The following is a 144,179-nucleotide window of genomic DNA, read 5'->3' on the forward strand; positions in this document are numbered from 1 at the left end:
GCTGAAGGTTGTTATTTAAACCCAAGTTCCCAACTGAGCAACTTAGTGTCACCAATGTTTACAACGCTTAAAAATATTTCTTACAAGCAGAACAATGCGGCTGCAAGCCAGACAAAGAAACAGGCCATCGTCCACCATCAAATCACTGCACTTCTGAGAGATCCGAGTTGAAAACTTCCTGTATCAGCTCATTTTATTTCAAAAGTCCTTCTTTTCAAAGTTACCCTTCATCTCTACTGAGCTGCTCCTCTTGTTACCTATCAAGTTAGCAGAGTAAGCAAAGGCTTTGATATTTTTTTTCACTCCAAAATTTAAAAAGAGGAGATATTCCTGATCACTGACATCAAAGCAATGACTGACTCTTCTGAAAATCAAAAATAAAACTGGAATTCTATTGATCAGAGGGGATTTTTTTCTCTCTGGGGATACTGATCTTGCCACCTCTCAGGCAAATGGCTGCTAATTAGTAAAAATTTCAGAACATGGGCTTATAGTGGCCCATTTCCTTTCCTCTACTGCTCCCATTTCTCCACAATGGCTCTGGAAGGGAGGTTCTGTGAGGGCAGGGCCTTCCTCTCCCTTGAGCACCTAGGGAGGCCCAGCCCAGAGAACACAGCCTGGCTCTAAGGAGGTCCTCCATAAACATCTGTATATAAATAAATATTTGTGGTCCCAGCCTGCAGCTGCAAGTTACCTCTTCTATTATAATTTGGATTAATCCTCCTTTATCTCTCAAATAATAGAGAAAGGGAAGAAAACCTTTCTGTAACCTAATTTTAAACTCATAACCTATTTCCTTCATTATATCCTTCACCATTTAGAGCAAGCAAAACAAGTTCTCAGGTCATCATTTTCCCATTAGCTGAGGACAGCAAGGATTCACTTTATGTGAGTATTCTTTCCCTTTCCCACAAAGTAATTACCTAAGATTTCTAGCTAGGAAAAAAAAAATGGTGTCATTTCCAACCTGGAAATGGCATTGCTCATTAAGGTTGAAAAAGTGACTGGGGCTTGCTGAATCCTATGCAAATCAGTCCTGATGAGCCCTTAACTAATCTGTTTACAAACCAGACCTGCTAGACAGGCCTCAGTGATTTTCTATCAAAGCAAAGCACTGCTCTTTATGGGCATCTGGCTGTCCCTGAATGGGTAGTTTAAACATAGACTCTTTCCTTCAAAGTAAGATCAAAGGCTTTATTACTCCTAAATGAGTGCATTATTTCCACTTACTACCTTCTTGTTTGCAATTTGTGTTTATTAACAGCACTGTCTCAGGTTTACTTTGTGAATTACTAGTTTCTGAAAACAGTATGGCAGTTTTATGGAGCACAGTATCCATTTGTGGAGATTATGTAGCATATAATACATAGAATGGCCCATCAGATAGGACATCAGGCAAAGAAAATTCTCTACAAAGATGACAATACCTGACCAAGCAGAATTCATTTAGGATTTTTTATTTTTTTTTTTAGAAGAGGAAACCATCTGGCATAACAGGCTAACAAGATTCCCCAGCTCTAAAGAGCTGGAGATTAGATCGCTCTTTGACTGCCTTGAGGAGAATTTTCTTTGAAGTTTTGTTTCTTCTGAAGACAGCAAGTATGCAAAGCTGGACCGCGGACAAGGGATGCCATCAGTACCATTCCGGGAGAAGCACAGCGAGGTATTTTCAGAAAAGAATAAGCAGATTGTTTTAAAAAACTGACGTTGCAGCATGTGCTAGACCCTCGTCTTGGAGCCCTCAGCCAGCGGCCTCCCAGGGGCCTGGGTGAGGGAGGACAGAGGTGCCAGCCCTTCCTGGTCCTAACATGGAGAGGAGAGCCCCGGCCTTCACTCCCGCCCTCCTATTCATCTGAGGAGGATGGAGCTGCCCAGAAAATTGCATCTTTTAAGATTTGTGGTGACACAGGTATATAAACTTGAGGGTGTCGCCGACCTGCAGAAGGAGCCAGGCTGAACTGCTTTGAGTACAGTGCAGTGCAGGGAACACCCAACCTCGGAAGGGGCAGCTTTTAATGTTGGGCCAGCCAGAAATTAAATGGGACGGCCACGGCGGGCCATAATCAGGGATCGAGCCACCACTCAAAGTCATACCACGTTTTAATATTTTTTTTTCTTTTTGACATTGAAGCAAGCATAAATTCACAATGATAAAAACACATTTATCAGCACCCCATGGTCAGATACCTACCGATCCAAAATGAGTTGGGCTGAAAGTGGTAAGTTCGACAACAGGGAAACTAAACCCATCGTAAATCTCTTTTAAAAAGTCTCCTCCTGCTTATCACCTTGTACGTGTCCTTGATGGCCCAGTTCTGCCACTGCCACATTGGGGAAGAAAGAAATCAGAGAATATGTATGAAACACTAAGTGAAAAACCCATTCCTGCACACACAAACAGTATCAGAAATTGAAGAAATAGGACATTCAGTTTGCAAAGACACCAGCAGAGAAATGTGTGACTGGCACACATCAGGAGGCCTTGAGCTCCAAAGGGGAGTTCTGAGCAGGAGGGCGTGAGGCAGTAACTGCATAATAAAATACTGTTCTCAGTATTTTATGTATACTGGATCTGTAACGTGGTAGCTGAGGCACAGAATTTGATATTCCGTCTCTCTCATTCTCCAACAGTTTGCTTTATCTTTCTTTCCAGTGCAGTGTCTGTCTCCTGACTCGCGTGTTAACGTTCACTGTTCGAATCTCCTTTGTCTAAAACATGGACCTTGCATCTCTGAGACAAAGGGTCAATTCTAGGCAAAAGGAAAAGCCAAATAAATGAGTTAGGAGTTAACTAGTAGAGCATACTTACATTAGCACAAATAAGCTATCAGGTCTCCCTGGTCATCTTGGCTCATTAAAGGGACAAAACTAAATCAAGCAAGGAGAATGAATCATGTTTGGCACTTACAGAGAGCAGACCTGGGGTCAGGGTTAAGGTCATTAAGAGGAGGAGAGAGAGACAGGGATTAAAGCGACGTTTGCTCTTCGAGTCTCTGAGATTGGAGCTCTAAGGTGACATTTCTGGGAAAGGCCTCCAATCGTCTAAAATTATCATGTTTCAAATTCTATCCATAAATGGAATGAAAATTAAGTTCAACAGGCCCAAAACAAATGTAAAAGAATAGTGAACTTGATATCATCTGACCGCTCTGCTCAGGGGCTGAAAAGCTCCATCTGGAGGTGGATTAACTCTTTCAGGGGCACAAGGCTATCTCTTAATGGTGTCGGGAGGAGTAATTCACTTCCAAAAGTAAGTCACTTCCAGACCATTCATTTTTATAAGGAGTACTGGCAACAATTATGCCCAATTTCATATGATTTAAAGGGAAAATAATGAAGGGTTTTTTTTACTTTCTGGTTTGACAACATCAGTGAGAAGTTTTCAACTCTAAGATAACTGTTGGGTACTGAAGCAATATTTGTTCTAACCTACAATAAACCCAACTCTAAAGCATTTTAGGCATTTATCATTTTTAATGACTACAGCAAATGCCAAATTTTGTCCTTTTGAAGATAAAATGCTGTACTCAAAAAGTCATGGGATTTGCATATACAGCCAGGGCTGGGAAGCACACCCCAAACCTGCCCTTTGATTTTATGAATCTGGCTGTGAGGAAGGTTTCCATCGTCTTTCCCTCTGCCAATGTCATTATTTTACAGAGAGGCCTGCCAAAATGCAGCTCATAGCTAAGCTTGTGTGTCAGGTTTATTCAAGTGGCTCATTCTAGATGAGCTCTCTTGCCATCTCTTCACCAGGCATGACGGACCATCATTAATAAAAATGTATTGATCTCTGACTCTAATCCCGGCTATAAAAAAAACCCTAATAAATGAGATGGCTATATGAGCAATAAATAATACCTGACCAGAGAGAGTCCAAAAACTGTCAGAAGCATATGCCTCACATTTTCTCAAGCCCTTAACTAAAAGGAAGCAGAATTTTAGAGCTAAAACAAACTTTGGAGGTCAGTGCATTGCTCTCGTTTTCAAAAGAAGGAAACTATCCATACGATATTGCACAGGTTATTGTTGACCTGGGGCAAGGGTCTCCTGTCTCCCCATTGGGGACAGTTCTGGTAACCAAGACACTCGAAAGCACTCCTGCAGTGTGCTTCTGGTTCACTGTATTCTCCTATTCACGTTCTGAAAGAGGCAAATTCCAGTTTGAATGAAGAAGTCTTCATCCCTTTCAGGTATTCTTGAATTATGAAATGATGAATACAATAAATAGTAAAAGGTCATCTTCAATCTCTTTGCCACCGATGAGAGGCGATTCCATGTGCGCACTGGTGCGATGGACATGCTAGTTTATGGGTCTGACACCTTGCAGGGAACATTACAAATCCCTCTGATGTCCTAAAGCTTCCTCTTCAACTGAACTGAAAGATGGCTAACCAACCCCCACAACCCTCCTCCCCGGGGGAAGGTGCCTCCCCACTGGCTGGCCATTTGAGAATGCTCGAGGGTGCAGTTACTGCAGCTGAGGCCGGTAGTAACTTGTGCTGTTTTCCCCAAATAGCAGGCTCCTGACAGTAGCCTGGGTGGAATTCATGCACTTGGATAACGCTGTCCCATTCTCCGCTCAGATCTGCTGTTCTCCCCTTTGCTTCCCAGTCCCCACAAGAAGTGGACAGATCACACACATTTCTGACTGCCTGGAAGATAAGATCAAAATTCATGCCATGAGAAAAATGATCAAGCGGTAGGCCCAGTCCCTTTGGAGCTCACTTAGCGCTGGACTTAGCTGGGGCTGAGATATGCTTCCTTATCATGATGTCAGATCAACAGGAGAGCAAAAGATTCTCCCAAACAGCTAACTAGTCACAGAATCCCTTGAATAAGTCAAACCTGTGTTCTTATGAAATTCACCTTATGCCTCAAGGTCTGTGTAGCATGTTACAGAGATTATGTTTGGAACCACCATGCTTCAAAAAGGGGAATGTGTGCATGCAAGTTGACGTTTAAAGTACATAAACAGGGGTGCCTGGGTGGCTCAGTCAGTTGGGCACCTGGCTCTTGATTTCGGCTCAGGTCATGATCTCGGGGTTGTGGGATCAGCCCCACGTTGGGCTCTGTGCTCAGTGGGGACTCTGCTTGGGATTCTCTCTCTCTCCCCCTCCTTCTGCCCCACCCCCCACCCCACACTCGCTTGCTCTCTCAAATAAATAAATCTTTTTTAAAAAAACATAAAGTACATAAACAGACAAAATCTTGCTACCAAAAATGCGTATTTTTCCCCAGAAGTTTCTTTCGACTAACAAAAATATATCAAAGTTTCACATTCTGCAAGACTTCTTGGGCAACCGTGTGTAACAAACTGCATCATTGATAACAGAGTAAAATAAACCTGATCTGCTACGGAAGACTCTTTCAGAAAGTAGTTTGCATGGTTAGTTCACCAGACACAAATGCAATGTCATAGCTTCCACTGACTCAGTCATTCACATGTTCACACATTCACCGAGCTCTTACTCGAATGCAAGGTGCTGAACTCGACGCAGGACTCAGAGCTGAACATGACACTTTCTCTGCCCTCAAAGAGCTCAGCAACTGGTGTGGAAGACAGTCGGGCAAGCCAGCACATATGATGTAATAGGATAAGACCTATGATACAAGAGATATCATCAAAGAGCTCTCTATGGAAACAGAGGGGAAGTGGTGTGGCCTGCCGTGGCTGAGGAAGGCCTTTTAGGATATATGGCGCCTGAGCTGGCCAACTAGGAGTGGAGAAGAGCATTTCAGGTGAAGGAAGTGACACGTGCAAAGGGACTGAGGTGTGACAAATGTGGCATCCTTGAAAAATGGCAAGTGCTGTGGTTCACAATCTTTGGCACCCAGGGTTATACCACAGACAAAGCCAAGGGCAACAATGCTGGTGAAGTACAATAGGAGTCGGAACATGAAGGGCCATGAACACCACGCTGCGGAGCTCAGACCGCATCCCAGCCTAAAGGATTTTATGCAGGGGAATGATGGGCCTGGATGTCAGTCTTAGAAAGATCTCTCTTGCCGGGGTGTGAAGGACGAACTGAAGAACCAAAGTGGTGGCCAAGAAGGAGCTGTGAATCTCCTGAGACAGAAAGATTAGTGGGTGCCTCTGGCAAGAGGGTGGGGGGTGAGAACAGTCAATGAAAGTGAATGGGCACAAGAGATTTGGGGGGGGGGCGCGGTGATGGAAATGTTCTAAAATTGGATTGTGGTAATGATTGTACAACTCTGAAAACTTACTAAAAGTCATTGAATTTTACATTTAAAATGAACAAGTTTTATTGTATATTTATTATACCTCAGGAAAGCTGTTAGAAAAAAAGAAGAGCAATTGCAAAGATGCTGAAGCATCCCAGACAAGGAGCGATGAAGCCCTGAAGCAGGCTCTAGGGGTTTAGACCTCACAATGCAGAGTGGGTGGAGGGAGAGGGGAGTCAGGAATGGCTCCTGGGAACCTGGATGGGACTGGGACCAGTCAGAGAAGCAGGTCTGCTGGGTGGGACGATGGGGTATATCAGGTTTTGATATGCCAAGTTTGAGGTATCTGTGGAACCCACACCTGATCAGGGTTTCTCAAACTCTGCATTATGGACATTTGGGGCAGGATAATTCTTGTTGTGGGGTGTGTCCAGTGCACTGCAGGATGTTTAGCAGCATCCCTGACATATAACCACTGAATGCCAGGAGCACTCCCACCCCCCCCGTATGACAGCCGCAAATATGCCCAGACATTGCCATATGTCCCCTCAGGGCAAAACTGCCCCAGTTGAGAACCACTTATGAAGAGAGAAAGATTGTAACTCATGATATTTTTCCTTAGTTTTTCTTTTTCATAGGGATATAATTCACACATCCTAAAGTTCACCATTTAAAAGTATACGATTCAGTGGTTTTTAATACATTCATAGTCATGCAACCATCACTATCTAATTCCAGAACATTTTCATCACCCTAAAAAGCAACTCCATACCAAACAGCAGTCACTCCCTATTTCCCCCTCCCCATTAGTCCCTGGAAACTACTCATCTACTTTGTGTCTGTGGATTTGCCGATTTCTGACATTCCATACGGAATCATGTAATATGTGGCCTTTTGTGTCTGGCTTCTTCCACATCGCATCATGTTTTCAAGGTTCACCCATATTCTATCACGTGGTAGTACTTCATTCCTCTTTATGGCCATTCTTCCATTGCATGAATTTGCCAATTTGTTTATGCAGTCATCAGTGGGGGGACATTTGGATTGCCTCCACTTTTTGGCTCTTATGATTAATGCTGTTATGAACATTTCGTGTACAAGTTTCCATGCAGACGTATATTTTCATTTTTCTTGAGTATATGTCTAGGAGTGGCATTGCTGGGTCCTGTGGTAACTTTATGTTTAATCTTTCAAGGAACTGCCAAACTATTTCCCAAAGTGGCTGCACCGCTTTATATTCCTGGCAGGAACATACGAGGGTTTTGCTTCTCTCCACATGCTTGCCAACACTTGGGATTGTCCTTCACTCTTATTTTTTTGTTTGAAGTTTCCAAGCAAGCACTGAATAGTCAGCTCCATTGTTTATGACAACTTTATAGATGAGAAAAGTAACGGTCAGAGGAGGCTGAGAGGCTGGTCAAGTCCTTTCTAGCTCTACTACCCTTCACGTAAGATGCTTACAAGTCCGACACCTGATCTGTTTGTGCTGGTTGTTTTCAGAGATCCAGCCCTGCCTGTCCACTTCCCTCTCCGCTGCAAGATATTGCTTGGCAGGTGTCCTCTCTTTCGTGCACTACTTCTTTCCCTTTACTGGATTATCCCACTTTCATCAGCATAACCCTATAGTATCTCCAATCTTAAAAATACCAATAAAATTTCCCTTGACCCCATATCCCTGCCAGTATCTACCCCATTTGTCTGTTTCCTCTAACAGTAAAACTTCTTGAGAGTTGTCCCTACTCTTTGCTTCCAATTTCTCTTCCCTTTCCCTCATGCTCAATGTCATTTCCAACACACCCCAGCACACCTGTCAGAGCCACCAATGACTATGCCAAATCCAAATCATTAATTCTCAGCTCTTAACATTCATTACTCAACTTGTCAGTAGCTTTTGATACAAATAACCATTCCTCCTTAAGACACTGTCCTCATTTGGCTGCCAGGTCACGACTCCTATTGTTTTCCCACCCACTGTCACTCCTCCTTAGTCTCACTTGCTGGCTCAACCACTGAAACTGAGAGTAACACAGGGCATGGTCTTGGACCTTTGCTTTTCCCCACTTACGTGGCTCCTAGGCATCTCAAATACAGTTTCTTTTCTCCTAATACCCCCCACATCTTCCCCACAGTAAATGGTAACTCCTTGCCTTCACTTTGCCCACCAACCTTGGATTCTTCTTTGGACTTCTCCCCTTCTCTCTCATCCTATCCATCAGTTCGTGGATCTTTTATATTCAAATCTGACCATTGCTTGCCTCCTCCATCATTAACGTTGTGGCCCCAGCCCCAGCTGCTTCTCATCCGGATTATTACAATTCCCTCCTACCTGGTCTCCTTGCTTCCACCCTTGCCCGCCCCCCACCCCTCTCCACACAGCACCCAGAGCAATCCTTTAAAGAGTAGGTCAGACCACATCAATCCTCCAAATGAAATGCTCAGTGGGGTTGGCATTAAAGGATGTTTGCAAAATGGCCACCCTAATGCCTTTCTTTGTGTCCATACTCTTATGTCGTCCACTCCTATGTGGACGCTGGGCTTTGGCTATGTGACTTGCCTCGGCCAATGGGACAGTCTAGCCATGAAACAAGCAGAACCCTGCAAAATGTCGGTTCACTGGGGCTTGTCCTATGTTGCTGTTGACAGCCTTTCAGCCACCACGTGAAGAAATTCAGATTAACCTCCTGGACCATGTGGAGAGAAGCCCCAACCATTCTAGCTGTCCCAGCTGAGTGAGGCCAAACTAGACCCTCCAGCTCCAGAGGAGTGGGCCCGCTGTAGAAGAATATAGCCAACCTAGAGAATCTTGAAAAATAATAGACATCTGTTATTTGAAGCCACTAAGTTTTGGGGTGGCAATGTAGCAGTTAGCTTTTGCTTTGGCTAACTGATACAATGTTGATTTTGCTCAGAATAAAAGCCAAGGGGTGCCTGGGTGGCTTGGCTGGTTGAGTGTCCGACTCTTGGTTTCGGCTCAGGTCGTGATCTCAGGGTCTTGAGATAGAGCCCTGAATCAGGCTCTGTGCTGAGCACAAAGTCTGCTAAAATTTCTCCCTCTCCCTCTGCCCCTCCCCACATCACTCTCTGTGTGTGTCTCTCTCAAAAAAAATAAGTAAATAAAAATAAAAATAAAAAATAAATAAAAAAGAATAAAAGCCAATATCCTAACATAGCCTACAAGGCCCTACAAGTTCTGGCTCTCATCTCATGACTTCACTTAGAGCCTCCTTGTTATTCCTCATATCTAACATTATCCTACCTCTGTGCCTTTATACGTTCTGTTCCCTGTTCCTAGAATATTCTTTCCTCAGATACCTGCATGGCTTGTTCCCTCACTTCCATGTTATCTCTGTTCAAATGCCATCTTACCACCCTAACAAAACACACTGGGCACTTCCCATCCATCCCCCTTTTCCTGCCTTCTTTCCTTATTATTACCTGACATATTCATTAAACATTTATTTCTTGTCTGTCACATCCCCTCACACACACACATGAGACACCAGAACTTAGGGTCTACAAGGCAAGATTTTGTTCTGTTCATCAACATAGCCCCAGCACTTATAACAGTGCCTGGAATTTTTTGACCATGAAAATCGTAGTACTTCTGCCAAATTTGGTGTCTAGGTCTATCAACAAAAATTCCTAGGGGCTGTGGTAGGGAAAGTGGCAACTGCACTCAACACTGGGGGACATTCCATTTAATGCAGGCTGAATTCCCATGCACCCACAATCTAGAAAACATTCAAATGAATGCCCATTAAGGATTCAAACAGAGCCCAGCAGGATGCTGGCTTGGCACTGCCCAGTTGAAGCTCTGTTCCTTTTGACCTCCCCTCCCTTCCTTTTCTTCCTACCCTTTCCCCATCAGTCTGTAACACTAGTTTGTCAGATCATTTGGTTGCTCAACAAATGGCTGGGAAAACACAAAAACTCCAAGAAAGTATTATCAGCATAGAAATTTATTTGAATTCAAAATAATACAGTTATATTTAGAATAATGTAATAATTATCTAAAGCAAATATCATTGGCTCTGAAACAGCTCTAAAGATGTCATTCTTTTGAAGTCAAAAAATATGTAGTAAGAATGTACAAGGAAGCAAAAATATAAAAAACAAGTTTGCTGAGTATTGGGAACTGTAACAAGGACAGACTAAGGTAATGTAACAGAGTCCAAATTATAAAACATGCAGCAAGGAGTTCTCTAGCTTTATCAACTCCCTGGAAAATCAGTGACCTCAATACTGCAAGAATACCACCACTTGGTTAACAGGACAAACTTCCCGAGGGACACAGGTAGTCATTCACTATACTTCCCCTTTTTCTACCTCCTTTCCCCACATCAATTTCTTTTCTTTTCTTTCAGCTTGGTTCCATCCTGTTTGAAAAATATTTGGTTTTATCTGTGAAGTGGAGTAAATAATATCCTGACTGAAGTATGCAACAATGTAGCTGAAGATGCTCAGGGATCAAACTTTTGAAAAAGGTTAATCAGCTAGTTAGCAGAGACCATCAGTGGCTTTCAGGAAAATAAATTCAGATAACACGTTTGCTAAATAGATAAAAAGAATAAGCAGTTAAAAATGGGTCAACAATCCTAGGGTTCACTGGAACCTAGATAATCAAAAGCAGACAGCTGACCTTTGATTAAACCCATTTACTTGTGGAGTGAGCTATAAGGAGGCTCCAAGATAGAGTCTGGTGTCCAACAGTGTCCATGGCCAAGGGTAAACTCAGAAGCTCTCCTCCTCTCGAAGAAACTGGAAGACGGATGAGAAGTCTTTCTTTGAGTAACCCTTTGCACACATCATCCTGTAGATTTGATGGGCTTGACTGCCCAGAAGGATTGGGCTCTTTGTGCTGGTGGCAGAGTCTTGTGCTAAACCCAGATCCTAAATCAAACAAGGGCAGGAGGAAACACATTGAGACTGGTAGTTAAGGCTCTTTGGAACTGTGGCTCCTAAAGCTTTGGTTTCAAAGAAGAAGAAACGAGGTCTGAAAAAATAAGATACTTACGAATACTGTGGTAAGTTATATATATTTTTATAAGTACTTTCATATAGCTGCAAAACTGCTCCAGACCGAAACCTTAATTTCTGAGTATCCTCTCCACTACTCCACCAGACCCGTTTGTTTTGTTTTGATTTTGGACAGGGGTTACTACACAGATGAGATCACAGAGGGAAATGCTTTTTCAAATCTGCAGAAGCCTGGAAGCCTAAGACAAACCCCATTATGACTGAATATCCATTCAATATCTTATGCAACAAATATTTAGCAACTGCTGTGTGCTGGGCACTGTTCCAAGGGCTAGCGATACAGGCATGGTAAGACCCAGTCACTGTTCTCATCAAGCTTGGGGAAGATGGACAACAGAACAAATACTAAAACTTTAGACAAGGACAAGCACTATGAAGAAAAATAAAGCGGGGCAAGGGGTTGGGAAGTGGCGGAACAGCAAGGGTTGGGTGGAAGGAAGGGAGTCCTAGTAGATGAAATGTTTAGGGAAGATCTCTCTGAGGTGGAGACACCTGATCTACAAATTGAATGTTAGGGAGTAGTGAGTTCTTTGGAGAGTAGGGGGAAGAGAGTTTCAGGTAGATGGAACAGCAAGGTAAAGTCCATGTTGGGGGACATGGCTTGGGTATTCAAGAAATAGCAAGCAGGCCAATGAGGCTGAATGTGAGCCAGGGGGCTGGAGAGGGAAATGAGTCCAGGATGGACACAGGTAAAACACAGCATCTTTAATGCATTTGGTAAGGAGTTTGGATTTTAAGTGCAATGGGACATCTGCCTTCGTGACAGTTAACATCTCAGCAAGTTAATGCTTCATTCTGAGGGTTTCAGAAAACTTATGGCTGTTTAAAAGTAGACAAAAGTGGGGTGCCTGGGTGGCTCAGTCCAGTTGAGCGGCTGCCTTCGGCTCAGGTCATGATCCCAGGGTCCTGGGGTAGAGCCCCGCTTCGGGCTCCCTGCTCAGCAGGAAGCCTGCTTCTCCCTCTGCCTGCCACTTCCCCTGCTTGTGCTCTCTCTCTCTCTGTCAAATAAATAAATAAAATATTTTAAAAATTAAAAAAAAAAGTAGACAAAGTTAACATTATAAATCTTTTATAGTTAACCGGTAGCTAATGAATATCCACTACCAAAAAAATGGAATCTTGTCCAAACCTGAACTATCTGAGGTTGATGGAAGACAATGAAGTCTTGGATAATTGGAATAATATTTCATTTTTTTTGTGATTTTATAAGAGCTGCAAACTAGTGTCAAAACCAACTAGGTCTTCTTACCATTACCATCCTCACTTCTCCCACCAATGGAAAAGCCAGCAAACAATGAAAGGGTAAAAGAAGAAGCAAGATGAGAAATATTTTTACTTTCTGAGGAAGTCTTTGATAATGGAGCATTTATTGATATGCTCCACTCAAAGGAAAAAATTATTCAAAGAAAAAATAAGTCTCTTGAATATGTATGATGGTATAGGTGCAAACAGGACTTTGTGCTTATTTGTATGACTTTCACAGGTAGACAACAGATTTGAAAAAACTGCTTAATCTTAAAGTCTTCTATAGCTTCCGCAAACTAAAAAGGGAGTTTAATTGTTACCCACACAGTTAACAAACATACAGCTGCACTACTGCTTATACCCAGACAAACTTCTCTTGTTGACATCGTTTTGCAGCATATCTATAAGATGAGTTAATTTTCAAAGGACGTAGAGAAAATCTACATAGACTGCATTCAACTTTTAACCTAGTTAACTGGAACAGAAGAACTCGGAGTTAAACGTAACACACCAAAGAGAACACAATACTACCGAGAAGAAAAGTCTAGAGTTTTTCAACGGGCAAGTACATAACCCAGATAAAACCTAACAAAACCAAAAACATGGACAGTAAAATAGCTTTGGTGCCTGTTACCTGATAGGATGCACATTCTAAAAAGAGAAAAGTGATTAGTCTCTCAAAGTCTGAGAGGCTTGTTTATCTTGAAATGTTAGAAAAAGAAGGCATCCTTTGAAGCTTATGATATGTAATTTAAAATAAACAGATCTTCCACTTCACTAGTCAAATAAAATATTTATGAATTCATGAGCTAAGTAGGTAGTTCAGGAAAAAATATAAAACAATAATAAAGTTTCAACAAGTTAATGGAGGACCAAGTTGTTATGTTTTACAGGGAAAGAGGTATACTGGGGGAGGACCAAGAGTCGTGATTTTCCATATGTTGTTCTCTAGTGGCCATCACAGACCAACATCTAGGTTGGAGAGCGCAAAAGAATGATCTAGTTTTCATATTGACTATGTTCTGATTATATACACATAACACGATAGAATTTTATGATGCTGAGACCTAGAAATAAATGTAAAAGCCTCTACTTCAACGACACACTACCATCATATCCCCTCCCACAATACATTTAATGGCAGTTGAGCAAAACATCTCTTAGGAAGTAAAGCCTTGATCTGCCCAAGCAGGTATGACTGCTTTAATCAATGTAGCATTGATAGGGATTTCTTTAACCTCCATCGATTTCTCTATACGAATCTAATTAGCTATGGTGTGTTTTAGTTAACAGCAATCCAAAATGATGAAAGATTTTTTTTAAGTTCCTGTCTAAGTACTCTCATTCCAAGCAAAATTAATAAATCTTCCTCTTTATAAGGGAAATCACAACTGCATTTCATAGAGGAAATGAGATTAAAGGAGACCAGTAACTTCCATGTGTTACTCCCGCACTGTCTCATGCTGTTAGTTGAAAATGCAATCATTTATTATCAAGAAAATAGTTTTAAAGGGAAGACCTTAACCGTGGCAGATTCTTCCTGGGCAGAGCCACTGCAGCAGACAGCAAAAGCCAGGCGAACCACACCGGGGAGGACAGCGAGAGCGGAGCCCCCAGACAAAGCCAGCACGGCAGAGGACCAGGAGGCCAGACAAATTCATCTGACCCTTTTGACGAGAAGCCTCCTACCTCTTACTACACTCTACTTGTTAGCTGCTTCCTCTGCTCTGACCATCAGCAGTATTACAGGAACTGAGTAAGCTAGCGGCTCACAACTCACTTCATATGGAGACAGAACGGAAACTGAGCATAAATGTGATTCTTCCATCCTTCCATGTGCTCTAATAAATCACCTGCAGCTTCAATGAAAACAATACACTTAGGGAGCTACTTCCTGTTTCTAACAACAACCACACAGCACAATTACAAAAGCCTGTGTGGAGGACATGCAAATCTAAATACAGGATACAGACTGGCATAAAAATAAGTATTTTCTTAAATGAAACATGAGGAGAAATCAAACTGCAAAATAAGAAATAGTTCAAACACTGCTTTATCCAATAAATATTTAAAGCGTGATGATGATACGCCAGGAAGTGTGCCAGAAGCTGGGATGGAGGGGGCAAGGGCAAATGGGGTGCAGGCAAGGGAACAGCCAGCCTGGAGGTTTGCAAGTGAGAGACAACAAGGGGCAGAGTTCAGTATGACTGAAGCAAAGAGAGGGGCTGCGAGGGCAGAAACGAGCTGGTGGGACAAGCAAAGGCTAAAATCATCGAGGGCTTTGTAAGACAACTCGTAGAGACAGACTTTCATCTACAAATGATTGGAAACCATGAGACAGACTTAGTAGGAGAAAAGGCACACTCGGGTTTTTACATCTCAGGGAGCCCACTCGTTCCCCATGATGTAGAAAATGAATCGAAGAGGACTATGAAAGGCAAGGAGACCAGTAAAGGGCTGACATGGTATAATCTAAAGGAGGCTCAGCCAAGGTACTGGTTGGGGCAGAGGAGGGGACTGTATGAATTCAAGGCATATTAAGAAACAGAATGGGCAGAATGCCATGGAGAATAAAGGAAAATAAGCTGAATACAGTGTCCGGGTATAGGCTTTATTACTTTTGTATGGGGGGGAGCGGAGTCAATTATGGGGGCAGGGTGGGGTGGGAAATAGCTCTACACAGAAATCTGGAAGTCTATCCCCCTAAAAAGTATTTTCTAAAGTTGAGATCACAAAGAGAAGGAGGTCAACAATTTGCTTTTCAAATGACTTTACACATCAATACATGTTCTTAAAGCAGGAAGATGTATTTAGAAATCTAGTATCATGAGAAAGATCCTCTCTTCTTTTGTGATGGGTGTATCCAATGTCAACGTATTATCAGAAAATTCTTACTGCTTCCATTCTAAGGATTTGGTAAATTAACGAAAATTTCTGATGAAGAACAAATTTTGCCATCTCATATAACAAACAAACCCCAAAACCCACAAAATAAAACTCCCAGCCTATTCTTCTCATCTGAAATGAACAAGATAAGGGTTTTTATCAAAGCTAAGTTTTAACTGATTTCTAGTGAGTGAGTGAATTTTAGTAATCCTGCCTTCTAGGATAGGCATACGCTTTGTTAAAAGGGGGTGAGGGATTAGACCATTAAGCACTTTTTCCCTCTCTTGGGTCGTCTCTGCATTTACCGTACCTTAGCCATGAGTGTTGCTCCGAATCCACCCTGATAGTTATTAGCTGACGGAACGCCATCCATCACCCCAGGTACGGGATTGTAACTGTCACTTGACCAACACCGTCCTGAGCTCATATTTAGGATTTTAGCCAATAGTTTGGGGTCAAGCCCTAACCTGTCAAAGGTCAAAGAAAAGAAGTGTTAAATGTCAAAATGTACAAGTCATGCGTGACCTACTTACGTATGAGGATGCTCCATCTTCTTTCTCCATTTATTATATGTCTTCAAAAATCAAAGCAGATTGATGAAAGCAAAGAACCCAATCTTAAATTATAGGGTATTAAAAGCTAGTGATTAAACATTTCAGATCCAGAAAGTTCTGCACTGAGAGAAAACCTTTTGCACTATCCTACTTTTAACAAACACCACACAACTGCCGAAGTCTTGTGGGTTTATCACACACATGGGTTTTCTAGTCTTTTGGATATTATTGCATTTATGTGTCACATAAGAACCTTAAACCAATATGATAATCTAAATTCTACCTTCTTCACTCACAAAATGATATATTTCAGAAAGAAAGATAAACTATGCATCATGGGAGTCCGTGTGGATGCATTTATATGTATGTTTATTCTTTTAGCTTTCATGAGAATGAACGCAAGAGATGAGCCATGAGCAGTAAAACAAGCTTAAGAGAAGTTATCATTATAAAAGAAGACATTTCTTGCTGCAAACTTTTCTTTATTTATTAAATCTTCATTAGACGATCTTGCTTATGAAGCAAGTCTGCACAGAGCTGTGACATATGCTATCTATTCAGAGACATGCATTATAGTTCTGGGTCAACTGCTGATAAGGTTACTGATCCTGATAAAACAAAGCTTGCCCAAGCGGAAACATCATTTGTTCTATCACTGAGCTGATGGCATCAACGGCTGTTCAATGTGGACCCAGAAAAAAAAGAGAATCAAAATGCTATAATAATTTGATTCTGAGTATCTTAATGCAGTTTGGGAAGCAGAGTTTTGCTAAGTATCACTGAATCAAGTTTCAAATAAAACTTTCTACCCAGCAATTTATTGGTTTCTTTCATACAAAGAGCCATTATAAAACAATTGTCATAAAAGCCTTCTGCTTTTTCTTAGAACCAATCTCTTCCAGAATTAAAAGAAAAAAAAGAGACTGAAAAGAGACACAAGAAAATGTGAAACAGATTGTGCATTTTGGCATGCCTAAGTTGTTTACTTCCTGCGTTTGAAACCTATGTCTTTTTATTTCCCAATGTGAGTATCACGAGCAGTACAACAATCCTCCAATGCTACAGCAGGGGGTTGGGGCTAACAGTCAGGATAAGTATGCATTTACCACATAATACAACTGTTATATAATCAGGCTTTCAAGAAGTAGCCGTGGTTCAAGGAATATATATGGCATGCCACATATGTGAATTCATATGGTGGCCCATGTTATTACAGGGGTTTTCTTAAGGATTATAACAGAGAAGATTCACTCTAAATCAGCTGCCATACATTCCATTCAATGGTAGATTGCCAGAAAGAAAGTCAACAGTTCATTCATTCCTTTATGAAAATCCAAGTTTGTTATTGGTGTAGTTTGCTATTGCTGCCTTCTTTCCCCTTTTAAATAAAGTGAGGCTATCAGTATGCTGTTATAGCAGATGACTTGGGAAAAGATAAAGCCAATGTGCTTAGGGAATAATCTGAAAAGTAAAATCCCAAAGATATTAACAATCAATTAATCTGCTGTAACTGCAAATACATTCTCTAAGCACAACTGTTCAAGAATATCTATGTCTAATGTGTTCCATGAGTAGGGAACATTTTTAAGACCCCAAAACATGGTTCTTCCCTTCCACTTGAAATATAATTTAGGCGCTTCTGAATTTAGGTTTTCTTTTAAAATGGCTCATCACATTTAAAGCAGCAGAGATACTCCTCTCTTCATAATCTACCTGGTTATACTCAACAGAACCTCACAACAGTCTTTACTGTTCAAGCAATTCATGCTCTGTCTCTAGGACTCACCAAAATGGTGAACAAAGCTTATTATCCTTTGTAAAACCCTACATTTCATTTTTCTTGAGTGTTCAAGGAAAAATACTGGCACTGATTTATGGAACCCTGTTTGGTGAACATATTACTATTTAGAAGCATCCCGAGGGGCACGCAAAAAAACCAGGCGGCAGTTGCTACGTGCTCACTTGCAAATCTGATGCTTCCCCACTGTGCTGACTCCCCTTTAGAAGACGGCTACTCCCTCTCCGCTTTTCCTCCCCCGACTCCCCACCCTACAGCAAAGTGTATCATTAAAAAGAGCAAGTTAGAAGTGTTTTGCATTTCATCTTTCTGAGAATTCTTCCACTGGCACATATATAACTGACAGTTAAAATTAGACATAATATTAAAATCAGTTACTGAAGTCCTCTGTCTTCCACTGTGCCTAAGGCTTGTAATGGTCTGAAACCAGCTAGAATACACAGTAATTGTCATTCAGAGAGTCTATCCTAGAACGTCATGCTTCACTGGAGAAGACTGAGTTTCCATTTGAAATCAACAAATTAATCCAAGACAGGTATCTGAAAGGGCAAGTTTAATAGGAAGCAGCTACTGGGCTCTCAACCATGATAAAATGTTATTGCTGTTTCCCTGTAAATTGGCTGGGAACATATGATACTTTCTGCATAAGAGCCCCATTGCTGTTCAGGAGATATACAGCTCAAGCCATCAAAAGGATGACAGTCTGTCAGTCCCCATAATAACTTGCCACTGGATGTGGTTCGAGAGTGTGCGCGTGCATGCATGTGGCTTTACAATTGCTGGAATGTTCTCTGATATAAACAGAGAATGAATTCATTGCTCTGACCGCATATATAATGCAACTCAAATAAACATCACTGTGTCAAATCTACTCACCTTTAAATCATAAGAATTCTAAATGAACTTTTGAGAGAAGTAAAAATGATGCATACACTGTAAAAAAAAAAAATTAAAGAGAATCCAGATGTTTGCCTTCACTGTAACCAAGGCTTTTAAAAGGACCAAAAAAGTTTGTTCACCTTATATTCTCTAGAAGTATCTATACTGTCTGGTTTTATGTAAGAACAAAGCAAATTATGTCACTGAACTGATATGTTTGTATCACAGAAACAGATCTGGAAATGAAACACTTAAGACTATGTCAGTTTTAATCAATCATTCACTTACTCATCATTGTTTACACAGATCTGCCATGTGCAGGTGCTGTGCCTGGAGCCGAGGAGACACAGTAAAGAAGCCAAGAGGCTGTGCCCACCTTCTAGGGATGGGCCAGTTAAGACACATACACACAGGTAACTTTTACCTGAGGCAGGGGAAGTGCCTCCCTTCCCTCTCTCTCCCCCTTTCATTCATGGGACAAATCTTTCTTGAGTACCTACTATGTACTAGGTATGTTCTTAAGACACAACAATGAACAGATAAAGCCAACCCCTTCCATGGAGCATGCCTTCTAGTTGGGGAGACAGGCAATAAACAAGCACATGAATAGACATGCCAACTGGTGGGGAGTGCTCTGAAGAAACTGCTTTAAAGGTACAACTCAATTCAAACACTAACCACCACCACCACCATCAATCACATCGATAACTACCATGTTGAGCACTTACAATGTGCCAGGAACTGTTTTAAAAGATTTACATGGATTAATTCATTTAATCTTAGCAACAACCCTGTAGATAGATGCTATTATTTCTCTCATTTTATAGAAGAGAACAGCTTAAGTCTGTGGCAGAGCTGGGATGCAGGCATTGACAGACACCCAAAATCCCACCATCCTGAGTCTCACTGGGTCAGGTGGGTAGTGAACTTACAGTCAATAAGCCAATACGATGGTGTTTTATCAGTTTATTAAGAAATTTGGTCAGGGCGCCTGGGTGGCTCAGTCATTAAGCGTCTGCCTTCGGCTCATGTCATGATCTCAGGGTCCTGGCTCCCTGCTCAGCCGGAAGCCTGCTTCTCCCTCTCCCACTCCCCCTGCTTGTGTTCCTGCTCTCACTATCTTTCTCTGTCAAATAAATAAATAAAATCTTAAAAAAAAAAAAAAAGAAATTTGGTCAAACTTTTATTATAGACCTTTTGCCACTTGTTATCTATTATATATGTATTAGGGTATACAACTAAGAGGCTTCATCACCTAAATGAAAATGCAACACCGTCCTAAGGGCAGTAGCCAAGAAACTAAAATTATGCTTGTGGAAAAGTTCTCATCTTGAACAGTCTTCCAGAGGTTCAACTGTTTTAAGTTTCTTTTAAGGTGGAAGACAATATGGTTGTTGCTAGAGGGGCCTGTGCCCTGGTTGGTAATGTGAATGACCTGTTTGCCACCAATACTGAAAAAAAGAAAAACAAAAAAGTCAATTCCCAGTGGAGCAAAAATAAAAACATAATAGCCAAACTTCCATTATCAACATTGTTCCTTTGTGATGCACAGGAACAAAACTTCTCTAATGCAAGCAGGGTACCTTCAGTGCCATAAAACTATGTTCTAAGTCCCAACTAGAACCCAGTTGGAAGGTAGAAAGGTCCTGGGTGATAGACATTAGGGAGGGTATGTGCTATGGTGAGCGCTGTTTATTGTGTAAGACTGATGAATCACAGATCTGTACCTCTGAAGCAAATAATACATTATATGTTAAGAAAAAAAAAAAAAGATAGCAGGAGGGGAAGAATGAAGGGGGGTAAATCGGAGGAGGAGACGAACCATGAGAGATGATGGACTCTGAAAAACAAACTGAGGGTTCTAGAGGGGAGGGGGGTGGGAGGATGGGTAAGCGTGGTGATGGGTATTAAGGAGGGCACGTTCTGCATGGAGCACTGGGTGTTATGCACAAACAATGAATCATGGAACACTACATCAAAAACTAATGATGTAATGTATGGTGATTAACATAATAATAAAAAAAGAAAAAAGATTCTCAAAATATGTTGTATACCCATATTTTTTATGCTTTACTTTTTTTTATAGCATTTTAAAATTTCACTAACATCCATAAAGAGTCACTGTAAAAGATCATAGGGTCAATAAGAGTTTTAAACTATGATTTTATTCTATTTTTTAAAAAAAATGGGAAAGTGTTCTAGAAAAAATACTGACTTATGAGGATGAAATTAATCAGAAATGATCACTTCATAGGAATAGGGGACTCAATTTGTAAATGTTGACATTAATGCTCTAAAAAAATTTCACTTCAGAGTGAACAGAATATAAATGTGGCTGAGCCACTTTGATGCTGTACTACTTTGTGGGAATTTACTACTTGGGAATTTATGCTTGCTGATGCCAATTTTCTCTTTCACCTTGCAAAGCTCAATAAATCGTGGCCACTCTCTATACTCTATTAGAGAACAATCCTGTCATTTTAAACCATGTCTGTAAACCATGGAGAAAAGACAATACCAGAAGCAATCATTTTTAGGACTTTCAAACCACTGAGAATCTTTGTAAGATAAACTGATAAAATCCTAATGTTATGAAAATAAGCAATTCATTCATGTAATCTGAAGCACCAGGAACTTACAAATTATTATAACAGTTAAGTAAAACTAGGGAGTTCCTAATTTGTATACATTCTTTATATGTGATATATGAAATATATACCGATATAAGTATATATAAAATATATATTATATATAGAGAGAGATACATTATGTATGTACAGTTTTGGAAAACTTAAAGATTTAAAGGTTCATCTCTCTAAACGCTGTTTGTATCATAATTTAGGATTAAGGCCAATAATAAAGGAAAATCTATTTGTTGCTTTTGCTCTTAACATTTCTATTTGGACTTTTATCACTTTCCTCTTCTCTTTCATAACAAACTCACTCTAGTAGTCAATGTATATATTTCATTGTATACATTTTATTCAATTCATTTGATTCAAGTGACTTTCATACTATTCTTTATTAGCTGGTGTTTGCAGTTAGACTTCTATAAGCACTAACCATACAAAAATTTCATTTTAGAATAGCAAGTGATCATTTAATAAGAGTTTTACTAGGAAAATTATCTGAGGAAGACCACAGGATACATCATTATGCCTAAGGAATACCTTGATCCAGTAATGCTCAAAGTATGAAGCAGGATATAAAATAAACTGGCAAAGATAAAGAGGGAAATTCTAGTATAGTATACCCTAGGTTATCTACGTTTTTGCTTTTTTATTAGATATTCATTTATACCCAGAAGAATGAAGATAAAATTCTAAAGATTCATATGCATACTAATGCTCTAATCCTACTATCAACACCAATTAATTTTGTATGCAATTTTGATTCCAGAAATTTACATCTTTCTCTTCCATGAAATTAGTCTAGAGGATGGACATGAAAACAAGTTACTGGTAACAAGTTTTTCATTTTATGAGTAAGTGACCCATAGCCTGAAACTGGCTATAATACAGACATACCACTCTGAACAGCTTCCTGTATACTACCAGTTTTATTAAGGCTTTGTACAGATATGCCTTACCATCTTACAGACATTCAATTTTAAAATGTAAATGGTACAGGATATTGATAAACCAATTAGCACTGATGCAAAGCAAATTCCTCTTTTATCTCAATTACAACATGACAACTTAATAGGTCAAGATAGTTTAACATCTGAGACAAGGGCAATTCAATAAACAGCGGCATCTTGATATGGTAATTAAGAGGAAATGTGAATCCATTACTGTGTTTTAAAAAATACCTCAAGCACTTTGGCTCTTTTTATTTCTTTTATCAAAAGCAGTGATATGAAACACTACTCTGATTTGTGATATATCTGGTAAGCAGCTTGGGGAAGTGTGAAGAAAACACCTGAATAAAGCACCTTGCTAATTAAGCATTTTCTAAAGTAAGAAACATATATTTATTATCATGAAATACAAAACATTCAAAAAAACTAATTAGGTGATTAATCATATGTAGCATTCCTAACCCAAAAGATTAAAGGCTAAAATTAAGACATTAACCTTAAGCATTCTAAAAGATGATGATCATCATAGGAGAAACAAAATTCCTGAATCACTTTAAGCAAAGTATGAATGCCATTTTATTTTAACGGAAAGATATATCCTTAATTTAAAGTAACAAAACCACAAACAAGTTAAAATGAAAGGATTATGCACATGAGTTGCAGCTTTATGAATGCCATCCAGTTTATCCCAAGACTAAACAATCAAGAGCCTTTTTAGTGTAGATTTTGGAGACTATATTTAAAGTAGATACATAAAACCAGTCATGTGATAGGATAACACTTGAATTCACTATACATTAAAATGCTGTTTTATACAAATTTGTCCTACACTGCCAAAGTACGTTTAAATTTTATAGTAGAAGTGTTTCTTGCATTTCAGTACAATAGAAGAGATGGAGGATAATGTAACTTTGAACATACAGCACAATACATTTTATGGCTATGGTAAAGAGTATTCATGCTCTCCAGGGTCCTATTGGTCGTCCAATAAGCAAAGTCTATTAAAGTTCAATAATGAAGTACTTTCAAAATGCTCCTGGATCAACTCATTTATCTCTCATGAACAGTTTTTTTCAACATCAGAAAATCAAATAGGGAAGCTCATAAAAATTGTTAGTACATGAAAATATATATTCAACAAACCTGATTCCAAGATTCATAGCTTCAGCAGTTCCAATCATACTAATAGCTAACAGCATGTTGTTGCAGATCTTTGCAGCCTGAAAATAAATGGAGTACATATTAAATATTGTTATTTTCAAGTTGTACTTCACAGGAAGTTGTTCTTTACCCAACTCCACAGGTTTCTTTCTAAAAATCAGAGCATTTAACTGTTGATTCTCTCAAATGGGCAAAGGAACGTGGTGCCACATGCCTCCTTCTGAGCCTACCAGGCTATCTGGTAGCAGACCCTTCCACTGGGTAAGAACCCCATAGTGGTGACCAAGCTCCTCCTGGGAGCTCAGTCTATAAGGAATACCGATCTATGTGGCATGACAGCTCTTTTTTTTCCAGTCTCATTGATATTGAGTTGACATACAGCACTGTACAACTTCAGGTTGTAGAGCATAAAAATGATTTGACTTACACATATCATGCAATGGTTACCATAAGTTTAGTTAACATCTGTCATCTCATACAGATACAAAAAAATACATGTATATATATATTTTTCTCCTTATGGTGAGAACTCTTAGGATTTTCTCTCTTAACAATTTCCACATATATATCATATGGCAGTGTTAGCTCTAGGCATCACGTTGTACACAAAATCCTAGCACAATTGCTCTTTATGGAATGGGGCTTACATTCTAATTGGGGCAATGGAGTAACACAGTGAAGATAAAGACAACAAACACACAAACAAAAACAACTGAGTGGAAAATTGTATGGCTATAAGACAGAGACAGTAGGAATTCCAAGATCGCTGAAGGCAGGAGCAGAGAGGAAATGGAACCTGAAACCCATCTTTTAGAAGTCCAGCCAGGAGTTTAAAATAGGCAAGAGAGAGAAAGGAGGAGAGCAGAGAAAAACGTAAATATATAAGAGGGATTAAATATATCAGATCATGGGATGTTCCTGAGAACAGTAAGAAAACAGACTCATGTACGTATGTTTTAAGGAATAGTGAGAAATTTGATAGTTAAGACTGGGGCAAGAGCTGTGAAAGCTAGGGTGGAGAGTTAAAATTTGACCTGACAGGAAACAGGCATCCATTCAAAGTTTCAGAATGGGGATGTCTATGATGATACAAACATCTTAATGGAGTTGGTTTTGGTTTCAGTGTTGGGCAGAGTGGTAAACCTGGCATCCAGGGTTTCCGAGCGGTACACAAGGTATGAGAGACTGGACCAGGTAATGTGAGGAATGGTGAAGACTGTCAACAACGAGAGACACTGAAGCAAAAAGCAACAGAACTTGGAGACTGGACAAAAGAATGGAGACAACAGGTGTATCTGAGATAATACCAAAGTCTTTTTTTTTTTTTTTAAGATTTTATTTATTTATTTGACAGAGAGAGACACAGCAAGAGAGGGAACACAAGCAGCGGGAGAGGGAGAGGGAGAAGCAGGCTTCGCGCTGAGCAGGAAGCCCGATGTGGGGCTCGATCCCAGGGCCCTTGGATCATGACCTGAGCCGAAGGCAGATGCCCAACGACTAAGCCACCCAGGCACCCCAATACCAAAGTCTTGAATAAGATAAAGAGGGTGCCAGCGACAGGACTAAGGATTAAGAAGAGAGGAGACTAGTGACAGCGAGCGTGTTGGTGGGAGGGGGACAACTACTTTGATTTCAGAGTTCAGTGTTCTTATTCACCTCTATCTGATTAGAGAATTGATACATTTCTAAATGAAAATTATCTGCTTTTCAAGAAAAAGATTAAAGTGTGTAGGTTACTTCTTCCTGACTATATTACAAACAGAACCATAGCAAGTAATTAGATGGAGGATAACAGCAATTCAGACACCATGAGCACTTCATATGAAAGCAGTTTTGAGAATGATTTCAGTGGCCACTAGGATGATGTATTAGAATCTGAATGATGGAACTTTCAATATCTTTTTTAATAAGTTAATCAGCTGATGTCCACTTAATTCCAACAGGAATGATGGAAAATTTATTCCAAATTAATTTAAGAAAACCTGAACAAACAAAGGGGTACCTGGGTGGCTCAGTTGGTTAAGTATCCGACTCTTGATTTTGGCTCAGGCCATGTTCTCAGGGTTGTGGGATCAGGCCTTGAGTTGGGCTCCACACTGGGCATGGAGCCTGCTTGGGATTCTCTCTCTCCTTCTGCCTCTGCCCCTACCCTCCCCCGCCCCACCCCCCCATGCTCTCTCTCTCAAAAAAACAAACAAAATAAAAATTCTGAGCAAACAAAAAATCCATAGATTGAACAAAGTAGGGAGGAATAAGAAATAAGAATGTGGTCAGGAAAGAGAAATGAACATTAGCCAATTTTATATTATCAAGTCAGTGTCATTAATGTGAAAATGTTACCTGCCCGGTCCCAATAGCTCCACAATACACCACATTGGAACCCATGCACCCCAGCAACTCCTGGGCAGCAGCAAATTCATCTTCAACTCCTCCCACCATAAACGTGAGGTTCCCAGACCGAGCAGCTCCCACACCTGAATGGTTTGGGGGTAAAGGGATAGAACAAAAGGATACATTTCTTCAAGTGTTTAAGTAGGTAGTAAAAATTAGAGAAAACCCCAAAACAAAAATATCTTGCCTCCAAACTGTATTTATGTCAGGCACATATAAGACACTCTAAATCTCTCCTGAGAATACGTGTGTGTCTGTGTATGTGTGCGTGTGTGTATTTTTAAGTAAGCTCTACACCCAACATGGTGCTTGAACTCATGACCCCAAGATCAAGAGTCATATGCTTACAGACTGAGCCAGCCAGGTGCCCCTCTCCTAGAATATTTTAAAAATTAAGTATTGTGGAGTTTAATCATAAACCAAAAGGGACATACAGATTCAAACTCTTATTCTCAATTCATCTCAAATATCTCGCACAATCACGGCATGAGAGATATGGGAATCTGAAATGTGCACTTTATTCACGTGCACCTATTATTCCAAGAAATCTATTCAGTAATAGAAAATATATGAAAAAGGTAACTTGTGCCCTGACCAGTATGAGAACAGCCTGAGGGGTCTGCTGCCTGAGTTTGGATTTGGGGGTCTCTGGCCCATTAGCTTACTCTCCACATACTATCTGCAGATGAGATCTACAAAGAGGGACCTGGCTCTTTCTCCCCAGACAAGTAGGCATTTTCAGATGGCCAGAGTCCGTTTTAAGGTAAAGAAAACAGTTGCTTATTTAGACTGATTATTCTGATGTGCACTTTCCAATATTATTTGATTTTTCTTTTCCCTCTTGCTATATACTTTTTGGGCAATTCATTCCTAGTGATATGAGCAGGAGGAAGAAATAAGCTTTGGTTTGGCTACTCCTTCGTAGCTCTAAACAAAGGTCTGATGCATATTCATTGATTGAAATGATTGGTTAGCGCACAAAACATGTCTTAGATTTGTCTTAAAAAAGGAGGGGAAGCTTCATTCATCTAAATTTTTATTAACTATAAACAAAACCAAGAGTATTTTTATTGTTTTTAATATTAGAGAAATTTTAATTCATAGCTTTCAAGTTAGGTTTTGTTGATCAAAACCAGGGAAGTATGTGGAAGAGCTATATTAGTACAGTTTTTGCCTTTACACTTTATTTTATAGTACAGCTAGGAATAAAGAAATCGTAATTGTCTGTGCTATGTATCAAACCTGGCCGTTAGAACAGACAACTGCAAGTAATGGCCTACTTTTTAATTTAATTTATTCAATGAAATACATAGTTTATATATATAAAAAGCCCAAGTGAAGAGATCCCTATTTCACTGAAATTGTGAATATTTTGCTATTGCCAAGTCAAGTAGCCTTTTCCATTTTACAGTTCATGCTATTTTAACTAATTATTAAAAGCAAAAGAGGTCAGCATTATGTTTGCCAAATAATTGTGGAAGAGGGAATGCCCATGTGTTACGAAAACCTGAGATGCTCACATATATGGTTAAATTACATTATTTCACAATATTTTCAGACACACTTTGGAAATGATTATGTACAAAAACCCAATTATAACAAATGCTTTTAATTAGCCAGTCTGTGTCCTTTGAACATTCTGAGAATGTTGAAGTTTAAGTGTCTGTCACTTTGTTAGTTTCTAATTTACTTCACTAAGATGGTAGATCATTATTACTGTTTTACAATTATTTTGCTCAATTTCTATAGCCATTTTTATTCAAACCACATAACCATCCTTACTCCTAATCCTGTTGATCTGACCTAGGAAAATTAAGTAGACGATTTAAGTCAAAGCTTACAAACAAATCCGGCACTATCCATCATAGGTCAATAGCTTTGTATCTAGATTACAGATTGCTAAACAGCTTCACAGAGTCATTTATTAAAGGAAAATTAATGCTGACAATGGTTCTCAGCTGGTTAATCTCTTGACAGGTGTACTTTCTCACTTGTTCAAACACATATTTCAAAAAGAAGAAGTAAGTTACTTAAGCAAGAAAGACCACAAAAGAAATAATAACTCATCTTTTAATTCAGAAGTCTGTGGTATTTCCACTCTCTTTCTCTCAATGTGGTGGCATCATCATTAGGACTTTTTCATAACCTACACTCCAATGTCAGGGTCTTACTAAACTGGGTAATCCTAAAGGTTTGGCATTCCTTGGGACCAAATGCTGTCCTTCCATATATATTCCTCTATATGTGTGACACTATGAAGCCTGGTCCCATTGCAAAGGCAAAATTAAGACCTAAGTAATCCTACAATAAATGTAACCATTTTGAGCTTAGGAAATACTACCTAGGAAGGTGGAACTCTAAAGTTATGTAAGACATTCTATGGATTTCAGAAGACACTGTACAGATTTTGATGTCTATCAATAATAAACAATACATTTATTATATGGCCATGCCACTGTAATTCAAGTCTACTTCCCAAAACAGGAAAACAGACTACATACTTGTACAGTTGCTAGAATATTGGGACAAGTAGTTTAACCTTACACTTTAGTAACTGTATACATAAAATCGATATATATCCTGTACTTAACTGTATTACAGCATTTACAACTCTAGTGCTTCTCTCCCATGACCGCAGAATCAGAAAAACTGAACTCATTTGTACAAATGAAAAGGCAAATGCCCAGACCATTCAAAACAGGTGGCTAGACTACCCTGTTTTTAAGGGGATAGCCACCTAACACTTCTGGAGTCTGCTTCAATTTCAATCAACCTTAGAGGGGAAAAACACTTTACATCTAATCCAAGTCTCAGTCAGCCTCTCTCTCTTTTTCTCTCTCTCAAAGGTATCACAGGAAGCCTCCATTACCTAACCTGTCTTCCTTCTTTCTTTCCTTCCACTCCTATTTATGGTGGACATAAAAAAATCTGACCATGGGAGAGCCATCTGTCAGTGGTTCTTAACCCTGGGAAGGAAGAAGAAATTGTCCTTGTCCTCAAGGAGTTTGAAACCTAGTGTTTGTGGTGGTGGAGGTGAGTGTGTACATGTGTATGAAGAAGAGAGAAGGTGAACAATTATAAATAGTAAAAGATGAATACTACAGGAGAGGTCTGCATATAGTCATCTGAAGGTTCAAAGAAGAAAAATATCATCAGCAATTATCTGTTCAGTGCCTTTAACAATTTGCTCCATCCTTGTGCTGAGGAGAATATTTGTAATACAACTATCCAGAGAGTCCAAAATGTAAGGTCATGGTAGGTATAAAACACAGTCTTTGCCCTCAAAAGGTATAAAATACAGTTAGGGAAAAGAGACATATACTCAGAAGTAAATGCCAAAAGGCAGCATCATGTACCAAGTGTCATGGATGAGGACAATCGCCACCAAATCCTGATTCCCTCTTTCCTTCCATTTTTTGACCTCATCATTGAAAGACTAATGAGTTCTCAGAAAGAGAAAGGGTGAAAAAGGAAACAAATTGTTCTCAAAGAGTAATGGTCTTGCCATCAACTGTGGGTAGGCTTTGAAAACTTTGGTAAGAATATAGGTATTCTGGGGGCGCCTGGGTGGCTCTGTCTGTTGAGCGTCTGCCTTCAGCTCAAGTCATGATCTCACGGTCCTGGGATTGAGCCCTGGCTCGGGCTCCCTGCTCAGTGGAGAGCCTGCTTCTCCCTTTCCCTCTGCTCCTCCTCCCCACTTGTGCTCTCTGTCTCAAATAAATAAATAAAATCTAAAAGAAAAGAAAAAGTTTACCTCCCTTCTTAAAATAAATAAATAAAATGTAAAAAAAAGAGTATAGGTATTCTGAATCTATTTGCAGATCGTGTTCAGAGCAGTTTAAAACAACACGAGCTGAGCAAATAATTTTGTATGTTTTATATATGGACACTTGAGTTCTGCCTGTTATCTAAATATACATAAAACCCATCCCTCTTCACAAAACAACTTAAGTTTGCTTTTTTAGATGAAAACAATTAGAAAATTGAGAATCAGAATTAAGAACAAATACAAAAATGAAACCAAAAGATTTCACAATGAATTTCAAATATGGGTCTGAGTATCTTAGAAGTCCTGGCAAACACTATTTGGGAGAGGAATAAAGCAGCCTCAAGGAAAATGGAGTTCTTCCTTGAGTTACATGGTTTAAAAAATTCTCATTTGGAACTTTATGCAGGAGATGGTAAATGAAATAAGACAATGTTCATCATATTTTTATATCAAAAGCAGTAGTAATTTTTTCAAGGTAATTCAATTCTTGTTTTATATCTTTTTCTAATTCAGCCCATCTGCAATAGAGGTCAAGATTAACAATAATCATCTCAGTCTAATATTTTATGTTTATCTGTGTCCCAATCTTTGGCAGTTTTATTTGTTATAAGAACCAAAACAGGCTTAAGTTTCAAGTTATGTGTCGACATGAACATAACCAGCAGCTGAAGCATTCATTATTCACTATTACTCAGCATTTCTATATAGCGTCTCACTATTTTCTTTTCCTTTCTTTCTTTTTTTTTTTTTTTTTTTTTTAGAGAGAGAGAGCATGCATGCTCACATGCTCGAGCAGGGGGTAGGGGTAGAGGGAGAGAGAGAATCCCAAGCAGGCTCCATGTCCAGTGGGGAGTCTGATGCAGGGCTCGATCTCACAACCCTGAAATCATGACCTGAGCCAAGATCAAGAGTCGGACACTTAACCAAGTGAGCCACCCAGGCTCCCCACATTATTGTTTTCTATTAAGTAAAAGTTATTCTTTCTGAAGTACTTGTATGTTTATGTTCACCAAAAAGAAGAACTACATAACTCACTGTATCTTCCCTTTGGTCTTGAGTCGTAGGAGACAATGAACTTTCTTTTTTTTCTCCTAAAATGGTTTCTGACTTTTTAAGTTTTACTTTTCTTGTCAATGGGCTCTAACCACTTCTCTGGGTTTCTCATCTACTCCCTGCAACAAAACCCCATGTATCCATGCCTTTCTTGCACAACTCCCTTGTATGAAATTCCCTTGCTTTCCTTTGCCTGGCTAACTCCTGATTATCTTCCAACACTCGACTCATGTTAACTCTAAGAAGCAATTCATGACCATAATCCCCTTTCTCTATTTTTGTAACATTTCTAGTGGTATCTGTAATAACGCACTTACACTACTCTAATCAATGATTTTTCTGGTGTGTCTCGTAAGGATCCTTATGGGCAAGAGCTGTTTGAATCTCAGCACCCAGCATATAACATGTGTGTGATAAATGTTCATTGTCTTTTTAGGAGGTGAGCAAAGAAGAGATCAATGGTTACTAAAATAACCAAGAATACTAATTAAGACTAAGACAATGTTTTCTAGCTTATCAAAAAAGCTCAACTTTGGAGTAGGATGATTCTCCATATGCGGTAATGGCACGTTCACTTACTGCTGCATAAACATGCGTAAGTTTAAGTGCACATGTATGGAGACATTACTATGAAAACACAAAAAAATGAAGAATATGTAATCTGAGTTAAGAGACTTGGAGTGAGGTCACAATTCAAGGTCACCCCACTTGGACAAGGTATAACACCTTTCAATCTTGGTTCCTCCCTCTGAAGATAGTGATAAAATCACTTGCCATACATACTCTGCAGCTCAAATGAAAGAATACTTTGGAAAGGTATTTTACACGGTTATCACATAAATGTTATAAAAAATTTTTAAATATTAAAATAAAATTAAATATAACAAGTTATACTAGGCCTGAATATGTCAAGGTCTATGGCCTAAGAGCAACAAAGAACTGAAATTTGGAACTTATCCCTACTGAGAAGCTGAACCAAGGGTTATGACAGAAAATCCATTACGCAAGTGCCAATAATTTAGAATAACCATTTACAAGTCACAAATAAGGAGATCATTTTCAATTCTAGGACTATCAGAAAGAGGCCTTCAAATCCAGAGAGGAAAGAGATTGAAATCTAAAAAGTACAATCAAATTATATTTGTTTTTGATACTGTAAAAAATCTTGCCACCAAAGCACTCTCACTGATATATAGCAAAACGTAGTAAATCACTTAATTTACTCAAAAGAACTTAAATGTTTTAACCAGTCTGCCATCAAAAGAGATCAAGAAGAGGACCAATGGGACTTGGGCTGCAATGTGAGCCGTCTTTAAAATGCAATTGTTCTAATCATTTTCTACAGATGCAGCCTCACAAGGGGCTGCTGTCACAGGGACCATTTACGACTTGTTATGGTGTCTCTATTGTTTACCAGCGACATTCGCTGAAAAAGGCGACAGCTGGGACAGAAAGCTGCTACTCATCGAACAATATAATCCCGTGAAAGTAATCAACAAATTTAAGGGTGTTAATTAACTTTACACTTTATCATGTTCAATTAGTTGTCCTTTCTAGAAAAGATTGCCATGCACAATCAGTTTAGAGCGTGCCATGTTTGATTTGTAAGTGATCACTGTTTCTGTTTCAGAGTCCATGTCAGATGTTCTCTTGGGTTTTGGTGACACAGATGAATGGCTCTGCACATGTTAGGGGGTGATCTGGTTTAACATAAGCCAGCATAACATAACCCCTTGTTAACACTATTTCTGGCATTATCCGTGCTAGAAACAGAAAAGCAAAAACACTCTCAACACTATTCTAGAGTCAGAGAAACAAAATTTACTTAGTTTTTCCTGAAATAAACACAGATACAAATACATGGGAGAAATAAGCAATTTTTCATCATTATTTTTCAAAGTAAGACTTGTCTTTCAGGGGCATGTTTGGGATCATTTCCTCCCAGCAAGATCTCGAAGCTCTGCTGCATTATGCACAAAGCACCACTGTACCCTCGTGCTTTACATAATGCAGATAGCCTTTTCCATGGCAGGTGAACAAATGCTAGGGATGTGTTGTTAAGTACTCGCTGGTGTTAAATTCTAGAATGTGACTTTTAAATCCAGAAGCTATATTTTATAAGTGTGGGGAATCTGCAGGGAAAGTATATTAATCTAGGAATGCAATTTGCCTTTTCTCTTACCTTTAATGCACCTGTCCCTACTTGCTAATAGGACAAGGAAAAGCTCATGATGGAGTGACAATACATTCAATATTGCATTTTAATGAAAGTCACTGAAGTTCCTCTGCACTGATAGAGCTTTTGCATCAAAATATTTCAGAAGTCACTGATGAGGTGAACAAAACCGGAAACAGGTTTGGCAGCAGGTGTCTTACCTTCAAAAAAACAAAAGCAAGGGACAGGCATCTATCTCTTTTTTTTAAATCTTTTTTTTTTGAAGATTTTATTTATTTACTTGACAGAGAGATAGACAGAAGAGCACAAGCAGAGGAACTGGCAGAGGGAGAGGGAGAAGCAGGCTCTGCACTGAGCAGGGAGCCCGATGTGGGACTCGATCCCAGGACCCTGGGATCATCACCTGAGCCGAAGGCAGACGCTCAACCATCTGAGCCACCCAGGCGCCCCAGGCATCTATCTCTTAAAAACAAAAACCAAAAACAAAACATCTACACTGGATTCTGAAACATCTTCCTAAAGCTATACCTTGTTCTTCTACGACTAGCTGTTTCCTGCCTAATATAAATGAAACACATATAAATATACTACAGCTGGTTAGCTAGTTAATAGCATGCATAAGGACAAAGCCGAACTTCTTCAAAATAGAAAAGTTGTTAACTCTGAAAGCTAATAATGTCCTAAGTTAAATATTAAAGAAGGAAATTATAGGCTATATCTGAAACAGCTGAAACCACAATACACAGCAGCAGAAAACATTAGTTTTCTGCAGAAGATCTGCAGGGAGAAGGGAAGCGGTCGATAGATCCTTAAATTGGAAGCAATAGCCGTTCTTCTATCCCAAGTTGGCAGCTGCTACATTTGCAGACCTGGTTCATTATTTACCCATAATGACCATCAAGCTGCAGTCAAAGTCAGATCACAACAACTGTCAGCAGCTCTTTTAATTAGCCTTGTTTGAATTCAGATAAATATCACAATAGACCTGCTTATGCTGAAAGAGCAACAGAACGTTCCACATGGAGCGGGGCGGGCTTGAGAAGGACCAGTGAGTGCAGTATGGAAGCCATCAGACAGAAAGAGAGTGGGGTTTTTAAAGGGTACGGTAAATCAGAAAACAAAATGGTTTGCTTTCATTTTGAAAATCACTTTAAAAACCAATTCCCCGACATTCACCCCAGATGAAGATGGTGCACAGTGCTGGATTGCAATGAAAGTCTTGGCTTCTGATAGCTTAATGTCTGGAGTCCAGGGAGAAAGTCAACTTAATGCCTTTGGAGACTGTGATTTTAAAAACTCCACCTTGTAGACAATGTATCTTTCAGCTTTAAAATTAATTTCTAAAAGCCAAGTTAAAAAAAATCTTTCATTAAATATCTTGCAACTTTATTAGACTTTTCTAATTTCTATTTGACTTTCTTTAGGAGCTGCATAATTTGCAACATTTTTCTGTAATAGGAATCTGGTATCTTCTATACATTCCTTGCATTCAGCATTAAAAATCACAAGGCCAACAACCAGATTTTGAGTAATCCAATTCCTGCCATATTCCACACCACTCGGGCTTCCCCCCTCCAGTCTGCTTGAGAAGTAAAACAAGTGTGACGATCACCTGCCTTCTATTTTACAGAGAATTGATTGTTCACATATATTCTTTACAACTTTGGGGGTAGGTAAAAAGAAGTGGCGGCTGACAGAGAAGGGAGGGTAGAGAGTAAGAAGGAGTAAGAAAAGGCAAGATGATAACCTCATAGCAAACCAAAGTAAACTGAGGACAGCAAGAAACTAAAGAGAAGGTGGTGCTAAAAAGCTACACTCAGCTAACGAGGAATTATCATCTCTGGAAACCACTCAGGAATCCCTTTGAGAATCTAGACTCTTGAATTTTGGAGTGGGCATAGTGGAAGAAGTGGTGCTTCTAAATGGAAGCTGGACTCAGTCCACTCTCATTCTTTCTAGGCGCTCAGCTATTATATATTGTTCTGTAACCATTTCTGATGCTGCACAACATAACATTAAGGAAGAGTAACCAGATTTGCATGAGGATCAAGGACGTGCTGTTTACACAGGGTTTGGATCACACTATTTCCTTATTGAGTAGAAAAACACTCCTATAGGAAGTAATAAAAAATCATTATATTTGTGGTCAACTTCAAGTACTAAAACCTGTGTAATAAAACTTTTACAAAGTGTTGTGAGACCAAATATGTGATAAAGGCAACTACTGAATGTTGACAATGTAAGTGGGGAGAACTCTTCATCTGGCTTCACGAAAATGAATCATAGCAAAAAGGAGTATTTCTTGGGTGGGTGGATGGATTAGCCTGGTGATGGATATTAAAGAGGGCACGTTCTGCGTGGAGCACTGGGTGTTATGCACAAACAATGAATCATGGAACACTACATCAAAAACTAATGATGTAATGTATGGTGATTAACATAATAAAAAATTTAAAAAACAATAAAAAATATTTCTTGCCCCTTTCATTGAAAATAAAGAACAAGCCACATACATCACCATCTCATAGATAGCCTTCCCTCCTTACCCTTTAATACACCCTACCTCCTGACTATGTGCATAGCCAATAGTTGTAACTTGGTCAGTATGTCAAATACAAAGACAACAATTAACTTGTTGTTCCAAGTCTAGACTCTGGCTCAATATATATGAATCAGAATTTATTCTTTAAGAATACCAAACAAAGCCTCATACCCATTAGGATGGCTACTATAAAGCCAAACAGATACAACAAGTAGTGGAAAGAATGTGAGATATTAGAATGCTCATGCACTATTGGTGGGAATATAAAATGATACAGCCACTATGGAAAACAGTATGGTAGTTCCTCAAAAAAATAAAAATAGAATCACCATATGATCCAGCAATTCCATTTCCGGATATATACCCTAGAGAACCGCAAGCAGGGTCTTGAGGAGATATTTGTACACCAATTTTCATAGTGGCATTATTCACAATAGCCAAGAGGTGGAAACAACCCAAATGTCCATCAATGTATGAATGGATAAACAAAATGTGATACATACACACAATGGAATATTATTCAGCCTTAAAAAGGAAAGAAATTCTAACACAGGCTAAACATGGATGAACCTTGAAGACATCATGCTAAGTCACATAAGCCAGTCACAAAATGACAAATACATTGTCATGATTACACTTATATGAGGTACCCAGATAGTCAAATTCACATAAAGACAGAAAGCAAAATGGTGACTCCCCCCAGAAGTTGCTATTTAATGAGCATATAATTTCAGTTTTGCAAGATAAAGAGTTCTGGAGATAGATGGTGGTGATGGTTGCACAAAAATGTGAATGTAGTGAATTCTACTGAACTGAACTGTATACTCAGAAATGGTTACGATGATAACTTTTATGTTATGTGTATTTTACCACAACTAAAAATAAAATAAATTTAAAAAAACCAAAAAAATTTTCTTTTTATTGGTGGTATTCTGATTCTCACACACTAAAACCCCAGAGTATTTCAGTGAGATGCTATTAACTTTTAACATGCTGATAATGTTTAATATAATGATTTTTATGAGCCCTAAATGTAGTTATCTAGAGAAAACTGAGGAAAGCCATACTAGTCTTATAATCTCCATTTAAAAAATAACAATTAATAGAAAATAAGCAAATGTACACAGTTGAGGCAAATGGGTCAAACTAAGATCCTCCGATTCCCAGTAGTATCCTAACTTCACTAGGCCAGGTGGCTTCCCCAAAGACAATATGCACAAGTTCTGAGGAGAGGTCATCTAGGAGTTAAGCTGAAAAAAGCAAGAGACTGACCAAAGCACAAAATCTACAATCAAGTTGGGTTAAACCAAAAGCTTGGGCTAAAGAAAGAAGCAAACGATTATAAATCCATAGAAACTGGTATGTGAACTTAAGCCACAAACATGGTAGTAGGGAGAAAAAAAATCCCACCATGTTATATGTGCCACAGATATATACCTCCCAACATTCATAAAAATGAGATGCCACCTAGAGTCTTGGCACGGTTGGGCTGAAGGGTGGGGGTACAAAATATAAGAGGATGTAAAGTGAAGTGAAATGGCTCCAAGATTTAAGAGAAGGCAATAATCAATCCCAAGATAATAACTGGGAGCAAAGTGAGGGCTGCTGCTTTCCCTAATTGTGAAGCCAGATTTAGGCCAAGAGGCTACGGTTATTTAGTTTCCCTTTTCCCTATAGGCATGAGAAATGGTGGTGCCTTTGCATGAACTGTAGATTCATACCATTCAAGGCAGACCAACTACAAAAAGGCAGCCCCTGTGTAGAAGCAAATCAGAAAAAGGATTTACCCAAAGCAGGCAATGAGAAGAAGGTAAGAAGACCAAGTCTGGCATATGGCGAGTAGGCAGCAGTGGGGAAGGAACAGCAGACCTCGGCTCAAGCTCCAGGTCTGACACTAACAGTATTATTTTGTGCAAATCAACAGCTTGGTGCCTCAGTGCCCTCACCTATAAAATAAGCCTCATCTCCAATTCTACTAATTTGCGAAATTGATCAATTTATCGCAGCTAATTCATATATCCATTCAGGGGGTATAGCTCAGTGGTAGAGCATTTGACTGCATACATCCATTCAACTTTACTGAACTCCTACTATAGTACACAGCACTGTGCCAGTCAACTTCAAGGCAGGATGGTATTTTAATAGTCTCTAGGCTCAGAAATCTTCCAATCTAAAACAAAACAAACAAAATATTTCCAATCTAATGAGCTCCACATGTTCAAACAACTTTTGTCTTCCCATTCTCTCCTCACGCAGAACCCAAACTGGTTCTTCCTCCTACGTGTCCTCGCTCAGTTAAGACAACTACTATGATTCGCAAGCACTAGAAATCCCACGGCAGCATTTCTCAAGGTCAGTTCCCCAGCATATGACTGCCACAAGATATTAATGGATATTTACAGTGATGTGGTGGCCATGTTTTGTTTCCAGCCAATAAGCTTTCCCATCCTCCTTCTCTTAACAAATCCTGCCCCTCTGGCCAAAGGGCTGTACTCATGGACAATAAGGGCATCCCATCTTTAGGGCAAGAGTAACTAGTCCATGGGACCAAGCAAATCCAACAAAACCAAGAGTTCTGCCCTGGGTTGCTAAGCTATGGCTGCTGAGGGCTCACACGAAGACTGTGTGCAGTAAGATAATGAGGTTGACATGCAAAGCATAGCAGAAACAAGCAAATAATAAAGACAGAAAAAAGGAGAGTGTTTTAAGCAGCACCAGGTCCTCAGTTCTCGATTCCTGAAGCTCTTCTTTCCATCTGAGAGCTTTCCTAGTCATTTCCAAATCCCCATCCAAAAGTCCCTCAAATTGATTAAAGATTTTGTGGTAAAATAATATACCTGGCTAAACAAAGTTAAATGTCTAAGAATTTAAGGACTTAAATATGCAATATGCACCTTGAATATTTCCAAGAGAGGGATAGGAAAATGCACCATTTCTCAAATTTATTTGATCACGAAATTCCTTTTTGTAAGGAACATCCTCAGAATTAGTTTTCTCCGGGGCTATGCTCCAGGAAATGCTACCTTAGAGTCATTTGACTTCTTCCTACCTTTCTATATCCAGCTACTAATTTCTGTTGATTCTGGTCTGAAATTTCTCTTCTGGTTAATACTTTCTCAGTGGGTTATTTTCTTTCCGTTTTGACATAGCTTTTCCTTTTTAAAGATGCTTGGGCATATCTCATAAAGAGTAGATAGCTGGATTTTTAAATTATAATTTCATGAAAAGTGAATTTAATTTGCTTACATTTATTGTGATTAGACATATTTCTAGCACTTTTTTGTATTTACTTTCATTTTTCCTTGAAAACCTTTTTCCCTCCTCTCTTGCCTTTTGTTGTATTGATAAAAGTCTTCTAAGTTCCTTTTTATTTTCCTGTGGGCTTTGCAAGCTACCAATCACTTTTCTATTCTTCTAAATGATAATCCTTTAAAACTTTAAACATATATAACTAACTATAAATTTTTCTAATAACATCAGAAGTTTTTCAGGATTTCTATTTTCTCTCTTTTTTAAATTTTTTTAAATTTTATTTATTTATTTCAGAGAGAGAGAGAATGAGAGATAGAAAGCACGAGAGGGAAGAGGGTCAGAGGGAGAAGCAGACTCCCCGCCAAGCAGGGAGCCTGATGTGGGACTCGATCCCAGGACTCCAGGATCATGATCTGAGCCGAAGGCAGTCGCTTAACCAACTGAGCCACCCAGGCGCCCGATTTCTATTTTCTCTTAAACATGATGTGAACCTTAGTATGCATTAAGCTAGGGGATATCACTCTACTCCCCCAAACACAGTAAATCTTACTGTCCAGTGTTTTTTAAACACTGGACAAAAAAAAAAAAAAAAAGTTTTACCTTTTTTTTTAAACACACACAAAAACAGGTTTTTAAAAGGCAATAAAGTTAAGAATTTGACTTCAAAAAATCATTTTGTGCTCATGATTCTTCCTTATATTCTCTTTCTCCTTAGATTGATTTTTTCTTCTTACTAAAGTACATCATTTAATAATTCCTTACGTACAGTTATTTTGTTGACTATCTTCTTTTTTATGTATGTAGAATTTGTTTGCAGGCTCATTGTGAATGGAAAACTTTTCGTTTACTCCCCACCCCTTGCCCTGGCCATCTGTGCTCGCTTCTCCCTGTCTACTATTTTACAGTTGTCTCTTTTGGCTTCCTGGACCAGTTCTTACACTGGCTGGGGGTTGGGGTGCCTGCTCTTTAGGGATATTAGGGAAATCACAGATCCTGTCATGGAGCCAGCAGATGGCTTGGTTCAGTGCCTGGTCTTACTGTTGTAATGTCTTTCCATGTCCTAGGTTCAAAGCTTGCTAAAAACTATAGCCCTAGGCAATGGTCAGCTGGGGATTTGAGCTTCATGGTCTGCCAGCTGTGTGCCTGGGACCAGTCCCCATTACTCACATGGAGTACTTTTTACCCAGGAACAGAACTCCCAGCCACTACTGCCCAGTTCTGGACCCAGAGTTTAGCTAGCTGATGGCTTTTGCATCACTCAATATACTATATTTCCACTCTGTTTTTGGTCCATGGAGACATGTATCTTATCTTGGAGCACAACTGTGTCCTAGTTATTTTTTTGTATATTCTATTACTATTTTCTATGATTTTCATATACTTTGAACAGAACAGGTGCATTGAAACATGAATTTACTCTACCATCTTAACAAAACATATTTTATTTTTCTCCCATGTTTCTTTTCTTTCCATTCCCAGCTACTGGCTCTGGTTGTGGCTCTGTTCATCTTTCACCTAAAATATTCCAACACTTAGTTGGTCTTCCCCTGCCTGTACACTCTCCCCTGAACCCAACTGTCACCAATGCCATGAGAACCATCTTATCTGTCTAGTTGAAATCTTTCAACATCTCTAACTTAACTCAAGATTACAAGTTTTTCAGCATGGCATGCAAGGTTCTTCCAAGCTTGATCTCAGCTCACCTTTTCAGATTAATTTCTCAGCCCCTGACCCCACCACCTGGCATTCTAGCCAAACAAGATGATTCCTTCTTTTCCCCCATGTACAAAAGATGAACTTCCTCTTTCTTGCCTTCCTACACTCATGCTGTCTCTTCCTGGTATGCTATACCCACCCTCACTCCCAACTCTAGCACCCAGCTCAGGTTCTGCTTAGCTAGCAAAAATGCACTTACTCTTCAAAAGTTCAGCTCAAGTGTCATTTCCAACCCCCACCCATAAGTACTCAGTAAGCTTGTCTGTGCATCCTCCACACACATTTTATTTGATCGCATCACTCTCTATTTGCTTCCCCTAGACCCTGAAGTTCTTTGCATAATAACCATCTAATAAATTTCCAGCAACAAGAGAAGTAGAGGAGGTCTTATAATGTAGAAAATAATGAATAGCATTTTATTAAGAAATTTAAAGTTTTTAAAAATTTTATTAAAATTTTTTCCATGATTTGTTAATGAAAACAGAAGGTAAGGAAAATCAGAGAAACCTGTACAATATGATTTAGAAAATACTATATCCAGAATACATAAAGAACTTACACAACTCGACACACCCATGCAAAAAAAAAAAATACCCCAATTTAAAAATAGGCAGAGGACCTGCAGACATTTTTCCCAAAGACGACATACAGATGGTCAACAGACACATAAAAAGATGCTCAGCATCACTAATCACCAAGGAAAAGCAAATCAAAACACAATGAGATATCACCTTACACTTGTCAGAATGGCTATAATAAAAAAGATAAGAAATAAGTGTTGGTGAGGATGTGGAGAAAAAGGAACCCTCATGCACTGTTGGTGGGAATATAAGTGGGTGCAGCCACTATGGAGGTTCCTCAAAAAATTTAAAAAAGAAATACCATATGATCCAATAATTCCACTACTGGGTATTTACCTGAAGAAAACATAAACACTCATTCAAAAAGATAAAGACACGGGGCGCCTGGGTGGCTCAGTCGTTAAGCGTCTGCCTTCGGCTCAGGTCATGATCCCAAGGTCCTGGGATCGAGCCCCGCATTGGGCTCCCTGCTCAGCGGGGAGTCTGCTTCTCCCTCTCCCACTCCCCCTGCTTGTGTTCCCTCTCTCACTGTGTCTCTCTCTGTCAAATAAATAAATCAGATCTTAAAAAAAAAAAAAGATATAGACACCCTTATGTTTATTACAGCATTATTTACAATAGCCAAGACAGAGAAGCAACCTAAGTGTCCACTGATAAATAAAACGGATAAGGAAGATGTGGTGGGTGGTCGGGTGTGTGTGTGTGTGTGTGTGTGTGTGTGTGTGTGTGTGTGTGTGTGTACACATAAATGGAATTTTATGACACCATAAAAAGGTTCAGATCTTGCCATCTGCGACAACATGGACTGACCAGAGAGTATTATGCTAGGGGTGCCTGGGTGGCTCAGTCCATTAAGCAACTGCCTTAGGCTCAGGTCCTCATCCCAAGGTCCTGTTCATCTGGAAGCCTGCTTCTTCCTCTCCCTCTGCCCCTCCTTCCCCTCACTGGTTCTCTCTCCCTCTCTCTCTCTGATGCTCACTCTCAAATAAATGGATAAAATCTTTTAAGAAAAAAAGAGTATTATGCTAAGTGAAATATGTCAGACAAAGACAAATACCATATGATTTCACTCATACATGGAAACTAAAAAACAAAAATGAACAAACAAAAAAGCAGAATGAGACCTATAAATACAGAAAACAGACTGATGACTGACACAGGGAAGGGGGTAAGGGAAAGAAATCATATAATATTTGTCCTTTTATGTCTAACTTATTTCACTTAGCATAACATCTTCAAAGTTCATCCATGTTAGAGCATGTATCAGAATTCCATTCCATTTTGAGGCTGAATAACATTTTATTGTATGTACATAACACATTTTGTTTATTCACTCATCCATCAATGGACACTAGTGTTGTCTCTACTTTCTGACCACTGTGAAAATTGCTATTAACACTGGTGTACAAATAACTTTTCAAGTTCCTGTTTTCAATTCTTTTGGGTATATACCCAGAAGTAAAATTGCTAGATCATATGGTAATACTTCAATTTTTTGATGAACTACCATACCATTTTCCACAGAGGGTGTACCATTTTACTTCCCATGAGCAATGCACAAGGGTTCCAATTACATCCTCACTTGTTTTTGTTGTTGTTTTTCCATAATAACCTAAAGTCTAATGAGTGTGAAGTGGTACCTCGTTGTGGTTTTGATTTGCACTTCCGTAATGATTAGTGATGTTGAGCATCTTTTCATTTTTTTTTTTAAGATTTGAGAGAGAAAGAGAGAGGATGCTTGTACCAGCAGGGGTGGGGCAGAGGGAGAGGGAGAAACAGACTCCCCGCTGAGCATGGAGCCTAACATGGGGCTTGATCCCATGACCCTGAGATTATGACCTGAGCCAAAGTCAGATGCTTAACCAACTAAGCCACCCAGGTACCCCATTTTTTGTTTTATTGGCTATTTGTACACCTTCCTTGGAGAAGTGTCTACTCAAGTCCTTTTCCCATTTTTTAATTGGATTATTTGTTTTTTGTTGATATTGAGTTCATTTTATCCTTCAATACATATTTCATTTTTATTTAGGAAATTTTAATTTAAAAGCTTTTTATTTTTTTGTTAAAGATTTTATTTATTTATTTGACAGAGAGAGCACAAGCAGGGGGCGCAGCCAAGGGAGAGGGAGAAGCAGGCTCCCCGCTGAGCAGGGAGCCCAATATGGGGTTCGATCCCAGGACCCTGGGTTCGTGACCTGAGCTGAAGGCAGATGCTTAACCAACTAAGCCATCCAGGCACCCGTAGAAGCTTCTTCTTATAATCAGCTTGCTTCCTTATAATATACTTTCAAATTCCATTCAAAATTTGCATTTACTTTTTCCTAAAAGTTCTGTTAGCTGCATCCCCACTTAACATATATATATATTTTGAGTTCTAAGTATTTTTTCTTATATGAGTTCTTTGACTAAAGAATATGAATTTTTTTTTTAAAGATTTTATTTATTTGACAGAGAGAGACACAGCAAGAGAGGGAACACAAGCAGGGGGAGTGGGAAAGGGAGAAGCAGGCTTCCCGCCGAGCAGGTAGCCCGATGTGGGACTCGATCCCAGGACCCTGGGATCATGACTTGAGCCGAAGGCAGATGCTTAACAACTGAGCCACCCAGGCGCCCTAAAGAATATGAATTCTTTAGAAATGTGATTTTAAATTTCAAATGTATAGAAGGTTTTATTTTTTATTTTTTTGCTATTGATATCTAATTAAATTGCATTGTGGTTAGAGAATGCAATCTATAAGATATAGATGCTTCGGTGTTGAAGACTTGCTTTGTGGTCTATTGTGTGGTTAACTTTTAATAATTTTTCAAGTCTTTTTTTGTTGTTGTTATCTCTATACCCAATGTGGGGCTCAAACTCACAACCCCAAGATCAAAAGTCACATGCTCTTCCAACTGAGCCAGCCAGGTGCCCCTAATTTTTCCAAGTCTTGAGAAATACATCTCTTCTTCAATTTCTGGGTAAGAGGTTCTATATATGTTCTTCTGATCCAACCTCATTGTGTTTGCTATTCAAATCTATCTCCTTATCAATTTTTTATTGTTGTTTGATCATCAATTGCTTAAGAGAGGTATACTGAACTGTCCCACTGTGACGGTGTCCCTTATTTGTCAATTTCTCCTTGTGGTTCTACACTTTTTTGCATCTTACATTTTAAGATTATTCTACTAGGTACAGTACCTAATGTTTTTAGAGCAGGACTTCAGGAGATAAATTCTCTTAGTTTTCCTTTAGCTGAGAATATCCCTATTTCACCTTCATTCTTGAAGGATATTTTGCCGTATTTGGAATTCTGATTTCAGCTCTATAAAGTGTTGTTCCACTGCCTTCTGGGATTCATGGTTTCTCTGAAGTCATTTCAATCATTGTTGCCCTGCAATGCATTTTTCTCTGACTGCTTTCAAGATTTTTTTTTCTTTTTCTCTGGTTTTCAGCAGTTTGATTACACTATATCTGGGCATGGGTTTCTTTTGAGTTTATCCTTTCTCAGGCTCACTGAGTTTGTTGGATTTGTAAGTTTGTCTTTTGTCAAATTTGGTGAGCTTTCAGTCATTTTTTTCTTCAAATATTTTTTTCTGTACCACACACCCTCATCTCTTTTTAGAACTCCAACGTCACAAATGTTAGGCCTTTTGATATTATCTCATAGGATCCTGAGACTCTGTTTTATTTCTTTAAGTCTTTTTTCTGTTGTTCAGAATGAATAAATTCTATTCAAGTCATTTCTGTCTTCAAATTCACTGACTCTTTCCTTTGTCATATCCACTCTGCTTTTAAACACACTCAGTGTTTTGGTTTTTTCTTCAAATTTTCAGTTACTGTATTTTTCAGTTATAAAATTTCAAGGTTGGCGTCTTGTCTTTTCACTTGAGAATTTATCAGACTTTCCTGGTTCTTCCTATGTCAAGTAATTTTTCATCATATCACAGATATCTGGAATATTATGAGACTCTGGGTCTTGTTCAAATTCTCTGAAGAATATTGTGCTTGGGGTTTTGTCTGTTTGTTTTACCAGGCAAGCAACCAGGTTAGGGTCAAACCAAATTGCAACATGCCTTTTGTGGGCTAAAGTCCAAATGTCAGTTGAGTTTTTAAAGTCTTTGCAGTACTATTTGAATGTGTTCTACACATGCATCAGCCAGGGGCCAGTCTGACACTTGGAAGGCTGTCTAACCCATCAAGTTCTTACATCCTTTGGTACACTGTTTCGGATGAGATCCATGCTGTATGACTCTGGAGGATCCCAACAATTTATACAACATACGGGACCCCTTTCTTGAGTCCCCTCCTATGAACTGCTCCCCCACTGACACTCAAGTACTCCCAGTTCCAATTCTCCCTTTGTGGTCCTCTGCCTATAATGTCCTACGATTCCTGAAAAAGGGTATATATCTGGGGCCAAGGAAAAGAAGAATTAAAGAAAGTAAAAAGCAACAGGGATTCCTCCCCACTCTTTTGACCATAGTTCCTCTGGTCAGAGAGAAGGAGTCCCCTGCTCAGATCTTTCAGAGTCTGCACGGCTGCCACTGTTACCACAAAATTGCAGTTTCAGGAATAAGGCTTGTCAGTGTGGCAGTGCTAGGAGTAAACAAAAGTGAATTTCCCCCCCTCTCTCTGTCTCATAGGGCCCCTATTTCTGCTTCTTAGACCAGAAAGTTCCTTTCTCTTGCAACTTTTTTTGTTTATACTCATGCACAGTTCCAGAATTCACACTGTCTTTGAGCCCAGGCTGGGAGACACAAAGGGTAGGGGAAGGGTTTCATGGAGTTTGTTGGCAGAACTTTTGTACTTCAGGTTCTGTTTTCCTTCTCCAATCTACCTGCTACCATTTACTTTTCGGAGTTCTCCAATAGCTGCTCCATGTGTTCTTCCAAGGTTTTCAGTTACATTCAGTAGAAGAAAAGGGGCAGTGCTTTTTCACCCCATCTTAACCAGAACTGGAATCTCCCAATCATTCTTGAAGAATAGTTTTGTTGGATGCAAATTCTAAGTTGACAAATTATCCATCAGTACTTTGACAAGATTGTTTCACTGTCTTCTGGCTTCCATTGTTGCTCTTAAGAAATCTGCTATTCACACAAAAGACTACATATTGTATGAATCCCACAGGCATATTTACATGATGTTGTTACCTATCCTAAAATAGACAAAACTACAGTAATAGAAAGCCATCGGTGATTACCTAGAGCTGGGGGGAGGGAGTGACTACAAAGTGGCATTAAGGAGGGGTACCTGGCTGGCTCAGTCGGTAGGGCATATGACTCTTGATCTTGGGGTTGTAAGTTCGAGTCCCACGTTAGATGTAGAGATTACTTTAAAAAAATCTTTCAAAAGGGAGGAGCATGAGGGAACTTTCTGGGGTGACAGAAATATTCTATATTTAATTGCAATGATGATTACATGACTATATCTAATTGTCTAAACTCATCAATCTTTAAAAACTTAAAATGGGTGAATTTTATTGTACCAAATTATACTTCAATAATGCTGGGAGGAAGTCTGGTATCAAACTCTTGTTCTTTTGTAGGTGATTTGTCTTTTCTTTCTAGCTATTTTAAACCTTTTTTGTCTTTTATTGTTGGTATTTTGCAGTTTTACAACCATGTAATTAGTAAGCTTTCTTTTTTTTTTTTTTAAACTCCTATTTAGTATATCTTGTGCTTCCTGTTTCTGTGGATTTATGTCAATTCTGGAACATTCTCAGACATAATCATGTTGCCCATTTCCCCATTCCCCTCTATTCCATCTGGAACTCCACTCAGATGCATGTTTGACTTTTTCTTCCTAGCTATATACTCATGTTTCTTAACCTTTCTTTCATATTTTCCATCTCCAAGTTTTGCAGTATTACATTTGGGTTATTTCTTTAGATCTCTCTTCCTATTCAGTAATTTTTTCTTTAGCTCCCATGTGTCATTTATCTATTCATTTATAAATTTCAATGATTTTTTTTCCAAATTTGATTACTCTTTTCTGATATTCTCTTCCTTGTCCATCTATTTTTAATTCCATCTTTTATTTCTTTAAATGTCTTATATATAGGCATTTTGAATTGTATTTGGGGAACTTCAGTATCCATAGTTATTAGATATTAAATTGTTCCTGTTCACTCTTGCTCTGGTGACTTATCTGGGTCTGGGTTTTTTTTCTTTTTCTTTTTTTGGTTAGCTCATATTTACTGTGCTTAATATTTGTGAATTTTGAGAGTCCTGGATTAAGGATGATTTTCTCGAGAAAGGATTTTTATTCTTTTTATAGGTGACAGGCCCTACCAGCCTTGCCATCTCAAAACCCCTTAAATTTGGAGCACTGAGGTGGCTCAGTAGGTTGAGTATCTGACTCTTGATCTCAGCTCAGGTCTTGATCTCAGGGTTGTAGGTTCAAACCCTGCATTGAGCTCCATGCTGGGCATGGAGACTACTTTAAAAAAATAATAATAATAAAGCCCTTAAATGTATTGGTTGAGTGTTCTCCCAATTGGGTGCACTGTTTCAATCTGAATTCTACATCCATGAGAACCAAAATTACAAAATTACAAAAATTCAGGGGAGACTGATATATTTTATTTCCTATAACCAGAATCAGCATAGACAGACAGATTTACTAGTTAGTCCCCTTTACCAGCAGGGAGACTATCTGCAGGCCACCCTTTTCCCTGAGGGAATGGCCTCTGGGTATTTTGGCTTTGTGGAGGGGGGAGAATGGAATGGAGGGATCAGCCTTCTCACTTCGTATGAGCACAAGGCCTAGTTTTCCATTAAGCCCATGATCCTTCACCCATGAGTATTAATACTCCAAACCCCTGGTACCTGGAATCAACACTGCTCCCAGAGCAGGCAGAGCTTCTGGGTTCCTCACTCTGATTTCAGGTTACTATTCAATTATGTAGTCATTGAGGATTTCCCTTATTTTTTGAGGAATCTGAAATGCATTTAAAAGTATGCTTGTTGTAATTTATCCAGCACCTGGGTGTTTTATGACAGGAGGATATTTTGACATACCTAATCCACTATACTGCCAGAAGCAGTAGATGGCTATGTAAAGAAACAAAATAGGTCCTTAAATGTCAAAGGAAAGATTGATTTCCATCTTATTTTTATGCCAGGATATCTTTAACTCTCTTCTGATAATAAAACAGTTTTCATCTTTACCATTAGTACCTGTATTACACTAAAAATTTACAACAGAATGTTGCTTTTATGGCATCTGCTTTTACAAGTGAAATCAAGAAATTTCATCCAACTAGATATGGCAGTCAATCAAGTTTATGAATACTTTCCATGAAAGTAATCTAAAAGGAAACATTAAGTACTGGGAATCTCTAGATCACTTTAATTTTGTGCTTTACTTATTTAGGTTTGTTTGAAACATCTCATAAAAAATATTTACTATACACAAATCAAGTATTTACACAAAGTACCCATTCTTGGCTCTTTGGGGTATACAAAAATAATTAAGACAGGATTCCTGTTCAAATTAAGTTTTGTGATCCATACAAGAGTTATTGCACTATAAAATTAACTTTAATATTAAGAAAATTAATTGCCATAAAAAATGTTCAAAATTCAAAGGAGGAAAACATTATAGCCATTTGTGAACTGAAACTAGGAAAAATGAGTGGGCAAAACTTTACTGAAAAGATCCGATCAATATGGGCCATGAAAGATGATTAAGATCCTGATGGGCCAGCAGGGAATGATCTGGGGTACAAAGGGAAATTCCAGGTAAAGTGAACTGTGAAAGCAAATACATAAAAGCATAAAAGTATGGGATCTATTTAGAAAATAGTAAGCAGGGGCACCTAGGTGGCTCAGTCAGTTAAGTGTCCAACTCTTGATTTCGGCTCAGGTCATGATCTCAGGGTCATGGGATGGAGCCCCGCGCCAGGCTCTGTGCTGGGGGTGGAGCCTGCTTAAGATTGTCTCTCTCCATCTATACCTCCCCCCATTCTTTCTCTCTTGGAAGGAGGAAAAGAAGGAAGGGAGGGAGGGAGGGAGGGAGGGAGGGAGGGAGGGAGGGAATAGTTAAGTAGCTGAATTTGGAACAATTAAAACTCCAGATATACTGACTCTAACTTAATCTTCTTCAAATATGCCATGCCCTTTTCCAATTCCAAACCTCAAAAATTATCTTTGTCTTGGAACCTCCTCACCCAACTCCACAATGCATGATAAACACCTATCAGTTCTTTAGGAAAGCAACTGACCTACAAATCAAATCCAATAAATACAAATAACCCAAACTATAGCATCAATTTATCATGGAACTCATTTATACCTCTTATGGCAATTATCAATCTGCACATAATGCAGTATCTTTTTCCATGACCACCTCACTTACTAGAGTGTGAGCTCCTGAAAACAAGGACTATGACTTACTCCAACCCAGTAATTTATATGTATGTACGTGTGTGTGCGTGTGTGTGTGTGTGTGTGTGTGTATAATCCTCACAACAGGAATGGAAGAAGGATAGGAGGAAAGGAGGACAAACCTGTAAATTTCCATGCAAGCACTGAAAGAACTTTGGCAGACAGTGAAGAACCACAACATGCCACTGGCTGATGAGAAATAGATGTTAACAACAGACTCTAAGGCTGTGCAGTATCCAGGACAGCAGCTTTTAGCCACATGTGACTGTTGAGAACTTGAAATATAGTTAGTTCAAAATGAGATGACTTTAGGTTTAAAAATATACACCAGATTTTGTGCAGCCACTCTGGGAAACAGTATGGAGGTTCCTCAAAAAGTTGAAAATAGAGGGTGCCTGGGTGGCTCAGATGGTTAAGCGTCTGCCTTTGGCTCAGGTCATGATCCCACGGTCCTGGGATCGAGTCCCGCATCGGGCTCCCTGCTCAGCAGGGAGCCTGCTTCTCCCTCTGCCTCTCTCTCTCTCTCTGTCGCTTATGAATAAATAAATAAAATCTTTAAAAAAAAAAAGTTGAAGATAGAGCTACCATATGACCCAGCAATTGCACTACTGGGTGTTTACCCTAAAGGTACAAATGTAGTGATCCAAAGGGGTACATGCACCCTGATGTTTATAGCAGCAATGTCCACAATAGCCAAACTATGGAAAGAGCCAAGATGTCCATCGACAGATGAATGGATAAAGAAGATGTGTACACACACAGACACACACACACACACACACACACACACACACACACACAGGAATATTATGCAGCCATCAAAAGGAACGAAAGCTTGCCATTTGCAAAGACGTGGATGGAACTGGAGGGTATTATGCTGAGCAAAGTAAGTCAATCAGAGAAAGACATGTATCACTGATATGAAAGGGTTCCTAGAGTGGTGGGGGTGGGAGGGATGGAGTGGCTGGGTGATAGACATTGGGGAAGGTATGTGCTATGGTGAGCACTTGTGAGTTATGTAAGACTGTTGAATCACAGACCTGTACCTCTGAAACAAATACTACATTATATGTTAAAAAAAAAGAAGAAGATAGTAGGAAGGATAAAATGAATGGGGGGAAATCAGAGGGGGAGATGAACCATGAGAGACTATGGACTCTGAGAAACAAACTGAGGGTTCTAGAGGGGAGGGGGTGGGGGGATGGGTTAGCCTGGTGATGGGTATTAAAGAGGGTACGTACTGAATGGAGCACTGGTGTTATACGCAAACAATGAATCATGGAACACTACATCAAAAACTAATGATGTAATGTATGGTGATTAACATAACATAATAAAATTAAAAATATATATATATACACCAGATTTCAAAGACTTATTATGGAAAAAAAGGGAATATTTTTTATAATGATTACGTGAGGAAATTATAACATTTTAGGTATCTTGGGTTAAATGAAATATGTTATTAAAATGTTAGGGCACCTGGCTGGCATAGTTGATGGAATATGTGACTCTTGATCTTGTAGTTGTAAGTTTGGGGACCCACACTGGGTATAGAGAATACTTTAAAATCTTTAGTTACATAATTATAGAAATAAATAATAAAATGATATTCAACTGTGTTTCTTTTTAGATTTTAATGCTGCTACTAGAAAACTTAAAATTACCCATGTGGCTCACATTGTATTTCTCTTCAACAGTGCTGTTCTCAGAATTTGAACCTAAAAGACCAAAAAATTTGAAACTGTGGTATGCTATAATAAGGGAATCAAGAGGAAGAACTGGTTTTACAGAAAAGATGAGCCTGACTTAGAATATGAGTTTGACTTAAGGGATCCAAGAGATCAAAATGCAGGTCTAAAAAGTAGAAAAGTCTATGATGGGAATACAGAATTAGGAAAACTCTACAGGGATGAGACAGTTAAAATTTTGGAAGAATAGGTGAGTCCCCATAGGAAATTTTAGATCCCTCAGCTTAGAAGGAAGAAGAGGACGTAGGTAGGTTTTCTCAAAGGGTAGGAAGAGCTAGCAACCTAGCTGGCATCCCAAGTTGGATCTCTGAAATCATTACCTGCAGCAACGTGATATTAATAGCATCATAATTTCAGAGTACTCTGGGTTGAATATATTTGAGGTCGAAAATAGGGACCTAAATATATTAGATGTTGTTGCCAAGGAAAAGTACATTCTGAATTCGAACAGGTTAACTCTCCACATGTTTGATTATAAACAAATAAAACCCCTGTAAATTAGTTTCTATTATAATAAAGTACATACATAGGTTTAGGCATGTGAACCTTTTTACTTATTACTCCTCTAGGTCAGATACTTCTCTGTCTAATAATATGGAATTTATATACTACATTCGACCACTGGAAGTAATAACTGAAAAAGAGCTGAAAAAAAATAGTTCAAGTTCAAAATCCACATATCCTCCACATTTCTTTTTATTTTTATAGAAACACAAGAAATTTGCAGCATTTATAAGCAAAATTTTTAACTAAACTCCCAATTTCTTCAAGATAGAACTATGCAAATGTAAGGAGCATCATTTCAAAGTATAAAATACATTTTTCTCCCATGAGATTTAATAAAGAACTCCTGTAGTCCCAGTGATATCACAAAGTGCGTAATCAATAAAAGCAAGTTGACTCTTAGTTTACATGTGTTCAGACAGAACTCATTTTAATGGACAAAGGTCTATGTTTTATCAAAAAAATTTCCAGCAGAGGATATCCCACAACTCACAAACCTTAATATTATAAAATTGGGCGCCTGGGTGGCTCAGTCGTTGGGCGTCTGCCTTCGGCTCAGGTCATGATCCCAGGGGCCTGGGATCGAGTCCCACATCGGGCTCCCTGCTCAGCAGGGAGCCTGCTTCTCCCTCTCCCACTCCCCCTGCTAGTGTTCCTGCTCTTGCTGTGTCTCTCTCTGTCAAAAAAATAAATAAAATCTTTAAAAAAAAAAATTATAAAATTATTTTAATTTTCCAATCACCCTGCCAAATGGGTTTTTTGGTTGGGAATTTTACTATTTTTAATTTATTTGCCAAGAATCCCTGGAGTTAATGGATACACAATGCAGATGAGGAGAGAACACATGTACACATGTTGTTACAACGCAAGGCGGGATGGTAAGTGGTTTACATATAAACAGTGGTTCACGTGAGAGGAAACATTCAGTCACTGAGAAAACAAAGCAGCTGATTCACACTGAAGTGGAAAAGGAACCCAAAGGAGGGAGTTAAGATACCAGCTGAAACACAGCAAAGAGCAGGGATGGGAGCAAGAGAAACCAAGAATGGACAGGAAAACTTCAGACAAGGGAGAGGGAGGAATGGACCGGAACCATTACACCAACGATCATGTAAATGTAACTTTCCTTTACCGTGAAACTTTATTTTTAAAAGAACTTTTGGCCCATGAAAGGGGTGGAGGTGGTAACAAAGTTAATTACATCTCATAATTAGTCATTAGGACTAGATAACAAAGCCTTCAGCAGTGTACTACTCTAATGATGGAGGACCAGCATCTGAGAAATATAATAGTATATTAGCATAACCACGTATGCAAAATACATAGAACCACTGCCACAGTTAACTTGTCATTGAATGATTAAATATGAATTCATAATTAGAAAAATCCACACTGTTATTTATTGGCTTTCCTGACTGTTCTGGTTCATTAAAAGTTGATTACTAAACAGTGACCTCTAGTGGCCCATAATTTTCTAATGCTATATTGTTTCTAGCACACATTCCAAAAACCTATTTACCTAAATAAGGCTATTACTTTGAAGATGTTAATATTCCTTTTCCCTATAAAGGGAAATATTGCTTTCACTCATTCTCTCTTTAAAATACATTCTCTGTGACAAATACAAAGTGGTTAAAAAAAAAAGCTCTCTTGCTTCTACACATTCATTAACAAATCGTGACTGAACCCCTATGTGGGTGTTTGGGGTGTTTTTTTAATACTTGGAAACTCCATTAGATAATAACAGAATGAACTTCATTCATTCTATATTATCTAATTAGAACCTATGTCAAAATTAACAACAGTCATGCTACTATCTAATTACTGCCTATACACACATGGGACATGCTGAAGACACGTTTTATTTTAAAATTCAAAGGTACCGGTAATTTCAGATCACTGCATACCATACTACTGAGGTTTATCTTAAAAGGCAACTGATTAGTTAGTAACTGTAAAAAAAAAATCTAGCTCATTTCTAAAATTTTTCTTAAAGGTTTTTTTTTTAATAACAACACTTCTCAAGAAATCTACTTCTATAGCACAAAGCAAACTTTCCAAGCATCATCTCTCCCTCAGCATGATTATCTTTTTAAAGTATTCAAATGTCTATACTAGTAATTCTGTAAACATATCTGATTTTATTACTTGCTACCCAGGTATACTCATTATTAAAACAAGGTTTCAGAAAGGCTCACAATGAAAAGACGACTTTGGGTATATTATTAAAAGAATTATATGTATATATCTTCATCCCCCCAATTCAGTCATGGTATTGATCCTGGTTCTCTAAAGTAGTGGTAATGCTGTACCTTCTGTAGATAATGTGACTAAGCCTCCAATAAATTTAAGATGCAAACAAAAGAAAGATATATACTGCCTCATGTACTATTTCTACAGAACATGTGGGTGTGGGGTGCCAGTCGTTTCCTGTGATGATTTAAGAGAGTAGCTGGATAATGAGTTATACCTTCTGTAGAGAACCGAATCACCATTTAATGCTATTATCAACAGTTCATGACCCACCAGCAAGAAATGTCAACCTGATTAATATAAACACTGCTGACCTCAAAAAAAAAAGAAAGAAAGAAAGAAAACTTACTCCTCACTGTTATTAACATCTACTGTTCTTTAGTATGAAAATATAAAAGCCAAATCTTTAGGTAAAAATATTTTTAGAGAATTTGCTATGCAAATTTTGCTAAGTGAGGGTTGGTAAGGTTCTGAAAAGGTAGAACTGAAGACAGCACTTAAATATATACATTGGTTACAACTAAGGGAAACATCTTTTTGGAGATACATGATTTTATAAGTTCATTGTGTCATTTAAAATATTTATTTTATCTTTTTAAACAGACAGCAAAAACTAGGGTTAGAGTAAGATACCATTTTGGTTACAAAGCTCACCGTTAAACTTACTTCTGATACACAAGTTTCAAAAACAACCAGAGATAAGATCAGAAAGATCTAGAAATACAGAATTTGGAATGTCATATTTCCTTCCATGAGCACTGGTACAAGAATGTTGGTATGAAAGATTCCTTTTTCTCGGTGTAATTGTAGTACATTCACTTGCAATTCAGCCTGTTTCTGCTTTACACAATGAGCCATTTTTGGCTGCAGGTAAGCCTGAAAACCTGGAATTTCAGAAGAGATTATTTAATGCTATCATTTTCAGATTCCAAAAGGTTAAGAGAAAAGAACACATCCTATGGGAAAACTCATTAGTTCACCCAATGGACAGCTGATCTTTACTAAAAAATGGAACCAAATTTTCCTCATTACAATAAGCTAGGTTTTTAGAATCTACAAAAAGTAAACCAACTCCTGCTCCTTTGTACCTGGTTGAAAGGCTGGGCCTCTAAGAAAAGCATCTGACAACAGGCAGAACAAGTCAAGGTTCTCTACAAATGAATGCCAAGCTTGTAAAAATTTTATTTAAATCAGGCTCCCTGCGGTAACCAAGAGTTTAACCTGAGACCAATATTAAGGAAAAAATCCAACAAATCCAGAATGAGGAAAATTCCATTAGATAATTGAGCTGGACTCCAAAACTGTCAACATCATGGAAGAATTTTTTTTTTAAATGGAGAGTATGGGAATTGCTCTAGATTAAAGAAGGCTGAAGACAAATGACAACGAAATGTAATGCATGAACCTTTATTAGACACTGGATCAAAGAAAAAAAGCCCACTTATCTGGAGGATAATTGAGAAAATATGAATATGGGCTCTTTAGTAGATGACATTACAAATCAATGTCAAATTTCTTGTATGTGATAGTTTTGGAGTTACATAGGAGGATGTCCTTCTCAGGAGATTTATTAAAAATATTTGGGTGTGGGTGAATGGTTCAGCCAAAAGAACAAGTGTGGGAGGCTGGGGGGAGAGCATATAAATTGAAATTAGAAACAGAACAACTGATTAGATAGCAGAGCACTGATCCACATATAATGGAATCTCTATATACTGATTATTTAGAAATGTTTCAAGAATTCTATTTTTACTGTCTTTTGAAAAGGTAGGAGGTGAAGGAGGAAAAATTCTGACCCAAAGACCAATGTAGATAAATACTGCACCTTGATTAATAAAAAATACTTTCTTAAAACATGAGTTAAATTCTTATAAACTGAATAATTCTTCATTAATTTACATTATTATATTGCCTAGTTACTCTGTATCTCCATTTTAACAATCAGGTTTATATATATGCTTTCTCTCTCCAGTAGCTTTGAGTTTTCCCTGGCAATAGCTTCCCAAGTAAATGAGTAACCACGCTAATGGTATTTGTTCTAGGGTATCTACCAGGGCATTATGTATGGAAATTACCTAGCTGAGTTCCATCTGAGGGTTGTTTTACAAATAAAAACTCAACTACCAAAAAAAGAAGCTAGGAATTTTTATCCTACTACTATCTGACTCCCATTAGTAAAGCAACCTGGAAGTAAGGCTCACAGGCTGTTTCTTGCTTTTTTTCCCCCCCTAAGATTTTATTTACTTATTTGAGATAGGAAGAGAGAGAGAGAACATGAGCTGGAGTTGGGGGGGGGGGCGGTGGCAGGGAGGGGCGGAGGGAGAAGCAGGCTCCACACTGAGCAGGGAGCCCAACAAGGGCTCAATCCCAGGATCCTGGGATCATGACCTGAGCTGAAGGCAGATGCTTAACCCACTGAGCCACCCAGGGGCCCCTCACAGACTGTTTCTATAACACACCGCAAGCTACTAAGTTACAGCTTATGTAATTCCGTAACACTTATTTCCATACTGAAACTACACTGCATGTATATTGCACACGTGCACTTTCAAAATAAACAGAAGTCTATTTGAATAACCACATTTCTATAAATTAGGGTTTAGTGAAAAGTGATATAAAACCAAATTAGAATATATGTGGTTGTTTTTCCTTTGAGTTTTCATGAAACAGGTGTCAAGAAAATAAATTCTTCCTGTGATTTTAATGAACGAAATGCAATCAATTATAGTAAGACCAAAACAGATATAACTCAATATAAAAATCATCATCCCTTGCCTCCTTAATAGATGAGAAAAAGTGACAGAGCAGGCATTTGCACCCAGGTCTTCTGAGCAGCAGTGCTGGGTAAAAAGAACCTTGGGATTTGTACAGATACACTCATTTGTGAAACTGCCACCAATGAAATCCATCCGAAAAGAAAAGCTTGAGCACTCAGAAATCAGAAAAAAATCTCAGCTCCCAGAAACCAAAAACTATCTAGATAACTAGAACTATCTGCCTAAAAATTGTAGGAAAAATTTTCAGATAAGCGTATTTGTCGGAATTCAGTAAAAAACTCTTAAAACCAAATTTCTGGTAAGATTTTTTAGCTTCCAATTTGGTAAAATGTATTTACCAAAATACTTGGTAAAAATGATTTATTAGGTATGTTTCGTGCTCTTCAGAGTATATACTGTAATTTATATCTTTTCTTTTTAGAAAGATTCATACATCCACTCACTCCTCTATTCATTCAACCCAAGTTTGGGTGCCTACTATCTGTTAGGTTCTGATCCAGGCACTGAGAATACAGCAGTGAACAAAACAGAACAAATCTCTACTCTTGTGGAGCTTATATTCTAGTAGAGTGGTTATCAACTCGAACTGCATATTACAAACAATTCTCAGAGATTCTGATTTAAGTGGGGAGAATGCAAGAGAGGTAGAAATCAGAGTGGCAATAAAGAGGTTAGCTTCAGATAAACCCCTGATGGTTCATCCAGGGACAGGAAGGCAGAGTATATGTAAGCTAGTAGATGTGGTTGTAGGATCATGTGGAAGTTCTTTCATAACTGTCATTTTCTTTGTGAAAATAAGGAAGATCATCAGCTGACACTGGGGAAGGTTATTAGTGGTTGGAAGAGAGAAGAGAAGGTACGAAATATTGTTTAGGTAATGGAAAGAGTGAATGAACTGTCAAGCAGTCTTAAGGGTCCACTTGAGATCAGTGATCCTTAATTTACAAGTGAAACCAGGCCAACATGGTCATCCATTTACTCCACCATGTTCAGCTACTCAAGGGCAGGTACAGGGCAAATGAATAGCTGGATTTGCTCAGGGATGGGGTCTAATTCAATAGGGGGAAAGAGGTACAAGAGAGCTGTTTATCCTATACCACGGAACATAAACTGGATAGGAAAGGAAGTGGAAGACAGGAATGAAGAGGCTATTTTATTATTCTGCTTCAGTTCTAGCTCCTCCAAGCACTGCCGTCAACTATATCGCTTATCCTTTTAACACCTAAAATTCCCTTCTTTTAAAATACTCAATTCTGGGTGCCTGGGTGGCTCAGTCGGTTAAGCGACTGCCTTCGGCTCAGGTCATGATCCCGGAGTCCTGGGATCCAAGTCCCGCATCGGGCTCCCTGCTCAGTGGGAAGTCTGCTTCTCCCTCTGACTCCACCTCCTCTTGTGCACTCTCTCTCTCAAATAAATAAATAAAATCTTAAAAAAAAAAAAATACTCAATTCTGTTTCTTTTACAAAAGGTAGCTTGATTACTTTTGTTCAGGAATGACCAAACACAGCCTATAATCATAGTTTCTTTTATATTTCAGGACAATTTAGCATTTGCAGGTCTTTCAGCATTTAAAGACCAAGACGCTGAATATCATTTTTCCACTTTCACCAAAAAGAAAGGAGATTCTATCATAAGTAGAAATCTGGAGAGACAGACCAGACCTGCAAGCTACTAAGTTACAGCTTATGTAATTCCGCACAATTCAAACAGATTTGACCTTTTATGGTTTCTTTGATAAAGGCAGATCCTCTATGCTATGATTTAGGATTTAGAGTCTCTCTTGAACCAGAACTATCACTTGACTATCTCTTCCTCAATTGGTAGGTAACCCAGGCTTCTTTATTCTCCTTGAAACATCACTGTATGCTTTAGGAGTCCATAATCCCTTTCTTACAATTGTTATATAAAAACCTCTAAAAGCAAAAGATCTTTTCTTCACTCATTTTACAGCAAAACCTCACCTGAATTGAGGTTAGGTTATTTACAGTCTCCATTTATTCTGCTTAGTTTGAATATTCAGTTACTTCCCTGCAGAAATAATTAATGTGTCTGATTACAGAGGGCTGCCCTGGACCCTATTAGGGATGTTACATAATATATGGTAAATATAAGGTTACTATCTTTCTAAAAGTCAAAAGCAAAACTCACATGGCTCCAAGAGTTTCAAGTAAGGGATTATGGACCTACAGTGATTTTTTTTTCCTTTTTGTATTTTAGGAACAGGAACCCAAACTTCTGACTTGGTCATATAGTTAATAATAGTTCACTTCCACTTACTGAATGATTATAATGTTTTATATATGTTATTTTAATTTAACTGAACACTGAGGAATGAGTCCTTAAATCTGAGATCTTAGAATTTATGAACTTTAATCAAATCTTTTCCCTACCTCAGAATCCATGCAGCTGGTCTGCCACAGTGAGGAGCCGAGCTAGCCATCCCTTGTGCTCATCTGGTGGTTTTCATTTCTCTTTAATCAGAAGTAGCATATTACATGGGTAAAACGTACAAACCATAGAGTCAGCCAGGCTTGGGTTTGAATTTGTCCCACCTCCACAAGTGGCTAGGACATGTTCCTTAACCTCTCTGTTCAATCTTTCCTACATCAGCAAAATGGGGAGTGGGGAGCAGTACTTACCTCACAGGATTATAAACAAGAATTAAATGAGATAAGGTCTGTAAAGCATTCAGCTACTTCACAACAGTACCTGGCTGGGGACTTACTATGTAATTGCAGCCCATGAAATAATACTCTCCTTTACCTACCTCTACCAAAGGCAGGTATATGATGCTATTTACTTTCTGAATTATAAATGTTATTCATAAAATTTTTTCACTGAAATAAACTGATATTTACATGATATATGCTCTTCTTGTTTTCAAAGGACCCTTATTTTGATTTCAAGAGGAGCTTTACTGGCCATTGAATGTCACAGATACACTGCTAGCATACAGAATTTTAGTGCTAAGACAGATGTTAGAATGAAGTATATATACTGATCAACTAATATATCCCAGGCATATGACACCTCAATTCTTTCAACAAGCCTAACAGGTAGTTATTGTTGTCCCAATTTTTAAAATAAGGGGAGGGGTGCCTGGGTGGCTCAGTCGTTAAGCACCTGCCTTCGACTCAGGTCATGATGCCGGGGTCCTGGGATCGAGCCCCGCATCGGGCTCCCTGCTTGGGGGGGAGGCCTGCTTCTCCCTCTCCCACTCCCCCTGCCTGTGTTCCCTCTCTCACTGTGTCTCTCTCTGTCAAACAAATAAATAAAATCTTTAAAAAAAGGGGGGGGGAATTTCAGTTTAAGTAACGTAGATAAGGTCACAAGAACAAGACGTCTTCGGGGTGCCTGGCCGGCTCAGTCGGTAGAGCATGCGATTCTTCATCTCAGGGTTGTAAGTTCAAGCCCCACGATGGGCGTAGAGATTACTTAAAAATAAAATCTTAAAAAAAGAAAGATGTCTTCATCAAAAGCCAGGAGGAAACAGTATCGTGTGATAGAGCCCTAACACTCTTACAGCGTTTTTAAAACTTCTTCACCTTCTAGGGGTGCCTGGGTGGGTCAGTCAGTTGTCAGCCTTCACCTCAGGTCATGATCCCAGGGTCCTGGGATGGAGCCCCATGTCAAGGTCCCTGCTCAGCAGGGAATCTGCTTCTCCTTCTGCTCCTGCCCCCACTCATGCTCGTGCTCTCCCTCTCTCTCTCAAATAAATAAAATCTTAAAAAAAAAAAACTTTCTCTACCTTATTTCCCCAGAGAAAACTGCTAAATACCTTAGCGTCAGAGAATACATTTGTAATAGACACAGTATAATTTTTTATAAAAATTGAGTCATATTGTGTGTTTCACAATCTCCTTTTCCTAACACTGTAAAGTTTTTTCGTGTCAAATATTTATCGTTTTGATTCATATTATGTCATTTAATCCCTAATTATTAATTCCCTCCTCCTGGCCATCAGGTTTTTCCAAGTCATCCTTATTTTATTATTTATTTTTTAAAGATTTATTTATTTATTTGACAGAGAGAGCCAGAGGGCACAAGCAGGGAGGGGGGAGCGGGAATCGCAGAAGGGAAGGAGAAGCAGGCTCCCCCTGAGCAGGGAGCCTGATGCAAGGCTCCATCCCAGAACCCTGAGATCATGACCTGAGCCAAAGGCAGACGCTTAACCAGCTGAGCCACCCAGGTGCCCCAAATTATTTTAAATCAGTGGTTCTTAAATTCAAGACTCCAAAGCTTTTGCTTATGTGGATTTTATCTGTCAGTAATTACCCTATTAGAAATTAAAACAAAGAAAATTTTAAAATATTTCTTAATTCACTTAAAAATAATAAACCCACTACATGTTAACATGCTTTCATGAAAAATAACACACTTTTCCAAAGCAAAAGAACATTTACTGAGAAGAGTATCCCTGTCTTAAATTTTGCAAATCTCTTTAATTCTGACTTAATAGAAAACAGCTGGATTTTCATACCAGCTTGAATGCAGAAGCAGATATACGTTGTTTTGGTTGAAATATATAAAGGAAAAGCTGATTTCATATGGATATGTGGTAGGCAAATGGAGGAGTATTTTAATAATGTTTTCAGATAATTGTGGATATCTTTGATATTACACCAAAACTTGACACACGGTGGTTTTTTAAAGACTAACTGCACATGTGTAATCTAAAATTGTTATCAACAAAGTTTTTTTCAGTCTGCTACATTAAAATCTATCTATTTTGCACTTTGCATCTTTTACTCAGGCATAATTCTATAACATCATACAGTGGTTCAGTGAGTTATGTAGATCTTCCAAATTCCTAATATCTGGTATTAGGAATTCACATTCTTTAATAGTACAACAAATCTCTTCATAAGTCTTTACCATTAGGAAGCTGTCAGGTTCCTAGCATCAGACACAAGTTCTCAAAAATTCTAATTTTTGCTGAAAAGATTCAATTTTATCATTGGCAACAAATACTGTATCAGTTGCTTTCCTTGAAGTAGGAAACCTACTTTGTTCTTTTTCTCTAAAATGTCTTGTCAGTTATTCTTTTAAATAAAAAGTGTTCCACAAACAAGTAGATACTTCAGCCGGGAAGTCAATCACAAAAGTACTTTCCTCAAGACAACCACAGTACCTACTGCAGCACAGTGTTTTGTGCATACTTTCCATTTCATCACACAAGATATAAAAAAACCACATGTATGCAAGTCAAGATTTAATATTAATACATTTTATTGATTCATCAAGGACATTCGTAAGCGAAACTACATGTGTCACATTGAAGAACACACGGACACTGTCTTGACTCATGCTAAGGGTTTGTAGCTTTACCCACCATTCCATTTGCCCTGTAATATTAGTATTATTATGAAAATAACGTTGACCTCATGGCCCCCCTGGAGGTCGAGAACACATGAGAACCAGTGTTAACAATGCTATAAGTACATTCATATAGCTAAATCTTTACATACATTCTTAATTTGGGGGATAAAGTCCTAGAAGTAGAATTACTAGAGGAGTTATTTATATACATGTTTTAAAGCTTTTGATGCATACAGCCAAACTGTACTCTGAACTGGCTGAAATAATTTACATCCCCAAATTTGTACCTTCGCCAATTTGAAGGTGAAAAATGGTTAAGTCTTCTGGACTGTTCTTATTGCCATAAAGTCCAAGTTGCTCCAGTATGGACTGCTTTGTTTCACTAGAATTTGGTTGTATGAAAAGTGAGCTTGGAGCTTATTAACAGCAAGTTTCTCACTTTACTGGAAAATGCTTCTAAGTAGAGTTTTCCTGCCCTTAAAAAAAAGTTGTATTGTCTAGTTACATGACTTTTTAGAGTAGGAATGTTAAGATGGCAAAATTCTCAGTTTAAGAACATGGATGTAAACTTTTTAATAGCAAGCACTAAGCTGGCCTTCTTCCGTGTTTATTCTAATCTGAGAAGATGGGTGGTTATATGATTCCTCCACGTAAATGCAGTCCACCTGGACACAGGAGGGAGGGTAACCTGAACACACGGACTTCACACCAGTTCACTTACTTTCTTTGTAGTTTATTCTTTAAACAAGTCATTGTTTCCTATGAGCAATAAATCCAAGATAAATTATTATCACCAATTTCCCAGAAGGAAACATGTCCTTGTTACAAATATGCAAAGACAGAAGGAAACATGAAAAACATAGGCTCTCAGGAAGGTGGCCAACCTGGTTTCAAGGTTTTAAGAATACAAAGTAATCCAGAATGACTGCAGTCTAGAGCAAATGTGTAAAATCAGGCCTACCGTCTTTGAAAAAGAGGGGGATCACGCTGGGATGTGTTAGCTTTGTGGATTTAACAGTGACCACCTCTACTTCCCTGGGACAGATTTCTTTAGCTTAACAACCTTCGCTGGTGACTTGTGACATTCTCCTGCCGGTCCCTGCAGGTCCAGTACCCTGACAGGCCATTATGAAAAGGCTCTCTAACAGGGCCACTGGCTGTCAGAAGCCACCAGCTGGCCTGCCACAGCCCTGCAGTCGCCAGGGTCCAGCTGCCAGTCTGGGCGGTGCTGTCCATGCTGAGCAACGTGCCACCCAGCTGCTGCGTGGTCACGTCCATCTGGAGCTCTCTAGCTAGACAAATCTCTATGCCTGTCAGATCTCTTCAGCAAGCCTTGTTATGCAAATTCAATTACTCAAGTGTGCCCTATTACTGCTGGCTAACTGCTCCTAGAACCAATCTCACACTGACAGTCAGTTCACATGTTTTGCTCACCAAAAAGTACCTCATTTATTCTTGCTTTGCTATTCCCTTGTATCATTAAGCTGAACAGCCAAAGTCCACGGTATTCTAACCTCTCTGCAGTGGGCTACCGTTCTCCACAAAGAGCGCAGAGGAAAATTAATTACAAAAGAAAACCTTCTAATCAGACATGAAGTGGTGTTAAAGCTGCAGCCTCCCTACACTTGACAAGAGATGATTTTACTACCAGAAATAAGAAATTTAAATCTTAATGACTGAAAGGAAAATCTGGTATAACAAGTTAAACTGGACTAGAAAAAAAATGAATTATTAGGAGAAAAATGCTGTAGTAGTACTTTTACTAATACCCACTTTTAAATAAAAAGGGAAGAAGTGACAAGAAATTTCAGGTGAAGTTCATGCTGATGGCTCCCTGCCTTGTCTACATCCCCCACTCCCGGTGCCCCCCTCCAGCCACACATACCCCTACCAACATGCACTCCCTCCCTACCTTTTCCTCCCTCCTCTCCTTCTACCCTCTTGGCCTCCCCCTTCAATTAGGTTTCTTTCTCTTTTAATAGCTCATTTTAACAACAAATAATTTGGAGATTATATCGGATATGAGGACTCAAAGACAATTAACCATTTCTAAATGCAGTTTAGGAGGAAAAGACTCTAAGTAAATGTTTGCTTATGAATCATGCAATGATACAAATACCAACACAAATTTAGTGAAAACAGGTATTACAGAGTAAAGAATGATATTTGGACCCCATTCCCTAAGGAATGTTTTTAGCACAGGAATATTTAGAATCTTTATTCTTAAAATAACAATTCACTGTTGACTGCAAAAATGAAAGAATGAAGACAGCTGGCCAACCAAAAGCCAAATCTGAAACATATTTCAGGTTTAAAGCCTATAATACAAGGGAGGGAGGGTTACTGATTTTCCTGGTTTGCTAAAATTTCTAAATAAACCTAGAAATAAATAAGGAGGTCCAAGGTAAATACAAGGCAAGAAATTTTGTTAAATATATATACATATATAACTGTATAATATATACAGTATTTTTGTATCAGCATGCATACATAGTAATTTTTAAGATTTATTATTTTTAGAGAGAGAGAGCACAAATGGGAGATGGGACAGACGGAGAAGGAGAGAGAGAGAAAATCCTCAAGCAGACTCTCTGCTGAGGGCTGGATCCTGACACGGGGCTGGATCCCAGGACCCCTAGATCATGACCTGAGCTGAAATCAAGAGCCAGCCACTCAACCAACTGGGCCACCCAGGCACCCCCATAGTATTTTAAATACATATAACAAAATATATAGTACATTCAAATATATCACAAAATCACCTTGTTATCTGATAATTTACTAATTTATATTTCCTTAATTTTGCTTCTAGAAATCACTAACAGTTCTTCAATTATATCTAAGGAATCAACACTCTAAAAGCATTATTTGTTATATTCTCTATTTATTTTTACTTTTTTTACCCTGATCTTGATCAGATAGGAAAAGTAGTATCTATATGCTTGCCCTTAAACCCCTAAAATCATTGTTTTTAAAAACTGCTTCTCAGGGAGCTTGGGTGGCTCAGTCAGTTAAGTGTCTGTCTTCGACTCAAGTCATGATCTCAGGGTCCTGGGATCAGTCCCGCATCGGGCTCCCTGCTCAGGGGGGAGAGTCTGCTTCTCCCTCTCCTTCTCCCCCTGTTCATGCTCTCGCTCTCTCACTCGCATGCTCATTCTCTCTCTCAAATAAATAAAATCTTTAAAAAAAAAACCTGCTTCTCAAATGCTTCATTTTTAATGATTCTTAAAACCAAGTACCTTTTAACTTTTGAGAGACAAAGGTTTAAAAAAAATTTACACAAGTTAAAATTAAAAGAGAAAACAAATTATTTCACTCCAATATGTAAAAGTATAAATATACTATGTATACAAATTAGGAACCATCCATATTTTTAAGAAAAAATAGCTATCTCACAGTAAGACTTTTTTTAAATGTGGGAATGGCGCTATTAGGAAATAAGGTAATACTGAAAATGTGTTTTATTTAATGAAATGTTTTTATCAGCATGTTATATTTCTACTTATAAATTCAAATTAACAAAAAAGGGTAAGTGAAGTATACTTCTATTACATTTAGAAATCACTAAAATGCTTATATTTCAATTAGAAGAAACCAAAGATTTATTTTAATTGTTTACTTTTTATGGTGGTGACAGGGTTCAGAACACACTCTCCCAAAATACGGCGCCTTGCATATGACAGAATTTGAGAAACTACAGATGCAGGAAGGACCTCCCCTGACCTTCCCTGTCCCCTGAAGTAGGTCACAAGACCCTGAAGTGAGGGGCACCCTCCCTATACCTAGAGGAAAGAAATATCCTTATCTCCAAAGACAGAGAGGAACTCTATGAGAGGAATCCCAATGAACAGGCCTTGCAAAGCTTCCCCCAGTTGATTACCCTCACCTGATACCCTTTGTCCTATCATATTTTTCCACTTTACACTCTTCGTCAAACTTGGTCCAAAAACAGCTTTAACCAACCATTGAGGGAGGTGGGTGTTTTCCTCCTTATGAAGACTGCCGATTATGTAAAACTCCAATAAACTTGTCTGCTTTTCTCTTGTTAATCTGTCCTTTGTCAGTCTCATTTACTGACAAAAGAATCAGGAGAGTAGAAGGGAAAAAAATATTTTTTTCCTCCCCTTCAGTGAATAAAACCTTTCTCCCGAATCTTTACAAAGTAGAAAATCAGTAACTAGGACTCATCCTTAAACTACTCTGCTAGAGTCTCAAATTCTTATCAACTGAGAACTTCATTTTTTTTCCACCTTAATTAATTCCAACAGTGATCTTAATAACAGGAGTAATAAACACTATTGAGCACATACTATGGATCAGATACTTTTCTCTAAAGACAACCCTATGAAGTAGGTATTGTTTATAATGTCCATTTTACAGAGGAAGAAACTGAGGAACAGAGGTGTTAAATAACTTGCTCAAGGTCATATGGCCAGTTTGCAGCAGGGAAACTAACTCTGAACTCCACTGTCTCCACTTTATTATAGAAACTTAGGAGAAAACTAGAAATCAACCATGTGGTGTAAGATAATCACCAGATTGTAAATGTAGTCTTGGGAAATATACTTCTGAATATAAATTAAACTGAAGACGGTTATGACAGCAGTTTTCTCTACGGCAGGGATTCTTTGGTTCATTTCTGGAAATGAATGGACTTGCCCAAGTCTATACAACTAGAAAGCGACTTAAACTGGAGTCCTTGAATCCAAAAATCCCACGATCCTTGCATCATACCACCGAGTCTCTTCTCATAGGTCTAAAAGTCCTGTTTCGCAAATCAGAGTTCTGATCTGGGAGTTCTGATCTGGGTTTCAACATTCCCAAGTAAATAGTAATGTATATTTTTCCACTCCGATTATGTTAGAACATTCTGGTAACGTCAACCCTGAAGTTGGGGCTTTGGTGAAGGGGGAAAAAAAGGAAAGATAGAAATTCCATTATTTGCTTTTCACAAAAAGCAAAGGCCTTAAAAATGGCATTACAGTAAGGACTGTGCTCACACGGGAGACTGAATGGTCATCTTTTCACAGATAAGTGAGAGTTTTCATCTTACATATTATTTCATTTAAGCCTCAGAATAATCACCACAGACTCAGTACTAATATTCTAACCACTTTTAGTTACACCTAGAAAACTCAAGGCTCGGAGAAATCAAATAAATTACCCAAAGATACAACAGGTTGTGGGAACAATGGAACTCAAATTTGTCTTCAGATTCCTAATATAAGTGCTCTTTTTACAATACCCAACTTGCTTTCATACCGTAATTAAATACTTTGCTGCCCCGTTTATCAGAATTTCCTTCCTATGCAAATCTGTCTACTTTCAAAGCAAAAAATACTGGTCTCCAAATTTCCAAATCATGTGAACTGTTTCTTCTTGATTTTTTCAAAAGCATAAAGCACAAATATAAAGGTTTCCCACAGAATGAAGTCAGCCAAAAACAAGTACAGTACTTCACAGACCCTCTGGGGCTGGCAGAGTTTTAAAGGAACGCCTGCTATTACTTAGCCACCGCCCATCTGATCCCTTTAGAGCCCTGCCTCTACCTACACCTCAGCTGTATAGTGCTCTGAAGCTATCTGCTAACTCCTTCAGAGTCCTAGATAAGGGTCTCACTGAATTCTGTAAACTAGAAATACCACTTTCTTCAAAGTATGGTCATAATATTAGCACCTGGAATTAGAAAAGCACTTTCTTATCACATTGAAAACATACTACCAGGAATGGCTGAGTAAAATTTTATTTCCAGCCTTTCTGTGAGGCAGCCTGGTGGTTTCAATCCTTGAATATCTCCCTCAAGGAACAGAGAAATGGTTAACAGGAGGTGAAAACATCTCAGGAAAGATGCTAATGCTGCAAGAGAACCGCATTAGTTTTTCTTTTTAAGGGACTTCAATGATAACACCATCATATTTTTGGTATCTCCCTATCTATATACTCCCTTATGTATATCCCAATGTATCCCACTGCATCACAACAACAAAAATACTGTGCAGCTTTTCATGACAAGACTAGTATCTCTCTCCCCTCAACTAGATTATAAATTCTATTAGGGCTAGGACTGTGCCTATTCTGATTGCTCACTTTCTAGTGCCAATGGAATGTTAGACCATTCTAGAAACATATTAAATATTTGTTGAGGGAATAATGAAAACACACATTAAAGAATCATGGGATACTTCCTTAACATAATTTTCTTAAAAAATCTCCCTCTAGCCAAAAGCCACCATTGTGTTTATGATCAAATCCATAAAAGCATTCTCATGAATATCAGGAAAATGACAAGTTCGTCTATTATCACTACTATTATTCAAAACTGTTCTAGAAGTATCAACCAATGTAATTAGTTAAGGGAGAAATAAGACATCTAAGAAATTTAGAAAACCTGAGGAAAAATTATCATTTTTAGAACTGGAAAACCCAAGATGACCAACCGAAAAACTACTAGAAACATAAGAGAATTCAAAAGGAAGCTGATCTAGAGGGGAGGGGGGTGGGGGGATGGGTTAGCCTGGTGATGGGTATTAAAGAGGGCACATTCTGCGTGGAGCACTGGGTGTTATGCACAAACAATGAATCATGGAACACTACATCAAAAACTAATGATGTCATGTATGCTGATTAACATAATGATAAAAAAATTTAAAAAAAAAGGAAGTTGAGTTCAGGGGTGCCTTGGGCGGCTCAGTTAGTTCAGCATCTGACTTCAGCTCAGGTCATGATCTCAGGGTCAGGCTCCCTGCTCAGTGGGGAGTCTGTTTCTGCCCCTCCCCCTACTTGTGCTCACTCCCCCCCCAAAAAATTAAATAAAATCTAAATAAAAAGGAAGTTGAGTTCAGATTAACATACAGAAATTGACGCTTCTTATATTTATGAACAAGTGGAAATGTTAAAAAAAAAAAGAAAAAGAAAGGGCTCCATGTATACCAACAACAATAATAAAGATAAAAAGACTTTCGAATAAACTGTACAAGAAATGTTTAGGATATACAAGAAGAAAACTTGAAAATCCTGCTAAGAGGCATAAACGATCAATGAGTAAATCTTAAACTTGGCTTTGTAAACATATCAGTTTTCCATAAATTAATATATACACAGTGCAATCCCAATCAAGATATTAATAGAATGTTTTGGGAGGAATATGATAAAATGACTTTCATGACTATTTAGGACAATAAACAAGCAAAAATAGTCTGGAGAGTTCTGAAAGGGAAAAAAGACCCATGAAAGGCTATCCTCCCAGGTAGGGTAGACAGGAAAATAAAGCAACTGAAAGTAAAAATGTCCTACTTATGGAAAAATCAACAAGGAAATATCAATAGAAGAGTATAGAGAGCTCAGAATAGACCCAAATACGTATGGGCATTGAATATATGAAATTAATGGAGTTTACAAAATTAATGGTGAAAGATAGATTTTTCACTAAATTGATTTAAAGAAGAAAAGGTAATCTAGATCTTTACCCTCATTCCCTCCACAATAAATCCCAAATGAATAAAAAACTTAAATTTTTAAAAATGAAATCACAAAGCAAAATAAAAATGTGTAAATCTTTTTTTAAATTTTACAGTCTTGGAGAGATAAACAGAACATAAGAGTGAGAAGCCATAAAAAGTAAGACTGACAAGTTCAACGACATAAAAATTCAAAATTTCTTATATTTCAAAAAAATAAACAAAATGAATAAAAAAGAAAGGACAAACTGGCCAAAAATATTTGCAACATATCTATCTCCCCACACGTATTCACATTCATTAAAATATAAACTCCCTAAGAGCAGGAATGCGTATGTGGGTGTGTGGGGTGGGGGGTGGGGGGAGTTCTCTCTGGTGTAGTCCCAGGCCTAGATTAGTACTTAGTACATGGTAGATAGTCAATAAATATTTGTTGAATAAATGAATGAGCACTTGACAGCCATACATATCAATTTTGAAAAGATCAATGCCTAGCACAGGGCCCAGCACACCCTAAGTACTCAACAAATACCTGCTGAATGAATGAATCCAATAAAAACATGTCCAAAGAATAGGAAGAAACAATCACTGGAAAGAAAAAAACAAAAACAAAAACAAAAAAATGGCCAGGAAACATTATTAAAATGCTCAAACTCATAATGTGGAATTAAAAAAATGGAAGAAAGAAAATCAAAACCACATTATACCATTTTTTAACTATCAGACTAGAAAAGAAATGTAAAGATAGTATTGGCAAGACCATTAATAAATAGTTTCCTACACCCTTAATGGAAGATTTAACTTCGGTGAGAAAACTGGCAACACTGACCAAAATTTAAAATACATAAACTCTTTGACCCAGTAATTCCATTTCTTAGAATTTCTCTTACTGATAAATTCACATACACTGTACATGAAAAAATCTATGTCCCAGAATATTTAGAGCAGCCTTTCTATAACAGAAGTCTGTCCACTTAATAGAATGCTTTATAATAATTAAAAAGTATAAATCTTTTACATATTAAGACACATTAAATTACAGTAAATGAAAAAAATAAGTTGCAAAAAAGAATCCCATTTTTGTTTTTTGTGTGCATATGCATATACACATAATAAAATCTTTTTAAAATATTAAAGACACTATATTCAATTAGAATATACAAAAGTTTTAAGAAGAAAAGGGAGATAAGAGTATTCATTTCATTAAAAATATTTAGAAGAGAAAAATAAGCAAAGAAATGAAAACAAAGGGAGGAGGAATAAAAGTACACAGAGGAAGATCTTCTAAATAGAGAAGTGGTAAGAAAACCTGGTGGCCCTAGAAATCCATAGTTATGATTCATATCCTTATTTCCAAAAAGGATTCTGAGGTAGTTTATGACACAAACACATGGACTGTAAGCACTAAGAGGAAGGAGAGTGGGTCTTTCATGCTCACCATGTATTCCCAGTGCCTACTAGGCAGTAAGGACTAAGTAAATATGCGATAAGGTAAAGTTACACCTGAGAATGGAAACCACATAGAAAAGGGAAGGCTGGTGATGATTATTACTGGGTGCCAAATCTAGCTCTGATTTCCTAGCAGTCACAGTAGAAAGAAAAACTTGGATGCTACAAGCCAAATATCTTCCAGCAGGTACATAGGTTACTCCCCACTGTGGGATGTGGTGCCAGAATTCCCCCAAACCAGATTCATTTGCATACTCTACATCAGGTGCTGTAACCACAGTCAAAGACCTGGGAGCACTTCAGACACCGCTGAGACCACCGAGTTCTCCGATGATGGTTCACCCCCTTTTCCCCAACACTAGTAAAAAGAAGGGACTCGAGACTGCAGACATTCCTATCCTTCCCTGTGTTGCTTCTAACTATTAAAGCTAGGAATACATAAAAGCTAGAACATAAAAGATAAAGGAGCTGGAAAAGGGAGTTTCAGATACAAAAACTAGTCAACTTTTAATTCCCTATAGTAAGGAAGTAATTAATGCAAATAAATAAAATTGAGGGTAATGATTATTTGCAAATCACTCCACAGATTCAGTTCAGGATACAGCTTTATCCCCAGATTGTATCCAGTTGATCTAGAATGGGAATCCCTCAAGAAAGAAAAAAGCCAATGTCTTCAAATTAGGTAGTTAGGTTAGAATCTCCTAACTGTTTGTCAAGGGATTTGATCAAACATTTGCTTCAGTACAATATCTAAGGGCTGGCTAACACCTTTCAACTCCAGTGTAGATAAACCACAGATTTGCATAAAAGCTATTGGAAGTACATGATTATCTAAAAGTTATACTGGTTACATTAATCAGAATTAAACTTAAAAAAAAAAAAAAAGGCATGGCCAAAGAGGGACTTTAGACTCTTAGAATATTAGAAATATGCACAAAGAAGTCTTTTTAGCAATAAAACTAGGGACAGCTACGCTGTGTAAGACTTCAACACTGCATGAACACAAGAGAACTGCATAACTTCTTTGCTTCCATTCTTATTTTGCAAAAGAGGAACAATTCTTCATTATGCAGACATCTCTCCCTGTATGCTCTGAGGGAAAAGGTTTGATTATTTCTACCACTTATATTATTTCAGACAAAACTGATCATCATTTCTGGGTTTTGCTCCTAAACCTTTGTAAAAGAAGAGGAAAAAATCCCAAGCATCAGTGAAAAGTTCACATTATTATTGCTGATCTGCTGATGGGCTTGTTTCCCCAACAGTTTGAATACTATGATTCCATTTTCTTCAGGAAACAGAAAAACATAGTAATCTTTCCAGATCAAACTTCCACCAAGCAGTTTTAGTACTACATTTATCATACCTAGCAAAACCACCAGAGGACAACTCCATCTGTTACAACGAAACAGAGAAAGATAAAGGTCTCCAAACACTTAATAGCACTTTCCCAAAAAAGGGCCATAAACCTAACACCACTGAAAGAGAAATGCAATCTGCACTTTGCAGACCGAGACAGGAATTGCTTCAATACTATCTTTTTCCCTCTTCCTCACCATAAAAACTACCCACCCCTAGTTGTGATGTACAGATCTACATCCCAAGACTCTTAGGAAATTAGGAACCCACAAGTGCCAACAAAGACAGGAAACAAGGACTTCTTTCCCACACAAGCTTTATCGCCATTTCATTTCAATAATTACATATTGAGTGAACATTGAAAAGCAAAAAGTATGCCCACTCAGAGGCACAAGCAAGACAAAGTAAGTACAACTCAAACTAGACATACAATAACACAATCACCCCTGCCAAACCAAGGTTAGACGCAGAACACCTTAGGAGAATATGAGAATGATCCCATCCATTTGCCTTAAATCATTCCTGGGAAAGAATAATTAAAGGGTCCATTATAAAGCAAACACCATATCAAAGATATGGGTTCACATATGAGTACATACCCTTAAGAATCCATCAAAGCTCTGGTTTAGGGTCCGGAGGAAAAATGTTTACTAAATGCCTTCCTTGGGTCCAATTTAAAGAAGGGTAGAAAGGAAGGAACTTACTTTAAGGAATTTCACTGGGAAATGCAAGGAAAAAACAAACAAACAGAAGCAATTAGATAAATTTTTCATCCTAAACTTTATTTTGAATCCTTTACATTTACTTTTTAGTTTTTAAAATTATGATTAAAATTCAGCAGGAAAAAGTAAAATAATGCAAATAAAATTAAACATCGATGACTCAAAAGATGGAGGGTGAGGAAGGTTTTTTTCTCTCTTCAAAAAAGGTTTGCATGAAAAATTGTAAGTAGATGTTTGTTGGTCCTCTCTTTGTGTACATTGTGGTATCATATAAAAAATTCAAGAACATTTAAAATTCAGACATAAGTAAGTGGAGGGTCTATCAACCTTCATTTTTGTTGCCAATGGGAAAAAAATTCAGTTTAAGTTACTATGGGATGTGGAGGAAAGAACAAAGAAAATAATCTCTTATTTTTTAGATGCTAAAATTTTGTCTTGGCAGGGTAGGGAGAAGTGCCAGGTGAAGATTCACATCTGCACAGATGCACATCTATGATTCTCAATGGAAAGTAAGTGGGAAATAGTAAATGGTTAGAGTGTGAAACCACAAACAGCTTATTGCCATAGTACCTTTTCCCAAAACTCATGCTCCGGTTGTGACCTCATATCCACACGACACATTCCACAAATGAAAATAAAAATCAGCAACTCCTTATCTTGGAATTTATTTCAAGTTTATTTTAGTGTTTAACTGTATTGTAAATATACTTAACAAGGGGTGTTTGGTGTGGACATCAAAATTATTATTCTGAAGTGCTATTTTCTATTATTTTTAACTCTATACCCACATATAATTGATAATACTTATAAACTCCCCAGTTCTCTCCCTCAAACAACAAAACCAAAATGGGTATTTTTCTTCTGGAGTCCTTATTTTTCTTTACCCTCATTACTACAGTTTTCCCATTTCACCTTCCCTTCATAAAAACACTGTTGTATGTGCACATACTTTCTAAAATATCCTAAAATATCACAGCTCACCCTTTTAAAATCACAACCTCAATCTTCAAAAAACACATCACCATTTAAATCTGATATACAGATAAAGACCAAGAATTGCTCTTTTTTTTCCTGATGAACAATCTCATTATCATAGGCCGCTGTGGTTAGAAAGATAACACCACTGAAGTCAAGCAAAACTAAACTTGACCTTCATCCTGTCATAATCAGATGACCCACCAAAGGTCCCTTCCAATAACAACCAAAAAACAGGAAAAGAGCAAAAACACACAAAAATAAATTTGGCTAAACTCCAGTTTTCATCACTATCCAGTTGGATGGTTTTCTGACCAGCAATAATCTTTATTCCCTTGGAACTTTACCCTAGTAAGGGCCAGGGTCAGAATATCTCTTTTTTTTGCCAGAAATTTCTTGCCAATATTCTCTGCTCTACTCTTTCGTTTCACAGCAATCAATCCAGTAAGCATTTCTAGAAACAATGTGGATAAAGGCCAGGAATATTAAGAATAAACACAACAAACTGAAATGAAAGAAGCTTCATATATGACTACCAAAAAAACCTGGGAACTGGTACGAGGCTCTTCTTTAGTGCTCTAAGCTACAGTAACAAGAATGTTGGTTTGTTTTTCCCTGCTGAACACACCAACATAAGGGAAAGGACTTCCTCTTCATTCTTCTTTCCAAACTACTGCCAATCACATTTGGAGCTAGAAATCTATAAGGATGAAACCAGCCATATCTATCAGATTATTTAAACACCTGAAATTCTCAGGGTTGTTTGTTTCCCAAATATGCATTAGCATTTCAAACTGCAGCATAGTTGATTTTTATAAAAATCAGAGAAAAATTGGCAAAGCAAAATGTCATAAACATCAGATTTTCTTACAGACTTCAATGAAACCTATGTTTTATAGTTAGACTATAATGAGTATGAGTTTGTTCATTTGGTTTTAAACATAATCTGAATTACGTATAGAAAGCATCTTTCAGAGAGCTTTCTTTAGGATAAAACTATTAAAACACACACACACAAACCCCCCCATACACATACACACACACACACCCACACTACTCTTAAAGGCCTTTAGTTAAAAGCTGTTGAGACAGATTTTTTTTTTCGTAATATGACTGAAGAATTATATATATTCAGAGGGGTTAAAAATATTGACAAAATAAAATTCATCAATTCCTAACACATTATAATTCAGTAAAATACCCAATGATAGTTGCAACATCAAATAAAACTAAAGAGTACACTTTATTATTATTAAATTAATATAGCTATTGAGCAATAAGCTGCAAACACTGTTAGTCTTAGGTCTTAATGTTGAAAACTATAAACATATCAAAAAGTATACATGCACACAAACTCTCACTAATCTTTTGTAAAGGCCATTTTTTGGTATTTAAAAAAGTTGTGACTAATTTATTTTGGAAAATAAAAAATTTAAAACACAAGGTAAAAGAGAAAACATACTCTAAATAAGACACACTTTGGCTCTTTTTAATACCCAACTTCTAAAAGACCTTCCAAGGAAGTTATTTTAGGTTTAAAACTTATGGTTTGCACTTCAGGTTTCCAGATTTTGTCTCTTTTATTCCTACAGTTGCCTAAATTCAAGCATATAAAACCAAAAACAAAACTGTTTTAAATTACGTATGTGGGGGCGCCTGGATGGCTCAGTTGTTAAGCGTCTGCTTTCAGCTCAGGTCATGATCCCAGGGTCCTGGGATCGAGCCCCACATCGGGCTCCTGCTCGGGTAGGAAGCCTGCTTCTCCCCCTCCCACTCCCCCTGCTTGTGTTCCCTTTCTCACGGTGTCTCTCTCTGTCAAATAAATAAATAAAATCTTAAAATAATAAATAAATAAATAAATTACGTATGTGGGGGCGCCTGGGTGGCTCAGTCATTAAGCGTCTGCCTTCAGCTCAGGTCATGATCCCAGGGTTCTAGGATCGAGCCCCGCATCGGGCTCCCTGCTCCACGGGAAGCCTGCTTCTCCTTCTTCCTACTCCCCCTGCTTGTGTTCCCTCTCTCGCTGTCTCTCTCTCTGTCAAATAAATAAATACAATCTTAAAAAAAAAACAAAAAACAAAAAAACTACGTATGTAGACTTTTTTGGTCGACTAATAATTCTTTGTATATTTTGATTTGGGGTGGACTATGTCACTAAATGGTGGTATCAACGGAGCATGAAGAAAGTATTTCTACTGAGTTTGTTTTTAAATAAACAAATGAAAGCTTTTTCATTATCCTAACAAACTAAACAAATGCCAGACTTGAAGGTATTAGTCCTATACAATATTTTAAAATCTTCTACCTAAAATGCCTTCTTTTTTGCTACATCAGGCTAATTCTTATAATAATTACATATGGTCATGTGGTCCCTTCCTAAATAAGCCTCAACTTCCTCACTAAAAAATGAGGATAATATGCATTTCATGAGGTTGCTGTAAGGATTAAATGATCTAAAATACATAAACTACCCAGCATGATAGCCTGACACACCAAAGGTACTTAATAATAAATATTAGTTGCTTTCTTCTAGAAAATTCTGTATTATGAAACTTTTTAAGGGTGATCAGAGCAAAGCTATTTTGAATCCATTTATTGATAAGGCCTTGTGCAATTTTATGCTTTCCACTCTATTAAGATTGTCAGATTTTTTCCCAAGGAAGCATGGGGGTGGGGGGTGGGGTGGGGCGGAACGCAGCAGACAAAAACTGAAAGAGAAAAACAACACAGATGTTGTGGCCCTTACTTTCATTCTCTTAAAATATTTTTTTGATAAGCTTGACTTTTTATCGCTCTTATTATCTATTTTTCCAAGAAATACATTTTTCTTCGTTTTTTGTTTGTTTGTTTTAAGAAGTCAAATCTAAAACTAAACAGATATCCTATGCCAAAGCACACCTCAAAGCTGGTATCTTGGTTGCTGAACATTTTACAGTATAAGGCCTCAGTCTCTTTACAAAAAAAACCAATCCTCTAAAGATTATTGACAACTAAGCGTTCTCACAGTTATGAATTATTTCACACCTCTTGAAGGTTTAACTTGGTTAATTTTATATGCAAACATACTTTCTCATTCTTTACTCTCAATCCTACTGTGTTTTCTATGCCGCAAAATCCCGATGGCTAAACTCGCTGCAACCCAGCTCACTTCTCAACACCCCCTTTTCCACGCAAACATCCACCCCTCAAGAAGAGATGCCCCGCATTGTTTGTGCTGAGCTGGAAACAATACACTTCCACTGCGGTTAATTTACATCAGATGTGGCCTGGCCTGGGGAGCGGAGTGCTGTCTTTTTTACCCTCTTTCTTCTCCCGCTCTCGCCTCCCTTTTTTTAATTTAAATTACTCTTTTTATTTTAAAAACTTCCGGATGTTTTATTACCTTGGCAACTTTACTTTTTCTCTGACCAAACTTACCAAAAAGGTAAGTTTAAACAGTTTTTGCCAGGTTAATGTCTTTTCCTTTTTTCCACGTGTATCTGGCAACCCGAATCCATAGTGTTAAAAGTACAATATGATGTTGCTTTTCTACCATGCTAACTCATGTTGGACACAATTTCACTGTGTTTTGTAATCTAAATTACAAAAAAACAAAAATGTTATTTTACATGCAGTTAAATTGGCTCTTCTCTAATCATCTTTATTAATAGCAACACATGTGCTCCTAAAGGATACAAAAGGATTTGATGCTTGCTTTTGCTGTTTTTATTTTTATTTTTTAGAAAACCCTACAATATTACACATGCAAATACAGTAAGTCATTGTTTCCTTGAGTAATATTTATAAAGTATTAAAATTTTTTAACTTTTGAAATCTAATATTAACAATACTTTATAGTATTTAAGTATACTTTATAGCCAGTTTTGCTTTGAAAGCCAAACGTCTCCAAAAAAATATAATTTTTAAAAATTTTCCAGATATCTGAAAAAGTATAACTATTTTTAATAAAATTTATGATTAAAGCCATCTCCGAGACCAATATCCTAACCTTCCAATCAAATTTCACTGAACTATTTTAACTAAAATCAAATAAGTTAAACATGTTCCATCAACACAGTTTAAAAATAAGGTATGCAAAGATTCCCAGCATATGCAAATGACACAAATAATTAAGAATCACATTTCAAACTTAAAACACTTCCACCTATGAGATTCTAAAAGTATGAGTATATGGTTTTAACTTTTAACTTTTACTCTCTGTACTACTTTCTCTTCCCTTCTCAAACCAGCTCCCCCTGTACCCCCAACACACATATAATAGATCATTTAGGCCAGTGGTATTTTAGTACATCACCCCTCCTCCACTTAGACAGTCTTGCCTTTTATATCTCTGTGGAGGTTCCCATGGCAACACTCACTTACACCAATACTATTTCCAACTGAAATGAAAGAAGCCAAAATCTAAATGCTCCATTACCAAATTACCCACACCCTGAAACGAATAAGGATTTTTTTCTATTATTTTTTAATGAAAAAGCTTTTGGAATTTCTACAAAAAATAATATTACAGAAATAACTAGGAAAACAGTCATTGTAGGCAATTTTATATATGCATATTATTACATGAGATTTGCATGGGCTTTTATTACATAAAACCGGTATTCTGAGCCAAGAGTTTACTCATTTATCATCATGAACAGTAAGTATAATTTTTACTAGTCCAGTCTACTGTATCAAATTCTTTTTTTTTTTAAATGTTGACTACCCAGCTCACAAAAACCCTGGTGAGAAATTCTAACAAAACAAGCCAAGAAGCAATTCATGGACAGCAGGAGGCAATTCCAGAACACAGGCACAATCTATAAAGAGAAACCACTACAGCTTTTTGATGTTAAATAAGTAGAAATATCAGTATACCACAAAGCTAAGAAACAGACTGTTGTATCAGGTTTAAAAGTAAAATATTCAGGGTCAAATGTCTTGAGTACCTTTGTCTAGACTATTTTCAAAAGTACTACTTTCAAATTTTTATAATTTTTAAAACAAAATTCTCTCTTTGTAATACTGAAGTCTGCATATATTTAGTTTTAGTACAACACACATTCCAAACAAGTTGTTCAAAATATAGAGACATGGGGGCTTATGAGTGTTTGAGAGAGAGAGAGAGAGGGGGGGGGGGAGGGAGGGAGGGAGGGAGAGAGAGAGAGAGAGAGAGAGAGAGAGAGAGAGAGAGAGAGAGTGTGTGTGTGTGTGTGTGTGTGTGTGTGTGTGTGTGTGTGTGTGTGTGTGTTTAAAAGCAAGAACATCAAGATGGGAGGTCAAACGTTTACTTTGAAAACATACATTTCTTAAACAGGTTGTACACAGTTCTAAGAAGCCTCACAGAAGAGACAAGAATATAAAATGAGAAAAATTTCATAAAGCTTTCTGATAAATGATCAAAGCTAAGCATTAAACATCTCTGCATGGTGAATACATTTTTTAAAAGGATAAAAATCAATAGAGTGTACACTGAACCTTATTTATTCTGACAACATATCATAGCACCTGGATAGGCTGTATTAAAAATTTGTTTCTGTACAGTTTATTAATATATGTGGGTTCATAAAATAGAACAATATGTATTTTAAAGTAAAAATCATACTTTTATAAAATTTACAATGAGGGTTTTTTTTCTTGCTTTTACATTATCACTTTCTTAAAATGAGCTGATTCAAAAGACTATAAAGACTCCCTCAAAACCAGTACAGGAAACTGCAAGAATTTACTTTCCCAAAAGCAGCTTTTAAGACATGAGCATGAACTGCCTAATGAATCTCATAGTTAGGCTTGTGAAAAGGACCGACTTGCACCTTTCTGAGGTCTTTCCCTCTTTTTAAAAATTCCCATACAGTGAAACCTGCTGACACTTTTTTTTATAAGGGCTGGGGCAGGTGTGAGTGTGTTGGGGGAAGGGGTGATCTGAAATATTGGGGAGTTTCTGCAACATTTGTGAGGGCTTTTATAGGCAGGATCCTCTTGAGTATTTAGAAAAGCAAAACAAAAATAACTATTAAATGTTCATTTTACAAATAAAAAAATAGCAATCCTTTGCAAATGTTTCAACATTTTACTTTCATTTCAATATTAACCACCTAAAAGCAAACATTTGCAGAGTTCAGAAAACCTTCCAGGTCTTTGGAGACATTTAATCAACGTTGATAGTAGATATATTTTTAAGCCAACTTCAAAAGCAAAATCCAGACAAAAGTATTATAACCTCTCTTGAACAAAAAAGAATTTAATTTAAAAACCTTCCTTTATCACAAGCAGGTTTGGATGCAATGCCACCTGGTGGCACAAAAAAACTCTTAAGTAGGCTTTGGTTTTTAGAAACTGAGCTGTTGAAGCTCCAACCATCCCTTTGACTACCCTCTCCCAAACAAGTTATTCATCCCAGAGTTTAACAATAAATGATAATTTTTATTTCAGAACTTTAAAGCAACTAACTGCATGTGACAATTTCTTCAATGTGTAAATACCATAAAAGAAGCAAAATATTTTTTCCAAAAACCTAAATTATATCACAGCTTTAATTTTTAAAAAGATGAAATGTTTAAGAATGGAGGGAGGGGGCAGGGATGGAGTAACCGAGCTGCTTTGTAAAATTACACTGTATAATTAATTCCATGGTAAGAATGTTTTTATGGTGTGTTTTGGTGACCTTTTATTACCATCAAGTTCACAATGCTGGTGGGCTGCCTTTTAATCCCTCCGCAGACAAAGGCCCTAAATAAACACAGATCCCTTCCTGGGAAAAAGTCCACTCTGGTTAAATGGTAAGGAAATGAGTAAATCATTAGTAATCTTTAAAGCCAAAGCTATAAACTCAAGTTACCTTAAGTTGAAATGAAAGTGTCCTGCAAGAGTTTCAAAGTTCTGTCACAGATAGAAATCTCCAGCTCTTGACTCCAGACTAGGCGCCAGCTGATAAACAAACAATTTAAGTCAAGAGCTGGAGAATTCCCAGCTTTTTCATTTAATGGCTTTGGCCAAGAGTATTTATTGCCTCCAGTTTTATTCTCACTTAGCTCTAAGAGGAAATTTAAACTCATCATTATCTTAAGGCCCCATATGGGTAGCAGTCAGCTCACCTGATAGAGCTCCTCTTACTCTGTACCAGTTTGAGTCTCTAACTAGAAGTGATGTAATAATGTAAACTAATTAACTACAGTTTTAGGTTGACTTTTTAACAGGCTAAATAAATTTTGTTCAATATAGTTTATATTCCCACTCGGGGTAGTAACAATTCCAAAAAGTTTAACTTTACAGTTTTATTCCAAACTACCAGCTGAAATGGAAAAGGACACTGTAATCTCTCTCATTCCCCCACATGCTCCTGGCCCTGCTTCTCCCTCTCTCTTGCCCTTGTCCACTAGCCCTTGAATACTATATAAACTTTTCTGAATCAAATATAGACTATTCCTATTAATTTTTAAAGATCCAGTGTTGTTCCATCTATTTCCTAAGAGAACAGTGTGCAAGATTTAAGATGTAAATGTCTTATCATGAAAAGCTGTTGATTTTATGCAAGTACTAATAAGAATATAAAAATACATCTTGATTAAAGATCATTAGAAACCATCAAATATTTCTTAATGCTATGTTTTAAAATTTGCTTTTAAAGATTACAGATCTCAAAGTCACCATGCTGTTGCTTTTCTTCCTTTCTCAAAATTATCATTTACTTTTAGAAAAAAAATCTCACCTCTACTTAGGATTTTATGTTGAAATAATTCTTTTAACTACTGGAATGTTTGCAGATATTTGACAGTTACAATAAATCAACTATTCTTCCTCTAGCTGCCTGTCTAATGAAAAAAATTTGCTGCAAGAAAATGTTTATACCCTAAAAATAGCTTTATAGGTAAAGGGTTAATAAAATATGGCATTTATTCAAAGAAAGTTCTTTCCCTCCCACTTCTTAATTTTCAGAAAGTTTTATAAACCTATTTGGCTGGAAAAGCCAATTAACCATTTCAGTGTCTGCCAAGGCTATATTTCTACTCTTTTAATATATGTACATAGTACGTCAAAAATGTTGGCCACTTGAGAACAAGTATTACCCTAACACATAAGAATTAGGGGAAATGCAATGTAATTAATGATAAAACTATTTGTAGGCCCAGCTTCATATTATGTTTAATTTTTAAAAAACCTCCCTAAGAACAATGCTGTCTCAGAGACCACAATGGATGAACATTCGGATGACCATAACTAATAGTCAATAACTCAATAAAAAAGATGTCATGGACAAATCTTAAAATTCTTAATACCCTTCTAAAAAAGTCCACATTCTCTCATACTGATAGAGGTAATCTGAGCTAAGTACAAAACACCACCAACAAAAACCCTCTACCTTTAGGTCAAGTTAAAATCACTTCAAGGAAGACGGAAGGTAAGTGTGCTGCCATACCTTCACTGGCCCTGAGGGAAGGGTCCTTACTATGAAATGTACCTTTGAATTTAAAAATTTTCACAACTGGGCGCCTGGGTGGCTCAGTTGGTTAAGCGACTGCCTTCAGCTCAGGTCATGATCCTGGAGTCCTGGGATCGAGTTCCGCATCGGGCTCCCTGCTCGGCGAGGAGCCTGCTTCTCCCTCTGACCCTCTCCCCTCTCATGTACTCTCTCTCTCTCATTCTCACTCTTTCAAATAAATAAATCTTTAAAAATAAATAAATAAATAATAAATAAAAATTTTCACAACTAAAACACCCAAAGCAATGCAAAACAAAGTAGAATCATACAGCAAATAGGATTTAAACTCTACTTAATCTACTTTTCATCTGCTAACATTACCAAACTTGAAGAAAATCAGACATCTAGAAAACCACAAATAAGTCTGATAATGGTTTGATGGCAATGACAAGGCCCTTGTGAAATTCTTAATTCCATTTCCTCATCCCACTTTGCCCCCAGTGCTATCCAGGGATCACAAATGAAACAAATAAAGACATAAAACGCAGGTATAGTGGAACTAATTTCACACTGCTTAGGAATCAACAGATGTTAATAAAAAAATAAATTATATATAAGTAATAGCTTCACGGGATTTATTTGCTAAATATACTTTAACCTTTATAGAAACACCACTAGGCAGTTCTGAACTGTGAGCAGACCCAATTGTGTCTGGTCTGACTTACATCCTGAATGGCAATTAAAGGACATTAAAAATACCCTAGGATTACTTCAGACAGGACCCCTGCCTTATCCATGCACTTTCCAACATAACCAGGTGAAGGAAACACAGTATCCCTCCACCACAGGACAGAGCCTAGCAAGAGCAACCCTGGTAATGGTTGCTTGACTGGAAACTGCAATGCAATTAAAACCTGGCCTCCAGATTGGGAGATGGGGGAACTGCAACTGCAAGAAAGTGATTTCTTAGAAATGAACTCGGTTGTCATTAGCAATGATAATTATTACTAACAATAAATGATAACAATAACAACGCTGAATGAAGTGATCACCGTGGCTTCTCTAACCCATTCTTCTATTTTCTTAGGAGACAAATTATTAAAGCTGCCTCAACTATGTTACTTTGGGCAGTGAGTCAGCAGTCTTCTCTAAACGTGTGAAGAACTCGTTAACACCTTATATAGGGACTCCTGTCCATGACAACTGTGGTAGGGGAGGACTTAGGCATGCCAAAGAATGTAAAAAGAGGTTTTTTGGGGCACCTCTTCTTAGGGACTAACTTCAAGGAAATCTCTGGTATTTACCAAACATTTCTGAACTAGTGCAAACTGGAGAAAATCCTAGGCAAATAGGATATTTACTGAATACAAGGTGATAAGTAAAATTATAGGTAAATGTAAATGGCTAACATAATTAACCCATTTTTGGTGTGTTGGTATTGATGAATCTTATGTCATTTTTAAGGAAATGGATTTGTTCATCAATCAAAATTAAAGAAAATTTTAATTATTTGAATTACTAAAGCTTTAAATACCACCAGAACAGACCAAGGAAAGGCTTACTTTACCTAATATTTTTCAAGACCGAATAATTCAAGTCTCTCCTACAAAAGTGAGTGCCACACCACTCTGGAAAACAGTATGGAGGTTCCTCAAACAGATGGAAATAGAGCTACCATATGATCCAGCAATTGCACTACTGGGTATTTACCACAAAGATACAAATGTAGGGATCCGAAGGGGTACGTGCACCCCAATGTTTATAGCAGCAATGTCCACAAAAGCCAAACTGTGGAAAGAGCCAAGATGTCCATCGACAGATGAATGGATAAAGAAGAGGTGGTATATATACACAATGGAATATTATGCAGCCATCAAAAGGAATGAGATCTTGCCATTTGCAACGACGTGGATGGAACTGGAGGGTGTTATGCTGAGTGAAATAACTCAATCAGAGAAAGACATGTATCATATGACCTCACTGATATGAGGAATTCTTAATCTCAGGAAACAAACTGAGGGTTGCTGGAGTGGTGGAGGGTGGGAGGGATTGGGTGGCTGGGTGATAGACATTGGGGAGGGTATGTGCTATGGTGAGCACTGTGAATTGTACAAGACTGATGAATCACGGATCTGTACTTCTGAAACAAATAATGCAATATATGTTAAGACAAAAAAAAAAGAAGACCATAGCAGGAGGGGAAGAATGAAGGGGAGTAAGTCGGAGGGGGAGACGAACCATTAGAGACGATGGACTCTGAAAAACAAACTGAGGGTTCTAGAGGAGAGGGGGGGTGGGGGGATGGGTTAGCCTGGTGATGGGTATTAAAGAGGGCACGTTCTGCGTGGAGCACTGGGTGTTATGCACAAACAGTGAATCATGGAACACTACATCAAAAACTAATGATGTAATGTATGGTGATTAACATAACAATAAAAAATTATTTTAAAAAAAGTGAGTGCCACAAAATGTCCTTTTTTTTAACTTTTTTTTTTTTTTGAAGTAATCTCTACACCCACCATGGGGCTTGAACTCACTACTCCAAGATCAAAAGTCCCATGATCTATGGACTGAGCCAGCCAGGCACCCCTGCCACAAAGTGCTTTTAAATTTTATAGTAAGTTAATAATGTAAAAAGAACTAAAAATCAACATACTAGTACAATTCTTTAAAGGGAAGAACCCATGAAAATGAATTATCTTAACCCTGTTAAACCAACTTATTTCAAAACATTAAAAAAAATAAAATCTTACCGACGAAAGACTAAAATGTAAGAATAAACGCCACACCCAATACAACTGTGTAATCAAACAGCCTGTGAGAACATGAAAAAAAGACCTATTGTGTGTGATAGCCCTTCCCTCTCCACACATTATCAAATAAGGCAAATTCAATTATATGAAATTTGGTAAAATAATTTACTTTTGGACAGAAATAGCAATGTTTCAGCCCAAAGCCACGTAAAATTGCCAAGTTATAAACTTCTCTAAGAAAACGTTTTAGTAGAAATGCCAACAGACCCTTAACTATAATGGTGTTACATGCCGAAATAGAAGTAATTTTTGTTTTTGTGGTCCCTTTACCATAAATTAGATACAGATCTAGTGGAAAAACAGGGAAAAACAGCAGATACCAGTTCAGTGAGCAGTTAAGGCCAAGACTATATACACTGGATTTTAAAAACAATAATGGAGTCTACATGAGACTTTCATTGAGGAATTTACCAAGCAAGTCTAACGCTCTAACAGAAACTCCTTAATAGATTTTGGGCTTACTACTCCATATTCTAAGAAAACCTTGAACAAATTACTAAAACTTAACCCAGCCAAGTAGAGTATAAAATTTGGTTTCCTGGTAGGGAACTGTTACACAAACACATACACATCAGTTCAATTATTTAATTTTGACATTAATCCCTAACTGGAGCAATACAGTTTAGCAAATCAATGAGGCTTGCCATCCCGGACAGCCTTGGGCTAACTACAAGTGCCACTTTAGAGTCACTTCAACTCAAGGTCTCTGTGTAACTCTACAGACATATGAGGCAATCAGTGAGTTTATCCTTCAATTATCCAAGCACAGCTAAGTGCTATAATTACCCCCTTGGAGCAGACTGAACAGTATTTGGTCATTAGTCACAAACGATAGTTTTTAATTTGCTTTATGTCCAGCATTCATTATACAAGAGAACTGATCCCATTGGAACTAATCCTGTAGTAGCAGACCCTCTCTCTACACTAAAAAAAAAAAAGCACATATCCAGAACAGTGACTAAACGACAGACATGTGACATTAAAGAAGGATTACTTTCATAAAGATGTGATTTACACAAGACAGGTAAACAGATTAGGGCATCATTTTGAGGCCAGGGTCATGGGCTAATTTATATAAAGCCCAGTTAGCTTTCCTTTGATAACCACAAACTGATAAACAAAGGCATGGTGTCAGACATATGGGGAGTCAATGTAAAGGTGAGTCTATTTAATAAACACTGAGCGCAATTACCTGCTAAGTGCTGGTGATACAAAGATAAATGTTTCACAAACATACCAAGCTTCTTCATGCCTCAGAGCCCATACAGAGCAGTCTGCTCCACTGAAATACTCTTCCCCTGAAGTTGTACACTCAGATCTCTGCTTAATGATCACTTCCCCAGAGAAGACATCCTGTCCATTCTATGTAAAAGGACCTTCCCCTGAAGTCTCTGTTTCATTAACTGTTTATTCTGCCTTTTTTTTCTTCATAGCACTTCTAATTGAAATTATTTTTGTTTGTTTATTCTCTCTATTCCTACTAAATCACAATTCAGGAGACAAAAGACTTTGAATATCTTCAAAGCACTACCTCTAGTGCCTAGACCATACCCACTACATAAAAGTACTCAATAAATGTTTGTTGCATGAAATGAAGAATGAAGCGTTTCCCTTGCAATCAAGACATAATAGAAAAAATTAGGTAAGAGTATATAATCAGAAAACAGTATATAATCTTGTAAGAATTATATAAATAGAATAATATTAAGTACATTTCAAGTGAAGAAAAAATGAAGACCTTCATTTTTAGAGTTACCTTCTTTCCCTAAAAGTTCTAGGCTCTTCCTACTATCAAGTGAATGTCTTTGAGTTTATTCAAGAAGTATAACAAAACTGAAACTAAAGGTGATAAGAGAATTATATAAGCTAACCAATTTCCTTTCTTCCTTGCTTAAAGAATATCTACTAAAGAGCTGTCAAATCTAATTCCAAATTCCACTGGTTCCCCTTGGATGTAACTGGGAATCATTTATGAGGTTTCTAGGTAATCTTTAATATAAATTTTCCATTTCCAGAATTAAAAATTCTTCTGTTGCCCCAAAATGAACTGTGTAAGTCAAATCAGGTGTTACTCTCTCTCTAAATATCCATACAGATGAATATAAGGTAAAAGTCAAAATAAGTTTTAGTAGCCACCCCAGAAAGGACAAAGACGGTATTTCTTTACAGTGCCCAGCATGTTGCTATGGTCAAACTGTTTTTTTAAATTTCAATTAATTAACATATAATGTATTATTAGTTTCAGAGGTAGAGATCAGTGAGTCTTACACAACACCCAGTGCTCATTACATCACATCCCCTCCCCAACGCCCATCACCCACTTACCCCATCCCTCCACCCCCACCCCTCCAGCAACCCTCACAGTTTGTTTCCTATGATTAAGAGTCTCTTATGGTTTGTTTCCCTCTCTGATTTCGTCTTATTTTTTTTCTCTCTTCCCCTACGATCCTCTGTTTTGCTTCTTAAATTCCACATACGAGGAGTATCATATGGTAACTGTCTTTCTCCGATTGACTTACTTCGCTTAGCATAATACCCCCTAGTTCCATCTATTATGATTAAACTGTTAAGAGTTCCCTTTCTGGTTGCTAAGTACTGGGAAGACTGCTGTGCTACATTATTTTGCACTTTGTAACAATTTACAAATCATTTTATTAGTATGTTTTACTAAATTCTAAGCTTCTGAAGTAAGAACTTTAAGTTGTCCTGCATATATTCTACTTCTTTTATCCTACGCCCACCCTTGTGATCATACCACGCTTCCCAGTGGCATCTAATATTACAATATAACATTCCGAACACAGTAACTACTTATCTTACTGATGTTAAAATGCAGAGGCAGTTACTTGAACTTCAGAGAGAGGTTAATAATCTGGAGATAAATAAACTGGAGAACAGCTTGGGAGTGAGAAATAACTGCAGGACGGCTCAAAATATTTAACATTAACCCTGAATTTAAAAAATAGAAGATTATTGATTCAATCAACCGTAGTTTATTACATGCTCACCAGGAGATATACACTGGAGTTAGAAAGCTGAGAAAGACATGGTATCTGCCTTCTTCGGAGTCTAGTAGTAGAAGAAACAGGCACAAACATAAGCATAACACAGTGGTCCTTGCAGTGGCATAGATACTATACTATGGGGAAATAGATGAGGGCCATGGAAAACAGCTTCACTGCCTTCAGGTATAATCCTGTTCAATTCCAAGTCCTTATACCTCAGAACAGATCCTATCCTAGTCAAATTCAAACATGGTAGGAATATGTCAAAATATTATTTTACTTTCTCTTTTCCTGGACATTTATTTGATTAACAGCACCAGCCAGTGGATCCAAAACAGGAAAGACCCAAAAACCCCTGGTTCTATCCCAAGCCAGCCACAGAACAAAAGACTCCTGACAGCCAGTTAATAAACATTCTAGGATGGGGTCAACACAATAAGACTGATCTGATCTCTCCAGAAGTCTCCTGATTTGAGAATAATGTCCTCTCAACCATTTCTTCTCAAATGACTCTGGAACAGAAATGTTATGCCTCTCCCAGGTAAGAAGCTAACCTCTGAGAGTTAGAAAAGACGGCAATTCTCCCCTCACCTCCCCGCCAAAAGTTTCACTACATGGCAGTGCCAGGTAGCTAGCAAGACAGAAGACAGAGGACCAGCCACTAGATAAAATTGTTAGAAATGGGATTAATAGTAGGCCATTGCTTTCAAAAACAGAAAGGCTACCATACCACAGGATGGGACTAAAGGGAAGAAGGTCTGGTGGGAAGATCCTTAGACTGAGTTGGGAGAGTAAGATTCTAATTCTAGATTGGCTATCAAACTGGAGAATCCTAGGCAAGTCACTTAATTAACATCTTTGGATCTCAACTTCCCATCTATAAAATAACAAAGTCAAATTAAATTACTGCTAAAGTCTCTTCTAATAATACAGCTCAATTCTAAAAGCAGAAAAGACACTTAAAAGCTAGACGTACTATTTAACCCCCAGCAGTCCATGAGAACACCATAATGAGACTTACTGAATTTTTACCAACTTACTTTTCCAGATCTTACTAAATATGGGTATCTCATACCAGCTCACCAGGACAGCTACTTAGGTAACATTTAGGCAAACATTCTCCTTTGTAATCAGGACTACAGAGATATAAGTCTGGGACCTGTTTACAGGAAACAAAACTCTTTTCTGGACTGGCTCAATAAACTTCATTTTGGCAACTCAGCTTTGGCATTAAAGTTGGCCTTTTATGCTAACTACAGGATTATCATTCTCCTTCAGAAAGGGTTTATAAAACTTAGACTAGGGCGCCTGGGTGGCTCAGTTGGTTAAGCGACTGCCTTCGGCTCAGGTCATGATCCTGGAGTCCCGGGATCGAGTCCCGCATCGGGCTCCCTGCTCAGCAGGGAGTCTGCTTCTCCCTCTGACCCTCTTCCCTCTCATGCTCTCTATCTCTCATTCTCTCTCTCTCAAATAAATAAATAAAATCTTAAAAAAAAAACTTAGACTAAATAAGCATAGGTAGCACACTAATTGATACATTAAGTAACAAACACCTGTACGTAACTATGGTAATATCAACTATATTGGCTCTATCAGTTATCTATTGCTATACTACACCCCCAAACTTAGTGGGTTTATTTGCTCACAATCCTACGGGTGAGTAATTTAGACTATCTTATTGCAGCAGCTCATTTCCTTGTCAGGCCTGAGGCCGCTAATACAGCTGCAGTCATCTGGGAACTTGACTCTAGCTGGATGGTCAAGATGGCCTCATTCACATGCTTGGTGGTTAGCGCATGTCCCAGGTGGCTAATCCAGGCTTCTCTATGCAACAGCAGAAGAGTCCCCAGGAGCAAGACAGGGCAAGACTCAATGTACAAAGTGCTTTTCAAGTCTATCCTTGTGTAACATTTCCTAACATACCACTGGCCAAACCAAGTCAGATGGCTCAACTCAGAGTCAATGCAGCACATGGTCACACAGGGTGGATTCAGAGATGTGAGTCATTAAAGGTTATTACTATAACAATGTACCACACTAGCTGTTGGCTATTTTTAGCACTGTACTGAGATGGATGATTTTATAAAGGACAACCTTCCATTTAGCAATCTTTATTTTCCTCTTAGAATAAATTAGAACTTTACAGAAAATAGTATTTCCTAACGCAGTGGAATGTGAGACAAATCTAGTCTTGGTCTTGAGCCAATGGTTGGTTTCTTCAGTCCAGCCTTTCTAGAAAGTCTCCAACTAGAAACTAGTCTTCAACTACAAATTACATATGTACGTGTATATGTTTGTGTGTGTGCAGGTGTGTGTACCATTATTGATTACAAAATAATTTTGGAAAACTTGCAAAATTATGGAAAATCATAATACCCATAATACTACCATTCCAAAATACTCAGATACCTACTATTAAGATTTGATATAATAATATGCTTTAAAAATTTTATTAGTGAGAATCCCTGTCCTCTGATTGAAATAATCGTATGATTTTTAAGTATGTTAATGTGGCGAAGCAGATTTATAGATTTTCTAATATTAAGCCATCTGAGTACATATGAGATAAACCTGATTGTAGTGTTTGATCTCTTTTATACATGGCTGGATTTAGTTCGCTAATGCACTTCTGTATTCATGACTGATATAGACCTAAAATTTTCTCTCTCATTTCTCTCTCTTTTTGATTGAAGTTATCAGAGTTACAGGTCTTGTAGAATGATTTGGGAAATGTCTCCTTTTTTTCTATTGCCTGGAAAAGTTCATATAAAATTGAAATGATCTGCTCCTTGAAATGCTGGTAATATTTCACTTGTAAAGAATCATCTGGTCCTAGGGGCGCCTGGGTGGCTCAGTCGTTAAGCATCTGCCTTTGGCTCAGGTCATGATCCCAGGGTCCTGGGATCGAGCCCCGCATCGGGCTCCCTGCTCGGCGGGAAGCCTGCTTCTCCCTCTCCTACCCCCCTGCTTGTGTTCCCTCTCTCGGTGTGTCTCTGTCAAATAAATAAAATCTTAAAAAAAAAAAAATCATCTGGGCCTAAAGTTCCCTTGTGAAATGACTTTTTCTTTTTAACCACTTCCTCAGCTATTTTAAAGTTAAAAGATGATTCAAGGAGGGGCGCCTGGGTGGCTCAGTCGGTTGAGCATCTGTCTTCGGTTTGGGTCATGATCCCAGGGTTCTGGGATCAAGCCCCACATCGGGCTCCCTGCTAAGCAGGGAGGCTGCTTCTCCCTCCCCAGCTGTTGCTCCCCCTGCTTGTGCACTCTCTCTCTCTCAAATAAATAAATAAGTAAATCTTAAAAAAAAAAGATGATTCAAGCTAATTAATTACTTCTTGAATCTGTTCTAAAAAGTTAAATTTTCTACGAATAGCTCTAGCCCTACCCACAGCAATTTGGACCAAAAATTCACAATTCTTCAAAGTTGTGACATCCTTTCGCCTGAACTTAGAACAAGCAACATATTTTGAGAGTACTAAATAACAAAAGTGAGTTTTGTTTTTTGTTTTCAATGAGGAAATTGAGACTCCTTGTAACAGGTCTAAAAATAACTAGATATATCTCGGGTACCACAAAACTGTAATTGCTATTTCTGACAAATAGAAATAGGTGTGCACAGATTTTAGCTGCCACTTACCACCAGAAACAGGGGCATCCATGAAAACTGCTCCCATTTTCTCAACTTCTTGGCCAATTCTTTTGAAACTGCAGGATCAATAGTACTGGAGTCTATCAGTAGTGAGCCTTTCTTCACTTTTCTAAGTAAATAAAAATAATAGTTTTTTAAAACTATAAACCTATAGTTTGCAATTCTGAATAAACATTTTATGCAACTACCTATAGAATTAGAATCTGCTAAAAGCTGCCACATATCAAGGAGGTCTTTGCTTTAGTATTAAAAGCATTATTAGAACTGCTTCAGGGGCGCCTGGGTGGCTCAGTTGGTTAAGCGACTGCCTTCGGCTCAGGTCAGGATCCTGGAGTCCCAGGATGGAGTCCCGCATCGGGCTCCCTGCTCAGCAGGGAGTCTGCTTCTCCTTCTGACCCTCCCGTCTCATGCTCTCTCTATCTCATTCTCTCTCTCAAATAAATAAATAAAATCTTAAAAAAAAAAAACTGCTTCAAAATCTCAAATCCATTTTCAGATCAATTAAAGTTGAAAGTAAACCCAAACTCTTTCAAACAAACCTAAATAATCTAATAAACTACATGGTATAAACTCTGGTTTCAGGTGAAATACACCATACCACAATAATAGAGGGGCAATTTAAAACACCTATTAACTTTAAAAGGTCTACTTGGTAGGATTTAAATTTTTGTTTGTAAAGTAGCTGGGGCTCTTTAAAAAGTATTTTATTTATCTTTAACAAGCCATATTGCAAATTTCACATTTTCATGTCATTTCCACTAGGTAGAATAAACATAAACCATTAAAATTTAGCCATTTGCTTCAGGGTGGCATACTCTTTAATAACTACTGCTTTTTAAAGATAAAATAAAACATCAAAGAAGCAGAAAGGAAAATAAAGGAATGGACCTGGAAGTCTCACAGATAAAGTTTTTTTGTTCTTTAAGGTAAATGTATATACATACATTGGCAAAGCAGGGAAAACAGTCTTTTCTTCTAACATATTTTACATCAGTAGTAAACGGCATTCTTATAATAAGATATTTTTGTTTGTACTATAAGTGCAGATTATATCTACCTACATGGTTCCTTTATAATCTACGCCTATCTACACTGGCTAGGAAACTGACCTAAGTTATCATTTATTTAAAGGGCTATGGCTTACCTTTAACTCAAACTTCCCAAAGTCCTTACTACAGATTAACTATCGCAGATAACACTTCATCATAATTATGACTGGAAAATTAGAAATGAATAAATATAAATATTGAAGGAGGAAATAGAAAATCATTGCTAAAAAACTATTAAAGAAAAATCCTTTATAGAAAAAATAGCATACAAAATGCTTTAAACAACAATTTTAATAAACATATGAATTGATCTGGTCCAAATGCAATGATTGGGTATATTCCACAGAAAACAAATAGCATGCTCTATTACAGATCACCTCAGTATGTGGAAGTTTCACTTTATGTGAAAAATAAGAATTACATTTACCAGTGTTGTATGATATTAATATTCTTAAGCTCTTAAATCTTTAAGCAAATGGGAAACTGTCTCAAAAATTACATATGCACTAGGTATGGGGAAATGATTCCAACCCAGAAGAAAATAAAGAACCACCCATGAAAAGCAAAGTAATAGTTCAACGTAAAGCCACATTCTCTGAAAGCACTCCTAGACAAAATTGCTTGCTAGATGGCCACCATATTCGTTAGTAAAGAATATTAATAAACGCAGGATTTTGTCCCCAAATTTTTAGTAACTTTTCCTAGACAGGCAACACAGGGCCATAATTGGGACAGACTAGATAATGAGACAGCTAGGTTACCTCAGGACCACACACACCATGGGCCTGAAGGCTCCATCCAAAATGAGCACCTTTCAACCTTCCCTGAAATCTAAACATTTATCTTATCAGTTTTCTGCCTAATATCCAAGTGTCTTTTGCTTCAAGTTTGTTAGTTTTCTAAAGCAATTCAATTCCCAAAAACCTCATATTTCACGTATTACAGCTTCATGAAATTAACCCTTTCTTTTAGCCCTACATATGTCTACAGGACCTACCAGTTTTTTCTAGCTCTTTGCTGAAATTCAACAACAAAACAAGTTAGAAACAGGAACAAGTAAGACCAGAAAATTAAATCAGAAATTCAACCACTGTCATTCTAACACAACCACAAGGATTTGGCAATAGGCAGAAATCAACCAAAGGTTCTTAAAGCCAGGGAAGCTAAGCACTGGCTAGAAAACTCTGACCTAAATTACATTTTATTTAAAGAGCTACTGCTAACCTTTAATTCCAACTTCTCAAAGTTCTTACTACAGATGTACTAACCCAGAGGACATACAATAACTTTTTATAATATAATAAAATGTTAAATAATGGTGTTCTTTCCAGTGTTTGGTTTTATTTTTCATAGAAACCTTTTCCTGAATTTCTATAAACCATAAGAAAATTATGCTTGTAACATTTGTACAGTTTAAAATGCAAGCTTTATAAGTCTCTTAAACATGCTAGCGATGAAAGCATAAGGTTAATGCAAGAGTTAAGGAAAGAAACAGAAACAAAAAAAATTATTCCCAAAAGTCACATACTTGCTTTCAGTGAAAAAATAAACCCTTTACAATGAGAGAGAAACCACGTCATTCACTTTTAAGAAAACAGTATAGAAAGGTTTAACAAACATAATTGTAATTTCCTAAACTGTTAACAAATGTGAAATTCGTGGACTATCATAACAAGAAAATTTCCATGGTTGAGAAATACATACTTTAGAATTCCATTTGCTCCAGAATAAGCTTCTATTGCATTGATACTGGTGGGCAACATTGTAATAATTCTGTCAGCTTTTTCAGCTACATCTGCTGGGGAAGACACTACCTTTAAAAAAAATTACAAAGGCACATTATTTAAATTAAAATGGAAGCAGTTTCTAGAGCACAAATAGGATCCACTTTTTATGCATGCTGACAACAGAGACAGTGAACAAAACTAATTCTTGTTTCCAAATGACAAAAAAAAAAAGGTTAATGCCTAAAATAGAGTCCATTCCTTATACCCATATAGATGCAGTTTCTATGGAATTGAATCTACTGTTTATTTTAAAAAGTGTGAAGTGAGTTGAAGGGGAAAGGGCAAAACCCAACAGTCCTGGGAACGGACGTACTTCTCATGGATTCCTCCAACTTGGATTCTGAAACAGCATACTTTTTGGTAGATGCTTTGACTAAGAAAAACATTCAAGTGCAACAGGGATGGTAGCTGAACTCCAGGATTCACCAGTGATTCCACAGGCAGCAAAATCCCCTAGCAAATTCTCAAGCCCCGATTACCATCATCCTCCAGTCTCCATTTTCAACGGAAAAAATAGCAAAAAATTAAGCTTGTATGGAAATGAAAAGGTCAGGACAAGGATATGAGCACCTTCTGCATTAGCTGTAAGTACTACCATAAAGGCTGAGCCTGTGAGCTACCAGCACTCATGTGGAAACTGTAGATACAAGAAACACACACAGGGCGCCTGGGTGGCTCAGTTGGTTAAGCGACTGCCTTTGGCTCAGGTCATGATCCTGGAGTCCCGGGATCGAGTCCTGCGTCGGGCTCCCTGCTCAGCGGGGAGTCTGCTTCTCCCTCTGACCCTCTTCCCTCTTGTGCTCTGTCTCTCATTCTCTCTCTCTCAAATAAATAAATAAAATCTTGAAAGAAAGAGAGAAAGAAAAGACAGACATACAAATAGGCATCAAGGTACACTCTCATTTCCATCCTCATTTCTGCCATATGATGACCACAAACATACTGTCAAGGAAAGTTACTGTCCATCCTCTGTTTGTGTGCATGTATGCAGAGATGTACATGCCCTCACCGGCGTTCCTCAAACCCCTGCTCTCTCTCACACATGCCCTTGATACACCTGGCCAGCGAGTTGGCAACCAAAGAAGTCAGAAGAGACTGGAGCTCACTTCTTGATTCAAACTCTCCTTTAACAAAAATAATCCATCACCCCACCTGTCATAAAAGCTTTATCTCTCCTTAAAAAAAGACTAAGGGGGGCGCCTGGGTGGCTCAGTCAGTTAAGCGTCTGCCTTCGGCTCAGGTCATGATTCCAGGGTGCTGGAATCGAGTTCCACATTGGGCTCCTTGCTCAGAGGGGAGCCTGCTTCTCTCTCTGCCTGCCGCTCCCCCTGCTTGTGCTCTCTCTGACAAATAAATAAATAAAATCTTAAAAAAAAAAAAAAGACAAAGGACTGTCAGGAGGATAACTGAAGACTTCTCTGGAGAATGATGTACGCATGTATGAGAAATGGACATATTTTCTCTAGAAAATGTGAACTGCCATGTAAGCAACCTAGAAATGGGAATGCCTCTGATTTTTGTGTGGCGGAATGATACCTAACATTTTTTTTTTGTCTTTGAAATGCAGTTGATGAAAGTGGAAGAATGGAAAGGCAAACAGTGTGTAATCTAAGTATTATGAGCTAGAGGTAATCACAATTTTCCCTAGAAGACTATTAGCTCCAAAATCAAATTTGAGACAAACACAGTTTTAACATAAAGTAATTTAGTAAGTCATACTTTAAAATTTCAGGCAGAGGGGTGCCTGAGTGGCTCAGTTGGTTGGGCGACTGCCTTCAGCTTGGGTCATGATCCCAGAGTCCTGGGATTGAGTCCCACATCGGGCTCCCAGCTCAGTGGGAAGCCTGCTTCTCCCTCTGACCCTCTCCCCTCTCATGCTGTTTCTCTCTCGCTCGCTCTCTAATAAATAAATAAAATCTTTAAAAATAAATAAATAAAACAGAAAATGTTTAAAAAAAAAGGAACATTTAAAATAAATAAATACATAAATACATAAATACATAAATAAATAATAAAATAAAATAAAATTTCAGGCAGGGGCACCTGGGTGGCTCAGTCGTTAAGCATCTGCCTTCAGCTCAGGTCATGATCCTGAGGTCCTGGGATCGAGCCCCGCATCAGGCTCCCTGCTCTGCGGGAAGCCTGCTTCTCCCTCTCCCACTTGCCCTGCTTGTGTTCCCTCTCTCGCTGTGTCTCTCTCTGTCAAATAAATAAATAAAATCTTAAAAAAAATAAAAAAATAAAATAAAATAAAATTTCAGGCAATCAAGTATCCTAATTCTGTTTATTAACATTAAATGCTGGAGCACCTGGGTGGCTCAGTCGTTAAGCGTCTGCCTTCAGCTCAGGTCATGATCCCAGGGTCCTGGGATCGAGCCCCGCATTGGGCTCCCTGCTCCGTGGGAAGCCTGCTTCTCCCTCTCCCACTCCCCCTGCTTGTGTTCCCTCTCTCGCTGTGTCTCTCTCTGTCAAATAAATAAAATCTTTAAAAAAAAAAAAAAACATTAAATGCTAACATAAAATATCTCTGACCCTAAAACAAAAAAAGAGATACTCCTTCTTTCAATGTTTCATTCTAAAGGCAATATGGCATTTTAGAGTCTACAATGTACATTCAACAGTACATTTTGATATATCATCAGGATTTGCCCTAAAAATTCTGGGGAAAAAAATTTTTTTTCTGTGAAATTACAAAGAAATACTTCAGTTAAGTAAAAACCTTTCCTACTCCCAAATAAATGCTGAGATTCAAAAAGAGGCAACATTTGCTGGCAAACAGTTCACATTTACTCAAGAAAAACAGAGCTGAGTAAGATGAGTATAAGAAAAGGAAAAGTTACAGTAGTATTTCTCTACTCCTGGACTGCATTAAAAATATGGGTTACACAGAAAGCCTCATCTTTTCATCCCTCCTTCAGTGAAGTAATACATACAATGCAAAACAATGGCATACCTTTTTCAGTGGTCTTTCCTTCCATCTCAGCTCCATCTCTCTTGATCTTTCAGAGACCACGAGGTAAGCCCTGAGGTCTGTCAATTTCAGACTTTCTCTTAGGAATTCAGTGAGTCTCTTCCATTGAAGGAAATTCAATTCTACCCAGGTAACTCCTTGAGAGGTGCCCTCAGGGGCACCAACAATTAGTTCACAGATCTAAGTATACTTCACACCTCCAAGCTTCTCATACCCATGAACTGGCAGTGCCAATTCATGCAACTGCCAAGTGCATGGGGTGTCCAATCAGCCCCCTGCATCCCTAGCATCTGCTTCTTGGGATGCATGGGTTGCCAGAGTCCTGCTAACCCTCAATTATACATTATATAGTGTCAAAGCTCACAGGTCTGGAAAAAACACACAATGATAGTGATAGCTGGAATGTCACCACCGTATTGGCCACAACTGCTCTGTATCTAATGACTATATACATTTGGTACATTATAATAACAGCCTCTAATTTGCACTACAGAAGGCATGTTTATTAGACAGATACATAGACATGTGTGTCCAGCTATTCAAATCATCTTGACTTCCATGTGATGACTTCAAGACTGAAATAACTGACTGACAAAATTTGGCCACGACTCAAAAGCTGGAGGGAAAAAAACAAACCTTGTTGCCAGCCTGACACTAACCACAAAAGCCTTTAGAAGCCAAACTAATTAGAGTCCCTACAATTACATTTACTAATTGAATGGATAAGCAAAGACAGCATGAATCAGTGAAAGGAACACTAATTTGGGAAGCCAGAGACCTAGGTTTAGTTGCAGCTCAGCCACTAAGCCCATGTGTGGTTTTGTGAAAATCACTTAACCCCTCTGGCTTCAGTTTCTGAATCTACAAAATAAGAACAGTGATTTGGGTTATCTTTAGGGGGTTCTATCTCCAAAGTAGAAAGGAAACTTAGGTAAAGAAATTTTTCACTTAAGGCTAGAAAGGTAGAGCCTCTGTGAAAAAGGGCTCATGGGATATGATCAGTACAAAGGTACAGCATTAACAAGATTCTTCTGCACCTCCCTGTCTGTGGATAGTCATTTGACCTGGCTGACTCTGGGCCACTGCTCTGCTCTGTCTGTCATGATCATCCAGAAAGATCTCTTGCTAATTCCATCTGCTTCATTCTTAAATTATTATGAATTAAGATGACTCTACTTTTCCATTATCTCAATTTTAAGTACAGGAGATTGGTTCCTTTGTGTATCACGATATCTCCAGTCTTTGAGAATTTTTGCAGCCAATTTCTCTGGATTTAGATTCATCTGTATGCTAGTACCCATCAATGGCAGGTATGCAATACAAGGAGTAGAAGACTGGATGAATTAAAGACAAAATCTGCTTTGCTGGGTGGGAGGAAGGAGGGAGGATGGGAGCATGGAGGCCCAGAGTAATCTGAGGGAACTGCACCTCCTTTTTACATATCCATTGGAAGGAGACAACTGTTAACTAGTTGCTTTCCACAAAGAAAAATCTCATTGTCTCTTCCAAATAAAACAGTCACATAAATTAAGCTCAGCATGGCTTCCAAGTAAGCCAAATGGGTAAGAGAAACTTGCTAAGAAACAAGATGATCATGACCTTGGTTAAACCTGCCACTCTCTGTTTTTTTTAATCTTTCCAAGTAGAAAAGCACACTGTTACTGCAAAATTACACTACACTTGAAAAACTGACAAAAACAGCTTGTACCTACATCTTGAAACATTTGGTCAACAATGACAGAGCCCACTCTGTCATTAAATGAGGCTTTTAAAGTCCTCATTTAATAAGACCTGAGTGGATGCCAGCTTAGATCCCAAGAGAATTACTTAACCAAACATGCTCAGCCTTACAACCCTGGAACAACAAGATAGCTTCCAAGTTTTCAAAGAGAAAACAAAAGAAAAGACAATCTAATTAAGCCTAGTTTAACCAGAAAATTCACACAGGAATGGTATAAAAGTCCCAAGACTTTTGGCACAGATCAGCAGCATCTCCAAGGAAATTCCTAGACAATGAAAATGAAGCACAAGTCATATGCCCTTGATGCTAATGCTTAAAAAGGGAAGTTGCTATCTTCTGCAAAATGAAAGCAGGATGGAAGGGACAGTGCAGAATGTATTCTTAAACAGGGACGCTATCAAATCACTTTATCTCCTAGTTTGGTTTTAATTTTTACCATCATTCTTTCATTTAAAAATACGTCTATAGGGTGCCTGGGTGGCTCTGTCAGTTAAGTGTCTGCCTTGGCTCAGGTCATGATCCCAGGATCATGGGATCCATTCCCACATCGGGCTCCCTGCTCAGGGGGGAGCCTACTTCTCCCTCTCCTCCCAGCTTGTGTTCTCACTATCTCTGCTCTCTCTCTCTCTCTCAAATACATAAATATTTAAAATATACATATATATATCTATAGTTCTCTTCCAAGGCACTCTGGACTCAGTGACTTGGCCAAGACACTGGTATGTTTCTATGGGTGGTGTTGGGGAATGAAGATTTGAGAGACAGATGGTAGAGATACCACAACCACCACCGTAACAACAGTAGTAAGAACAGTAACATCAGTAATAGCACGCTGTAGATGCCAGGTTCTCCAGGACTGAAAAGGTACTATTAAAATCCCCATTTTATAAAACGAGGAAATTTAAGTAGAGAGAGGTTAAATAATCTGTCCAAAGTTACACAGCCAGCAAATGGTAGAGCTGAGATTTAAGCCCAGGCAGTCTGGTTCCAGGGTTTATGTTTTAATACCACTGCATTAACAATTTATCAATTCATGATTTCTAATAAACAAAGCCTTCATAATTACATTTGTAATATAGGTTACCTTCTTAGAAAAGATTCTAAAAGTTGAAATGCTGCATCGTGGTAGGTTAAACCTGAGTTTCCAACAGAAATAAGGATATAATAAAGGGATACTGAAAGAGGAATGCCCACAATTTTTGTGGAAATAACTGAAATTAACATATTTAACCAAGTATAGGTATCCTGTTAGAATAACTTTTTTTTTTTTTTTTTAAGTAGACTCCATGCCCTCCATAGAGCCCAACATGGGACTTGAACTCACAACCCTGAGATCAAGACCTGGGCCGAGATCAAGAGTCAGATGCTCAACTGACTGAGGCATCCAGGTGCCCCAAATTAACACTTTTTTTTAAAGTAAACTCTATGCCCAACATGGGGCTTGAACTCACAACCCCAAGATCAAGAGTCACATGCTCTACCTACTGAGCCAGCCAGATACCCCTAGAATAGGTTAAAATTTAAAGGCATAAATAAATTGATTAAATACTATCAAGCATGTCAAACATTTTTAACATGTCAAAGTTTTTATTTCCTTCATAATCCATGTAATATGTTCTATTACTAGATTGGGCTTAAAGAAGACCTCCAGGGGTGGAACTTTCTAAAGCATTTCTTCACCTGGAACTGCAGGTGGCTATCATGTACCTTGAGGGAGGTAGGAGCCTCGGAGCAAAGCAGAGACAAGAGGCAGACAGAAAAGAATCTGATTACATCTGTGCCCAAAATTCAGCTGTGCCTTGGGTCAGACCACTCCCCAACTTTTCAGTTACAAGAAACAATAAATCCCCACCTTTTGCTTTAAAAAAAAAAAAAAGCGCTTCTTCAAGGAAATGTCCAAAGATCTTTAGAACCAGGTATCTCTATTTTGGTACTTTCTCTCCCTGAAAATTTCTCACTGAAAGCACAGTCAACATTAGAAATCAACTAGCCAGTCTATGGCATCGTTGGGGGAAAAAAACTCGTTTTCTTTGGCAGCCATTTTATCAGCTTCACCTGACATAGTAATGTTGGGAGAAAGGGGGGACACCTGTCCTTAAAATGGAAGTGTCAACACAAAAACTCTGAATTGTTGAACCCTTAAATGCTTCATTGCACTATTGTGCACAATGGCAAGAAGTTTCATGGTTTCATACACCTACATTTTTCCGTCCCATTCTAAGTCTGGTCTTTGCTGTTAGTAGATTGAAACTCATTTTTTTCTTTTACCCAACATTTTATAGCTATGAAATAATAATGCTGACATTTTAATATATCAGAACTTATTCATCCAAATTGTTACTTTTTAAAATAGTGCTCTTAGGAAATCACACTTGTTCAAACGACAATGCCACCATTCAAAACATTTTTTTAGGCTGCCAGCATAAAGTATTTAACAAATGTTTTCATTTTATTATGGCATGAGACTTCCCCTCAGGCCCAAAGCTTTCTTACCCTTTATCCTTCTCCCTTCATTCATCTGTTTCACATTCCCTTACCCTCCACTGCTGTTATAATCAATACTCAGAGGACCTCACAGAGTCAAGGTCACAGAGGAACCAGAGATGTGGGGAAGAGAAGATGTGGGAAAAGAGGATTCTCTCTTCCAGGCTGTTGCCTCAGTGTGAACCATCCACAGAACTTTTCCCACCATGTGCTGGGGGTAGGGATGGGAACTGCAGAAGAGAAGCTAAGACAAGTCTTTACCATTCACTAATCTGGGAGGAGCAGCGACCCAGAATCCATCTTTTTTCCTTCCTCATACCCACTTATATGTCTCAAGGAAAAGGAAAATCCAGTAACTGAATCTATGTCCTAGAATCTTCTCATTTCTATTTAGGAATCTGAGAGATCCTGTCTCTACAACATTCATTTCAGACTATACCATTTCTGTTTGGAGGTGAGCAAAGATTATACACAATATTTTTATAGTTCCTCTGAGAAATAAATGACTCTTAACACTTAATAATTACTTCCCCCCCCAAAAAAAAACCGCTTCAGTACTTTATTATAGTCAAAATGCAATTTTAATAGAAACTTCCTTGTACTATTATTTAGTCTTGCCACCTGAGACACACCTGACACCCTGCCACATCCAACTCAACCTGTTCTATTCTCCATAGCACTAGGTGGACTGCTAGACATACAGGAGGTATTCAGAAATTCTACCCTAAAGTAGAATTCTACCCTAAAGTAGAAATCTCTAGAAACTTAAACCTGCTCTTTACATAGGCATTATGTTTCTTAGTATTTACTTCAAGTCTATCATCCAGAAGTGGGCTGTTTAATTTTATTTTTTTCTCTCACTTTTTTCTATATTTCTTAGGAAATATTTAGTACTCTCCCAATTCTGGGATAACATTCAGCCCTTACTTTCTACCCTACAACTTGCACAGAATTCCTTCACATCTCAAAAAAACAAAACTCTAAATTCAGTTACTAATACATCATCTCCTGTCATGTGAGTTATTGATAAAGTTTAACAAATCCAAACAGGAACTGACCAGTAGATGTTATCACCTAACAGGATATACTCTAGTCCAAAAATTCTTGAAACAACAATGACAGCCTAAGAACAAAACACTAGAGATATGTCATAACTCAGCTCTGTACTTCATTATGGCATACAGTGTTGCTAGGTTGTCTCCTGCTTTATGGCCAATACCATATTTACTCACAAAGTACTGCCATACAATATTTGTGAAGTACATTCACATATATTCTCATTGAAGCCTCATAATCTAATGACACAGGTTGTCATCATTCCCATTTACAGATGAGGAAAACAGCTGAGGTAAAATAACGTGCCCTCAGTAAGAAAGCAGGTGAGTATCTAAGTTGGGATTCAAACTAAGTTTCCTATCCCTAAGCCTATTCTTGTCCTAAGACAAATTGTGCCTCTCAATAAGATGAGAAGCTATTTCCACCAAACTACCTGCTTTCACAGCACAATCAGTAAAGTTACTGTCTCAGAAAACTGATACATAGCCAAAGCAAGCACTATGACCTAACCTGGGAAATGTTCCCAGTCACCTGCCAAAGAATAGATCGCCTCAATCTTTGTTGCAGATAGATGTTGGATGAAAGTTAACAATAACAATAATACATATATATACACTTGTATATATATATAAAACAACAAATATATAACATGCATAAAATTAACAGTGAAATAGGTTTATAATTCCATTGGGTATACTCCTCAGTTGTCACATTTATTTTTAAACATCAAAATCTAGAACAAATCTAAAGAAAAGGACTTACCTGTTCACCTGCATCTTGAAACTCTTTGCATGCATCAGGGAACACATCATAAATAATGAGTGGATAGCCATGTTTCATGAGGTTTTTTGCCATTGGATTCCCCATGTTGCCCAGTCCAATGAATCCAACTGGAGTCTTAGAAGCCATTGACCTAGAACACACTGATTTCAATAAATTACTTTCAGTAGGGGCAGTGACATTTCTTATTGTAAACATTCATTCAATATTAGTAAGTCAATTGCTACTGAGATGTCTTCTATTTTTAAAAAAACCTTTAAAATGCTAGTTTTAGATGTAATATATGGTGATTAACATAACAATAAAAAATTTAAAAAAATAAAAAAAGCTAGTTTTAAACTAATGATCTAATCACATTTAAAGACATCAACCATGTACAGACAAACATCTAATTATTTAGTTCTGCAGGAAACAACTATACAATTTTAAGCAATCTCTCCTGTTTTCTACCTCTGTAATATCCCTTTACCATTTTTAACAGTAAATTTAAAAATGTTATCATTTCTAAAATATGTACTTTACCTATTATGTGAAGTACTCTAGATTCTTCATATCTATATTATCTCCTTTAATAATGTGTATGACAAACCGAAAATATTCCATAAAACATATATCTTGGACAAGGTACAAAAATGGAAAAGCTTTTTACCTTCCCACCCCCACATTTATAGAAATCATCCCCTCCAGTGGTATAAAAAACATCTTAGTAAAATGTTAAATCAACTAAGTCACCATTTTATAAATTGCATTGTAGGGGAGAAGACGGGGATGCTTCCATAGGCTTTAAATGGCAAGGGTAATAGTTTCAGTGCCTTGGGCTAATAACTCCATGCACTTTCAGAGAAGAGGCATTTCCATTTACAGAAAAGGAATTGTTTTTAAAAAAGCTGTAAGCAGGTTTTGTTTGATTTTCTTCTTTTTCACCGAAGGCCTTTTTGAAATAGTACTGGGGCACACAATGCAAAGTAATGCTTTTTGCAAGAGAGAGCAAAGGGACTTTGCACTGCCATGAAAATAACCTTAAACATAGTTTCTTCATTTCTAGATTTAGAACTCCACTCAACAAGTATTTACTGCATGAAGTACTATGACAGAGCCAGAGATAGACATAAGCAAGATACATACAGTCCTTGCCCTCGAAAAGCTCCCAGTCTACTGAAAGAATAACTCCACTTGCCCTTTCCCCTGCCATTGAAAGCTTTATTTTTCCTTTGTCTTTCAAGGACTCCAGTTATAAAACTGTGTACTGCACCAACTAATCACAGTCACCCTTTTAAGTTTCAGATGCTCTCAAGTGATGGATCCCTGCTCTTCCTTAAATTTAATTGAAATGCAATCAGATTTCCTAAAAGCAAATTATTTGAAGCCCTAAAACTTAAGAAATAGAGGTCTTGAGAGAGACAAACCATAAGAGACTCTTAATCATAGGAAACAAACTGAGGGTTGCTGGAGGGAGGGGATGGAGGGATGCGGTAAGTGGGTGACACTTACCCCCATGGACACTGGGGATGGTATGTGTTATATGTGAGCTCTGGATGTTACATAAGGCTAATGAATCACAGACCTGTACTCCTGAAACAAGTAATACATTATATGTTAATTAACTGAATTTTAAAAAGAAAAGAAATAGAGGTCTTCTGGGGTGCCTGGCTGGCTCAGTCGGTGAAACATGCAACTCTTGATCTCAGGGTTGTGAATCTGAGCCCCATGTTGGGTGTAAAGATTACTTAAAATAAAATCTTAAAAAAAAGAAACAGAGGTCTTCTTGGGTTAGAAGCATATTTAATTCCTTTTAACTTGATGACTGACTCTAACATTTCCATTAAATATGGGTGTCAATCTTGTGCAACATCACCTTACCAGTGCTAAGTTTAACACCATGGGTATAATAGGATTCCTGTGTCTGACTTTCTGGCCCACAAGGGGTTCAATGACAGAGAAATGACACCTAATTGAAATGTTATGATATTAAACAGAATGAGAAGCATACTTTGTAAAAGAATTCTAGCACTAATAACTAATGATGATGCTAATAACTATTGTACCAGAGTATGGTATTAAGCTTGGAAGGTATCATTTAACTAAAATCATTAGAAATTATGACGATGGTGATTTAAAAACAGTTAATTTAACAAGCAACTCTAGGTCTACTGTTTGACTCTAGGTCAAACAGTAAGTATGGCAAGGTAGAACCACAATTCATTCACACATTCAACAAATATGAAACAACTATTATGTACCGTGCCAGATGCCACAGAAGACACAATGACATACAGTCCTTGCTGTCAACAAGCTTAAAATCCAAGTGGAAATAAACTATGTACACAAATACTAATACAATAAAATTGAATATAAGTATAAAAAACAATGCTGACATAAAGGAGAATTCATCTGGTTTAAGCACTTAAAGAAGGTAGCACATGACCTGAGTATTCTAGGATTTCAAATGGGAAGGAGAGCAGGAAGGAAGGGAACTCCATATAAAAAAGAATATGAGTATATGCAAGGGAATAGGAAAGCCAAGAAAAAATATATAACAGTAAAAATTATTTTTGGCAATTTTACTACATGCCAGATACTTACTAAGCACTTTATAAATAGCACTGTCATCATATTCTATCATTAAGCCTCCTTTCAGCAGACAGCCCGGACACTTAGTGAATTTAAATAAAATGCCCAAGACTATAGTAAACTGCAATGCCAAGATTCAAATCCAGCCAATATGACTCTAGGTTCTTCACTTTTAACCACTATATGACACTGCCCTTCATTCTTCCTAGAGGATCCACAAAGAAACAAAACAACATGAATTAAGACTGAAAGAAACAATGTGGGGTGCCTGGGTGACTTAGTCGGTTAAGCATCCAACTCTTGATTTCAGCTCAGGTGATGATCTCAGAGTCTAGGGATGGAGCCCGTGACAGGCTCCACACTCAGCAGGGAATCTGCTTGAGATTCTCTCTCTCCATCTCTCTGCCACTCCCCACTGGGTGCTCTCTCTCTCTAACATGGATGGACAGATCTAAAGAAAAAAAGAAAAAAGAAAAGAAAAGAAAAGAAAACCATAACGTGGAAGACTGGAAAGCATGCTAAACAATTTGACTATATTTTGTAAGGAAGAGGTACTGCCACAGGCAGCAATCTCTTTGACATCAACAGCCTTAGCAACATTTTTCTAGATGTCTCCTCTGGCAAGACTAACAATAAAAATAAACCACTGAGACTAATATAAAGACTAATATAAAAGTAACAGTAATACTACCATAGGTCTCTCTTTGTCTATTTGAGCTGCTATAACAAATATACCATAGTCTGAGTGGCTTAAACAGCAAACATTTATATCTCCCGCCTCTGGGAGCTGGGAAATCGAAGATCAAGGTGGCAACAGATCCAGTGTCTGGTGAGAACCCACTTCCTGGCTTGTATATGGTCATCTTCTTATACCCTCACATGGCGGAGAGCAGAGAACAAGAGGGTAAGTTCTCCTCTCTTTTTATAAGGATACTAATCCCATTTGTGAGGGTTCCACCCTCATAACCTAATTACTTCCCAAAGGCCTCACCTCCTAATACCATCACAGTGGGGGTTAGGATTTCAACATATAAAAGAGGGGGGCAAAACATTCAGTTCACAATTAAGGTCATAGTTAATAAAAGGTGGTGGCCTTAGAAAAGACAGATACGAAAAATTTCAAAGGCAGAAGTAAAAGGACATAGCAATAGATTGGATTCTGGGCTAAAATAAGGGAAAGATCAAAGATGACAGCAAGAAAATAGTGCTATCAATAACCTAAGTGGAGAAATCAAGAAAGAGAGCTATCTCCATTTTAAATAAAGTAACTGTGAACTGTCAGTGAGCTGAAAGATGTCCCACAGACTTAGAAATATTATAACCAATTATGATCATCCCAAAGATAGGATGAGAAAAAAAGACACATATTTGGCAACAATCTGCTTTAAGGTGAGAACTGAAATTGTGGCAGTTGATAAAATTGCCAAATGAGAGTAAAAGAGACTGAAGAACAAAGCCCAAGGGAACATCAGCATTTAGAGGTCAAAAAGGAGAAGAGACCAACTCTAAACCGACAAAGATGTTAAAATTAGGGGACAAGGATATTATTTTTTTTAAAGATTTTTATTTATTTATTGAGAGAGAAGGATAGAGAGAGTGCATGAGAGGGACGAGGGTCAGAGGGAGAAGCAGACTCCCCGCTGAGCAGGGAGCCCAATGCGGGACTCGATCCCGGGACTCCAGGATCATGACCTGAGCCGAAGGCAGTCGCTTAACCAACTGAGCCACCCAGGCTCCTGGGACAAGGATATTAAAAGCTATAATAACTGTAGTCTGTATGTTCCGAAAGTAGAGATATGAAAAACACAAAAAAGACCCGAAATTGAATTTCATAAGATGAAAACGAACATATGTAAGACGAAAATCACACTGGATTAAAAGCAGAATAGATAATGCAGAAGAAAGGAATAGTGCTCTTAAAGACATAGCAATGGAAACTATCCAAAACAACATGCAGAGAGAGAACAACCTAAAGAATAAAAAGAACATTAGTGAGCTGTGAGACAGCTTCAACTAGCCAGATACACATGTCACTGGAGTTATCAAATGAGAGAAGTGAGAAGTAGAGACAAAAAAAAAAAATACATGAAGAAATAACAGCCCAAAATGTCCAAATTTGATGAAAACTATAAACCGCCCCACCATACTACAAGCTCAATGAACCCCAACACAGGAAACATAAACATAACTATACCAAGACACATCATAATCAAAATGCTCAAAAGCAGCCAGAGAAAAAGACATTATATGCAGACGAGCAAAGATAAGGCAGATTTCCTGTCAGAAACAAAGCAACTGAGAACACAGCAGAGCATCATCTTTAAAGTACTGAAACAACAACTGTCAAGGTAGGAATCTATATCCAGTGTAAAAATACATAATCACAAATATTTGTGTATATGAAGGGGCAGGAAGAAATTTGGAGGCATGTTGGATATGTTCACAATCCTGATTGTGGTGATGGTTTCACAAGTATAGACATATGTCAAAACTCATCAAATTGTATGCTTTATTTTTTTCTTAAAAAGGATTTATTTATTTGAGAGAGAGAGGGTGCAGGAGTGGAGCGGAGGGGCACAAGGAGAGGAAGAAGGAGACTCCCCACTGACCAGGGAGTCCCACGTGGGGCTTGATCCCAGGACCCCAGGATCACGACCTGAGACGAAGGCAGCCACTTAACCCACTGAGCCACCCAGGCACCCCTAGCCTTCTGGTTAGTATTACACCACCCCCTGCCCCCGTTTTGTTAACCGATGTGCTGTATATCATCATCATTACACTTGGTCCTTTGACCCCCTATCCCCCTCCCCTCCCGGCAAATACACAGACATACTTTTCTGCTTTCTCATTTCATTAAGTCCCTCTCTAGGTTTATCTGTCTCCAGCTCAGACTTCAGACTTATTTATAATCAGGAATTTTAGTGATGCCTTTGATAGCGTTTCTCCACTTCCTGCTCTTATTCTGGGTAGCTTCTGTTGTCTGTGGTCTATGTTCCTCCTGGCTGCCACTTAAGTAATGTTACTACTGATAGTCAAGGAAATTTGGGGATTAGATACAATCCTTTTATTAATCTCTAGTTCATTCCTTATTACATATTCAGATTACCCACAGCATTTCCACATCGTTTACTTAAGGCTGCCAGTCTGTGGAATCTGTCAGGGTCAGAGAAGACAGCATGACCATGATTGGTGTAGGCTATTTGGAACTTGCCTCTGGGTCTGGGAGGAAGGATACTGGAGAGTCAACCTGCAATGTTAATGGTTGTGGATCCACTTTGCTGGATCCACTTTATCACCATCTTTACTCTGTGATTGCTTCAGAACTGACTTACCACCATATGTCAACTTGATGAAAGCTCTCTCTAGTCATTCACTCATGTAACATTAGTAAACACTCACTGTGTGCCAATTCATGTATTTTATCTTATTATAAAAGTAGTTACAAAAGTTATATGCAGGGGCACCTGGGTGGCTCAGTTGGTCGAACCGCTGCCTTCAGCTCAGGCCATGATCCCAGGGTCCTGGGATAGAGCCCCACATCGGGCTCCCTGCTCAGCGGGAAGCCTGCTTCTCCCTCTGCCTGCCGCTCCCCCTGCTTGTGCTCTCTCCCTCTCTCTCTCTCTCTTGCTCTGTGTGTCAAATAAATAAATAAAATCTTTTAAAAAAAAAGAATTCCTTCTTTGTCAAAAAAAAAGTTATATGCACACAGTAAAAAAGTTATAAAAAAGTCTTTTCTTTAACTCTGACCCATCAGTCCAACTATCTAGATGTAACTACTGTTTCTTATGTATTCTTACAGAAATCAGTAAAAGTTAATGCATATATATTCTTTTCCTTATATACCATATGTTATTACATATAATGCTCTTCATCTTGCTTTTTTTCACTTAATAACCTATCCTGGAGATTTTTTTCATTATACTTCTAGATAACACATTCTTTTGAACATCTGCATAATATTTCATTGTATTTCATTGTATCTCTCAGCAGAGCCTGCTTCTCCCTCTCCCTCCGCCTGCCACTCTGCCTACTTGTGCTATCTGCCAAATAAATAAATAAAATAAAAATTAAAAAAAAAACCAAACCAGAAGTCTAGTTCAGCTTTTGAAATATTGGCAGTATAGCAATTCCTAGCAATGAGATCTTGGAAGTAGAGTGCTGATGTTGTTAAAGTTGAGGTCCAGCTTTGGGTGGGACAATATGAAAATCAATGAAGATAAAGTCTTTTAATGATGGGCTCAGTTTAGGCTCAGCTGTTCATTTCATTTTTGCTTGTGGCAAAGATAGAGAAAGGGTAGTATAATTAGATGATTTAATGTCAAGAGAGAAGAGAGTTTTTACTGATGGTGATAATATTTAAGAACTTCTCTGAAAGATGGCCATATACAAGACCTAGGTTCCTTTCAAGGCAAGGTCACTTCTTAGATGTATGCCCCTGAACTAACAAGTTACTTAACTTCCCTAGACGTTAAGTTTTATCAAGAAGAGTCACTACTTCAGGTTACTTAAAGATACTTAATGACTCCTTGAGATAATATACGTCAAGTGCCGAGGAGTGCCTGGCACATGATAGGTCATTAAGTATTTACTACTTTTACTATCAGTAGTCAAGAAGCAGTATGGGGGTACTTGTGTAGTCCTATGCAAAATGCCCATTTTGTCTAGAAGGTAAGAAGAGCCAGAGTGTTAGAAAAAGGGATACAGCGTATTTTAAAGGATGCTCTCTATCTGAAGAAACAGAGCTCTTTTTAAGGTGAAGCATCAGGAGTTCTTGGACAATATAGAATATGCTCCCAAAGAGGCAGAAATTCAAATAAGTATAATAGAATTATTACACTAAAAGCTTTCAAACTTAATACATTTTCCTTTAAGTAAGCCCCACAATTAATGTGCAGAAATAGAATCAGATGATACCTAAAATCAAGCAGACAGGAAATCAGTCAACACAATACAAAGGTGACACCGGTTGACTGGTAAAGAAACTAGCTTGAAAATTTGGCAAAATTAAATTCTAAATCTATAGGTGTAAGTTTATAGGTTATGTCCTTTTTCTCCAATGAGACAGGGGCAAAGTTATCCATATCTTGGTAACATGTAGTGTTACCAAAAACCAGGCTACTCTAAATATCAAAGTGCAAAAATTGTAGAAAACTGGAAAATATGTCATCATAAGGGAAAAAGTTAATCTCACTACACAAAAATCATCACTATTAGCATTTTGCATAGCCCTGCCAGTCTTTTAAGTACATTTTCTCATTATATTGAGATTATACTGTATACACAAATTTTATCCTATTTTATTACATAATATTATGTCATCTGTATTCTATCTGCTTTAATATTAAGAATTACCAAACTAAGGGTAACTTGAGTCAAGTTATTTCAGAAATAAATATTCTCCTTATGTAATTTCACAAGTCTAAGGTCAACTTTTGGTCCGAGGACCATATATGCAGCTTTTCAGAGCTTCATGTGCAACCCTAGAGGCTAATGTTAAGGAAAAAAATTGCCACGTATTTTATTTATTTACTTTTCTTTCTTTTATGTATTTTATTTATACTATGCATTGCTTTGAAAGTAGTTTCATATACACAAAAAGGGCATTAAAAATGTTATTCCCATTTCTGTACATGATTCTGGTTAATTTTCCCATCCCACCTTTGGTTGGGTGGTCATTTTAACATGATGTGATAAATTATTTTTTCCATGTACATATTGATGAGTCACAATGAATACAAAGGGCCTATAATTGTAGATTTTTTCTTGTCAGTTTAAAGAAGTCTAAACTAAATCTAATTACCTTTTAAGATAAAATACAAAACTTTTTACAAATGGTGATGAAATAGTAATATATGTGGAGTTTAATATTTCTTATATTTTTCCTTTTTGATGCTTTTAATATTTTTAAAATTAAGGTATGCTATTAACCAGCAACCCTTAGGTTTCTCTCTCTCTCGCTCTTTTTTTAGTAAATATTTGTATGGATCTTTATAATAGTATCATCCATATGATATAAACAACCTAAACATATGATGGAGACAAATACCCCACAGAATTCAGAAAACTAAATAATGTTACTATTTGAACATGGTTCTTTCAGTCCCTAGACTCTAGATTTGCATGTAATTTTTTTTTATTTTTTAAGACTCCAATGCCAAAAAGTTAATGCAAAAGTAAATTTAGTAAACTAAAATTCACAGAAACATCTAAACAATTCCACCAAGTAAAAACGATTGTTGAAGTGTTTTAAGCAATCATCACAAAATGAAATATTTAAAATTTATCATAAATCTATATCCATACATCTTTGGGTCAAAGAACCCAAAGAACAAGATTATATGCGAAAGTAGTCTAACCAGCACTCTGAGGTAGGCTCCTCCCATTGAGAGGCAACTACCATAGTCTTAGGCCTCAGGCCCTTCCAGCATGAACTGAAAGATTACTTTCATAATTCTAATGGGTACATCCAAGGTTCATTAAAATATCATTAGAACACCTTGTAAAACCTCTAAATAGCACAGATGTCTTCCCTGGCTAATCAACACTGAAACAATAGCACATTCATGTGAAAACTGGTTTAGCAGAATCTGTGAGTTTGTATCTTTTTACTGTGATTGTGTAGCAGACATGTGTTCTCTTGCATCACATGGAGCCTAAGCCAGTAGAGGAAACTCACTCTTCTGCTTAGGTATTACTGAGTGGGGAAGAAGGGAAGCTATTAAGCACGAAATTCCCAGCGTGGCTGTTTCTTTGATTTTTTTTACGTGATCAGAAAAATATTAATACCAAGGTATTTTAAAAATTCTGAGTATGAAACTGCTCAATAGTGCATTGTTACAACTCTCAAGCTTTTACAAAAAGACAATGCCAATGTCCCCATAAATCAACCAATATTTCAATTAAAGAATGCTGGTGTAGTAGCAACTGCAGGAATGAGGAAGAATCAAGAACTACCTTCTAGATCCTGATGAGATACCCTGATTCATTCAGCCAAGGGGCCTCAGGTTCTTCATTGGAAAAATGACAAAGATTAGATCTCTGTGGATCTAAAAACTGCCTCTTCCTAAGTCGATGGGGGGCTTCCATAACTTATAACGGTATGCGGGGAGGAACAGGATAGCTTCAGGCCACAGTTTTGAGGACGCTGAAAGTGCCTTGGTTAACAATCTGACAGAAGTGCCATCTTCAGGTAGCACAGTTACAAAGAAAGAGGGGGCGGAGGAGGCAAGTTCTGCGGGTCAAGGATGATTTAAAACTTTACTGGAATGACTTGTCCAATGGTTTGTACAGACGACCACTTGTGGAAGACCATCCTACGCGATTAAGGTGGTAAAACAAAAACCAAGCCCCACTGCCCGATGGCACGCCCACCAGGGTGCATCCCTGGGGACGCTGAAAGGTCAGCCAGCGCTGTAAACCTAGGAGTCGCAGGCATAGGTGCCGGGTCGCCCCTGGAGTTGGGCCCTCCAATTTGCCCTCGGAGCCCTAACTCCAAAGAAGCACGCCCCGGAGCCCAATATTCCTCCTTTACCCCAAGCTCTTCCCACCCCTTCCTAAGTCCCGAAAAAGACGCTGAAAGCCATTCATCTGGATCCCGGACAGGGTTAACGGGGGCGGGGCGGAGGGAAGCACCAGCTGTGCGAGAGGGAGCCGCAGAAGAGGCCAGGCCTTGGGACCAGCCAAAATTGGGGGTTTTAAGCCCCGACCCGACCGCAGCGCCTCCCGTGAAAACACGTCTTCGGCCGTCAGGGCGCGAGAGGCGGGTAGTCGGAGGAGGGACGGGGGGAGAAGGCGCGAGGTCCTTACCCGCTGCAAGGCTGGCCGCTGCCGGGTGCTGCCGGCGGCTCCAATACCGGAGGCCGGAGGCGGCTCCACGGAGCCGTAAGGAGGCTGCCATGCTGCCCCCGCCCCGCCTCCCCGCGGTGACCTCCGCGGCTCCCCGCTCACCCACTGCCTGCGAGCGTGCGCCGCAAAGCGGGCAGGATCCACCGTGGCGTGGGGCCGCGCGCGCACGCGCTCTGCACCTCGGAGCGGGCACCCACCGACGACAGGAGGAGCGCGCCGCGGAGAGGCGCGGCCCGGCCAGACAGAGGTCGTCGGTCCCCTGACGGATAGGGGACTAAACCAATCAGGATTCTCAGGTCCCCGCACTTCGCTAACCACCAATAGGAAGCCTCTTCGAACCCCACCCACATCAAGCGCCCTGGCCCCACCCCCAAGCTCCTCCCCCGGCTACCGACTGCAGGCGGGAGTCCAGTTGTTTATCAAAACGCCGCGGTTGTGCGGGAGGCGGTGGCTGCCAATCACTACCGACACCAACGAGCGCCTGACCCTCCAGAACCGCCCCCTTGGAAGGTGTAACTGCATGTGCTGCCTCCGTGCAGACAGGAACAAAACTTTGGCAGCAGCTGCTGTAATTTTTATGCAAAAGCAAAAATTCCTGGTCTAAGTATAGGGACCCATAGGGACTTCAATAATACGTGGATCTCCTAATGTTAGTATTTGTATTTTTAGCGTCTGTTCATTGAAAAACAACAAAAATCTACCATAAATGTAATAACTTTGAAATTCATTTCATTTTATTTAACACAACAGTTTGTCCATAAATTTGGAAAACAGTAGGAAAACAGATTGGTAACATTGTTCTCTTTGATGGGTAGAATTACACAGAACTCTATTCCAGTATATATTTCTCTAATGTTTGAAAATTCTGCATTTTGTAAGCAAAAACTAAAGATAATTGAAAATCCAAGGAGGGGAAGAATGAAGGGGAGTAAGTCAGAGGGGGAGACGAACCATTAGAGACGATGGACTTTGAAAAACAAACTGAGGGTTCTAGAGGGGAGGGGGTAGGGGGTTGGGTTAGCCTGGTGATGGGTATTAAAGAGGGCACATTTTGCGTGGAGCACTGGGTGTTATGCACAAACAATGAATCATGGAACACTACATCAAAAACTAATGATGTATGATGATTAACATAACAATAAAAATTATTAAAAAAAGAAAATCCAAAAAATATGTGTATGTGTGTCAGAGAGAGAGAGAGATTTATTCATTCTTCTGTCTGTGCTTAGTGTACATATTTGAATCTCTGAACGCTTTGGCAATAATTGCAAGGCTTCCCATCTCCACTGACCCCATCAAAGGGTTGTGAGCCCTGCGCATTCCAAAGCAAGACTTGCAACCTTTGCAGAAAGGTAGTATAGGAGGAAAAACAGTGAGGAATGTCTAGGGCAATAGAAATTCCAAGGTGTCCACCGCCCCCCAAATTTATTCAACTTATTCACTTGCCTAGATTGTGCTCACCCAACCTTTTAATCAGAGTTGCAGAATCAACAGATTTGACTTTGACCTTATGTTTTACTTTTGCCCAGTCACTCATGGAGTTGGAAGTGCCAAAAGGAAAGGAATTGGATAGTTTCCAAGCAGGTTCTTTCATGCTTCTGAGTAGACTAGCAATGTTTCCAGGAACTAGTACAGAGTTCAAGGTTCACGGTTGTAACTGGTACAAAAACAACTCCCTTCTTTGGCTGTCTCTCCACTCCAGCCCTCTATTCTATACCAACCAAAAAGAAGGAAGGAAGGAAGAATGGAAAGGAGTGAGGGAAGGAAAGGAGGGAGGAAGGAAAGAAGGAAGGAAGGAAGGAAAGAAGGAAGGAAGGAAGGAAGGAAGAAGAAGAAGAAGAAGAAAGAAGAAGAAGAAAGAAGAAAGAAAGAAAGAAAGAAAGAAAGAAAGAAAGAAGAAGAAAGAAAGAAAGAAAGAAAGAAAGAAAGAAAGAAAGAAAGAAAGAAAGAAAGAAAGAAAGAAAGAAAGAAAGAAAGAAAGAAAGAAAGAAAGAAAGAAAGAAAAGAAAGAAAGAGAAAGGAAGGAGAAAAATTATTTCAGCATTGGGACAGTCTCCTAGATTTGGGTTCCCATCCAAACCTATTTAATTGGTTTCTGGAGAATGTCTCACCTGATCTTCTCTCCCCAGTTTATTTGGGTTTTAGCTGGAATAGACTTCCTGCAATCAATAAATGTAGCCCTACGGATTTCTATAATTAACTGCTGAAATGTGCTCTGCCTTTCAACTATGTCAACCTACATAGCAGAGCTATTTACAACACAGGACAACATATCAATTGATCTCCCAGCTCCTAAACTTTATATCCGTCCTCTTGAGATTTTATATCCAATCAGATTATTTTTGTCATTTTTATTGTGAGCTACTGTTTTTTGTTTCTCTAGGTTGTTTATAGAGATCTTTTCTTGGAAAATGAGTATTTCTTTACAAAAGGTTGCTTCCTATGTGCAGCGTTTTCCTAGGACTGGAAGGGAAAAGGAGCTCAGAAAGAAGAGCAGGTAGAACTAAAGCTGAGCATGAGATCTTTTTAATTTGTGCTTTTTTTAAAAAAAACTAATGTGATGGCTTTGAATAAGGAATGAGTGCATTGAAAATTTGATTCTTTTGCTCAACCAGGACCAGGGGATAAGTCACAATTTCTCCATATCCCTACATCATGTAGTTTAATATCTTCTCCCAGAAGCCCTTTACTGATTCATATATTAAGGCTCTGAGATTTTTATAGAAGTTTATAATAAACATTATAATTTTTTAAGTAATTACAATTTGAAGGTGCTTGTAGATATTATTGTGTTTGCAAAGGCTGTTACTGCCCATGGCTGGGTTTATTTGATTGCCTTCCTGATATCTTTGAAGGGCATTGTAGCTTTTCTCTAGATCTCTGCCATGTAGTTTTGTTTGAAATCGTGTTTCAACACATTACAGCCTCTTTGCTTCTGCTTCTGGGTAGATGGAATAAATATATTTTTCTCTATCTCTCCCAATAAGTAAACTAAAAACTTTGGACATTATATATAAAACAAATTTAAGAAACTCTAAAAGGTGAGAGAAAAAAACGGCATACTAGCTAGGGACCTCAGGACCCAGAGACAGAGGTAAGTACTTGGGTTTTTTGTTTGGCCTTAAGTTCCCCTACTGGATACTAGAGAAGCCAAAAGCTAGAAACCTAATAATGCCAAGAGGGGGGCACCTGGGTGGCTCAATTGGTTGGGCATCTGCCTTTGGCTCTGGTCATGATCCAGGATACTGGGATTGAGCCCCGCATCGGGCTCCCTGCTCAGTGGGAAGTCTGCTTCTCCCTCTCCCTCGGCTGCACCCCCTGCTTGTGCTCTCTCCCTCTCTGTCTCTCTCTGTCAAATGGATAGATAAAATATTTTTTTTTAAATGCCAGGACATTTTTTTTGTGGGGAGACAGAACTGCCCCGATAAAAGGCTACTCTCTTTAGCCAGAGGATGAGAAAGGGGCAGCCTACCAAAACATCACTTTTACAAAATAACTACTCTGCTATAGACAAACACCACACAATAAAAACCTATTGCCCCCACCCATGCCTGGAAAGGCCAAGTGAGGAGCCTAGACTTGCACTCTCTATAGGCTATAATGAAACACCCCAACATCCTAACACCCCAATCCCCCTATACCTCAATCCTGCTGGTGTGATGTCAGAGAAAGCCAAGTAGAGGGCCAAGAGTTATATCCCACTGCTGAGTTTTAACAAGTACCCCCTCTACACATATGCCCCATCTCTCTCCTCACAGTGCCATTGGAGACTATGTGGGGAGCCTGGACTTCCACCCCTACTTGACAGTAATGAGACACCCCTCCTGCTCCTTGCTGAGAGAGAGGAGGGGCCTACTGGAGAGTAAGGACTTTCCTCACTGTCTGGTATAAGGAGGCCAAGCATCCCCACTATGGTGCCAGTGAAGAGCACATGGGGGGCAGTAATGAGGATCTCCCACCCCTTTCAGCTAGGGAAGTATCAGTGGAAGCCTAGTGGGGAGTTGAACTGCTACCCAAGCTCCTCAGTAATGAGGAGCCACACCCCTACCCCATCAATGTCAACATGGGCAGAATGGGGAACCTTGACTTCTACACTTATGTCCCATTAACATAGACAATGCCCCCTCTATTCCTTTTCCAGGGCACTGTCAGAAAAAGCCAGCTAAAATAGGTGGTTTAAATAAGACCCAGGGTAGAATAATACCCAAACATCCATGTTTCAACCGAAAGTTGTTCATCGTACCAAGAACCAGGAATATCTTAAACTGAATGGGAAAAAAAAAAAAGATGTCAATATCCCATATATCAACTATAACAAAAATATAGAGATTTTTGGCTTTGTTTGTTTTTGTTTAAAGAGATAATTACCAGAGGCCCGTGCCATAATTTCGGTAGCCTTCAATCACTCTGATATTTCCTGGTCAGATTACTTCTACATTTGGCCAAATTCATCTGTAAAGAGTATAAAGCAGTGGTTTGCAATCCCAAATGCATGTTAAACCGTTTTCAAAATACCAAAGCTCAGTCCTCATCCACAAGTAGCTTCTGGAGTAAGTCATAGAGCATTTGAAATTGTTTTTAATTTCTTCAAATGATTCTGCTACACAGTGAATATTGAGAGCCATAGCCATAGGAGGTAAAACTAAGGCATAAAAGATGCCCAGGAACTAATCATGCTGGCAGTGACAGCGGGCATAGAGAAAAAGAGACAGGTATGAAAGATATCTGGGAGGCAAAACTGATAATACCAGTTACTTCTGAAGTTGAAGAAGACTTGAAAGAGAAGTCATCTAGGTAGAGCCCCAGGTTTTTGGCTTGGGTGACTGAATGGTTGAAAGTGCCATTTCCCAATATGACGAACTGGATTATGTTGAGTTTGAAGTGGATGTGTCCAGGAGCAGTTGGCCAGATGGAGAATCCAAGTTAGAGATACATATTTGGAAGTCATGGGCTAAGAGATGGTAAAGTAAGTCATGGGTGTAGATGGGATCATTATGAACATTTTAAAGGAACACAGTTGGGGTGCCTGGCTGGCTCAGTCAGTATAGCCTGCAACTCTTGATCTTGGGGTCATGAGTTCAAGCCCCATGTTGGGGGTAGAGTTTACTTAAGAAAAAAATTTTTTTAATTAAAAAAAGTTAAAAATAAGGGAACATGGGTGATGATGAAACTCCAGAGAACACCCTAAGAAGTGGGTGGAAGAATTAAAGTTTATGGAAACTGAGAGGGAGGGTCCAGAGGAGGAAAGAAATAAGGAGCAATATCAAAGAAGTCAAAGCAAGAGAGAAGTTCAAGGAGGGAATATTTCTTTTTTTTTCTTTTTTTTTTTAATTTTTTATTGTTATGTTAATCACCATATATTACATCATTAGTTTTTGGTGCAGTGTTCCATGATTCATTGTTTGTTCATAACACCCAGTGCTCCATGCAGAACGTGCCCTCCTCAATACCCATCACCAGGCTAACCCATCCCCCTACCCTCAAGGAGGGAATATTTCACAGTGCCAGTTATTATCATGTAAGTGATAAGATAAGTGCAAAAAGCTTAGTCTTTATAGGCTCTTGCAACTAAGAGGTATTGTTGGCTTTAGTAAGGGAGAGCAGATGTAGTGAAACGGTGGGGCCAGATCACGTGGGGTCAGATCACGGTAGATCGAGGAGAGAATGACCAATGGCAAAATGGAGAAATTCAGACAATGAATACTGTCTGCTTTTTCAAGAAACTTGGCCTATGAAGTGAAAGAGAATTTAGAGGGAAGTAAATGCCAAGGGAGGCCTTTGTTTACTTGTTTTCGTTTTAAAGAGGAAAGACATTTGAGTATGTTTAAATCCTAAGGGGAAACAGTAAAAAGACTGAATTGAAGAAGTGGGTACTGATAGGTGATAGTTTGGGGGTTATTACTGAACAATCCCTGGGATTCTTCCTCCTTAATTAAAAAAAAAAAATGCTTCCCCATTTAGTTTCTACGTAAGACCTATAGTCAGAAGGAAAGCATGTAGAGAGCCTCAGTTAATAAAGCTATGGATTTTCTTTCCAGCAACAACACAAACTTAGAACAATCCTATAAACACATAGTGAGGTATAATAATTTTTAAAAATACAGATCAGGGCATCTGGGTGGCTCAGTCAGTCAAGCATCTGACTCTTGATTTCGGCTCAGGTCATGATCTCAGGGTTGTGAGACGGAGCCCCACATCTGGCTCTGTGCTCAGCACAGCGTCAGCTTGCGGTCCTCTCCCTCTGCCCCTCTCTCTTTTCATGTGCTCTCTCTCTCTCTTTCTCTCTCAAATAAATAAATTAAATAAATCTAAAAAAATACAGATCAAGTCAGGAACATGCATACATTAAAGATGACTACTTGGCAGCAAGAGTTTTAGAGAAAGAAAAGTTGCTGCCCCTTCTTCTCTTGTTATTGAGGCAGACTCCCTCCATATATAGGTATACAGTAGACTTACAATTCTAATCCAAACTCGTTGCCGATTCTTGTTAGCTTACAGTTCCCATTTTCTATTACCAGACAATAAGAAAATGACCAGTGGGTTGAGCTGAAGCCCCAGCCTAATCGATGACTTTCTACACTAAGTACTCATCCCTTAGGGAAATGAATCTTGAAATACAATAACAAATACAATGAAATGTTGTTTAGTCATACTCTGTACAAATTTTGGTCAAGCATATATTGAGAATACATTTATCCATTGCTCCAATTTTTTTTGAGAAGCACTTAAAAAAACCATACCCTTTGACCCATAGTTGTAACCCTAGAAATCTATCAGAAAGAAATAATCATAGAGGGTTATGTTCATAGAAGTGCTACTTATAAATGGGGGAGGGAAAAACAAAAACATACAAAAAGGAAGGACTAGACTAAATATATTCTGTTACATATATACTGTAGAACACTGTCCCCCGATATCTGTTCTTCCCTTCTTCCAGGATAATAGAATTTCTAGCTGGAGACATGGCCAGTAGCATCAAAACTAAATTTCCCAGTTTCTGTTGCATCTATGTATGGCAATATAACGAAGTTCTGGAGGCACTTGGTATATAAAATTGTCCCTTCTTCCTTCATCCTATTGATTGGGATGTAGATGTGAGAGTTGGCATGCTATCTTAGACCATGAGCACAAGGGCTATCCCTGAGGAGTGACAGAACAGAGATAAAAGTAGTGCCCAAGTATACCCTAGTAGAGCCATCACAATAGCCTTGGTTGTTCACCGCCAGACTTATATGGGAGAAAGAATTTAACTTTGGTCTTGTTTAACCCACTGTTATCTTGCGGTTTGGGTCACTCACAGACAAACCTAATTCTAATTTATATATACATGGACATTTATCAAAACATTTAAAATATTGTTTCCTAAGAAGTTTTAGTAGTATAGGAAAATTCCCATAATATAATGTTAAGTGAAAAGAATCAAGATACAGGGGCACCTGGGTGGCTCAGCCGTTAAGCGTCTGCCTCTGGCTCAGGTCATGGTCCCAGGGTCCTGGGATCGAGCCCCGCATCGGGCTCCCTGCTCCGCGGGAAGCCTGCTTCTCCCTCTCCCACTCCCCCTGCTTGTGCTCCCTCTCTCGCTGTGTCTCTCTCTCTGTCAAATAAATAAATAAAATATTTTAAAAATCAAGATACAAAACTGTTCTTGCAACATTTTGCAATTTGTATTGTATTAAGTGTATACATATATGCATAGGAAAACAAAAAGTAGGATTAAAGATGTTTTTTCTTATCTCTGCTTTTCTTCACCTTTCCTACCTCACCATCCACAAAAATCAATTCCGGATGAACAAAAGACTTACGTATAGAAGACAAAATTTTAAAGCTATTAAAAGAAAATGTGGAAGAGTATCTTTGGAATAAGGAAGCGTTTTTTTTAACAAGTCACAAACAATAAAGAAAACTAGTAATACATTCAACAGTATTATAATTAAGAACATCTGTTCATAAAACTATAACAAATAGAAAGTGAAAAAACAAGCCACTGGGGGCGCCTGGGTGGCTCAGTCCTTAAGAGTCTGCCTTCAGCTCAGGTCATGGTCCCAGGGTCCTGGGATCGAGCCCCGCGTCGGGCTCTCTGCTCCATGGGAAGCCTGCTTCTCCCTCTGCCACTCCCCCTGCTTGTGTTCCTGCTCTCGCGCGCTCGCTCGCTCTCTCTCTCTGTCAAATAAATAAATAAATAAATCTTTAAAAAAAAAAAAAAAACAAGCCACTGGGAAAAGATGTTTGCAACACACCAAACCATCAAAGGATGGTTTATTATATATATTTATTTTTATTTTTTAGTAATCTCCACACCCAATGTGGAGCTCAAACTCACAAACCTGAAATCAAGAGTCGCACGGTACAGCAACTGTACCACTATATATATATTTATTTTTATTTTTAAGTAATCTCCACACCCAATGTGGAGCTCAAACTCACAAACCTGAAATCAAGAGTCGCACGGTACAGCAACTGAGCCAAGCCTGGCGCCCCACCACAATGTTTTTAAAATCCTACAAATCAACATGAAACATATCAACAGCCAGCAGAATAAAAAAGTAAAAGATATAAACAGGCATCTTATTAATAAACATGAGATGCATATTAAAATCATGATGAAGAGATGGAGGAACAGGAGCTTTCTTACATAGCTAGGAGTATAAATTAGGTCAACAACACTGGGAAATTCCTTAGCAATACTCAGTAAAGTTGCACAAACTCAGTAATTCCACTCTTAAATATTCAGCCCTGTGAAAGTCATCTATATGTTCATCAGAAGCCCTGTGCAGGAAAGATCATAATACTATTGTCCCAGTGGCAAAAAACTGAAAACAATGCAAATATCCAACAGAACAAGGAAATACATTGTGTTGTATGCATAAAATGGAATGTCATTTTAGCAGTGAGAATGAACGCAATATCACTGCTCTCATTAACATGCATGACCCTCAAAAACAATGTTGAGTGAATCACAAAAGAAAAATTACTTTTATAGAGTGCTCAAAACAGGCAGAACAAAGTATTTCTTTGTATGAATACATACATATGTAGTAAAATGATATTAAAGGAAGAGAATGATTAACACCAATTACAATACAGAGGTTACCTTTGATTGGGAGGAAGAGGAGGTGGGGTGACTGGGGAGAGACACACAGGAGTCTGCAAAGCTATTAGCAAAATTCTGTTTTTTAACCTTCGTGATAGATCCAGGTGATCATTTTATTCTTTAAATAATAATGTTTTTACTAAACGTGTACATATCATACACTCTTGTAGGTATGTGATTTAAAAGAGGTTGTTTTTTTTTTTAAGATTGTATTTATTTATTTGACAGAGAGAGAGCGAGAGAGGGAACACAAGCAGGGAGAGTGTGAAAGGGAGAAGCAGGCTTCCTGCTGAGCAGAGAGCTCGATGTGGGCTCCATCCCAGGACCCTGGGATCATGACCTGAGCGGAAGGCAGACACTTAATGGCTGAGCCACCCAGGCGCCCCTAAAAGAGTTTTTAAAAAGGAACAACTTGGAGCTAATTTTTTTAAAACTAAGCACACACCCGTAGTGTGCCTAAGAATGTAAATTTGTGAAGGTTAGGACACACTTCATGGGGATCATTTACAGTTTCAGGCAATACTCGGGAAGTGATGGAAAGAACCTGGGTCTCTAATGGAACCTGGGCCTCTGCTAATATGGACCAGGATAACAAGGTCAGCCCTGAATCTTTTACCTAGACTATTTAAGTGCCTGTATCTTGGGATATTTTTTTTTTTTTTTTTTTTTGCAGCAGCAGCAACAGTTTGTCCCTTGGCTAATAAAGCCATTGTCCTTCTTTATGTGTTCCTTGTAAACATCAGCAGAGTAGATAAGACATGACCCTTGACAACGGTATGGTGCTTATATGGTATCGTCTGGGAAAAGATCAGCTGCTTCCATACCTTAGAAATTTCATTTTCTCCCTTCTTAGGACTTTCAGGCCCTGATACACTGGGACAAGTTGGCTAAAAACTACAAGAGACCAAAGTTGACACCAGAATGCAAATTGATTAATTTACTAGGAGAATTAAAACAGCAACACCCTTGCAGGCATATTTAGTGTATTCCATCCCCTATAATAAAGCTACATTGAAAGCTAATTCATCAGAAGCTGTTTCAGTGACTTGCCAGAAAATTTTAAAGTTCGTGTGGTAAAGTCATTCTCTCCCTGTAGGGAGAACTGCTTGGAACTTAGAAGGTTGCTTCAGGATCATAAAATCAAAGAAAGGGAAACATGAGTTATACGTATAGCGATTATCCTTTTACTTTTGTAACCATAGTGACAGGATCAAATTCAAAAGCTTAAAATCTCCCATCTTTATCTTCACATCTGAAATGGTATTGCAGCAGAGAGCAAAAATAGGTCAAAGGCAGAAGGTATGGCTTCCTTTTCCTGACCCCAACCCCAACCCTAATCCTTCCTTTTCCCTGAACAACAGACATTACCAATGTTTGCCACTGGGACTCTTCTTTTTTTATCTCAAGGCCTAGTCCAAGAGGGGTTGCTTGTCTTTAATAAGATTTTCACCTGTTTTGGGGAAAAAAGAAAAAAATATCTCCCTAGATAGTAGACTTTCTGGGAACGACTCCCTTTGTTCTGAGAATATGCTATTTATTATTTTTTTGGTGGCAAAACATCTTTTCTCTTATGACATGGTGGTGGTCGTAGTTGATGGATCTTTCTCATGTCAGTCTTTGGTAAATTCAAAAGTTGGCAGCACTTCATCAGGTTCTCCAATTTTTTTTAAGGAGTCATAAAACCTGAAGGCCTACTGTTTTATCCTCCTGCAGATGAACAAACACCTTTTTGATTGACACATTTTTAAGTTATATTAATAACTTCAGACTGGTTACACTGAAGTTTTCTGAGTCTTCAAGCTATCCTTTGGGTGATTCATTTTTGTTCGTTTTATAACTAAACTCTTAGATGTTTTATTTTATGTCCTTTACAAGTTATCAGGACATAACATGATAGCCCTGAAGTATTTAGAACATCCCATGAATTCATTTTCTAAGAGCAAAGTAATCATGTCTTATAACAGTAATAATAACATCTACAATTTCTTGAGCATGTGCCACATGCCAGGCACTATAAGTTCTTTACCTGGATTAATTCAGGCAGTCCTTTCAACAACCCTAGGAAGTAATGATAATTATTATTTGCATTTTAAGATGAGATGATCAGAGCACAAAGAGGCTATTAATTTGTCTAAGATCACATAGCTAATAACTGGACCTGGAACTCAAAACCAGGTGATCTGATTCCAAAGTCCATGCTCATTTTGTGTCTCAGAAAAATCAGGTTGCCTTCTCATTGACAAATTAAACCCTGCTTTTCCATGAGACAGAAATCTGAAGAAGCCTCGTAGGGCTTTGTGTAGTGTATTTTTGAATACTTGGTACTTAAAAAATAGTGCTAAATCTAATCTATCCTATCCATAGAAATACACAAACAACTTGCATTTTATAGGGTAGAAAAATGAAAATCCTTCTCAATAACTCCCTCCATCCTTTTTTACTCTTCTCTTTGTGAACATTTTGCTCCTAAAATAATTCATGACTACGGCTTTATCAAAATTGGCATTTCTTCTTTTTTAAGATTTTATTTATTTTTCGACAGAAAGAGAGGGAACACAAGCAGTGGGAGTGGGAGAGGGAGAAGCAGGCTTCCCGCTGAGCAGGGAGCCCGATGCGGGGCTCGATCCCAGCACCCTGGGATCATGACCCGAGCCGAAGGCAGACGCTTAACAACTGAGCCACCTAGGCGCCCCAAGAATGGCATTTCTTTTTTTTTTTAAGATTTTATTTATTTGTCAGAGAGAGAGACAGAACACAAGCAGGGGGAGAGGCAGGCAGAGGGAGAAGCAGGCTCCCCACCGAGCAAGGAGCCCGATGTGGAAATCAATCCTAGGACCCTGGGATCATGACCTGAGCCGAAGGCAGCGGCTTAACCGACTGAGCCACCCAGGCGTCCCCCAAGGATGGCATTTCTTAAGAAGTTTTCCCTTGTACTAACACTTGTTTTCTTTTTCTTTTTTGAACAAACTTTCAGGTTTTAACCTACTCTGTCAGTGTGACTGAGATAAGACCTTGTCTCTCTGTTCCCTTTTTGGGGACATGGCCTTGAATTCTGTTTAAAGAGGGTCCTGCTTCATCTTTCCCCATACTGAATCTTCCAAACCTTCCTTGGCCTTCCCCACACTGACCTCTCATGAGTGTACTCTATGTAACCTTTCCTAACAGGTGTCTTTTGAGAAGTCCACATCATTGGCCAATTTTCCACATATGGTTAGTCTCAGCTTTCATGCTTTGGGTCTCTCAACCACATTGTATAATGTCAGGTCTAGTCAGGGTTTCCAACTCCTAACTCTTCAGAAAGAAAATCAAACCAAGGGGCGCCTGGGTGGCTCAGTTGTTAAGCATCTGCCTTCGGCTCGGGTCATGATCCGGGGGTCCTGGGATTGAGCCCCTCATCGGGCTCCCTGCTCAGCAGGAAGCCTGCTTCTCCCTCTCCCACTCCCCCTGCTTGTGTTCCCTCTCTCACTGTCTCTCTCTCTGTCAAATAAATAAATAAAATCTTAAAAAAAAAAAATCAAACCAAAAATCATTCACATTCAACTCTTCTTTTAAAGGGTTCTGTATATTACCTAATGTGTCAAGGGTTCCCAAGACCACCCCCAGGTTTAGGGCTTCACTAGAAGGATTCAGGACTCAGCATATAATCATACTCATGGCTATGATTCGTTACAGCAAAAACAACACAAAGCAAAAGCAGCCAAGGTAAAAGGTACATGGGGCAAAATCCACATAAAACCATGTGTAAGCTTCAAAGAATCCTGTCTCAGTGGAATCACATGGGACACACTTAATTCCCTGGCAACGAGTTCTGATATGTAAAATGTTGTCTGCCAGAGAAGCTCATTAGAGACTCAGTGCCCAAAGTTTTTTACTTTTATTTTTTTTTAAAGTTTGCTACTCTTGTTTTTCTTTTTTAAGACTTTATTTATTTGTCAGAGAGAGAGCACAAGCAGGGGGAGTGGCAGGCAGAGGAAGAAGCAGACTCCCCGCTGAGCAAGGAGCCCAATGTGGGACTCGATCCCAGCACCCTGGGATCATGACCTGAGCTGAAGGCAGCCGCTTAACCGACTGAGCCATCCAAGTGTCCCCAAATTGTTTTTGTTTTTGCTTTTAATATTTTATTTATTTGAGAGAGAGAGAATACGCATGAGACGAGGGGTACAGAGGGAGAGGGAGAAGCAGACTCCCTGCTGAGCAGGGAGCCCAAGATGATGTGGGGCTTTGATCCCAGGACTTGAGCTGAAGGCAGACACTTAACGAACAGAGCCACCCAGGCAACCCTCAGTACCCAGAGTTTTTATTGGGGGTTGGTCACACAGGCACCCTCTGCCTAGCACAAAATTCCAGACTCCAGAGGAAAGCAGGTGTTTGGTATTAACTGCATCACTGGTACAAAGCAGTTTAGGGACAGTGAGCCATTCTTATTAGTTAGGGTGGTGGGAACACTTCCCAAATCCAAGTTCCCAGACACTAGCCAAGGGCTAACCTTGTAAGGAGACCTTTCAAAGGATAGCATTTGGTTTGCCAAGGTAACTCTTTTTTTTTGAATACTTGAGGAAGTACAAGTAAAGGAGATCTTGTAGAATAGGTCTAAGGCAAAGTCCTTGAGGGAGAGCCAAGAGTCTGAATCTGGAGCTCCCAAACATATTGTCAAGCCCAAAGTGAATGAGAATGAAAACCCAAATGGGAAAGCAAAGCAGGAATCTGACTGAATGAAAGCCCACTGAGGGTTTTGATCAGAGGTGATTGATCCCAAATGCTGCTGTGTGCCTTGGGTACCGCACCTGGTGTGCAGCTGAATCAACTGCTTAAAACGAAAGAGTCAAGCCTGGCAAATGCTCTCCAGATTACCCCCACAACATGGCAAGGACACATCAGGGAAGAAAGCCTGAGACTGCGCACTGGGGTGAGTTTTGGTTGTGAAAGCCAGTGCCATGCCAGACTTCTGGGCCTCGCCTTTTCCACTGTCCCAACCTCTTTGGTACCAGCCAGAGTCTAATGTCTCTACGGTGTCTGACACACATCTAAGCAAACTTTCAGAGGGTCAGAGGCTGACTTCTGTGGACAGTATTCCCACAACATATAGCTAACTGTTCCTACAACTGTCCATGCTTGGCAGAGCTCTGGAAAAACTCTGATAGTAGTGTGATCTGGGAGAAAGGAAGTCCTCCCATGCAACTCCAGCCAGTTATATGTCCCAGGAGACAAAGCTTGGATCCAGGCCTTTCTGCTGTGCCAGGATGCAAACTGAGAAGACCACTGGGACCCTTTCAAGAGAACTAATTTGACTCATTAGGGGATCTAATAGTCCCATATGCAACATAACTTCTTTCATTAGTCAGACAAATAAAGGATACTCTTGGCCAAAAGATAAGTCAGTGATTCCAAAGGAGCTCTTACGCCTTTTCCTGTCCCCTAAGCCTGCTAGGGGGTAGTGTCATACAATTTAATCATAAACCATCTTTTTTTTTTTTCCTCCAGGCCTATCTCAGGCGTGATGGGGCTACTGATAAAGATAATTTATGTGTCATCTGTTCCTGCTCACACTTTGCACTGAACACTCAACCATGCACCTGAAAGATGCACCTGCAACCATGTACCTGCAAAATGTGGTGGAATAATACAAACCACCAAATGGCTTCCTTTCTTACAGAGCAATTACAGGGCCCCATACTTAATAAGCCCTTATTTGTAGGGCATTTTAAATCCAGGTCCAAGTCTATTTCCCCTCACCCCTAAACTCATGGCCAAGAATCTATGAACCAAGTGCTAGAATATTTCAGATTCAGGCCATCCTCTTAATAGGGCAGTTCCCCTTCGTAGAGCAACCTTCACACTATGGAATTTTTCTCTGAATCCATTCAGCCAGCACTTAAAATACCCATAACAATTATGGGTTTCACTCCAAGTAATTCTCCATTACTCACTTCAGTCACCACTCCAGCAAACTACCTAGAAGAATTCCATGCAGCCCAGAAGAAAACATCAGGCTTTTTGGGACCTAAATGATTAGACTCTGAAGTCTGAAATATAGTCAAACAATAGTTGTCTTGGGATGCCTGGGTGGCTTAGTCGTTAAACGTCTGCCTTCCGCTCAGGTCATGATTCTGGGGTTCTGGGATCGAGCCTTGCATTGGGCTCCCTGTTCAGCAGGGAGATTCAGACCGTTCCCCCTGTTTGTGCTCTCTGTCAAATAAACAAATAAACTCTTAAAAAAAAACAATAATTGTCTTGTAGGTGGCACACATGAAACTTTCAGCTTTATTTGCGTTATATAGGTCTTCAGGAATATCATCTCTTGCTGGGCATACTATGAAAAACAGATAAGCCAAAAGTTTTAGAATTGCTGTTCTTTCCCTTGAGAGTATCAATATTTACTCTAAATTGGACTAGATTTAGAACAGACAGAATGTCCATAGTAATTTTAATATGATCCTGTTATTAGCAAGGAAATATTCTGTTGCTTATTTGTCAGGCTTTTTGTGGGCTTCTTTCTATAATTTTTACATTGTTTCTTTGTAGCAAATCACTAGTGAGAGAAAGTTAAACCTAATGAATTAATTCCACTTTGGAGTTTGTAAATTATTGTACATTAACCACGATGACGTTTGTTCTACAGTCTCTCCAAGCCTGATACTCTTGAGGGATATAGTACTATTCCCCCAGTGGTTATATCCTAAGTTATAGGATGATCTAACAAATAGCCAATTCTGTATCAAATGAGAGGGCTTCGTGTAAGTCATATCTCTTCAAAAGACATATCATGATCATTATTGTCAGGTTTTATTCCGTTTATTGCTGCAGAAGAGAAATTAATTGGTTTTCTTTGACAATGATTTGATATAAACTGGGATGATTTTGTTCAGGCAACAGTGAAAAGACTTTCATAACAGCATTAAGGAAGATTAGGGTGGGAATAATGGTTATTGTTGGTTGATCCCCATATCCATCTCCACTTTCTGGCTGTGTCTTAATTGAGGTAACCAGGATGACTCTTCACGTGTGTGCCGGGGGGCACTGTCACACCCAGTTCCAGAGCAAGGTTATTTTGAACAAAGAGTAATGCCATCATCCGCATTAGGGTGACTGGTGCTGGAACCCAGACCTAAGCTGATCTGCAGATGACACTTCCTCTGGTCCCAGGGACTGGTTCAGGAGCAACATATAAACCAGTCTGGGCCAATAAGAAATGAGAAGAAACATGCAAAATCTTCTGAGAAAGAGTTGTCCTAGTTCATACAAGAGAATCACAGAAAGAAATTCTCTTTCTCTGGGTAACAGGGAGCACAGATGTGAAGGCAGCATGAAAGAAGCCAGTAGGAGGGTGAATCCCACCAACACAGGAATAACAGTCCTGTCAGGCTGGACTAGCCTGAACCTGAAACCAACCTTGCTCTGGACTTCCATTATGTGGACCAATGAACTCCCCGTTATATAAGCCAATAAAAACTAGGTGAAGTCTAGTAGCCTAATTGAAAAGGTGAGTTAGTTTTAATTTTATTTCAATTTCAAAATATTTCCTTTTTTCTGTTTCTTTTCTTAAGTAATCTCTACACTCAACGTGGAACTCAAACTCATGACTCCGCAATCAAGAGTCATGTGCTCATCTGACTGAGCCAGCCAGGTGCCCCTCACTTTTAAAATATTTTAAAGTTTTACAAAAAATTTTTGACAAGCATATGGTAAGATTCAATCAGTGTAAAAGGACAATCAAAGTAAATGTCCAACTCATTTCAGGTATTATCTACCTCTCCAGAGTCAATCCAGAGTAATTTCACACACATATATGTGTATGTCCTTGTTTCTATTCAAATATAAGCACAGTATACGCACTGTTCTAACATCTTGCTTTCTGTACTCTGTGTATCTTGGCGATCATTTCAAATCATACATACAGATTTATCTCATTCTTTTTTTAATTCAGATAGCCAATGCATAGTACATCATTAGTTTCAGATGTAGAGTTTAGTAATTCATCAGTTGCCTGTAACACCCAGTGCTCACCCCATCATGGGCCCTCTTAATGCCTGTCGCCCAGTTACCCCATCCCCTCACCCATCTCATTCTTTTAATTTTTTTTAAAGATTTTTATTTATTTATTTTGAGAGAGAGAGAAAGTGAGCATGCTCAGGGGAGGAGCAGAGGGAAAGGAAAAGGGAGAGAAGCAGACTCCCCACTGAGCATGGAGCCCGACTCAGGGCTGGATCCCAAGACCCTGAGATCATGATAGCCAAATCAAGAGTCGGATACTTAACTGACTGAGCCATTCAGGTGCCCCATCTCATTCTTTTTAAAGACTGCATGATATTCTGTTGTAAGGACGAACCACAATTCATTTAACCAATTCTAATTTTTGCCACTATAAATAATGATAAAATGGACATCCTTAGATTTACATATTTGAATAAAGATGTGAGTATAAATCTGAGGAGAAATTCCTAGAAATGTAATAAGTGGGTCAGAAAGTACATACATTTTGGGCGCCTGGGTGGCTCAGTCATTAAGCGTCTGCCTTCGGCTCAGGTCATGATCCCAGGGTCCTGGGATCGAGCCCCGCATCGGGCTCCCTGCTCAGCGGGAAGCCTGCTTCTCCCTCTCCCACTGCCCCTGCTTGTGTTCCCTCTCTCGCTGTGTGTCTCTGTCAAATAAATAAAATCTTTAAAAAAAAAAAGTTTAAAAAAAAATAAAAAAATTAAAAAAAGAAAGTACATACATTTTATATTTTAATAGTTATTGTCAAAATTGATAGAACCTCTTTACAAGGGCTTTTGGCAGTAGCTATTAAAATAAAAGATGAATAGGGGCACCTGGGTGGCTCAAATGATTAAGCATCTGCCTTCAGCTCAGGTCATGATCCCAGGGTCCTGAGATCGAGCCCTGCATTGTGCTCCCTGCTCAGCGAGGAGCCTGCTTCTCTCTCTCTCTCTGCTACTCCCTCTGCTTGTGCTCTCTCGCTCTCTCTGTCAAATAAATAAATAACATCTTCAAAAAAAATAAAAGATGCATACACTTTTTTGGGGACATGGAAAAATATTTAATGTCTGTAGGTTTGCCTCATCCTCCCATTCCTGTTTTGATTTGACAGCCTCCCCAAAACTGGCAGTACCAGAGAAAATATGGGCACTTTTTCTCAGCAGGATTTAAAAACTATTAAGGCCCTAGTTTTCTCGACTTGGAAATGATTTCATGTGAGATCATTCAACAGCATACCTCAGGCCTCTCTGCTCAAGGCAAAAAGCCTCCCAGTTCTACAGGACCCTTAAGTCTTCTGCAGCCTAGTGCTGGGAACTGTGCAGGTGGAAATAGCAGTAGCCTCGGGCACTGCACAGGTAGCCCCCATACACAGTGGGGAGCCTCATGGAGGTAGAGAACATCTTGTAGCCAATGTCAGCTAGTTGCTTAGCAGTTGGCAACTGCCTCTAGGACTTAGCTCCCTATGTGAAAGAGGGTACAGCATGCCCAGCACAGCACAAATCCACTCACTGAGCCAGATGCATACACTTTTTCACATAATAGTCAAATAGATTGTTTTTCCTTATGTTGTTCCATTTGCTCAAAATTATATTGCATTTTCGATTGATCAATATTTGGACCGCAGCTTTATTTGAGTTTTGTTTGTTTTTCTGGAGTTTCTAATTGTCTCTCTTTCTTTTTTTCCTTTGAGAAATGGAATATGCCTGCTTCACCACATCCAAATATCTTCCAACAACTTATTTATTCTATGTGTAGCATGGAATTTATTTATTTGTTTGTTTGTTTATAGTTTCCATTGAATACTTGCTCTAATTTGGAAAGGCTTATTTCTGGGGACACCTGAGTGGCTCAGTTAGTTAAGCGACTGCCTTCGGCTTAGGTCATGATCCCAAGGTCCTGGGATTGAGCCCCCCACATCAGGCTCCCTGCTCAGCAGGGAATCTGCTTCTCCCTCTGACCCTCCCCTCTTTCCTGTGCTCTCTCTCTCTCTCTCAAATAAATAATAAATAAAATCTTTAAAAAAAGAAAGAAAGAAAGGTTTATTTTTAGACCTGCAGCATTAGCAATCATTTGGGATTTCTGTTGATTGAAGACTGGGTTAGTCCCATGTTTTCTGTATTCCAGGTCATTTTCTCTCTGATTTCCCTCCTTGTTTTTTCTCAAGTATGACAAATAACTTCCCATGAAAGGGAACTCTGAGTCTGAGTATCTTTGTCTTATTCTATTGCTTACTTGACAGTTTGACTCCAAGTTTCCAACTCCAGAATATCTCTGAAGTTCTACTTGGACAGACTTATTCCTACTGCCACTGATTGTATCTGGGTCGCGGCTTCCTTCCTTCTGTTTAATCCATCACATAATTTCATCTCTTTTTTTGACTTCCATAAATTAAAAAAACAAAAAACAAAAATCAAAAAAATCTTTCATCTGTTGGTGGTTCTCATCTTATTCTCTTCAGTCTTATGATTTTATTTCCTTTTTTGATTTTTATTCCTTTACTATCATGTTAATTGCATCCAGACCAAAGAGTGCAGTTTGACATTCAAATGGGAAGCCTTTCCCTGATTCTTCTGATTTGGATTAAAAAAAAAAAAAAAAAAAGAGGCCGCCATCATGAACGACACAGTAACTATCCAGACCAGGAAGTTCATGACTAACCCACTACTTCAGTGAAAACAGATGGTCATTGATGTTCTTCACCCTGGAAGGGCAACAGTACCTAGGACAGAAATTCGGGAAAAACTAGCCAAAATGTACAAGACCACACCAGATGTCATATTTGTGTTTGGATTCAGAACCCATTTTGGTGGTGGCAAGACAACCGGCTTTGGCATGATTTATGATTCCTTGGATTATGCAAAGAAAAATGAACCCAAACACAGACTTGCAAGACATGGCCTGTATGAGAAGAAAAAAACATGAAGAAAACAGCTAAAGGAATGCAAGAACAGAATGAAGAAAGTCAGGGAGACTGCAAAAGCCAGTGTTGGTGCTGGCAAAAAGTAAGCTGGAGATTGGACAACAGAAGGAGTAAAGATGCTGCAGTGGCTTTATCTGTGGTGGTTGTGCAGATTTTTCATGAGAGGATCAATAAACTAAGAATGTTAATATGAAAAAAAAAGAATTCACCTGTCTGCTTCTTTTCTTTCTTTCTTTTTTTTTTTTTTTTTTTTTACTATTTATATATTTTAGACAGAGAACACAAGCAGGAGGGGCAGAGGGAGAGAAAATCTTAAGCAGACTCCATGCTGAGCACGGAGCCTGATGTGGGGCTAGATCTCATGACCCTGAGATCACGACCTGAGCTGAAACCGAGAGTCAGATACTTAACTGACTCTGCCACCCAGGAGCCCAGCACCTGTGTACTTTTAGCTCATTGTGAGATCTAACCACTTATGTAGTTATGTAAAGTTGAACTATATCGGTGGGATGTCTTCTTCCAGGAATATTAGGCACTTAGCATTTCAGGATGGTTTTAAAGTATTATCATAGACGTCATAGGAATTTACTTATCTATTTACTATAAATAACTGAATGGGTATTCCTATTAAGCATTGGTAACAGCCTGAACTTTTTGTAGCATTGATAGGGTATGACTTGGGATGAAGTCATATTAGTCTGGAACTAATTGGGTGAGTGGAATGAAATTACTTAAATTATTTATATTTTGTTATTATAAGTAATCCATTATAAACATAAAACTTATAAGCAGTGGTGTACTAGTAAATATTTAACAGCCAGCTCTTTAGGGAAAAAAGTATGTATAAATATATGTTTATTATAAATTTGTATAATATGAAGGATGTGTGGTGTACAATTTACAAATAATAAGAAAATGATAAATTACAGAAACTTGTACCATCCATATAGCTAATGGATTCTTAGAGCATGCTTGTATTGATTTTTACTAAATTTTTGTATCTCTAGCTAACATGTGGTTGCAATTGGACTATGATTTGACATGTGGAGCTGCCTCTCAATCTGCTCTTTTCCTAATAATTCTATGGTCATTAATTCTGACCTACGTAGTCAATTTTTCATGACAGCTTTGCTTAATAACTAACTTGCAAAATTACTGAAAATTTAACAATCAGCTCTCGCAAATTGGTACAAGCCAACTCTAGTACGCCACTACCTATAACCTCCAGTTCTCTGACCTCGGTATCAAAATGAGGACCCATCTATCTTTTTTATCCAAATAATACTTCTCTGAGGTCATGAAAATATCTTTCTTCTCTGTAATCCCTCCTCTGTAACCATTCCCCATCTCCTACTGTAAGAAATCCATAGCTCAGGAACTGGGTGGTTAGCCCTACTGAGGGATCTCCAGAAGAGAAAACTAGAAATTCAGCTGGTCCATCAAGGTGGTACATTGGGCGAGGGCTGGGCTGTTGCTGGTGTCACAGCCACATGGTGGCACCCTTGAAACACAGGTATCACAGCTGCCTCAGTACCCCTCCACACACCAATCCCATCCCCCAGCTTGCTCCAGAACCTTGCAAAACTTGACGGTGAACCAGCCTACATCTCTTCTAAAAACCTAGCAACTCCCTCCTCTTGCATACACAGTTCCTTTCAGCACAGGAAATTCCATCAGTGCAAACAAGCCCATTGGCATACTGCTTGCCTAAAAGTGATGTCACAGGACTTTCCTGTTCCATCTGTCCCAGCAACTTCACTTGTTGACCGCTGGTTTTTAGACCTTGTCATTTATATGTTACTGGGGGCTTCACTGTCTCAGATTTACCTGTGATGTAAGTAAATATTTGAATACCAGTCCAGGGCCTGGGGAAGCTCAAACCCTTTTAATAATTTATGTGTCCTTACTTGTCTGTTTCTATCTTTCCCTGTCCACTCTACCCATGCGGCCTGTCAGATTTTGGTCTCTATTAGATCCCAGTGGAAAAACTCCATTCTTTATCACCTTCCATAAAAAATTCAACAAAACTCAGCACTTTTATATTTGGGCAACTTCATCGAAGTGGTCCCAATTTCATATAAATATCCCAGGAAAGGACTCTAACTGGCCCAGCTTGGGCATGTGCCTACCATGTGCCAGTGTATGGTCAGGAGGATGAGATAGTATAACTGACTAGACCTATACCACATGCCAACTTCTATGATGGGGGAGCATAAGTGGTAGCCCGGAACCACGTGGAGTGAGGGAAGTATGATGTGGGAAACAAAGGAAGAAGAAAAGGTGTTAAATTTCCTTACTACCTACAGCCCATTGACAAGTCCTTGAAACAGGCAGAGTGACCTTCCTCTAGGGACTCAGCTGCCTTGATGTTAACACTTTGCTAAGGGCAAAACACAATCTTAGCCTGACCCTCCAGGATCCTGTAAGTCTACTAAAACATATAAAAATTCCTTTGGAAACTTCCTTTATTTCTACCCGCCCCTCCAAGATACATGTTGGCAATCATCCCCCAAGCATATGACCTACTGATACACATCTGAAGGCTCTCATGATTCAGGTTTTATTAGACAGTCATAAATGACCTTTTCCTAACAATAGCTAGCCCCCTCAAGGTCCTGGAAACCTCACTTCCAAATTCCTTAGAGACTTACGCTATCCCCACCCCCCTCCCAACTTGAAAGTATATAATGGGCCGCTCCTCACGACCCCGGTGCCGCTCTTTCTGCCCACGGGTCTTGTCCCCATGCTTTAATAAAACCACCTTTTTGCACCAAAGAGTCTCAAGAATTCTTTCTTGGTCGTTGGCTTCGAATCCTAACGTCTTTTCTACATCAAGGAGAATACTCCAGGGGAAAGGGGGAAATGGTACCTGAAGATGAAAGACAGAGTGCTGAAAAAACAAAAATAACAAACATCTACTTCCGGTGAAGATCTGGCCCTTCCCGCCCTTCCTCAGGGCTAGCTCTTTTTGGATGTTTTTACCATTCCTGGAGAATAACAGGGAAAATAATAGGGGGGGGGGGAGAATTATAAAATGAACACATATTTAACATAAAGTCATGCCAAAGAATGTCCTTTGAAGTATTCCTTTGACATAGTTGCTTTTCTATTATGAAGGTTAGATTTTTGTACAATTGGTATTCTCAAAGTGGAGCACAATTTTTGCATGCTTTCAACCCCTCTGACATGTGGTATTACTTTACATTTTCACTTAATGTCTATATGTTTATTAATTGAATTTAAATTATTATTATTTTTAAAGATTTTATTTATTTATTTTTGCAAAAGAGAGAGAGAGAACATGAGCAGTGGGGAGGGACAGAGGGAGAAGCAGACTTCCTGCTGAGCAGGGAGCCCGACGTGGGGCCCGATCCCAGGACCTTGGGGTCATGACCTGAGCAGAAGGCAGATGCCCAACTGCCTGAGCCACCCAGGTGCCCTAATTAAATTTATATTAAATAAAATTTTTTTTAAAAAAAGAAAGAAATCAATAACTGTGGTGTAGAGTTATATTAAAAGAATTAGGCCTATGAGTCATTTATGATCTAAAACCTGCCTCTCCCACTTACTAATTGTGGAACCGTGGGCCAATCACTTAAGCTCTCTGAGCTCACTAAGAAGCTCATGAGTAGAATTAGCATGATAACATAGTGTTCATACGTTTGTTGTGCGGATTAAATAAAATAAAGCATGTAAAGCACTTGGGGGAAAAAAGTTTTCACTTAATGTGATAGAATAATTTAGCACCTTCAGTGGAAACATCAAATCAGAAGATGCCTTATGCCACTTAAGCCGAGGCAAAATATAATAACTAAGTAATCTCATTGCTGTTCCTTCACTCTTACTATACCAGCTATATAATGTTGTGTCTTACAGGCTTCTTCTTCTCTAGAAATTCTGTATCAAGATATGAGACATAGGCCGTGGAATGTGAACTGTTCTGATAATGGGAAGCATTAAAGTAGTTCCCTTCATCCGACTGAGTTTCTGGAATGCCCAAAGCTGTTTGAGTGTCTCATCACTGGAAGGCTATCTTGTAGCTTGTATCTTTGGAGCCTACACACTTCTCTTCCAAAAAGGAAGTGTGTACAGCAGACTGGGTAGTCATACTCCCGGCATACATGAAGACTCTCCTTTTAAAAACATACAGCATGGGGCGCCTGGGTGGCTCAGTCGTTGGGCGTCTGCCGTCAGCTCAGGTCATGATCCCAGGGTCCTGGGACAGAGCCCCGCATCGGGCTCCCTGCTCAGCGGGAAGCCTGCTTCTCTCTCTCCCACTCCCCCTGCTTGTGTTCCCTCTCTCACTGTCTCTCTCTCTGTCAGATAAATAAATGAAATCTTAAAAAAAAAAAAAATCTTCTATTTGGGGTAAAAAAACAAACAAACCACAACAACACTTGGATTGTTTTAATGTGATCGATTTCCAGATTCTCAACTTCCACACATCTCTTTCCTCAACAGCTGTCCTCCTGAGGGCTGCCAGACCTTTCCATGTTCACCCTACTTCTCTCCTAACTTGAGTCTTCTCTCGGTGCATTGCTCCAGGCTGTACAAATCTGGGAGGAACTTCCTAAGTGGATAATGAAACACTGCCTCTGAGGGGGCATCCTCCCCTTCCCACCCCAGAATAAAGCAAAGAAAGCCTCCGGAAAAAGCACTTAAGTCTTATTTTATCTAGGCAACAAATTATTGGCAAGTCTCCACACCTTATCTATCTCTCCTCTGTCCCTGTCACATGGAATTAAGATTCGAAAATGATAGTATCCTAATCATTTAAATTTTAAAATGATAATAAGTCTGACTTAGCTGATCAGTTTGACAATGAAGACTGGCTTCAAAAGTGATATATATATGGAATAAGATATATCTATAATATATGTAACTTATTCCATAAACCAAATGAGCTAAACCTACAGCTCCAAGGACTTGATAAAAAGTGAAAGTGTATATTCAAATTACAATACAGCAGGAAGTACATTCTTTACAATAATTTAAACTTAAGTTGCAACATTTTTAATTATTTTATTTTTTAAGATTTTTATTTATTTGATAGAGAGAGAGAGAGAGGGAACACAAGCAAGGGGAGTGGCAGAGGGAGAGGGAGAAGCAGTCTCCCCTGCTGAGCAGCGAGCCCAATGCGGGACTCGATCTCAGGACCCTGGGATCATGACCTGAGCTGAAGGCAGCCTCTTAACCAACTGAGCCACCCAGATGCCCAAGGTACAACATTTCTAGATATCAATGTAAGATACTAAAAGGGATCCTATATTTTTCAAAATTCTTTCAGGATTACGTACGCAAAGAATTTTGAAGATCCCTGGTCTCAAGAACGGAAACTACCTCAGCAATTTAAACTCTTCGTTAGGAAAATGTAGCCATATAACTTACAGCTATAATTAACTATGAAAAATCTCCCATTTAAAAGAAGGATGTAAAAGAATATAACATCTTAGTAAAAATTCATACTTAACTAAGCTAACATTTTTCTTATGTTGACTTAATTTTTTTTACTCTTGAGCCTAATCAAATGCGGGTTTCACCCTGTTAAATATAGAATTTGGCCAGAGGACATACTAAAGCTTTCCGTCGCACCATCTTTCAGCCTGTTTGTTTCTGCTAGGTGGGAAGTGACTGGTGCTTAAACTCTATTTTCCTGATATTTAAGCCTACGAAGCCTATATTTGAACCCCCACAAGACCAAAACTTTCCGATTACAGTTCTCCTGGTGGTGGTCCTCCCCACACACTAAATATCAAAGAAGAAAATAGCAATTTTTCCAGACTCTGGTAGATCCCACGACTTTTTTGACCCAATGGAAAAGAAAATTCCAAAAGCACTTCTAACTTTTACCTTCCTCTTCTATCTCTGCTCCTTAGACATCCTTAGGGTCATTTAACACAATATGATGTGAAATTAATTACAAAGGTTTGATTCTATTAAATTGCCAGATGGGTTTATTGACCTAGAGCCAAACTGGTTTCTCTACTAACTCGAATTTTCCTCTCTGTTTCTAATAACTGGAAAACGTTGAAACATATAAAGACATTGTAAATCCTTAGCAGCACTGTTTCCTCCGCAAACGTACCCTCTTATCCATTAATTAGCTGCCAACTGAGAGCAAAATTTAACCAGGGACAGAGAGACCCCTGAGAGCTGGAGAGAGGGAGGAGGAGAGGGGGCTCCAGAGGGCAAAGGGAGCTGTTTGGAGACAGAGTGAGTGTTCCAGGGACACGCTTCCTATTGCACAACCTTGCCTTTGGCCAGGCCAGTCCTGGAGGACAAGGCCTTCTTTAGACACCATATTTGGCCTGGCATAACCTTGCTTGGGGGAGTAGTAGTCATTTCTTGATATGCATTTGGAACAGAGGGTTCACTTGAATTTTATTTTTCTTCATTTCATTTTTATTTTCTATCTGTGTTGTGGGCAAAGCCCCTACAGTAACAAATTGGCCCAAATCTATCTTTGGCGACAAAGATCTAGCTTTCAGAAAGATACTCTGGCTATCGAACTCAAGGGCTTTCTCTTATTTCCTCTTGTTTTCACAGTACATTCAATGTTCTGGCTATTCCAGCTATGTTTTATGTTTGTATCCCGTAGAGATTTTCCTACCCACTTATTTGGGGAAGAAAAACTCCATCAATTGTCTTTCAAGAAAATAATCCCCAAAGGGTAATTACATGTTTCCTGGGGTGATAGGAACATTTTCTAGTCTCATCAGCAGAGACTGCTGAGCACAGTCCGTGCACAGTGAATAATTGGTAATGATGACAAAGCCATAAATAAGCAACATTAAGAAGGTGTGGATTCATTATCAGTAGATGATTCAATGCTGAACTTGGGTACGGAGAAGAAACAACTTAATTATTCATGTAATATATTTTAAAATGGTAAGAGAACCATTGGTTTGTAAAGCAACTCTTTGCCAGCTCAGATTAAATGAAGATTTAAGTGCCGTTAAGTGCATGCTTATGCACTTGAGAATAGACAGAATCCTTTAACCATTTCATACTAGTAAGAACATTGAGGTCACTAAGAACTTGCTAAGACTTTCTCTACACAAAGCCTCAAATTGGTCTGTTTTGAGACATGACTTACAAATCTGTTTTTAGTATCATGTACAAATAACCTTAATTTTTAAATATCAGCAGGGTCTATTTTGTAATTCTTCTGCAGCCCTAAGAAGATTCCCTCAATGCCTCCTCGGGTACTACTATTGGTACTACAGGTATTATTGAAAGCTCCTGTTTTCCACAGCCTTCTAAGGTTAAACTAATAAATACTAAATTATATTCTGGCTTACTTTTTTGAGGTACCAAATCTAGTTTCCTTTTAAAGAATAAGAGGATAGGGGCGCCTGGGTGGCTCAGTCGGTTAAGCATCTACCGTCTCCTCAGGTCATGATCCCAGCATCCTGGGATCGAGTCCCGCATGGGGCTTCTTGCTCAGCGGGGAGTCTGCTTCTCCCTCTGCCTGCCACTCCCCCTGCTTATGCTCTCTGGCTGTTTCTCTCTCTCTCTCTCTCTGACAAATAAATAAATAAAATCTTTAAAAAAACAACAACACAAATTTAAAGCATTTCCTTTGATGAACTTCTGATCAAGATTGGCAGAATGAATCCACTCAGAAGGAATATCCCACTGGTACAAACCACCTCCTGCCCTCCACAGCATAACAGAATGTTTAGTAATTTCTATTTAAAAGACACCTCCAAGCTCCGAAATGAGATGGGTAAGGTGGAATACAAAATGTAAAATGATATGTCTCAATGCATGTGTTGAAATAAGAAAAATGATAAAGTTAAATTTGTATCTTTTGGCTTGTAGAGAAGTTTATGATATATTAAGTAAAAATAGTAAGTGGAGCAATGTGTATAATAGGTTCTGTTTCACAGAAAACAGGTAAACCTAAAAATCATTCAATTTCTCTTTTTTCTCTGTGTGTGTGTGATGAACAAATTACATAGGTTTGATTATGCTACATAATTTTTGGAAAGATATGTGTTAATCTTTTAATGTGCTTACCTTAGACACAGCAGGGATAGAATACAGAGATGAAATCAATTTTTTCTTTATATAACTTTGCATTGTTTCAGTTGATACAACCAGCTTGTATCATTTTTATAATTTGAAAAACCCCAAATTAAGGAAACTATAGAAAATTACATGAGGCTCAGTTTTACATAGTTTCTAGTTCAGGATTCATTTGTAAATGTTCTAAATTTTATCTAATTATAAAAGTAATCAATATTCATTTTAGGAAAACTGAAAAATATAGAAAATCACACACACTGAGGATAAATATCATTAATAATTCCAAACCCTAAACATGAATACTATGAACACTTTTATATAATCATGTCTGGTCTTTTTTTTTTCTATATGTGTGTATGTGTTTGTGTATTTTTTTTTAAGTCACATACTGTGCCTACCCCACTTTTTAAAAACCTAACAAAAGCAAGTTTTCCCAATAATCAAATATCCTTCTTTAGCAGTTATTTAGTGACCACATTGTATTCTACAAGTGTCATTTAGGATTAGATTCAACTATAACAAAATAACAGTGATTTAAATACAAAAGTAGGGGGAAGCCTAGCTGGCTCAGTCGGGAGAGCATGCAACTCTTGATCTCGAGGTTGTAAGCATGAGCCCCACGTTGGGGGTAGAGATTACTTAAAAATAAAATCTTAAAAAAAAAACACACAAAAGAAGGCAGATCACTGATAGTAGATTGGCCCCAACAAGTCATGGCTGGCTTCATCATTGCAGGGTCTGGCACAAAATGAAAATGTGGGTTTTCTTGTTTAAAAGTAGGAGAAATCCCATTACAATACTAAAATATAAAGATTCTTCTTCTCTTCTAAAAACTGTCTCTTGTCGTGGTGTTTTCTTACTTCCTATTTAATGTTATTCTAAGTAACAAAATAAAGAAAAATCTAAATTGCTAGTATGAATTTTACCCTTCATCTTTATATTAAGTAATGCCAGTTTTAAATGCAAATATAAAAATATTTCATTTATATGGGCAATCACTAAAATCACATAATTCACGTATCATAACTTGTGCAAGTATTTGTACCCTGTTCTTACCAGGACAGTAACAACGTTACACAAAATTAAATCAACTGTTTTTATTTTACTTCTTGATATACACACCTTCTACCAATACTCTCTACCTTCAGCTTAGTGATGAGTAAGAAACATTGAAAGGAAAAGGAACTGTGAGTTGCCTGTCTTTCCTTTTCCTTCCATGTGGTCATTTCCAGGGTAAGGTGTTGACCACCACAGGAAAGCAACACGAGTCAGAAATGATACAGCAGGGTTCCTTGATTGTCATGTTTCTAGAAATGCCATTGCCTTCTCTCTGCATAGCAAGTTCTAGTTCAAATGGAAAGTGTAGCCTCTTAGGGCTGTCAGAGACCCAGCTGCTAAATCAGTTGTAGATGTAACACACTTTCCTTGAACTCTCTGAGTCTTACTGAACTCCAGCTCATTGTGGAACCACAGGAATTCTGAGCTCTTGAGGCTGTATGCAAACAGAGCAACAAGGAACAGCAAGCTAGCATATTGCATGCACCGTCTTCTCACGCACATACTCTGTTGCTCTATCAGACTTCACTTACAAAACACAACTTCAAAGACAAAATTATTAAGAATTTCGAGATGGCGACAATAAAGCGTTAGGCCAAGCTGGAGACCTCCTAAGCAGGGGTCCTGGTATGACTGCGCAGTTCACGTGCCCATGAAGTGGGCATGTTCCACCAAGTCTGAAAGGACATGAATTCCTTTTATCTTGTTGCTCCTTTAAGCTCCGTGTGGGGCTTCCACCTTCAAGGTCAGTTCATGATCTAAATAGGCTGCTGGAGTTCAACATCAGCAGACAGAAGAGAGGGAGAAGTGCAAAAACCCAACTCTCCAGACTGAATCAGTGCCCTTAAGGGGCCTTCTCAGAAGCCCAGCTCTGCTTGCATCTCATCAGCCAGAGGGCTTAGTCATGGGGCTTTGCTGTAACTCTAAGGGCTGCTGGAAAATGGAGTCTTTTTGTTGGGTACTGCCACCCTGAGTGAAATCAGGCTGTTACTAAGAAGTAAAGGTTAATTGGGGCACCTGGGTGGCTCAGGTGGTTAAGCATCTGCCTTCTGCTCAGGTCATGATCCCAGGGTCCTGGGATCGAGCCCCGCATCGAGCCCCGCATCGGGCTCCCTGCTCAGCAGGAAGCCTGCTTCTGCCTCTCCCACTCCCCCTGCTTGTGTTCCCTCTCTTGCTGTGTCTCTCTCTGTCAAACAAATAAATAAAATCTTTGAAAAAA

At 38.5% G+C, this 144,179-nt stretch overlaps 1 protein-coding gene across 1 annotated transcript; it reads right to left on the reverse strand.

Moving 5' to 3' along the window:
• Positions 1-10,124: 10,124 nt before the first annotated feature.
• HIBADH (3-hydroxyisobutyrate dehydrogenase) lies at positions 10,125-114,095 on the reverse strand. The gene is given in 9 exon segments (XM_027574251.2): positions 10,125-11,076; positions 15,665-15,821; positions 23,309-23,385; positions 25,667-25,800; positions 91,593-91,643; positions 91,646-91,713; positions 94,358-94,467; positions 103,455-103,615; positions 113,850-114,095. Coding segments are annotated over 9 exon segments (1,008 nt in total). The 5' UTR covers positions 113,941-114,095; the 3' UTR covers positions 10,125-10,917.
• Positions 114,096-144,179: the final 30,084 nt, after the last annotated feature.

This window comes from Zalophus californianus, chromosome 12, assembly GCF_009762305.2.
Source record: "Zalophus californianus isolate mZalCal1 chromosome 12, mZalCal1.pri.v2, whole genome shotgun sequence".
Taxonomy (NCBI): domain Eukaryota; kingdom Metazoa; phylum Chordata; class Mammalia; order Carnivora; family Otariidae; genus Zalophus; species Zalophus californianus.